The sequence below is a fragment of the Narcine bancroftii genome, chromosome 1, assembly GCF_036971445.1.
Source record: "Narcine bancroftii isolate sNarBan1 chromosome 1, sNarBan1.hap1, whole genome shotgun sequence".
NCBI classification, from domain to species: Eukaryota; Metazoa; Chordata; class Chondrichthyes; order Torpediniformes; family Narcinidae; genus Narcine; species Narcine bancroftii.
The window spans coordinates 195,223,881-195,360,176 of NC_091469.1; the positions used below are offsets into that span (position 1 = coordinate 195,223,881).

At 41.5% G+C, this 136,296-nt stretch overlaps 1 protein-coding gene across 4 annotated transcripts; it reads left to right on the forward strand.

The window, feature by feature from the left end:
• Positions 1–10,401: 10,401 nt before the first annotated feature.
• ntng2a (netrin g2a) lies at positions 10,402–109,461 on the forward strand. 4 transcript variants are annotated; one of them, XM_069887004.1, is made up of 11 exons: positions 10,402–10,642; positions 10,941–11,528; positions 31,613–32,256; positions 78,410–78,582; positions 80,160–80,186; positions 82,063–82,131; positions 90,812–90,847; positions 102,912–102,983; positions 104,522–104,689; positions 106,153–106,287; positions 107,278–109,461. In XM_069887004.1, the coding sequence occupies exons 2-11, from the start codon at positions 11,295–11,297 to the stop codon at positions 107,499–107,501; spliced, it is 1,782 nt and encodes a 593-aa protein (XP_069743105.1). In that variant the 5' UTR covers positions 10,402–10,642; positions 10,941–11,294; the 3' UTR covers positions 107,502–109,461. The 4 variants fall into 4 exon arrangements, with proteins under 4 accessions (XP_069743105.1, XP_069743126.1, XP_069743134.1 ...); XM_069887025.1 differs by lacking the exon at positions 90,812–90,847; XM_069887015.1 differs by lacking the exon at positions 10,402–10,642 and having other exon boundaries at positions 10,894–11,528.
• Positions 109,462–136,296: the final 26,835 nt, after the last annotated feature.

A 136,296-nucleotide genomic window follows, 5' to 3' on the forward strand; every position in this document is an offset into this window, starting at 1 on the left:
CACATGCGCACTCAATTAAACTTTTTTTTAAAAATGTTCTCGGGCCCCCTCCCTTCCAGGACCCTAGGCTTAAGCCTACTCAGCCTAATGATTAATTCACCATTGTGAATTTGTAGTAACTACTCCTGAACCTGGCGGTATGAATCTTGTGGCACCTTCCTAATGACAAAAGTGAGAACAGAGCATATCTTGCATCATCTGGATCTTTAATGATTGCTACTTCTCTCTGATAGCAATGTTCCAAGCAAATATTCTTGATGGCAGAGAGAGTTTTGTCTGTGATGTACTGGGCTGTGTCCATTACCTTTTACAGGCTTTTCACTTAGATGTACTGGTGCCCCATATCAGGCCATGATGCAGCCAATCAGCACACTTTCCTCTACACGTCTGTAGATGTTTGCCAGGGTTTCCGGTGACATACCAAACCTCCGCAAAATCCTGAGGAAATAGAGGTGCTGACGTGCTTTTTGCATTAATATGATGGGTCAAAGAAAGGTTTTCGAAGATAGTAAACTCCAGGAATTTAAAATGGCTCACGCTCTCCACCTCAGGTTCTCCAAAGATCACTGGATCATCGTGTACTTGGATTTTGAGATGTCGTTAGATAAGGTGACGCATAAAAGATTTATCTATAAGATAAGGATGCATGGAGTTGAGGATAATGTATTGCCATGGATAGAGGATTCTTTGGCTTGGCTTCGCCGACGAAGATTTATGGAGGGGGTAAATGTCCATGTCAGCTGCAGGCTCAGTTAACCAATAAAAGGCAGAGAGTTGGAATAAATGGGTGTTTCTCTGGTTGGCAATCAGTGGGAAGAAGAGTATTCAGTGCTTGGCCTGCAATTGTTCACGATATACATAAATGATTTGGAACAAGGGACCAAATGTAATGTATCTAAGTTTGCTGATGACACTAAATTGAGTGGAAAAACTTTTTGTGCATGGATATGGAGAATTTGCAGAGAGATACAAGTAGGTTACTATGTGGGCAAGGGTCACTTGGAGTACAATGTTTGTAAATGTGGGGTCATCCACTTTGGAAGAAAAATAGTAGATTATTATTTAAATTGTGAAAGATTGCAGCACACCTGTGCAGAGGGACTTGTGAGTGTTTGTGCATGAATCACAAAAGTTTGTTTCGCAGGTGCAACAGTAAGTCAATAGAATGTTGGCATTCATTGCTAGAGGAATTAAATTTAAGAGCATTGTGGTTCTCCTGCCACTCTACAGGCTACTGGCGAGGTAGCACCTGGAGTACTGTGTGCAGTCCTGTTCTTACTTGAGAAAGAATATACTAATGTTGGGGGTGGTGCAGTGGAGATTCACCAGGTTGATTACAGAGATGAGGCAGTTAGCATATAAAGAGAATGAGTTGCCTGCAACTATATTTGCTGCAATTCAGAAGAATGTGGAGTGATCTTATAGAACCATATAAAATTATGAAAGGGATAGATAAGACAGAAGCAGGAAAGTTGTTTCCACTGGGAGGTGAGATTAGAACTAGGAGAGCATGATTCAGAGAAGATTTAGGATGATACTACTTTTCCCAGTGGTGAATCTGTGCAATACTCTGTCCAAGGAAGCAGTCGAGGTTAATTCATGACATGTATTTAAGACACAATAAGATAGATTTTTGCATGGTAGGCAATTTAGTGTTCTGGGGAAAAGGTGGTAAGTGGAGCTGGTAGAAAAGCTCCAAAGAGCCAATTTAATGTGCTCCACTCCTACTCCTGGTGGTCTCATTTCTTATGTTCTTATTTATACAAGATCAGACTAGGAATCTGCTCATTTCCTAGCTCTCTTCTTAATTAAAGATATCTGTCATGCCATTTGTGATGACATCCTGAATGAAAAAAAGTCTCGACCAAATTCTACCTATCACTAGTGGTACTAATAGCAATGACTATTTTTTTTTAAATAACAGATTTGAGGTAATAAAGCATCCATTCACAATAATATTATCAACTTGACAGACATTTGAATAAATGACTGTTCAAAGTAAAAGCAAGAAGGTTTAAGTGAGCATAAGAAAGATAAAGAACAATAAAGAGTAAAGAAAAATAATGAATAACATTAGAAACAATAAATAGAATATTTTTGTTCATACATGATTTGACATTAGAAACATACAACAAATATAATTAAGCACGAGCTGGAGAGGAAATTTTAAAAATAACAAAAGAATCTAGGAGTTGACTGAAACTCAGCTCCCAACAGAATAGAAACCTGGTACTTTGCACAAAAGCCTGTCCATGAACAGCTTCTGTGAACATCCTTATGAACCAATTACATTGCCCAGTAGACAATAGTGCAAGCAATCACAGAAATCCATAGCCCCAAGGCTAATAATTTCTAGTGTAGAATTATGCCAATGTACACAATGTACAATGAGGTTGTCTGCTGAGCATAATGTCCACACAATATGGGAAAATTGAAAGAGCCACACTTTTAATGAGATGTGCTAGCTGTGGGAACAAGATAATACTTGGGCAGAGAGGAATAATAGGTCTCAGCACCAGTAATGATAGGTCAGTCAAAGAAGCCAGGTTCAGCCATGCACAGTACATTTGAAAAAAGCCAATCAATTGAAATGGCCTTGTTAGAAACAAGAGCGGGGATTAGTGGTGGCAATGGTGTAATGGAAATGAATGTAACAACATACAGTGATGGCAATGTATGGATATGAAACTAAGAGACTTAGACATTTATATTTCCTTTTGGAAAAACCGTAATTTATTGTGAATAAATTCTATTTTTGAGAGAATAAAAACTTTTCATTGCACACACTATATTGCTCATCCTATTCCGGAACCATATGGAACCTGAAATGGATTAATATATACAAAACAAAACCTAAAATTTACACTGATTATCTCTGTTTGGAAAACCTACGCAAACCCAATTGTATGGCAGGGGCCGATCAAGAAGAGAGGAGAAAATGAAAATTCCTGCCATCCATTTTGCCCATCCCATCAGGAAATCCACTCACCCCTTTCAGATGCATTTCCAGTTCAGTAACTAGTTATTATTAAATGTCTCCAAGGACAGTGAATTACAATGAAAAGTCATCAAAGGCGTTTGCAGGTATTCTTTTTAAATGTAATTTTTCCAAAAACTTTCACAGGTGATGAAGCACTTAATGTGAGAGGCCAGCTCTCTGAGGTAGAGTTCAAGTCAACCAATGAGGCACTATCCTGTGCTGCCAGAACTGATCATCATTGCTCCCTGGCATCATGTCCTGCATGGAACTTTAGTGATCATGATCAAGGAACATAATTTAGGCCGGCCAGCGAAAATAACTTCCTTCTCTTTTGGTTAATACTAAGGATCAAGGCCTGACAATGACTACACCAAGGTTGTAGTGTGGAAACACATTGGACGACATGAAACAATGCATATTGACCGTCTGGCTTCCATTTGGACACTAGGCCTGTATATGACACCTCCCACTATGTATTACTCCTCCTGTCCAGTCGAGGTGTACAAATCCAGGTTTTGGTGCTCAAATATCTGAGGTGCAGCGAAGTGGACCCTGCTCTTGAAAATTCCCAGCAACCCATGCTGCCTATCCCTCCACCAAACAACACCATCACACAGCCCCACCCTCCGACTTTATCTCCTCACCACAATAATATCAGAAATTTAGTGGTGACCTATTTGGCCGAACCCCAAAGGGGTGGATTGACACCACAAGAGTTCCTCTCGCAGCAAAAGACAAACAAGGGAAAGAGCAAAAGCATGAGACTGAGACTGAAATAGAAAAGAAACAGATCATGATAGATTATAGTGTAGATTGTATAGATCTCAGAAGGAAGAAAAGGCTCAAAATAATATTTTTATGGGAAAATACTAGAGTCTGATAAAGAAATAGTTTTATTTTGGTAGCGAGGCTGCAAGACGTGAGAACCAAGGTGATGCTATTCTCCAAGCTCGTTCCAGATGTTTTGTGGCAGCCTGCAGATGACAACTCATGTGAACAGTCGCCAACAGGTGGAAGCGAAACCCACCTGCGAATGGCTTTTCTTGCAGCAAGACCCGTCGTAGTTTAACCACAAGTTGTCTCGTGTAACAGAGCACCCTCTTTGCAAAGCTAATAAAGTTTGCCTTGTTACCCGCATTATTTGTCATTATTTGTTAACAATCAGACTCGGGAGAGAAGCATCAAGTGGGGGGATGACTGAAATAATCGTAGAAAATTAGAACCTGCTTCTGAGAATGCTTTAAATACTCAAAATAATTGACAGGAATAGCGATCACACGTATTACCCGAGTCATCTAGTCAACATTTTAGCGCGGATTCCAGTGGTTCTCAGTATTGTTGGAATGAAATGACTTTTACCCAATGACCTTTAAGATCTTATTCTTGTGCTTCTTGCCTACAAGAAAAAACTAACCCAAACAAAAGTGATTTCGTAAATAGTGCACGATTAATATGCCGTTTCTGAGCTTCAAAGACCTCAGATTTTCAACCTCTCTCTCCTTTTTTCTTTGGCTTGGCTTCGCGGACGAAGATTTATGGAGTGGGTAAATGTAACCTCTCTCTCTACATTGGTAGCAAAAGCCATGTTTTAGCTACAATCGCGTACAACATGTTATGCCTTAAAAATACATTACCAGAGTTCGACTAGATTTTCAAAACGAGTAAATAATGAAGACCATGCCTTTTCTTGATGCATTTATAAAGAATGATCGTGATGTGTTTTCTCAAACCAGACTATAGATTTCAAATGGTAATTAATGTATCTTCCAACTTAACAGCAGGAGGTTTCAATCTATCACATGGGCAATCAAATTGACGTACAACCCAAAATAAAATAACACGTGAGGGCCATGATAGTTAAACTGGTCACAAAACCAGGATTAGATGAAGCAATCTGAAATTCCAGTAACACTATACAAGATTTCAGAAAGCATGATCAGATGGTTGCAGGATTATAAGACCAATATACAGATATGTAATTATTTGAGAGACTTACAGCAATAACCACAGCAGAAGTTCTATGAACGCATAAATGTTATTTTGTACTAATATTTAATTGCTGAAAACGTTCAAGAGAAGTCTTTTTAAAAAGAAACTCGCTTATCGATCAATCATATTCGGAAATTCTGTCTCAAAATTACAACATGAGATGCAAGAATGGGTGATTAGTGACCCTCTTACCGGAGATGGTGTAAGGAAAGTGAAACTGATCACTGCAGTTTACTGTGAGAGAGGGAAAAAATAGAACTGCATCTAGATAATGGATGGCTTTGTTATGATCAAAATATATGCATTTCCCATTCAGACAGTTCATATAGATTACACTGGAGATGCAAGTTGGATTAACAGAGTTAGTGTCTAGTCAAATGGACAGACAGGTTGTTGATACATTGATACACTTAATAACTAACTTAGTGGGCAAAGAGCATAGGTAAAATAAAGACCAATGTTAAAAGATTTTCTATAACATAATTTTAACAGTGAACAACCTATTTTATTTCATTCATAGATTTCACACTATCAGGTGTTTCCAAATATAACTTTTATTACCCATTTTAATGAGAATACAAGAAAAGTTAGGCACGATTGAAAAAAAGACTATTTGACCTATCATGTACAGCTTCACTTCTCAGAGTCAATGCCCTGAAACACCTTTGGCACTCAATGCAGATGATAGAGGTCGGAATTTAAAGTGCTTTAATTGTCACCCATCTGTTCAATGTCCATTTGGTTCCATACCCAGTAAAGCGTGGTTGGGTGATTGTTATGTCGGTGCTTCCTATCTGGCTTTGTTAAGACAGATAAGAAGCAGAGTACTTTACCCGGCGTTTATCAGAGACCCAATTCTACTGCTAAATTCTTATCACAAGACAAAATCTGCCACTTCACGGCCTTCACAAGATGATATAACTTGCCTTAGTTTTGTTCAATTACATTTTCAGCGTCGAAACCAACAAGATGTTGGATTTAACAGCTAAGTCTCTTAATATTTATATTCTTAAAAGAAATGTCGCTCCAGCTGCTCACAAGTCTCTGTTTTACTGACCCTCAACGCTTACTCTATCCGCTATTTTTTTTTAAATTAATCCACACTGGCATCAAATAACAAGCTAAACATACCTTCGCCCAAACATTGCACGGCCTCCTATAACCTCATGACTGATTCTTCAACCCTTTTTTATTTTGATCACTTTATAAATCGTTTTTCAGCTTGTCACGGGACATGCGACATCTACCTAACACGAGAAAATGGCATTTTAAAGCTCGTGATGAGAACCGAGCGAAAGAATTCGAGAGTCAGTCTTCGATAAACGCCGGCTCTCTCACCGCCCGGGTAAAATACCCTAGTGTCTTATTTGTCTTAACAAAGCCGGGCAGGGAGCATCTACAGACAAGCCCAATAACACGGCCCTGATACTAAGTTTCAAACGCACGGACTCTGGAATTACACCAAAAATTGAGCCCACTTTTGCAAAACAAAGTTCCCTTCCGAAACTTTTTGTAACAGTTGAGTGTGTTTGATCTTCATGTCCCAAGTTGTTTGCCTGGGTGCGATACTTCACATTCGTGATCCTTATAACTAAGCCTTGTTTGCCGCTTTTCAGTTATGTTTCAAATCCTTATTTTATTACTTCCCTGTTTTGATATTATTCACAGATGCAACGATTTGGACATTTGATTTTTAAATTGCATATAGTTTGGTAATGAATCCTTCGAAATATACTTCAATAAATTACATACTGAAAACTCTCACTGGATAATGTGAATTTGTGATAGATTTCAGTTCATTGCTCCCGTCTAAAAACAGTGTTTGTTTTAAACCTGACTCCTTTCTCGGAATAACAAGAATGCAAGTGGCACTTGGAATTCTGGTATCAAAAACGGAACATTTAGAATTTTGCAGCAAGCTTGCATAAAGACAATTAATATCCCAAGGCACAAAATGACAAATGTGGACATCTGAAATAAAAACAGAAATAAAGATTGCTGTCCAAAATATAGGATGAACCTTTGGTGTGATTCCCTGGCCTGTGTGTGCCTCCCTAGAACACATTGTATCAGGGTAGTGTTGTTGGACGCCAGAAGCCAGGAGTTTGCGGAGGATTGGTGTGACATCAGAATTTCTACAGAGGTATGGTGGGAAGTGTGCTGACCGGCTGCATCACGTCTGGTATGGGGACACAATACCACTGAGCTTAAAGCCCTCCAAATGGTAGTGGATACGGGCAAAACCCTCCCCACTATTGAGCACATCTACCGGGAACGCTACCGTCGGAGAGGAGCAGCAACCATCAAAGACCCACACCACCCAGCACACTCTCTGTTCTCGCTGCTTCCATCGGGAAAGAGGTATAGATGCCACAAGACTCGCACCACCAGGTTCAGGAACATCTGCTACCCCTCCACCATCAAACTCCAACAGCAAACTCAATCAGAGATTCATTTAAGGAGACTTCCTTGTGATTTTCATTTTTAAAATTCTCTCTGTACTGCACTGTCAGTTTGTTTACATTCGTTATCTTTTTACAGTTCTTTATTTGTTTACATGTATATGCTGTGTACAGTTTTGAAGTACTAATAAGTGGTAATTCTGCCTCGCCCCCCACAGGAAAAAATAATCTCAGGGTTGTGTCATGTATGCATTCTGCCAATAAATCTGAAATCTGAAGGGCGGTTGGGTGCTTGTGTTGTTTGATACCTGTTCGGTTTTGTTATGGCAGATAGATAGGAGTTTGTTCCTTGAAGTGATTAAAGGGTGAGAAGGGAACATGCTTTCTTTTTGACTGCTTGTTATCTGACGGGTGATTAGTGATCTTGTTACATGCCCCTTATCTGATTAGTGATCTTGTTACATGCCCCTTAAAATGGAATCGCGTCTCTTTTGATCTGCTATTTCTCTCGTGATAGTGGTGGTAGGACCGAACAAAAACAATGTTTATTTATATAATATTCAGCAGGACGGGCAGTATCGGTGGAGAGAGAAACGTTGATGATTTTCATCAGAGCTGAGCAAAGTTGGAAAAGAAGCGCGATTTAAGTCGGAAGGGAATGATAAGGTTACAGCGTGAACACGAGACATTGTGGTACAAATACTCTTGGCATTCGCTGAGAGAATAGTGAAGGTTTTTTTAATTGCTGACCGTCTGAACAAATCTTGACTATGTTGAGCGATGATAAAATCCCTCCATTCTTGAGATTACTTTTACCTTTCTTGGAACAGTGCAAGAGGTCACAATGAAGAGTAGGTGGGGGATGGAGAATTAAAGAGTGGCAACTGGAAGCTCAAGTTCACAGATATGGACTGAATGGACATGTTATGCAAAGCAGTAACCCAATCTATGTTCGTTTTCACTAACCACCAGCACCGAATTGTGTAAAGCATAAGTGAATCATGTACTTCACATTTGATAGACCACATACATAATGTGGTTTCCTCTACCCTGGGCAAAGGCAAATTGGGTGAGGTCTGAGTTGAAAACCTTCATTCAGTTTGAAAGACCCTACCATTTTAATTCTCAATCTCAGTCCCAGTAAGTCCTTTCCATCTTTGAATGATATTCCATCCAACTGGGCACTCGACTACCCCAGGACTCAATATTGAATCCAACTATTTAATAAAACCAGCCTTGTAGCAGATCTGATGAAAGATCATTAGCCGGTAAGGTTAGGTCAGGTTGTCTCTCTTCTTAGCTGCTGTCTGATCTAGTAGATATTTGCAGCACTCGCTTTTATTTCCCATTTCCACCATGCCACTTTCACAGTTCCAGCATTTATTTTTTCTCTCCCGTTTTCCTTTTGCTTACATCTCATCCAGTCAGATCATTTGTAACTAACAAGCCTTCTCTACCCTCTCTCAACGGGCAACTGTATTCCTTGCAATGCATTCTCCATCCTATCGCAGGTTCAAATTCAAGCTTCTTGTCACATGTACCAAGATGCACTGATGGAGGTTGCTTTGTCAGCAGTCCAGTTAGATATCTTATACATAGTACAAGCAGGTTGCAGAGAGAAATCAGTTGATAAAGAACAAAGGAAGTCTAAGTATTACTTTGGAATACACTCAGGAGTCTGACACCGTAAAGGAACTGTCCTTCAATCTGGTGGTGTGTGCTTTCCTATACATGAATCTTCATCCGGTCGGGAGAACAAAGCGTGGCCCGGAAGGGGTGAGTTTTGTATTATGTTGGCTGCTTTTCTAAATCATCAAAATCGTCCCTTTCTTCTTTCCACCCCCTCCCCATCCTTCTCTGATGAAGCACTCCAGAACTAAACCATAAATCTTTTTTACAGATGCCACCTGACCTGCTGAGTATTTCCAGCATTTTTTTGTTTTTGTTTTAAATTTCCAGCATCTGCAGTTTTTATTTTTGCTTTCTCATCTGTATTTTGTTCTTCACTCGTGCACTAAGGGCAAAGGAACGCCAGGCAGGATTAAGTCATAGGTCATACAGAAAGATGCAGTAGCAGTCAACTGTAAATAATTTATTTTTTGTTGCTTAATAATTAAAAAAAACAAGTTGGGTAGTGGCATAGACGGGTTGGTTCTGTGATTTCACAGACTGAAGCTCTGCAGAACTCCCATCTGGTGGGGGATTTAACTCCATTAAGCGTGGTGTAAACGGCTTTGTGTGCTGCTTTCAGTCATCGCCAGTTTTCAGGTTAAAGTTCACCACACAGTGGGTCTTCATGTGCACGAAAGGGATCAGAGTAAATGCTATGCTTCCACTTTCATTCCCGAATCCCACCTGTGAAATTAACCTGACGCACGGTGTCAGACAGCCATTGATAGCATTTCAATAGAAGAAATATTTAATTGCCTTGAAAGGTCAATACGTGTGTCTTTAAGGCTATGCAATTAGTTGCTGGAGAAACTCAGTGGGTCAGGCAGGCAGCACCCATGGGTACAAATGGTCAGTCATCGTTTCGGGTTGGGACCCCTTATCGAGACGATAGTAAACAGGGAGTGACTGCTTCTATGAATGGAGAAAGGAGCTCTTTGTGTTTCTCTGTCTTAAAGACTTTCTTTTAAAGCAGCTACGTTTAGTTTTACATTTAAACATTCCAGTACTTTGTAATAGTGCATTTATTTACATGACTTTTGATCACCCCTTTCCTACAAAAGCTCAGGGGAAGATTCAACAAACCTGTAAACGCGGCCCAGAAACAAGTGTCTCTTTCTCTCTCTCTTCCCCCCCCCCCACCCCCCGCCCCATCCCACTTGACCGCAGCGGGAAACGATGAGGGTGAATTTAGAGTTACTTTTCCCACCCTCGTCTCCCCCATCCTTATTCTTGTTTCCCGACGGATCGCCCTTCCAGTCGGTAAAACGAGTGCTCTGTCGCCTGCTGCCCCTTTAAGAGCAGATTTTGGCTCTGTCTTTTCCCTTTAAGCTGATTGGGAAGAGCAGAGCCCGAGGCAGCGCAGGAGGAAGTTGCGCAGACTTGATGCTGCTCTGACATAAAAGCACAGATAGTGATTGAAAGTGATGTGAGAAGGATTTAGTCTCCGCATTAACTTGGACCGCGGCATGTGCGATCATCTGCCCTTGAAGCCGGGAGGGGAGGCCAGGAAACAGCAAACCTTCAATGTAAAGCCAGCCAGTCAAACCCCAGCCTCGAGCGCGCGTTATGTTTAAGGCATCGGATAGTCTCCTTACACCAGGTTTGCCTCTCCGTCTTTTATCCTCGTTATTCTTCCTCCCTCTCGGTCTCCCTCCCCTTGACCCCGGATTCCCGGAGTAAAGTGTGCGCCCAACTCTCGGCCGTTAGCCACACCTTCCATCTGAACCGCGTTTCCCAACTGGACCAGAGGGGTGTGCGCGGCTGCCGGGCGATGGGAAAGCCCTTTTGTATGCATGAGTGACAGAGAGAGTGGGAGGCAGGCACTTTTCTAGCGTGTATGAGCTTGCTTAAGTTATTTGCCAGTGTCATCTCACACCATGTCTCTCTCTCTCAATTAGTTACCTACAATGCTCACACGACTTTGGGGAGCATTGGAGAGGCGTAGGACTCGGCGCGTCCAGATGGATTCCTTGTAATCCTCCATTGGATTTGGGAGCGTTTACAGCAATCGTTTGAACTTGGAAAGCGGCCAGCTCGAACCAGTCCCTCAACAGAGAGAGTTGAAGTATTTGGATCTATGAAGCTTTGCTGCTGGCTGGAGACTGGTTTGAGTTCTCTCAGGAAAAATGGAGCTCTTCGGATGCAGTGACCCCCAGTTGGTGTGTAACTGGTGCCCATGCTGAGCCTGGCACTGTTCTCGGTGCGCTTTCGCCCTCCGCCCCGAGCCTGCGTGTGCGCTCCGCCCGGGGACCATGCGCTCCGGCCTCATGCCTATGCTACAGCTGGCCGCCCTCATCTACTCTCTGCTGCCGGCCAGGACCCAGTACGACAGCTGCAAGTCGCTGGTGAACACCGATGACGCCGGTCCTTCTTGGGAGTTTTACGCGTGTCAGCCGAGACCCATGCCCATGAAGCAGTTTCTGAAGGTGACGGTGAAGCCGGCGGGGGTGACCTGTGGAGACCCTCCGGAGCGCTTCTGTGCCCTGGTAAGCAGCGGGGAGGATAGGTTAGGCTGGGCGTGCTGCGGGAGTGATGGGACCAGGAGAGAATATTTCCATCCACATCAGATGGCTCGTGTTTTCTATATCCTAAAAAGAACGTAGTTGTCTGCCTCTGAGTAAACTTTTAAGGTTCACGTCGCTGATTTCTGCTGTGACTGTCCCTTCGCCCCCGTGGCCATGAATCTGGTTCAAATGGAGGGCAGTTTTGCAAAACTGACACTATCAGTTTAGGGAGGGGTAGGTGTGTGAAAGTAGAACCGAGACTTGTGCTGGGAAATTCAGACAGGCGGGGAGGGGAGTGGGGATAGCGGGGGGGGGGGGGGGGTGGGGGGTGGAGAGACAGAAAGAGAGAGAGGACTGAGAGACAGAGTGAGTGTAAATACGAGAGAGATGGAACGCAAAGAACCGAACAGGTAAACTATGGCTTTCTCCACTGAACAACCTTTGGAGGTGACTCCATTGCATGAGTGCTCTTGCTGCCACCCCATGGACCCCTGTGGCACATTTTTGCCTGGATTATCTCCGAGTTCCAGCAACTTACAAGATAAAAGTGGCCAAGTTTTACATCAAATAAACCAAAGAAACTCCGTAGTTGTGTGCCTGTTCCCGCTGTATCCGGATGGTGATCGTTGTTCATGCTCTGCATCAGGCGATGCAAGGATAATCCCTTCGTCCGCAATTGCTCTCAGTCACATCGTGTGCAGGACCCTTTCTGGGGTCCGGGGGATGCGATCTGTTACGTGTACGGGGAACCTGGATAGGAGGACATCACTGACAGAGTATCGGAATCAGGATTTATGGTCAAGAACAAGTCACGAAATTCGGCGTTTTGTGGCAGTATCGTAGTGCAAACATTCATATTTTGACCATAATATATATATATATATATTAAAAAAACACCTAGCGGCAAATTTCATTAAGTCTGGAAAACTGTAACTGTGTTTGGTAAACGCGGACTCAATGCATTGCACAGGAGCACTTAACAGCATAAATAATTCAGTCATGAGCGAGTGCCATCGGTTTAGCTTAATAAACAGCTGGCTCATAGACATGCAGTTTTTGAATGGCCGTTAAGAGTCTGTTGCATGATTAAAAAGACTATTTTGTACCGAATCCATACTATACAGACTACATCATCCGGATTAGCCACACAGCAGATTGAGGGATTTTAAACAATGTCCTTTGGAAAGATTCAACCCCAATTTACATAATGACTATGTTGGGGGACGATTGCAAATTGGAGATGGCAGTATCTTGGGGTAAATCCAGTGGAGAAAAGAGAGGAACAGCACCTCATCTTCCGTCTGGGCACCCTCCAACCTGATGACATTAACATCGACTTCTCCGGTTTTCGTTTCCCTCCCCTCCCCCATCTTCTCATTTCTTGTTTCCTTTCCTCTCGTTCTCTCTCTTCCCATTTCTCTCTGTCTCCTTTCACAGAGCCAAAATCGATTCTTACCTTTCCTCTTATCCAATTAATACCTTTTGTCTTGTTGGTCTGGGGTCCTCCCCTCCCATTCTCCCCCCTTTCTCTCCCAATCTTTATTGACACGCCTTGAAGGGCTCAGGCCCGACACGTCAATAATACCCCTTTGAACGCTACGAGACCGGCTGAATTCTTCCAGCAATGACTGTGTGCGTTTACAACAACAATAGCGTCTGTAGACTCCCGTGTTTTACTCCATCTATTTGCTATAATCTGGAGTGAAAAATGAACTACAGAAGATACTCGTCATCATCCATGGCAGGAGAGGGATAGTCTACTTTTCAGGGTGTAATACTTTTACTTGTAATATTTCCTTGTTGGAGAAAAATGCATTAGTTCTCGTTTTTTAACCAAAAAACTAATTCTTTGTTTTCTTGATTATACCTGCTGATTTTAGTACAACCGTTTCAAATAATCCGTTCTGGTTTCTATATGCAGCAGGTTTTATGTATCATAACTTCCCACTGAGTAATCGATCGGAACGGAATCGAAGAATCGAGCAGAGATCTTAGGTCTCTGTTCAACCTGAATTTCATAGATCGATTTGCTTTTAAGAAATGGTTTTTAAAAGACATTGTGTGTAACATCTGATTATCACTGAGACGTTAGTACAATTTTCTCATTTACTTCATGTAACTTCTCACTGCAACGATGATTCTTCAAAGCATCTCAAAGAAGGTGGAACAGATCTGGAAGTTTAAGATAGCTTCAGTTTACCAGTGACTATCGAATGCTACCAAACACTTGGTCGACCCAGCAGATGTAATTAAGGCTCAAAATTGTTGATGGTAGCAATCTATCACCAACTCACAGTCACAATTAATTTTACTCTACCCGTGTAATTCTCATTGGTTCAGCATTGTAAGCAAACCGAATACTGCTGGTAGGCTTTACTAATCCATGGGAATCTTTATACCTATTTCACTGCAATGTTTCAGAAACTGAATAAGCCTGCGTTGTGATTTGAAATAGGAAGCGAGGACTTGTAGCATGAACCACGTACAGCCAGTGGGAGATGGGGTAGAACGAGCTAACTCCGAAAGGACTCACCCTGGAGGGTTAATCGTTTATAATGGGGAGCCGCTTACTTTAGTCGGATAACCAGCTATTACTCCCGTGAAATCAGTCCACTTTAGCCACCCTCCCAACACACATACACACACACACACACACACACACACACACACACACACACACACAGACCAGGGCGGCCAACTCCGGTACAGAAAAAGGCACAGAATGTAAGTGCAGGCATTAATTATGGTGATGTTATGGTCTCGTTAAATTGCTGCAAAATAAATTACATTGTTTTTTAATGGTCAGTGCATTGAAATATTTCTCGCAAATGCTGAAGGAGAGGTGTAACATGGATCACGGAATTTTGTGAATGGACTTCTTTAGTCATTGAATGCTTGTCTTCCGAGGACGCCGACAATGCCCGCGCCACAGGGAGCCCTTAGCTCAAAGAATCTGTCATGTCTGTTACATGCCCCTTTTCCCCATTGATCCAATGGTTTGAAACTAAAAGACTCATATGTGAGAAGTTTCTTCTCCCCCACCATCCCAAATCCTCGAACATCTTGGAGGGACAGATGGTATTCAACGTGAGATACTTTGCAAATACGATTAAAAGACATTTAGACAGGCACATCACTAGGAACAGCAGGAGTATACCGACCAAATGCAGGCAAATAGGAATAGTGTAGGTGGACACCACAGTTAACACAGACGAGGGGAACCGAAAAGGCCCGTTTAATTGTGATCTATATTTTGTAAATGCTACATTATCCTCGAAAAGCACCCAGTTAATGTAAAGTGCTATATCATAACCTGTAGTTGTCACAGACGCTGTACAAATGCAAGATCTTTACTCATAGGCTAGTAATTAATACGGTATGACCACAATAAATTATTCGAAAGCCTCGACTCCCTATCTGAAAAGGAAAGGTCTGCCTTCATGTGACACCAAATCAGATCGCTGAGAAATTTTCCGAAATGCACTATGTATTGTAAGTGAGGCGGTTAGAACAAGATATCCATACAACAAAAACAACAGTTGGCGGGAAGTGAGGAAAGTACTGTCTGAGAATAATACAAAAATGTCTCGAGAACTTTCACATTTATGAAGATTTAAACCAGTTTAGCTCTCAGCCCAACTTGCAACCTCCGGTTCCGGGGCCGTCTCCAGGAGTGGAGCGGACTGGCTGACAGGGCCGGTCAGTTGGACGAGCTCGACATAATGAACGCCGGAAGGATTCTTCACATCTTGGTATGGATAGGGCCTGGATAGATGGTAATGCAACTTTACAGTTCAGTAGGATCAGTGGTTGGGTAAAGCATCACTTGTCAATTTTGTCACCATCATTCACACGCAGGAAATCAAATGATCCCGAATAAAGGTACCCGCACGCCAGATAATGGGAGAGGCAAATAAAATCATGGGCATGGTCCCCCTTTCAAGGTGTTGTGTCCACATATGCTCGTGGGGCATGCCTCCCCCCCCCCCCCACACTTTGCAAGGTGCTTTGCCCCCATACGCTCGTGGCCATCCCTCGCTGTCAGACCTGTCATCGCCCGTGTCACTAGGGTCCAGCTTGATGGACAATAGCGACTCTCCACGCAATAAAAGCAGCGCTTTCGGCTGTTAAATCGGAAGGATGGAGGAGGTTTATGTCCATTTGGCAGAAAGGCCACCACCACCCCCACACCCCGACTACTGAGTGAATTTACGACTGTCAGACTGCGCCCCAACCGGGTAGGTAGGGTGCTGCCAGCACCCCCGACCCCCCCCCCCCACCCGAGTTTATAATTGTCAGACTGTGCCCCACCCTGTTACACTAATGGCCTCCTCTAACACTTGTTCTGGGGCTGACTCGTTATATTCCTTCCTGAGATTGTACAAAACCTTTTCAAGTGGGATGCAACTATTCAGCTCTGAAGACCACCCGTGACAGAATATATAGATGTGTTTTTGTAAGATTAATTAAGAAAGGTTTGTTAGAGTAGGTCACATACACACACTTTAAAACAGATCTTATTTGAAATACTGGAGCTCTGGTAATGCTAAATATATCGGCCCCACAGCCTTTGTAAGAGCTTTGGAGGGTGCCCAAGAGACTTCACTAATGGATTGTTTACAAAAAGGCAACAGCTGAAAGAGCTGGTCAGAGCAGCCTTCTGTCTGAAAGAGGGTCATGTGGTTTTGCAAGCAGAGAGAGTCAAACGGGTTTTCTCTCAGGGAGGGGGAAGAGGAAGAGAGAGATCACTTCTACAGTGTTACAGTCAGCAACAGCAGCTGGGACCTGGAACAGGACAAGCTGGCAAGCTTGTGGAAAGCCACATCTTGAAGACAGGTTGTGAGTTCTTAATTCAGCCTGGTCAAAGCCTTTGTGGTTCATGCAAGAGGAGAGGACTTGCTGCCTAATGTTTCACTTGGAATAAGAGAAACAAGGAGGAACTCTGTGGTGACCTGAAAGAAAGAGGTTATCATCTGGAGAACCCTGAGGGGGCAAGTTTCGCCAGCAAGACACTGAAGTGGCTGATTAAAAAGGAACAACAAATCTCTCTCTGAAAACCGACAAGAACCTTCCTGAATGGTAACCATTTACCTTTCAAGCACCAAAGCCTGGTGAACTTTATAAATGTTAAATTCTGTGCACAGTATAAGAATTGCCTGCAACCAGTGAACTTGGAGGAATGAGAAGTGAGGCTGCACTGTGAATCAAAGAACTTTTCTGAACTTACACACACACACACACACACACACACACACACACACACACACTACATACACGTGCGCTTAGTATTAGAAGGGGGTTGTTAGGTTAGTTAAGTTAATAGCGATAAGTTAAAATGTGATTCTGTTTTCATGTTTAAAGATAAATAAAAGCAACTTTTGTTTAAGTAACTATTTGTCTTGGTGACTATCTATTGCTGCTGGGGTTTGGGATCCTCTGGGCTCATAACACACCTTTCCATGAGTAGATGGAGTTAGACTTCCAAGTTACCACTATGCATTTCCGGGCCACACATAAGGGAATTTCTGTGAATTTAATTTGAGAATTAGTAATCTACCAATTGTGGTAAAGTTCCCCAGAAGACAAGGCTCTGGGTCTACTGGGAAGGTGACTCCTGTGATCTTAGTTAGGGTATCACAGAGGTCATACCAGAAGAGCCTCACCTTCATACAAAGCCAGATAGAATGTAAAGAGGAACCAACTTCTACACCACACCTCCGATAATTCAGGTTTATATTGGTATAATTTCTGTGGGATGAGGTACAGTTGATGGAGTCAATTTTAATGGACTAATCTATACCTGGCATTGACAGTAGCCAACAAAGTTCCCTGACATAGAACTGACCAGAGTTGTAGTCAATTGTTGTGTCTAGGTCTGACTCCCATCTCACCCTAGATTTATGCAAACCTGGCTTTGGGCTCTCACTCATCAATAAAAGGTACATTTTAGAAATAAACATATACATTTCTTTCATGGAGCACTTTCCCCTTTTCAGTGAGTCCTTGTTGAGTCATTTCAGGGCTCAAATTGGCCCTAAGGAAGGATCGCAACTGAGGGTAACAAAAAAAGTTCTTATTGAACAAGTTATATTTCTTCTTCAGCTGCTCAAATTACATGAAAAGTCATTTTTCATAACAATCCTCCAGATGTTGTATCTCCTTATGATACAAGGCTTCCGACATTTTATTGTTCAAAGTTATGCCTATAAGTTCATTTTATCTTAAAGGTGTCTTCAATGAGAATCCTCTTTTCAGTCCAGAAGCTCCACAGGTTTCAATCCATATTTTAACTAAGTGTTTTAAAATGGGGTTGTCTGTTCTGCTGGCTATAATTCTGGAATTCCATTTAGATATGAAATCATTATACACCTTCTTATGTCAAGAGTGCAGAACAATTTGTACCCAGGAGGAAGTATTGTTCCTCTCAGAAAAAATGAAGAAATGAATCTCATTTGAGCCGCCAAATAAAACTTCTTGAAACTAGGCAACCAGATGCCTCCTAACCTGTAATCCCGTGTTAACTTTTCTATGGATATTCTAGGTACTTTACAGTTCCAAATAAATTGCTCAATATGCTTATTAAAGGTTTTAAAAAAGGTTTGATGTAGAGGAATTGGCAAGGACTGGAAAAGATACTGCAATCTTGGCAATATATTCATCTTCACACAGTTGACCCTGCCAATTAGATTGATGCGTAAATTCATTCACCTTCTCAAGTCTTGTTCAGTTTTACTAAGTAGCAGGAGGTCATTGAGTTTGTATAAATTCTGGAGATTATCCACTGTTATTCCAAGGTATCTGAAGCCACCCAAGACCCATTTGTATGGACTTGTTTGCTGATACTCAGTGTGATCAAAATTTGTTAGTGGTATGATTTCACTTTTTCCACAGTTCACGTTGTATCCTGAAACTTTGCTATAAGCTTTTAATAGAATCTGTAATTTAGTAAGGGGATTGATCAGATCTGTTAACTTTAGGATTACATCATCTGCCATAAGATTAATTTTGTGGCTTGTCTGACACACCATAAAACCTTTCATCTCTGGGTCTTGTCTAATTGCCTCTGCCAAGGGTTCAATAGCCAAGACAAAATGTCCCGGAGGCAGAGGAAACCCTGTCGGCTTGATCGGCTCAAAGGAAATGCTGCTGAGATCTGTCCATTAGAGGCAACCCTAGCTTTGGGTCTGTAATAGAGTTCTAATCCAATTAATGAACAGTTGCCCAAATCTGAACTTGGCCAAGACTCTAAATAAATGACCATTCCAGCCTGTTAAAGGCTTTCTCAGCATCCAGAGCAGTGGTTCTCAACTTTTTTCTTTCCACTCATATATCACTTTAAGTATGCCCTATGCCATAGGTGCTCTGTGATTAGTAAGGGATTGCTTAAGGTGGTATGTAGGTGGATAGAAAAAGTTTGAAAACAACTGTTTTAATCATTATGTGCAGAGTTTCATAACTCCAAAGGAAATTGAATAATGACAATTTTTCTCAAGCAAAATATTTCAGTAACAATTGAGTCAAGAGCAGTGATTCTCAACCTTCCCACCCACATACCACCTTAAGCAACCCCTTGTTAATCACAGAGCACTGATGGCATTGGGATAACTTAAAGTGGTATGTGAGTGGAAAGAAAAAGGTTGAGAACCACTGGTCCAGAGCCACAGCAACACTCATTTCAGCCTTAGACTTTGCATAGTGGATAATATTGAAGAACATATGCAGGTTGTTGGCTGACTCATGTTTCAAAATAAAGCTGCTCTCATCTGGATTTATTAATTTCAGCATGTATTGGCCAAGCCTGTTAGCCAGGGCCTTAGAAATCAATTGGTAATCTGAGTTTAGTAATGAAATAGGTCAGAATGAGGCACATTTCAATGGGTCCCTGTTATTTTTATGAATTACTGTAATTATGGCAGTAGAAAATGATTCAGGGAGATTTTGGGTTCTAGATGCTTAGTCAATTACATTAATGATGAGGCGTTTAAGTAGATCCTTACATTCTCTGTAAATTCTGACAGGAAACCATCCTCCCTGGGTGATTTATTGGACTGCAGTGAGACCAATGCTTTTTCAATTTCTTTTGAAGTAAAAAGGTCCAAATTTACGTGATCTTCTTGGTCAAGTTTGGGTAGTTCAACAGTGGATAAAAAATCATAATTCTTAGGTCTTTTGGAAACTCTGATTTATATAGGTTTGTATATAACTGTTTAAATGTATCATTGATTTCTGCTGGATTATGTGAAACTGAGCCCATTTCAATCTGGATTGAATTTATTGTTCTCGAACTCACCTTCAGCCTTTTAACACGTGATGATTTTTTTTCCTAGATATATTTGAGGGTAAATTGCACTAATTTCCACTGGGGAGCTGTTATTTAGAAAAGCGCCACGGATTCTTTGCGTTGGTTTCGAAGCGAGAGCAGCCGCATCTTATTGTTTGAACCAAAAACCAGTACCAGCGACAGTGCATCATTCTCCCAGTACAGAAAGAGAGAACCCTGCAGATAAATCCACTCCCGTTGTGGCTCCAGGCTCCGGGACATATCGAACCACCCACCTATTTCCACGCACAATGGGGAGCAGATTCACGTTAATTTTAAGTGTTATTCCAACTGCCCATTCGAATGGAATTGCATCATATTTGATGGGTGTGAGTGGGGTTGACTTGATGCTACTTGAGGCACATGCGGGCAAGGTAAGGAGGGGATGTGGCGGGGAAAGAAATAATTTGGAAATAATTTCTTACCCATGTTCCTTCCAACATTGAATAAGTAATTTCTTGTCTTTTGGGGAAATTTGCTTGAACAGGAAAAACATCAAGCAGGAAGCGAACTGATCGACACCTTTAATTAAGGCTGGCTAGGAAGGAAAGGAGGGGGGGGGGGATTTAGTTCGGATGTTGTGTGGATGCAAGGTTTCGACTGTCTATTTTTTTCCGAGGCAGCAAGGCCAGGTTTGTCTCCGCACAGAACTCTCCTCGGAGCTCATTAAAGAATTGTTTCTGCTGGGTATAACCTGCAAACTTTCCAAGTAATGACACTATTGTTGAGTAAACATAAAGTTTCCAAATCTAGTGCCTGTTTATTTGGAAGTATCACATCTGGAGGCGCCCACTGGATCAGGCAGCTCACGCACCATCTCCTTCCAGTTACACGGAGATTAAACGAATGGAAAATAGATTGGACCCTTGGGCGACCAGGTGGGTGGGAATCGGAATCGAACAACTATTGTCATTTTATTCGCTAAAGCTACGTGAGAGTTCTGTGGAATCCCCTCGGACGGTTTAATCTGTATGAATTAATGCTCCTGAACCCATCCTTGACAGAAAGGGACATACATGGCTGGCGAAGTTTCTAAATTTTTGGAGGGGGGGTCATCTCTCCCCCTGACACCCCTCTCCTATGTCTCGCTGTCCCGGTTCTGCTTTTTTCCCCCCCCCAAATGTACCCAGGACATTTGATGAGAGGGAAAAATATCTCTTAACTGACAGTTAAGATCGCAAGTTATAAACACAGCACCCTCCCCCCCCCCCCCCCCCACCATATCAACATCCTTGTAAACCCGGCACCCTTTCCTTAAATAAACGAGAAAAAAAATCTTCTAATATGTGGCTGAATCACATTATCTTCAGCGAGGAACACTTTTACAATCCCCTGGTGTCTGCGTCCTTGTTTTCAAACGACCTTTCCAAAGAGAAAAATCAATGAAACTTGAGAGTCGTTGAACAGCGCCTGAATTAGTAACTTTCTCCTTGTAAAGAGGTCTTTCTGGGATATTAATATTTAATCAAAGCTCGGAGTTTACTTATTTGAAGCAGGCAAAGAGCGAGGACGGATAAAGATAAACCGGCACTGCTTCCATAAGAGAAAGTACAATGGCCAAATTATAATAAATATCAGCTTACTGGTGCTTTCATTTTCCACAAACTGAATTTATTTTTGAAAGGATACATAAATGATATGCGGGGTAGAGTATGTAAAGTGCACACTTATTTAAATATTCAATACATTTAAGTACTTTAAGTCCAATTAACTGAATATAAGGGGAGTAAATCTTTCACTGGGCAGAAGGATTTGCATGAGTATAGGTGTCTGAATAACCCGGGCACTATTCACTTGTAGGGAAAGAGGTGTGCCCTCTATACTAAAGGCGCACCCACACGCTCACTCTGTATGCTTGCAAGTTAATTTCATGCCTTTAAAAATGTAGTTTTCAATGTCAAGCCTTTTATTAATTCATTTTCATCAATACTTACTCGTGCTTAGGACAATTAGGATGTCTACTATGTTCTACTCAGCAGTTTTCGAACGGAAGCGATCTCAAACTCCTCTTTCCTAATTAATTTATTTGTTGATAATGATCGAACTAATTTTTTTTAATCATAAATATTTAATTCCATCCCCAATGGCAATCCAGATCATTAAAAGAGGTAATCGTGAATAGATTTACAATCGATAGAATGAAATGCTCTCTTTGGCTACAGGAGAGTGAATGGCTCACAATAATTTCTCAGTATTGCTTCAATGGTAGGATTTTACAAATTTTAGAAGAAATGTCTGTAAATGGATCTTTTATAGAGAGTTAATATTATGTAATTTTGTATATATTTTAATTTTCTATAATGTTTTAAGTTTTAGTCTTTTAAGTTTGTTTCCTCTGAGAATTTTTATTCTGTCAACCCAATTTTCTATCCCTCATTTCGAACCCAATTACAAAACCTTCAGTTCCCTTAACTTAAGGTCAGCTCCAAAATCACCACTCTCACTTTCTCCTTCTGAACTGTGACCTCTCTGTCTAAACACCAGGAGGCAATTTGGTCTCTCATATTATAAAAAATCCTGCTGGGATCTGCTAATATTTCTATTTATCTAATTTCTTCCTTTCTCCTCTCACACTAGCACGTCATAAAGATTCTTTACATATATTACCGGTCCATTCTCATTGGAATTTATTTTCTCTGTGGAATTTATTTCCTCCCTCTCTTGTCCATTTGCCTATCATCTAATCTATGGTCTGGCTGTCTGGTTCACAGATTTATGGTTATTACATTAGCACCATTTTTGCTGTCATTGTTCCCAATCCTTATAAAACCACCGATGCATTCATTTGATAGGGACCACACCTTTGAAAACTGCATTGAAAGCTAGTAAACATTTCAACTCATAGGAGGTGAAATGTAAAGCTGTTTTGTTAAAACCAGTCTGCTTAGTACCTTGAATCCTCTCAAATGCTCACAGATTTGGGATTTTTTAAATGAGAATCTTTCTTTGGCTTGGCTTCGCGGACGAAGATTTATGGAGGGGGTAAAAGTCCACGTCAGCTGCAGGCTCGTTTGTGGCTGACAAGTCCGATGCGGGACAGGCAGACACGGTTGCAGCGGCTGCAGGGGAAAATTGGTTGGTTGGGGTTGGGTGTTGGGTTTTTCCTCCTTTGCCTTTTGTCAGTGAGGTGGGCTCTGCGGTCTTCTTCAAAGGAGGTTGCTGCCCACCAAACTGTGAGGCGCCAAGATGCACGGTTTGAGGCGATATCAGCCCACTGGCGGTGGTCAATGTGTCAGGCACCAAGAGATTTCTTTAGGCAGTCCTTGTACCTTTTCTTTGGTGCACCTCTGTCACGGTGGCCAGTGGAGAGCTCGCCATATAACACGATCTTGGGAAGGCGATGGTCCTCCATTCTGGAGACGTGACCCATCCAGCGCAGCTGGATCTTCAGCAGCGTGGACTCGATGCTGTTGACCTCTGCCATCTCGAGTACTTCGACGTTAGGGATGAAAGCGCTCCAATGGATGTTGAGGATGGAGCGGAGACAACGCTGGTGGAAGCGTTCTAGGAGCCGTAGGTGATGCCGGTAGAGGACCCATGATTCGGAGCCGAACAGGAGTGTGGGTATGACAACGGCTCTGTATACGCTTATCTTTGTGAGGTTTTTCAGTTGGTTGTTTTTCCAGACTCTTTTGTGTAGTCTTCCAAAGGCGCTATTTGCCTTGGCGAGTCTGTTGTCTATCTCATTGTCGATCCTTGCATCTGATGAAATGGTGCAGCCCAGATAGGTAAACTGGTTGACCGTTTAGAGTTTTGTGTGCCCGATGGAGATGTGGGTGGGGCTGGTAGTCATGGTGGGGAGCTGGCTGATGGAGGACCTCAGTTTTCTTCAGGCTGACTTCCAGGCCAAACATTTTGGCAGTTTCCGCAAAGCAGGACGTCAAGCGCTGAAGAGCTGGCTCTGAATGGGCAACTAAAGCGGCATCGTCTGCAAAGAGTAGTTCACGGACAAGTTTCTCTTGCGTCTTGGTGTGAGCTTGCAGGCGCCTCAGATTGAAGAGACTGCCATCCGTGCGGTACCGGATGTAAACAGCGTCTTCATTGTTGGGGTCTTTCATGGCTTGGTTCAGCATCATGCTGAAGAAGATTGAAAAGAGGGTTGGTGCGAGAACACAGCCTTGCTTCACGCCATTGTTAATGGAGAAGGGTTCAGAGAGCTCATTGCTGTATCTGACCCGACCTTGTTGGTTTTCGTGCAGTTGGATAATCATGTTGAGGAACTTTGGGGGACATCCGATGCGCTCTAGTATTTGCCAAAGCCCTTTCCTGCTCACGGTGTCGAAGGCTTTGGTGAGGTCAATAAAGGTGATGTAGAGTCCTTTGACCTGAAGAAACTCAACAGGTAATGTAGCATCCACAAAAAGTAAAATATTTCAGGTCCAAGCCTGAAACAGGCAGACACTTGAATGAAAAAGGGGTGGGGGTGGGTGGGGAAAAGGGAGGCAACACAGAGGTGAATACAGATGAAAGGGTAGAAGAGAAATAAGCCAGTGCTGGGGAGAGGGCAGAGGGCTAATAAATATAGCTCTCTGATAGAAGGAAAGAAAGGAGAGTTGGAGGAAGAGGGACAGATGGATGAGGGAAAGAAAGACCAGGGAAAAGAGTTAACAGAAATCAGAGGTTGATATTAATGCCATCTGGTTGTAGACTGCCAAAACGGAAATACAAGGTGTGGCAGTGTACAAGATCATGGACAGTGTGGCAATGGGGTGTGGAATTGAAGTAGTTAGATCCTGGTTGTTGCAACAACAAGGTGAAGGTGATCAACAAAGTGATCTCCCAGTCAATGTCCAGTCTCCCCAATATAGAGGAAGTCATTGGGAGTATCCAGTGCAGTAAATGACCTGTACAGATTCACGTGAAGTGTTGCTTCATTTGGAAGGACGGTTCAGAGCTCAGAATAGTGGTGAGGGAGGAGGTGAAAGTGCAAGTATAGTACTTCTCGAGGTCACAGGGGTAGGTAGCAAAGAGGCTATTGGTGGGAGGGAGATACTTATAGAGGGAGAAATCCCAGAGGAGAATGGAGGGGAAGATCTGTCTAGTGGTGGGATGTTGTTGCAGGTGGTGGAAATTGCAGAGAATGATATGTTGGATGTGGAGGCTAATGCAGTGGGTAGGCAATTCCTGTCCTCCTTGGATCTATTGGAGGGGCCAGGGCAGACATGCAGGAAATAGCAGAGATGTAGGTGAGGGCTGAGTTAATGCCAGTACGGGAGAAATCACATTTACAGAAGAAGGAGGACATCTCGGATATCCCAGAATGAAAAGCCTCATTCTGGAAGCAGATACAGAAGGGACAGAAGAATTAATTATGTACCTGTGCAAATTTTTCTTAAATGTTAAAATTGAGCCTGCATTCACCACTTCAGCTGGCAGCTTGCTCCACACTCCCACCACTCTCTGTGTGCTCTTCCCCCTCATGTTCCCCATAAACTTCTCCATTTTCCCCCTTAATCCATGTCCTCTGGTTTGTATCTCACTTAACCGAAGTGGAAAAAAGCCTACTTGCATTTACTCTATCTATCCTCCTCATAATTTTTAAATACCTCTATCAAATCTCCCCTCCTAAATGAGGGAGTCAATTGGTTTACAGAAGATGGTGTACATAGTTTACCCTTCAAAATGGAGACAAAGAGATCAAGAAAGGGAAGAGAGTTTCCAGGAATGGACCAAGTGAATTTGAGGTTCATCATGGGTGCAGGAGGCAGGACCAATGAAGCTATATAGATTTAATGGAGAAACAATTGTGTGGGCTTGCAGCAATGATTACTTCACAAATCCAACAAAAAGACAGGCACAGCTGAGACCATAGGAGTACCCATGGGTACTCTCATTTGGAGAAAGAGGAATTGAGCACAAGGAAAAGTTATTGATCGTGAGTACAAGTTCTACCAGGCAGAGGAGGTTTTTTTTGGAGAGAGACTTGTTAGGTCTGTCATCCAGGAAGAAGCTGGCAGCATTCAGACCTACTTTATGAAGGATGGAAGTGAAAAATGCATGGCAAAACTTCAAAGTTGTCAAATTTGAAAAACTTATGCTAATGGCTGCAGTGCCAACATATGTGGAGAATTTTCATTTTATTTGGAGTTCATTAAAAAAAATTACACATTTTACTATACAGTGAAAATAGCCATTTTTACTTCAGCACATCCAAATTAAGTTTGAAATTTCCTAATGGAAAGTTGAATGTGTATGTTGAGAGAAACTGACTTGATTAGTAAGGTAATATGAACAAAGAAGGGTATTTGGCAATTTTTAAATCTATCATTTGGTTGAGTAGTTGAGAAAAATATCAGCTTTGTTTTCTATTATAATTCCTGTGACCATTAATATACACTGACAGCTGCTACTATTCTAATATTTCTGACAAATTTAATGTTCCTTATTATGCAAAGATTTCTGACTACCATAACCTTTTAATGTATCACAACGCCATTCAATTAATCCATGGAAACAGCACACAAGTAAATAATGACATTTTTGGTTGGAGAAAGATGGAACAAAGAAAAACAATGACTTGTAACATCCAAATGGAAACAAACATGTTTTAAGACAGAGGAGGTAATTCTGAATTCATAATATGTATTGAGACTTTGAAGGAATTGTGAACCAAATTGAACAAATATAACCTGCAAGTAGATCAATAAATGTAAATACAATTTCTTTCAGGGGTGGTTGTAAACAAAAGCTCTTGCAGAAACAGTTTAAAATGTACTTATTATGATACAAGCAGAGTTTTGTTTTGCATCCCCACAGTAGCTGCAGCTTGATAACTTTGTGTACTCCCCTTCTCCAGAGAACATTACAGCACAGAAAACAGACTCTTTGGCCCTACTGGATTGTGCTAAACCATTACTCTGCCTAGTCCCACTGACCTGAACTCATTCCATATCCCTCTGTCCCCATGCACAGTATGTACCTGTGCAAATTTTTCTTAAATGTTAAAATTGAGCCTACATTCACCACTTCAGCTGGCAGCTTGCTCCACACTCCCACCACTCTCTGTGTGCTCTTCCCCCTCATGTTCCCCATAAACTTCTCCATTTTCCCCCTTAATCCATGTCCTCTGGTTTGTATCTCACCTAACCAAAGTGGAAAAAAGCCTACTTGCATTTACTCTATCTATCCCCCTCATAATTTTTAAATACCTCTATCAAATCTCCCCTCATTCTTCTACATTCTAGGGAATAAAGTCATGACCTGTTTAACCTTTCCCTGTAACACAGTTCCTCAGGTACCAGCAACATTTAAGTAAATCTTCTCTCCACTCTTTCATTTTTATTGGTATCTTTCCTGTAGTTAGGTGACCAAAATTGCACACAAATCCAAATTTGGCCTCACCAATGTCTTATACAACTTTATTATAACATCCTAACTCCTCCACTCAATACTTTCATTATGAAGACCAATATGCCAAAAGTTCTCTTTATGACCCTATCTAGCTGTTACGCCACTTTAGGGAATTATATATCTGTATTCCCATATCTCTCTATTCTACAGCACTCCTCAGTGCCCTAACATTTAATGTGCATGTCCTACCTTGGTTTGCCCTTCCTAATGTAACACTTAACATTTGTCTGTTTTAAATTCCATTTGCCATTTTTCAGCCCATTTTCTCACCTGGTCTTGATTCCTCTGCAAGCTTGGAAAGCCTTCCTCACTGTCCACTACAACCTTCGTATAATTTGCAAACTTGCTGATCATTAATTTAGATGACAAACAATAAAGGACTCAGTATTGATCCTTGAGGCACACCACTTGCCATAGGCCTCCAGTTGGAGGTGCAATCATCCACTACAACTCTCTGGCTTCTCCCATAAACCTAATGTCAAATCTAGATTACTATTTCTCCATGAATACTGAGCGACTAACCGCGCATGTGGGACCTTGTTAAAGGCCTTATAAAGTCCATGTGGACCAGTGGTTTCCAAACTCCCCCTAAACTCACATTCCACCTTAAGCAATCCCTATGCCATAAGGGCTCTGTGATTGGTCATGGATTGGTTAAGGTGGTATGTGAGTGGGAAGGCAAGGTTAAGAACCACCACTCTGGACTCAATTGTTGAAATATTTTGCTTGAGAAAAATTATCACTGACACATTTCCTTTGGAGTTTGGAAACCGTGCACATAACTGAGTCAGTTAGGTACTATTAAAACAGTGGTTTTCAAACTTTTTCTATCTACTCACATACCACCTTAAGTAATTCCTTATCAAACACAGTTTAGGGGGGCAATTTGAAAGCCACTGATATAGACAACATCCAGAGCATTTCTTTCATCAACCTTCCTCAAAAAAATCTAAGATTTATTAAACACAATCTGCCTTGAATCAAAGCAAGGTTGACCATCCCTAATCAGTCCCTGACTATCTACATACTGTGGTGATACAACCACAGGACTGGGCCACATGCCCACCAGCCTACTGCAGGGGGTGACCTCTGTACCTGCAGGTAGGCCAACTCCACCTGGCCGGCTATCAATCACTGACCTGTATTTAGACTTGAGCCGATCCCTCCCGGGCCAGTCACACACTTGAAGCCATTGAAATACTGCAACTCGTGTACAGAGTTTAAGTGGATGAAATCCTGTAGTATAGTCTTTCCTGTGTTTTGCGTCTGCTTGCTGCACACTGCACCACACATACTGTATATTCAATTCCTCATAATTTACCTACTATTGATGTCAGGCTCACTGGGCTATAATTTCCTGGGTTATTTTTGGACCTTTTTTAAACAATAGAAACCTCTGGCACCTCACTTGTTGCCAAGGAAGTTTTAAAAATAATAATTAGAATTTGTTGTTATGAATATGTCACATAATTCATTGTTTTGTGGCAGCATTACAGGTGCAAAAATTGCCGTAAATTACATTTTTAAGAATAAATAAATTAGTGAGGTAGTGTCTGTAGTTCAGAATATGCTGAACGATGGTGCTGGCTGAGTTTACAACTCTCTAAAGGCTCTTTCAGTCCTATGCATTGGTTCCTCCATACCAAAGAGTGATGCATCCAGTCAGAATGCTATTCATGGTCCACCTGTGGAAATTTGCAAGCCTTTGGTGGCATTTCAAATCTCCTCAAATTCCTCACAAAGCCTTCTTTATGACTGGAGCAACATGGAGGCCCCAGGATAGACTTTCAGAGATGTTAATGCCCCTGAATTTGAAGTTCTTGTCCTTTTCTATTGCTGACCCCTAAAATTAGGACTTGTTTTTTTTTTATTTTTTATAATTTTTTATTTTTCACACCATAAATCACATTAACCATGATACACATTTTTTTCTTTACACACATATACAATGTCATTTTCTCCCCCCCCCCCCTCCTCCCCTCCCACCCTCCCCACCTCCCCCCTCCCGTCCTTAGGACTTGTTTATGTTCTCCTGGTTTCACCTTTCTTAAAAATTTCTACTAGGATCCCCAAGATTTCTGCACTAGCTTCCCCCAAGGTCTATGGGAATATCCTGTCAGGCCTTGATGATTTATCCATCTTTATTTGCTTAAAATCATGATCATTTGGGCCAGAAAACGTTTTGCAAATGAGACTCTTGGAGTTTGCCAAGGTGGAATAACGGAAGAATTCAGCCACTGAAGTTGGAATTCGAGGGCCAAACCCATCGGGACCATTGCCTGAAGAGGGCGCACAAAATCAGTGACCCAGTGCAGACTCGAAAGGCCAACATGGCCTGTTTCCACTCCGTATATGGTTATATGGTTAAGACAATAGGCACGTCCTCCTCTTCTATCTGTATCAACTCCATGACCTTGCTGCTTGTTTGCCTCAGTTCTCTAGGCTCTGTGCCAGTTTCCTGAGTAGATTACCAAATACCAGAGAACTGATTTTTTATTCAAACACACAGAAGGGAGTCGTTCTAGTGAACTGGTGCAGACTCGAAAGGCCGACATGGCCTGTTTCCACTCCGTAAATGATTATATGGTTATATGTCCTCCATCACTTCTGACTCCTGCAGTCCCATTGGACCATGATGTACTGCAAAAGTTCTATGGTGAGGTTCAATGCACAAGTTAAAAACAACTGTTAATGGGATTGCTTCTTCAACCATTTCTCCACTTGCTCCATTCAAACTGATTAACATCCTTCGAGATCCAGTCCAGTCATATTGAGACCTGGTTACCACAGAATCAAAGAGACAGAAAAAAAAATGGCTCAGTGTTCCAAACTTAGAAGCTGGAGTAGTTTTATAGTACTGGGTTTCTTAGCATAGGTTATTTGGGTGGAAAGTAGCAAGTTGGTCCACTGCCAATCTGTAATAATGACAGTGGTTAAAATGTGAATATTGTGTGTATTTATCCACAAGAGCAATTATTCTCACTAACAATGCCAAAGAGACTCTTATTTTTGAATTTACTATTCTTGATGCCTTTGGTTATCTGTGAAAGGATTTTTTTTTTTAAATCAACTTTTAAATACCAATTTAATTGGGATTCTATTATTCAACAGCTTGTATATTTTTATGTTTTGATTCAAAATATAATTGCTTTGCAACCACTTTTAGTTTTCAATAAACACAATAATTTCTTTGCCATTTCATTACTTAAGTAACATGATGAATCTTCTAATTAAATCTGATCTTCCTAACCAAAAATATTCATGTTGTGACTAACATGGGAGGAGCATATAATCTGTGTGTTCAACATCACCTTAGCACGACGACTGTTGCAATGTGTCAACATGATTTAGTTGAATGCATTTCACCTCCGGTTCAGAATTTGAATACACAATTTAGACTGACACTTCAGTTGAATACAAAGAGAGCTCTGCTGTGTCAGAAGTGTCATACTTTGGGTGAAGTCTTAATTAAAGACAATGTAATAGATTATGTATCCATTCCACAACCTTACACTAATGGAACAGCTTAAATGGTGATGCATCTCACCTGCTCTTTGTGGCATCTCACTATGTACATCTGATGTCTGCCTAAGGACTTTGATATATTGCAAGCATAAGAAAGCAGCTAAGTATGTTCTTTATAGCAAGAGTATGCACTAAATAGTAATAGCAGACATTTGTGCATTTAGAGATAACTGGGATGCTGTTGTTATTCTTTTTAACTTTTGAGAAGGTTGGGTTGATTGGTCATTTTTGAGTCACCTGTGATTAATGGACTCCCAAAGGCATTATTTAGGTAGTCATCTTCCAGGATTTTGATTCAGTGGTAATGATATCTGAAGATCAAGGTGAAAAGCAACGAGATGGTAGCAGGGTACCCATATTCCTGCTGCATTTATTTTCCTAGATGAAGTTGTCAATTTTGGGAGATATTGTCAAGAAACACAAGAACTGCAGATGCTAGAATTCTCAGCAAAGAGGAGCCAGAGGGGCTCAACAGGTCAACTCAACAGCATTCATGGAGATAAATGGACAGTTGGTATTTTGGGTCAGGCCCCCCAAAAAAATCCCGACTAAATATTGACTGTCTACTTCTCTCCATGGCCTGCTGCCTGACCTGCTGAGACCAGGGACAGCTGAGCTGCCTTGGGAATTTTGACTTGAGATTTTTTTTAAATTGCACGTACAAAGTTGCATTGCCTTAACGATACTCTGGTAATGCTATTTCCAAAGGTTTGCTCATTCCTTTTGTAACAAATGCTTCCTCTTACTTACAGTAGCGTTTTGTTGCTTTTGTAAGAATGCTCAATTGTTTTATTGAATCAGCTGCTAAATAAATTAACCACTGAATAAAATGTCCAGAAATAATGAAACCTTTTACATATTCTCATTTCAGGGTAATCCCTACATGTGCTTTAGTGAATGTGATGCTTCGAACCCAGACCTAGCTCATCCCCCCCACCTGATGTTTGATCAAGAGAATAATGGACCTGTAACTTACTGGCAAAGTGTCACTTGGAGAAAATATCCTGAACCTCTCCTGGCCAACATCACTCTGTCCTGGTATAAGAGCATCCAACTCACTGAGAATATCGTCATTACCTTTGAGGCAGGCCGACCCACCACCATGATACTAGAGAAGTCACTGAACTATGGAAGGACATGGCAGCCTTATCAGTACTATGCAGAGGACTGCATGGAGGCTTTCAGAATGGAAGCTAAAAATGTCCGTGATCTCTCACCTGTGACTGCTCTCCAGATCATCTGCACTGAAGACTACTCCAAATGGGTGGGCTTTGAAAATGAGAAGAACTTGCACTTTGAAGTCAAAGAACGCTTTGCCATTTTTGCAGGCTCATTCCTACAGAATATGGAGGCTTTGTACAAGAGAATGGACATTAACAAAAGTCTAAGAGACTTTTTCACGTTAACAGACCTACGCATTAGACTGATAAAACCCGCAACTGGAGGAACATTTGTACAGAGAAAATACTTAAGCAAATATTTCTACGCGATTTCTAATGTTGAAGTTGTGGGCAGGTAAGAGAGCAGATTATTGTTAAAAGTAAAATTAGTTTTACAATTTCATTTTCTATTTAGAAAATGTTGAAGGGGATTTTGCTAATATCAGTATTAAACATATGGGGCATTGTTAATATTCTATTCCAGTGGAAAACTAAAATAACATTGCAAAGACTTAACAAGCTGATCCATCTAATCAAAGTCAATCATCAAAGCCGGCTGATAGACTGTCTTGAGACAGCGAACTACAAACCTATATATGTATATTTTAAAAAAATCTATCTTCACCTTCTGAATATATCCCTCCTGGGTCATCTACACCCAATGACGTGATTGAGAGATGATAGGCTGTTTCTTGAATTCATAAACCGGGTTCATGGAACAGTGCAGGAAGCTGAAGGTGTTGAAGTCAGTAGTAGTTTATATTATTTAAATTACAATTTTACCATTTGCAGATCAAATGAAGTTGCATGAACACATCAATTCTATGAACACCAATGAATGACATCACATTAAATGCTGCATTTCCCTAACCACTGAAAACCATCACACCAAAAACTGTAATGATCCTATAGGTGGGGTTATCAAACCTTATTTTTTAGTTTATCTACTTCTGGCATTAATTAGCACTTCATTGGTAACCTTAATCAGTGCAACTGCAGATGGCTGTTATAAGACATGGAATCATGTTGGGATTCCATGGGGCCAGACACAATATACTCCAAAATGATGTGTGAATGGGAAGAGAGGGAAGAGATATCTGGAGCATTGGCTATGATCTTTTAGTCCTCCTTGGGTGCAGGGGAGGTGCTGGAGAGTTGAAGAATAGCAAATGTGGTCCCCTGGTTGAAATAAAGGTAATAGGGTGAAATCCTGGGAATTACAGACCTGTGTGTCTTACGTCAGTGGTGTGCAAACTATTGAGAGGATTTTTAAGGATTGTATTTATGAGCATTTGGAGAAATACAGCCTACTCAAGATAGTCAGCATGGCTCTGTGAAGGGAAAGTTATGCCTCACAAGCCTGAGTTTTTTGAGGAGGTAACAAAAGAAATTGATGAGGGTAGGGCAGTAGATGTGGTCCATATGGATTTTAGTAAGGCCTTTGACAAGGTCCCCCATGAGAGACTCGTTCAGAAAGCCATGAGGCATGATACTTTGGCTCAGGTGGATTCAGAATTGGCTTGCAAGTAGAAAGCAGAGAGTAGTAGTGGAAGGAAAGTATTCTGCCTGGAGGTCAGTGACTAGTGGAGGTCTGCAGCGATCTGTTCTGGGGCCCCTGCTCTTAGTGATTTTTATAAATGATAAAGATAAAGAAGTGGAAGGATGGGTCAGTAAGTTTGTGGATGATTCAAAATTTAGAGGAATTGTGGATGGAGCTGAAGGTTGTCGAAGGTTACAAGACAATATAGATAGGATGCAGAGTTTGGCAGAGAAGTGGCAGATGGAGTTCAATCTGCTTAAGTGTGAGGTGAACCATTTTGGAAGGTCAAACCAGAAGGGTGAGTACAGGATAAATGGTCAGATATTCAACAGTGTGAAGGAATGGAGGGACCTTGTGGGTTGAAATCCATTGATCTTTCAAGATTGCCGTGCAGGTTGATAGGATAGTTAAAAAGGCCTACGAGATGCTGGGCTTCATTAATAGGGGGATTGAGTTCAGGAGTTGAAAGGTCATTTTGGAACTCTGGTGAGACTCCACTTAGTCTTAGTGTTCAATTCTGGGCACCTCATTTTATGTGGAAGCTATGGAGAGGGTGCAGATGAGATTTACAAGGATGTGGCCTGGATTGGAAAACAAGTCTCATGAGGCAAAGTTAGCAGAACTGGGACTTTTCTCTTTGGAGCAAAGGATGAGAGGTGACTTAACAGAGGGCTTCAAGATTCTGAGAGGCATAGTGAAGGTGGACAGCCAGTGCCTTTTTCCCAGGGCAGTACCAAACATCAGGGAATATCTCTACAAAGGGAGGAAGGTTTAGGGGTCACTCAAGCGGTAAATATTTAAAAACAATAGAGAATTGTGGGTGCCTGGAATGCCCTGCCAGGGATGGTGGTGGAGGCTGGAACAATAGGGGCATTTAAGAGACTGAGACCGGCATATGATGAAAGGAAAATATAGGGTTATGTGGTAGGAAGGGTTTAGATTATTTTTGGTAGGAAAATATTGAGGGGCTGAAAGACCTGTCCTGTAATGTTCTAATGATAGAACATTATTTTAGATTGGATTATTTTAGAAAGAACATAAAGAGCAAAATGCTGCAGATGCTCAAAATTTGAAATAAGTACAGAAAATGCTAGAGATTCTCAGCAGATTAGGCAGAATCCATACAGGGAGAAACACAATTAACGTACAAGATCAATCATCGCTAGAAAAAAAAATCAGTAGTGGTTCAAATCAATGAAGGAAAATGTTCTGCTTTTATTTCTGACATTTTATGCGTGTCTACCTTGGCCAACAGGTAGAATGTTTGCAATGTGCTGGGAGTGTTGAACGCTGACATAGGTAACCCAAGATGGAAAATGTTGTTCTCTTTACTGATTTCTTCCCCTTTCTTGGCTTATTCTTGTTACAAAATTGTACTAAAATAGTAGTCATTGAAATAGATAATGCAATTCATGTCAAAATGCAGCACATCATTTACATGTGACATTACTATGGTGAAAAGACACCTGACAGTTCTCAATTCCTGTAATAAAATTTTCACCTTTTGAAAATCAGCATAAGACTGCAATAATGATTTTGCAAAGAGCCTGTACAGGTTATAATATCTCAGGATCATTAGATAGGATGCAAGGATTTGTAATCCAATAGCATAACAATCTTTAGTTTCCACCAATGAGGGAATAATCTTGTTTGTCTCCTTTTGTCATTCATCTAATAGCAACACTTTCCAATACAAATATCAAATTGTACAATAGTATCTGAAATATTCCCAATCCTGGAACATTGACATCTAACTTGGAATAATTGAATTAAGTCAGTAGATAATAAGGGCAGAAGATTTTATCTGATCCAGCTATTGCCCACGAATCCCACTCAATGAAACAAAGAGGTACCTGTTCAAGTAAAAACTAATTCATCACCTATTGTGACACAGTGAAAAGGAGCAGACTTTTGATATAAAGCAATTATTTGGATGGAGCATCTTGGATAAGACCGCTATGGTGTGACTATTTCTGCTGGTCCATCAGTTGATAATGCTGGGCTACCACTGCTGTCCACAGACGAGGTACAGTTAGGTAAACAGCTTCAGGAGTTTAACCCAGTCACAATAAAATAACCATAGCAACATTCACTCAAAGGCACCAGAGTCAATGGCATTGAAATCCACACAAATGACAAATTCCAACACATCCAATAAAAGCATGCAAGTAAAATAATTCAGAGGAAACTCCTATTGTAACCAATGTAATTGGTGGAAGAGAGTAATCAGGAATAGTGAACAGGACAAGCATAAGTGAAATGAGAATCACTAGTTTGCCATATGGCATTTCAAGAGGTGCTACAATCCTAAAAATATGCAATCTTCCTATAAAAGGCCTAGTCACCGTATTATTGGATTCTTATGTATACTGATACTAATATTACCATGGAAACAATACTGAAAAATTTTAGATTGTTTGTAATATCTCAACTTCATCCTGACTTTGTAACCTTCAACCATATGTATTCATCTTCCTGCAGTGCCATACAATTTCATGACATTTGGAATAATCCCAAAAGTAGGGAGGTTAGGATCTATACTCATATTTGGGAGACATCTTCCATTTCAAGTGGCAACTGAACAAATCCACCTCGCCATTTATCCTTAGGATATTAGGGTGTCACAGGAGAACAGATCAGTGGGAATAGCCCATGCTTGGAAGGGTTGGGGTTGAAATGGCCTATTTACAATACATTATTCATTGTTAGGTCATTCCTAATTTAATACTGTGTTCTTGTCAAAACTTATTATGTGAAAAAAATAAAGAAAAAATCATCTAGTGTCTTCAAGAATTAATAATTAATATTATCACCATGCTGTTTTCTTTCAAGTATTGAAATGTTTGCAACAGGGAAACAAAAAGTAGCTCTAAAAATATCCATTCCAACACCGTGTGGTGTGTTTGCAATTGAACATGCCCTGACACACACATTCTGGATTCTCACACAATGGTTACTAAGTATTGAAAACCATATTACAGAACAAACAACTCATTATTGCGAGACAAGGAGAAAGGGAAGAAAATGGTGAAATCTGAAATATTTATTTTGCAAATAATATAATTAGATTTAGCATCTGGGCTATACAGATTTAAATATAAATTACCTCCTTTTATTTTTTTCATTCAGCAAACTATTTGTACTGGGTTAGAAACTGTAAATAGGGAAAAATTTTATTAAGGTCTGATATTGATGATGAAATTCTTGCAAGATCTGTACAGTGAATGTAAGAGACATACTGATACTACCAATCTTGATTACATTCACTAACATCTCAGAGATGAAATTCCAACTCCATGCACAAAATTAATAATATTAGATTATTGTCCAAGTAATCTGGCACAATTAATAGGATCAGATGATAAGTGGATCATGATTGGTGGGGGGGGGGGGGGAGAATGGGTTCAGTGAATGGTGCACCGACATTGCATTTGGGGAAGGAGAGAGCTGTTCCAATGAAATGGATTACAACCGACCTGCTCTAGTGAATTTAGTACCCAAGTAGAGGATAACCAAATAGGGCAAGGATAGGGGAGGTGAGTTCTGATGGAGTGAAATCTAGATAGCTAAAGAAAACTGACAAGAAAATAGCACAGATAACTGAATGGGGTGCAGATAACCAAATTACAGTATGTCAGGAAGAAATTGGGTGTACAAATAAGATGCCTGAAAAAAAGTGAACAAGAAAAAATTAGTAATAAGATATAATGCTACAGCACAGAAAACAAGCCATTTGGCCCTTCTAGTCTGTGCTGACCATTATTCTGCTAGTTCAATTGACCTGTTCCCATTCCATAAACCTCCAGACCTCTCCCATCCATATATCAATCTAATTTAATCTTAAAACAAGATAGAGTCTGTATACACCACTTCAGATGGCAGCTCAGTCCACCACTGTGAGTGAAGAACTTTCCCCTAATGTTCCACCTAAACCTTTCCCCTTTCAGCTTAAAACTATGACCTTTCATATTTATCTCCCCCAACCCAAGTGGAAAAAGCCTACTCTCATCCAATCTGTCTGAACCACTCATAATCTTGTAAACCTCCATCAAATCTCCTCTCATTCTTCTTCACTCCAAGGAATAAAGTCTTAACCTGTTTAATCTTTCCCTGTAACTCAACTCCTGAAGACCTGGCAACATCCTAGTAAATCTTCCCTGCACTCTTTCAATCTTAATGATATCCTTCCTGGAGTTAGGTGACCAGAACTGCTCACAATATTTCAAATTTGATCTCACCAATGTCTGAAACAACCTCAACATAGCATCCCAACTCCTATACTCAATACTTTGATTTATAATGGCTAAGATGCCAAAAGCTTTCTTTACAACCCGGTCCACCTGTGATGCCATCTTCAGGGAACAATGTATCTGGATTCCAAGATCTCTTTGCTCCTCTGCACTCCTCAGTGCCCTACCATTTATTGTGTATGCCCTACCTTGGTTTTCCCTTCCAAAATGTAACGCTTCACACTTGTCTGTATTAAACTCCACCTACCATTTACTTTCCCATTCTCCCAGTTGGTCCAGATCCCTCTGCAGGCTTTGAAAATCTTCCTCACTGTCCACAATGCCTTCTACCTTTGTGTAATCAGCAGTTTTGTTGCTCCAATTTCCCACATTCTCATCCAGATCATTAATATAGACAACAAACAACAATGGTCGCAACACAGATCCCTGAGGTTCACCACTAGTCACAGGCCTCCAATCTGAGAAGCAACCATTCACTACCACTGTTTTCTCCCACACAGACAATTTTGAATCCAGTTTACAACCTCTCCACAGATACCTAGGGCTTAACCTTCTGAACTAACCTCCCACATGGGACCTTTATAAAGTCCATGTAGACAACATCCACAGCCTTTCCTTCATCCATCTTCTTGGTAATAAATGAGATCATATAAAGAAGAGTCATACAAAGTCGGTAGAAAACTCAGCAAGCTTGGATACAATTTAGAATTCAATAGAAATGGACCATGTTTAAGGTGGCAAAATAAAGTATAGGAATAAATATACAATGTTAATAAAAGCTAAAGTATGTAAAAAAAGTGAATATAGATTCCTTGTGGTAAGAAAATGGAAGATTTTATGATGGGTACCAAGAATTGGCAGAGCAATTAAAATAATGCTTTGGTTCTACCTTCATGGAAGAAAACACAGTAACTTGCCATAAATGCTAAGAAACCAAGTCTAATGTGATAAAGTGAAATGAAAGAAAATTAGTATTAGAAAATTTTGATTGGATTTGAAAACCAATAAATTCACAGGGCCAGGTATCTGCATCCTAGAATATTAAAAGAGGTGGCTATTAAATTATCAAATTGATCATCATTTCCCAAGAATTGATAAATCATGGAATGCTACAACTTAGAGGGTGGTAAATTTAACAAGGGTGAAGAGAGGGTGAAGGAAGTACAGACTAGTTAGCCCAATGTCTATAGTCCATAAAAAGAATGTGATAACAGGAAATTAATGTGATTAGTCAAAATCAACATGGATTTGTGAAAAAAAAAGAGATTTTTTGGAGACTATAACTGATAAATAGATAAGGTAGTACATTTAGATTTTCTGAATGTCTTTGATAAAAGTCCCATTTAAGAGGAAAGTGTGCATAGGCTTGGGAGTAATTTTCTGGTGTGGATTGAAACCATTGACAGACAGAAAACAGGGAACAGGTATAAATGGGACTAATCAGGGTAGTTGGTGGCACTGTTGGTTGTGAGCAGAATGCAAAAAAGCTTCATAGCACTTTATACAAATTGAGAGTGAATGAGCAAATGCAGATGCAATATAATCTGGATCAAAGTGCTTACTTTGGCAGGCAAAATAGAAAGGCAAAGTATTATTTAAATGGTGATAGATTGGAAAATATTGATACACCAAGTAGATGGCGGCACTGCTGGAGCCGCTGTAGCAGCTGTGCTGCTACTGGTATGGGCCCGCAGGGAGCAGAGATGAAGTGCTCCTGTGGGGTCCAGCTGCCCAGTCAACTGCCATCAGTTCCACACGGGCTTTGAACAGGCCATTGAGGGAGCTGACTGTGGTTTTAGTTGAAATCCTGCGACCGCGTGTCTGCGCCCAAGATGGCAGTATCTATTCATCGTCAGCAGCCACGAGGGGCTGCAGAGGATGGGAGCAAGGCACCAAATTACTGGAAGATCACGCGGTGTCTGAGAAGGAGAAGCAGGGGAGTTGACCCATGGGACGGTGACCCAGTGAGGGGGCTCTGCAGCTGAGGGACCAGTGTATGTGGCGGGCTGCTGGCGACTCAAGGCAAGGAACCCAAGGTACAGGAGCAATCAGGAGCACAAGGTCAGCTTCTTCCCCACTGCCATTAGATTCCTGAATAATCAATGAACCATAGACACTGCCTTACTTTTTGTGCACTTTAAAAAAAAATAAATATAGTGGTGTTGTAAGCTGGTTATAATATGAACATTTGCACGATGACGCTGCCACAAAACACCGAGTTTCACGACAACAAATTTTGATTCTGACCTGTAGACAAATCACTGAAAGCAACAAGCGAGTGCAGCAAGTAGTTAAGGCAGCAAACGTAATTTGGTTATCATTGCAAGAGGTCTTTCTCATTGAAACATACAAAATTCTGCAGGCTAGATATTGGGAGCATGTTTTCTAGATCCAGGAGTCACAAACTCAGCATATGGGGCAAGACATTTGGAATTGAGATGAGAAGACATTTCTTCATTTAAAAGGTGACAAACCTGTGGAATTCTCTGCTGCACAAGGCCACATCACTGAACGTATTTAAGAGGATGATTGATTCCTACACACAAAGCTATCAAGGAATACAGATAGAGAGAGAGCATTGAGATTATGGAAGAGGCTCAAAGGGCTCAATGTCTCTCCTGTTCCTCATTTCTGTTTCAAAGACCTGTTTATGCCAAGTTTTACATTTCAGTTATGATTTTTCATAATTAACAAAGGATAAATGGGTAGTTGACAAATCATTTGACTCACATATTAAACAAAATCAACATCTTCCTTTATTTTACCTGTGGAGTCAATGCATTGTGTTCATTAGTACAATTTCCCACTGTTATTGTTGTGTACTTTGGCCTTTGGGAAAAATCCTCTCCTACCATTTCCGTACCCTCTGTCTTTCAAATGAACAGAATTACAATTCAACCTACTTATTTGGAGTTTTGGAATAATAAACTCTCTAAGGTATTCTAAAGCAGAGCATGACGTTAGAAATGAATTTGGTTCAAGAGTAGGCAGCTGGGGACATCAGTGGGATTCCTGGGTGCTCCTTATTTGTGCTCATATGAATTGTAAATGAGCCATATGAAGGGATTGGATGGAAACCGGTCAGGGGCACTTGCCTTCATGTACAGAAATGTCCTGAAAACAATCCCAAGGTTTCAATATCTGCACATGGCACTAGAATAGACAGTAAAGTGCAAACAGAGAATGCAGCTAAGGCTGGAAGGTTTGAGTCATTTATTCAATTTAGACATATATACAGCACAATAACAGGCCCTTCCTGCCCACGAGCCCATGCCACTCAAATACCTCAATTCACTACCTATGGAAAAAAAAAATCACACATTAATTTAAAGAATAAATATGTCACTTTTGTAAAGATCTGGCAGTCATACCTGGACCATATAGGGGCCCAGTAATTAAAAAAAGGACTATAAATGCAACTATTAGAGAGAGAGAGAGATTTATTTAAATGTGGTTTCCCCATTTGTATTCTATAGATTTAAAAGATATGTAATCTCCAATGGTGTGCTGATCTGTATGTATGGAAGAGGAAAGGGAGGGATGAAATGTTTCGTTTGTTGTTTGTAAGAAAAAGTTTAATATATTGTGATATTGAAAATTTTATTATGAATATTTTTGAAAAAAACAATAAAATATTCAAAATAAATACCCCAATTCACCTACAACCCCTATAGGTTTTGAAGTGGGGAGGAAACCGAAGCAGACACAGGGGGAATGTACAAACTACTGACAGACAGTACTGGATTTGAACCCAGGCTCCTGGTTCTGTAATAGCATTGTGCTAACCACTGCACTAACTGTGCCACCACAAAGTGGGCAACAAAAGCCATATCAGCAACTGCAGAGTGCTGAACGTTGGATAAGATAATATACAACACAAGGAATGGAACTTGCAAAGTGAGACCCAGAAGGCTCTCACAATAAATGTTCAGACAATGCGGCAAGATAATTAAAATGCTGAAAAATATTGACAGTGTAATAGAGTGAAGTCCACTGAGATTATGCTGAGGCTTGTACAAGCATCAATCAGTAAGCTGGAAGGAGACAGAGCCATGGGGCAATGGTTTTACTTTTTGAAAGCAACTTAGTTTCTCTACCCTAGAGAAAAAACGAGCCAGATATTTCTTCTTTAACTTTATACAAGATGAGGCATTTTTTTTTTTAAAACAAGACACTCTCCTCAGAATAAACCAGTAAAAATGAATAATCAAACAGCAACAAGAATTTGAACATCCACAAGAAATAAATCGATTGAATCATCAATTAGTGGGTAGTAGTGATGTGAGCAATAAGGAGTGCATTACTCAGGCAACAAATGGGAGGGAGGGGGTTAGAAAAAAATTAATTTGACCAAAATTATTTTTATCCATGTAATCACCCATATATACTGGGCCTTCAAATCAATTTGTGCTTTCCTGAATTTATGACAATTAACTCATTACACTAGTAATTCCAAGTTCCTGCTGCAGTCTCCTGTCAAGGCCAATTGAAATATGATACTTTTCCATCTGATTTGTGTGGCATTGATTTGATTGGATTGTTTATAATTTGTTGTCCTTGAAAAAATGCTGTCCTCTTTATTGGCAATAACTACAAACCACAAATCCTGTTGAGGGGATTTTTAATGCTTTACCATTCTATCTGTCCACACTTTAGAATTTCTTATTAGCTTCCAATCTATCTTGCAGCACCAATTCAAGCATGAGATCCCACTGTAAACTCTAGCAGTTGTCACGGGCAAAATGGCATCAAGTAGAACTGAATTAGAAGATTCAGTTGGAAAGATAATATCAGCCAAGTTCAGACTTCAACATGATGCTTTCCATGAAAAGATAACCAGTAACTAGTGTCCAGGTTCACTAACCAGGAAATATCTTGATAAGTGAACCTCACCTTGGAAGGAGGCTTTTTTTTTCCTATTTTTGATAGGATATGGTTGCTGGTGAGGCCAATATCATTTTTCCTGGCCCAATTGCTTGATGGTGGTGAGCCAGTGTTGTAGTTTCTTTGGTGAATGTCCACACAGTACTATTGGGTAGGAAGGTCAGGTTATAGACCTAATAACCCTGGGAAAACATTGTATTTGACCAAGTCAGTATGGTTTATGATTTGGAACTGGACTGCCAAATGGTGGAGTAGTGCCTGGAGCACATTCAGAGAGAATGCAAAGTAAAAGAGGAAGGTTTCTTCCCTTGGTTAAACATGACAGAAGCAGATGACTTGACACATTTTTGGACATGAATGAACCCTAAATCTTTTATAAGATGCATTACAGATGCACAACAAACTTTGCAAGGAGTCCCTGAAGGGTTACAGCTGTGCTGAGGCCGCAGTTTCGAGCTGGCTTAGTTTTGGACACGGACAGCAGCTTTTCTTTTCAATAAACATCCTGTTACTATTGATCTAATGTGTAAGAGGAGACAGATGGAAATTATTAGAAGAGGAGGTCCAGCATAAAGATGAAAGGGCATGGCCTTTCAGCTGAGTCTAAATCTAGAGCTATATTTTCATCTGACTTTTGCTATGAGTCAAATTTAAACTCAGATAAAATGGATGCATTTAGTTTCTCATTGTCCTTTGTAATATGAGATTCGATCAGTAGGCTGTATGGGAGATAACGGGACTCTTACTCTGGTATAATGTGTTCTCTATGCTCATTGATACAATATGTTTATGTGCAATCTCCTTCTGGGAGTAATACAAAAGGTAACTTGAGCTCAGGATGCAGCTACAATCTAAGGACAGGAAGCAGGTAATTGAGTGGAATCATTTTGCAGTTTAATGACTGAATGACCTGCCAGTTCTAAAGTTGCAATGTGGTCAAGGATGAAACTGCTTTATATACAAAAGTCGAAGTGTATTTTTCACACTCCCTTTTAATATAGTTTCTCAGCAAACCTGCATAGAGATTACCTAGAAGTTTTGAGGCTGAGATGCCAGGGCATTGCTAACCAATTCCCATACCTCCAGATGAGATCCTGTCCAATCCAGATGAGAGACACTTGCCAGACATTAAACCATCACATGCTTCACTCAGACATGTTCTTTTCTTTGGCTTGGCTTCGCGGACGAAGATTTATGGAGGGGGTAAAAAGTCCACGTCAGCTGCAGGCTCGTTTGTGGCTGACCAGTCCGATGCGGGACAGGCAGACACGATTGCAGCGGTTGCAAGGGAAAATTGGTTGGTTGGGGTTGGGTGTTGGGTTTTTCCTCCTTTGCCTTTTGTCAGTGAGGTGGGCTCTGCGGTCTTCTTCAAAGGAGGCTGCTGACCGCCAAACTGTGAGGCGCCAAGATGCACGGTTTGAGGCGTTATCAGCCCACTGGCGGTGGTCAATGTGGCAGGCACCAAGAGATTTCTTTAGGCAGTCCTTGTACCTTTTCTTTGGTGCACCTCTGTCACGGTGGCCAGTGGAGAGCTCGCCATATAATACGATCTTGGGAAGGCGATGGTCCTCCATTCTGGAGACGTGACCCATCCAGCGCAGCTGGATCTTCAGCAGCGTGGACTCGATGCTGTCGACCTCTGCCATCTCGAGTACCTCGACGTTAGGGGTGTGAGCGCTCCAATGGATGTTGAGGATGGAGCGGAGACAACGCTGGTGGAAGCGTTCTAGGAGCCGTAGGTGGTGCCGGTAGAGGACCCATGATTCGGAGCCGAACAGGAGTGTGGGTATGACAACGGCTCTGTATACGCTTATCTTTGTGAGGTTTTTCAGTTGGTTGTTTTTCCAGACTCTTTTGTGTAGTCTTCCAAAGGCGCTATTTGCCTTGGCGAGTCTGTTGTCTATCTCATTGTCGATCCTTGCATCTGATGAAATGGTGCAGCCGAGATAGGTAAACTGGTTGACCGTTTTGAGTTTTGTGTGCCCGATGGAGATGTGGACACTACTCAAATGCAAGACATCACAGAGCTCCCAGATCCTATAATCATATAACAATTATAGCACAGAAACAGGCCAGTTCAGCCCTTCTAGTCCACGCGGAACATCTTCTCCCACCTAGTCCCATTAATCCGCACCCAGCTCATAACCCTCCACATCTCTCGTCCATATACCTATCCAACTTTTCCTTAAATATTAAAATCCAACCTGCATCTACTACCTCATGTTTCCCCTAAACTTTACCCCCTTCAATCTCAATCCATGTCTTCTTGTTTGAATCTCCCCCACTCTCAATGGAAAAAGCCTGTCCACATACACAATAATAATTCCAGTGGCTGTTGCCCATATCCATTTTCCTTGTTCTGCTGATGCAGGTGGAATTACTAGTAATTGGGGATTAATTCATAATTAGTTACAGTTTCAAATGCTCTTTTAAAAGTTTGCTATTCTGTGTTTGGCTGAGCTCAAATTTCAAGAGTGGAGCTTGTAAAACACAGAAGTTGGATGAAAATGATCACCTATTCAGCCCTACATCAAGTTTAGATGTATTGTCAGAGTACATACACGACATCGCATACATGCCTGAGATTCTTTCCAGGTGACCAGGCAGAATTTCTACTTATTGGTAGTCCAAACAAAAACTGTACTCAAGAAAAGATATGTATACAAAAGAGAGAAGTGTAACAAGCAAGAAATGTAAACAACTGTGCAAATACAGAAAAGATGACACTTTTCACCTTTTTCCTCAGATGCTGAACTTGTGTCTCATCAACACAAAAAGGGGTCAATGGGCAGAGATCAAGAGGAGTAAACAAGTTTTATTCCTAACCCACACCTACCAATAGACATCAGCAGTTTCCTCACTGCTGCCCCAGGGATTGAACCTGGGGCCCACCAGCTCTCTATCATCCCACATGACCTCACTGTATTATAAAGGGAAGTAAAGACCTACTGGAAGGTTTATTTTCAGTAGACTAAATACTATACTTCAACAACAACAACATGCACAATGGGAATGTGGAGAGAATGGGTCACAGAGGAAATCAGTGGAGGAACGTGATAGCTCTGTGACTTAAGTCTTCTATGTTGCAAGGAAACATGGATAAAAGGGCTAAACATTCCACTGAATAAAGGCATCCATTGGGTAACATCAACAGTTCTATGGAGCAGGCAGTAGGCAATCTCTGACCAGAACAGTTTGCTCTCACAGTTTATTTTCATGTTCAACATACAAGTGTTTGAAGGCATTGATTGGTTCCCCTATTCTGATATTCTTTTAAAACTGAATCTACGAGGCTCAAATCCATAGTAACAACCCACGTGGGGACTTGCTTATCACTTTCATTCCTACTTTGAACCTCCAAGTTTTCAGCCTCCCAAACCTGTTCCATTAAAAGTAGATGAAGCAGCATCTCAGCTTCCTTCCAGCTGTTGCAGTTCTGGGTGTAGTATCAAATTTAATAAACTTAGGTAATCACCTCTCGCTGATGTGGCTTGCTCTCAAATTCAATTACTTTATTTCAATCCAACTGCCTATTTTTAAAGTAACTATAGCTTTGACAACTTTAACATGCATTCCATTGCAAATATTCCCTTTCTTCTCTCCACTTTCTCCTCTGCAATTCAAAACATAGTTGTTTTCTCCCTTTTCCAATTCTGATAGTTCTTCACCCAAGATAACAACTCTGTTTCTCTTCCCACAGATGCCACTTGATCTTTGCTTCATTTACAAGGTTTCTCTTGTTCCGTTTGGAAACATCTCCCAGTGATCTACAGAGATGTCCTATTAAATTGGCTCACTTTGCCTCTCCACTGCAAAGGTTACTTAGAGCTTTGCTTCCAAGTTCAGTGGTCAAGGAGCTCCTGAAGCAGGCAACAATTAGATAAATAATTTAACAAAATGATGAAAAATTTAACAGCCTGGGAAATGCAAAGGAACTTTTAAATGGGCAAAATTTCAAGCTGTTTCACATTGAGAAGGATTGGGAGCTGTAGTGATTGCTTTGACCTTCATTCAATGAGGTCAGTATCTCAATGCTAGCTTGTTTTAGATGCTTCAAATTGAAAATTGCGTAATCTAATCCTTCTATTTCACTGTTCTCACACTCCTATTTTCCATTTTTCAACCAACAGCCAATTCCATTTCAATCTGCTTGAACTCTTCTTAAAAAGAGTTACAAATTTGGATCAGCCACATTTTTCCCTTGAATATCTGAATCCTTTTTGTAATCTGTGTTATGGATAAAGCCTGCATTTATTGCCTGTCCCCAATTCCCTGATACAGTGGTGGTAAGATGCCTCCTTGCTGAAGATACCATCTAGCTATCCACCTCCACTCCTCCCAGTGCTGTTGAATAGAGATTTATAGCCATAAGCCCCTTTCACACTTGCATCCCACTAAATTGGCTGTTCAGTGTCCTGGGATAGGAATGGGGAGGTTTGGCTTTTCAGACTTGACCACTCTTAACTGGGATACTGAACGCTTTCACACTTGCAAGGAGCCATCCCTTGGGTTAGGACTGTTCTACCTTCTACCAGTGACATTACGACGGATCAAGCAATGGTGGAGCTGCCCTAAATCCTGATTAATGTATTATGATCTTATATTTGAACAACATTTCTCATGCCTAATTATAACATAATTAAGCTTTATGTACAGCACAGTATGAGCCCTTCAGCCCCTGTTGTTGTGCTGACCTATATAAACCTTTATAAGGGACTGTGGGAAAGTGCTAGCAATAAATAGCAATAGCAGACAATTTTTAAACAGCATGGGAAAGTTGGTAGTGCTATCACAGACAATTTATAAATACCTTGGGGAAAAAGCAATGGCAGACCTGCCCTCCCAGAATTCCATGCAGCCAAGAATGGGCTGTATGACTGGCTGCAGCAACGGAGCATTTATGGAGGGGTTTCTCTGCCACATGGCATTCTGGGAAGTGAGGTGCTTTTTCCCCCAGTCTTCATAAATTGTACACTAGAACACAGCCAACTTGTCCACTATTGCTATTTCCTTTCTCTCTCTCCCCCACTGTGACTTTCCCATGTCAAAGTTTATACCTTAATTTTAATTTTTCTTCCTTCATGTTCCTGCACTCATGCAAAAACTTGGGTCATTTCAATCCCACAATGCAATTACCCATTTCACACTTGCCCGATTGCAGTGGTGTCCACAGACGCTGGGGATTGTACTGGGGTTGAAGCTGTCAATCTCTGGCGTGAGATAATGTCATCTGATGCCAGCATTGAGCTAATTTTGCTTTCACACTTGGCTCTTTAAAGGCTGATTGGCAGTTAATTCCTGGGATCACTTGCAAGTGTGAAAGGGGCTATAGAGACATAGATCATAGTGCATAGAAACTGGCTCTTCAGACCACTACGTCAGTGCTGACATTTTTTCCCCACCCTATTAATTCCATTTGCACACATTAGGAACACATTCTTCTCTGCCTTGTGTATTTAAGTCTCTGCCTGAATATCTCTTAAATATAGTAATTGTATCGGATTCTACCAGCTCATCTGGCAGCTTGTTCCAGATAGCAACCATTCTTTGATTCTTTCCAGGATTCAGACCCAACAGCAATGATTTCAAGTCTGGATGGTGTACCACCTATTTTGATGTGTGTCTAGGTCAGATGGTCTGTTCAGTTACTTATTTAGGCCATTTCAGAAGACAATCAAGAGCCAATTACATTGTTTCAGGCCTTGTCCATGAACAGGTCATATTTCCTTCAATATAAGAGAGTTGGTTTAATCCACGTTTAAAATGATAAAAGGAGTTGTTCAATTGATAGATACCTCTTCTTACGTGGCCAGGGACCAGAATAAGTGGTCTCTAGACTCCCTTTTTCTGCTCAGTGGGTCATGAAGTTTGTTAATGAACTGGAAACAAGATGATGTCCTGTTACTTGAACTGCCAGCTCATTACTTTCTTCATGCAAATCACACTTTGTAAACACTTAACCATTACTTGGAGAAAAGTGACTGCCATTAAGTCAATAAAATGAAAAATGATATGGCAGGGCATGTTGAGTGCACAAGAAATTTTTGGTAATGATATTTTGCCATTGATAAAACAAAATTAACTGTTATATTTTTAGCAACTTAACAGAGAAATGCATTTCTGTGCTTAGGGGATTGCCTGGCACTCTACCAATTAAATGTGCTATGGCTTATTCAGCATTAAAGTACACATTTAATGGAGCTTTCAATGCCATAAGTAGTTTCAGTGACCTGGAGCCAGTTTGATGGGCAGGGAGATGGGGAAGGAACAATTGGAGCCCCCGTTCCTGATTCTATCTGAGGTGGTACATTGTTGAATGCCTGGCGTGGATAAAGCTCAGGCTTTATTATGATGTCCTTTTGTAGATAATTGGATTACTAAGACACGGTTCTCATTTTGAGACAAAAGAGTAGCCAAAATAGAGGTCTTTCAAATTCTGGCTGATAGACTTAAGGAAGGTGTTTTCATTTGTGAGTATGTTTTTGATTTACTTTGGGTGTACAATCTCTGCAAGAAAAGATAGGTCCACCATCTTTTAGGATCAGTACTTTTCTCATCATTAATTAATCTTTTGCCCATTTTCATTTTACCCATTCATATCGATTCTTTTGCAGATCCAGGAGGATTTGTGCCATTACATTAGGTATTAGGGGGTTTCAAGCAGTAAAAATGCCCAAGTGCAAAGGCGGATATTCTCCGCCCTTACATCGGGAGACTTACCTCTGTGAATGCACCGTGGCCAGCTCCAAGGGGCTGACTGCAATCCCTCTCAGGGAAGGATCATTGGTGAAGCACTGTGCTCCGCCACCTCACATGAATGTACAGCCGCTGCAAATGGTTGGCTGGGGCGGGCTTCTGATGTCGCAAGGACACCATCAACCCATGAACCGTTTCCCCTCTTTCTCCCACCCACTCACTCCTCTTCCTTCATGACTCCCTCTGGGGTGGGGGGGGGGTGGTGTCAGAAGCCATCAGGGTGGGAGCCGTCAGGTCAGGGAGCCTGCAGGATGGGGGTGGCCACCAGAGCAGGTACCGTCAGGGCAGGGGTGGCCAGCAGGGGCCTTCAGGCCGGGGGCAGCCAGAGCGGGCTGTGACAGCCCCACTCTGGCACCTCAGCGGGTTGCTTCGGCCTTCAGGGCCGCTTGTCAGCGGCTCAAAATATGGTGGAGCTGTGTTTTGGGAAACACAGAGCAGTTCCATCTGCAAATTGGATTATGGGTAGGGAAGATGGCTATTGCTCTGCTATGTATTTATGAAGGGTGGTGCCATGGTCCCAGTCACCCTTCCTCCAGAGGGCGCTACGAGGCACCACTCAACATGAATGCAACACATGAGCAGCCTTTTAGGGCTGCTCCATGAAAGGTATGTTTATATTTTTCCTTCTGCGCTATAGCCGGCCTCCCAGCGGAGGCTTAGCATGAAAGGGCCTATGGTGGACATAGTTTCATTGAACAATATAGACCAGGAACAGACATTTTGGCCACAATGTCTGCATTAAACATGATATTCAAATTAAGCAAAAATTGTATTGCTTGCAAATGATACACATCCCTCTATTCCCTGCATATTCATGCTTATATTAGTGTATTGTCAGAGCCTCTTTCCACACAAGATGTGCTCCATGTTTTACACATTCACTTATTCTTCTTTGAGACTTGTGGAGGAATTTAAATGTTGCCACATTTGGAAAGGATCCCTATGGAGACATACATACAAGTGTGATAAATGGAGATAAAACAAGCCTTTACAGCATCATCAGCAAGTAGCCACGACACTTTGCTCATGTTCTCTTGGCATCTATGTTTCCAAACAAGGAATGAAGATGTGAAAGAGACAGATGGAAGGTGGGAATATTTTTGTCATTCAATAGTTAAAACCAGAGCGAAAAGGTAAAGACCTCTCAGAAGTGGAGCAAAGTTCATGAACCTGTGTCCTGGCCATTGTGAATGTTCTAGTCTTCCTTCCAATTTGAATTCCCATCTCCGTACCAACTTCCCCTTGCCCAAATTCCAATTGGTATGTCTAAATAAAGAGGGGAGCAGAATGAGAAGCTACACCTCTCAGATGCAGCTTGGTAAGCAAGTTTCCATGTTTGGACAAGAGAGTTCAGTTTGACCTCCTAGAATTCATTCAAGTGCTTCAGTTTAATTTCATTCTGAAGAGATTCCTTATTTACATATAACATATAACAGTTTATGGCATGGAAACAGGCCATCTCGGCCCTTCAAGTCCATGCCAGTAACAGGGAACGTTATCCCAGGGCTCCAACAGGGTGGCATCTCAAACAAAGAGTTCGCAACCCATGGTGAATCTGTACCTTGTTACCATGATATTCTGTACAACGAGCTGACGGGGGAAGCACATGGACTGCAGATACTGGAGTCTTTACACAAACATTGAGAAGCTGGAGTGACTCAGGCAGCATTCACGGAGAGAAACAGACAGTCGTGACCTTTCCATGACTGGTCCTAACCCAAAATGTTTGCCTGTGTGCCAAAGTTAAAGATCCTAAAGATAATTAAAATAATTTTAATATGAATATAAATGTGCCATGCATTGTGTGAGGGTTTGTTCTGCTCTTCTTGATACACATAAATTGAGTTTTATAGTTCAATATTCTTTACTAAATAAAGTAGCCCATTGATTTGCTTCAGTATTCTGAAGGATGTCTGCATTACATGATTCATTCAGACATTCAGCTAATATTCTTCTGGCAGTCAGACGGACACCAAAAGGCTGAAGCCTTAATGCATTCCTCAAAATAACTGATCTCTTAAACACAAGTTCCAACTAGGTACAGACAGGAGAAATGAACTCTGTAATTAGAAGCAGTGTTTGTACAGTTCCAGTAACTGGGAACCAGGAGTATTTTTCAGTATTGAGAAAATTGACAAGAGTCAGGAAATCCTGACTGAAGTTTGCACGATTTTGATTCCTATTTACACTCAATAAAATGGCTTCTTCTCAAATTGGACAGCTCATACCTCAGAACAGTTTAGAGTATTCTGTTCATTCTCTCTACAATTCCCAACATTTGTGGATGGTGGCTGCCACACCACAATGTCTAATAGCTTGAGTGTGACTGAATTAGTGGAGTGCTAAAATCATTTCCTCTTTTGACATTCACACCCCAGAGCAGCCATTCTCAACATTATTTTGGTTATGGCCTCCAGAGGACTTTGCTCAAGGTTTATGCTTCCCCCCCACTTCCCTGTAAAAAGTCAAGTTTAATTGGTTTCTTCTGTATTTGTCTCCTACCAACTACACAAAAACAAAAAAAAAAATTTATGATTTCAGTTTGTGTCCCCCTCCCCTTAAATTTGCTGTGACCACCAGGAAGGCTGAATGGTCCCTGTTGAGAATGGCTGCCCTAGAGCCAGTAACTTACCTTGGTAGTGGCATTGCAGAGGAATGCCATTAGGTGAAATTGTCCTCTGATACCAATGAGTACTGAAAAGGAAGTACTGTGGGTTGAACATCACATTGCTTGCTGTGCACACCACCCCAATTCTACCCCATTCTCTGGATCTTAAATACTGGACACTGCCTTCATCACTCCTTGCTTCATGTAATTGGATCCATGAACAAAGATTTAGTTTAATCTGTATTAGCAGGGGTTCACAGTACTGCAATCCATGATATGTAAAGTTTACTACTTATGTTTCAGAAACAAAAGGATCACAACTTACTTAGAAGTGCATGTGCTGGAAGAGATATTCCACTAGCAAGATAAAAGCAAAAAAAATTAATAGTATAACTGTAATTCTCTGTTGCATCAAAGGACAGAATATGTTGGCTGCACTAATCGTATATCTCTTCTTTACAAAATTCAAATAAACATGATGGATAAATTGTGAATGATTTTTCCTGAATAGTAGTTTTAGGTGGAGTAGAGGATGGCAGCCAAGAGCAGCATCTAAGATGCACATGGACTCGGCCAGCCCCATCGTCACCTCGCGGACTCGGCCAGCCCCATCGTCACCTCGCGGACTCGGCCAGCCCCATCGTCACCTCGCGGACTCGGCCAGCCCCATCGTCACCTCGCGGACTCGGCCAGCCCCATCGTCACCTCGCGGACTCGGCCAGCCCCATCGTCACCTCGCGGACTCGGCCAGCCCCATCGTCACCTCGCGGACTCGGCCAGCCCCATCGTCACCTCGCGGACTCGGCCAGCCCCATCGTCACCTCGCGGACTCGGCCAGCCCCATCGTCACCTCGCGGACTCGGCCAGCCCCATCGTCACCTCGCGGACTCGGCCAGCCCCATCGTCACCTCGCGGACTCGGCCAGCCCCATCGTCACCTCGCGGACTCGGCCAGCCCCATCGTCACCTCGCGGACTCGGCCAGCCCCATCGTCACCTCGCGGACTCGGCCAGCCCCATCGTCACCTCGCGGACTCGGCCAGCCCCATCGTCACCTCGCGGACTCGGCCAGCCCCATCGTCACCTCGCGGACTCGGCCAGCCCCATCGTCACCTCGCGGACTCGGCCAGCCCCATCGTCACCTCGCGGACTCGGCCAGCCCCATCGTCACCTCGCGGACTCGGCCAGCCCCATCGTCACCTCGCGGACTCGGCCAGCCCCATCGTCACCTCGCGGACTCGGCCAGCCCCATCGTCACCTCGCGGACTCGGCCAGCCCCATCGTCACCTCGCGGACTCGGCCAGCCCCATCGTCACCTCGCGGACTCGGCCAGCCCCATCGTCACCTCGCGGACTCGGCCAGCCCCATCGTCACCTCGCGGACTCGGCCAGCCCCATCGTCACCTCGCGGACTCGGCCAGCCCCATCGTCACCTCGCGGACTCGGCCAGCCCCATCGTCACCTCGCGGACTCGGCCAGCCCCATCGTCACCTCGCGGACTCGGCCAGCCCCATCGTCACCTCGCGGACTCGGCCAGCCCCATCGTCACCTCGCGGACTCGGCCAGCCCCATCGTCACCTCGCGGACTCGGCCAGCCCCATCGTCACCTCGCGGACTCGGCCAGCCCCATCGTCACCTCGCGGACTCGGCCAGCCCCATCGTCACCTCGCGGACTCGGCCAGCCCCATCGTCACCTCGCGGACTCGGCCAGCCCCATCGTCACCTCGCGGACTCGGCCAGCCCCATCGTCACCTCGCGGACTCGGCCAGCCCCATCGTCACCTCGCGGACTCGGCCAGCCCCATCGTCACCTCGCGGACTCGGCCAGCCCCATCGTCACCTCGCGGACTCGGCCAGCCCCATCGTCACCTCGCGGACTCGGCCAGCCCCATCGTCACCTCGCGGACTCGGCCAGCCCCATCGTCACCTCGCGGACTCGGCCAGCCCCATCGTCACCTCGCGGACTCGGCCAGCCCCATCGTCACCTCGCGGACTCGGCCAGCCCCATCGTCACCTCGCGGACTCGGCCAGCCCCATCGTCACCTCGCGGACTCGGCCAGCCCCATCGTCACCTCGCGGACTCGGCCAGCCCCATCGTCACCTCGCGGACTCGGCCAGCCCCATTGTCACCATAAGTGAAAATTTACATGGGCTGAACTATATAATGTGCTTGGGAGCCCTCACTCTCTCTGCCTTGCCACATGCCCCTCTAATCAACTAATAACTCGTATTCTTGTAATTAGAGCCTCAGAAAGCATTAATAGACTAGGTATAAAAGGAGAAAATCAGCAGATGTTTTACTGAGGCAGCACGCTGGATCTTCTTAAACATGTCTGGAATGACAGTCAAAGCTAGTTTTAAACATGAGCACGAGAATTAAGATAAATAAAGATCATTTGAGGCCACGTGCTCATCCTTTCAGTAAATCAACCAGCTCAGCAGAAATGGCTCTACATTGATGGCCTTTAATATGATTCTAATACATTATCTTGTAGGTCAATCCAAACATTTATTAGCCTATGAGTAAAGGCAGTTGTCCAAAGATTGGTTGTAACTTAATTTTTGCAAAGTAAAACTTTCCCACAAAGGTTGTGATTGCCTTGAGTCACTTCTTGTGAAGAAATCTTCCTTTAAGTATGATTTGATCTAAACTGTTGTTTTTGTTGGTATAGTTAGCAAGCTTGTGAATTTAACCTCTTGGTACATTCACCTTTATCCATGTGAATCTATTTCACCAAAGCAACCACAGATCAAGTTAAATGCTCAGAAAATCAACAACATGCCAACATAAAACTGGATACACAGCTCAACTGCACTTGGCCTCAGGACATTTTGATAAATTATTTGCAGCAAGGCAGAAGATTGTGGGTATAGGATTTATGTACATGGTCCAAACCAGTTCTCTAAAGGCAGCCCAGTTTTGAAACTGTTGGTCTGGCAGAAAATGTAATACACTTTGAAATGTCTAGCCTTAACATCCCCAAACCGAAGAGGGGGTACATATTCATCACTCCTAGACCACTCCTGGGCTCCTGACTGCAGTTGGACAAACCACACCCCTTCACAAATGGGTCCAAAATCCTTTAAAAATTTCCCCAGATCCACACCCTTCTCATGGATCCCTGCACCCAAGAACACTCAACCCAGTGGGGAGCACACATCCCAAGGGGTTGGGCTCCTAACCACAAATTGACACCAACTCCGAACTACAGTCCTCTACACTTTTCCCCATTGCTCCTTACCCCAACCCTAAAGGGTGCATAGCCCCAGTGCACGAGTCCAACTAAAGAACAAGAATAAAGACACACACAAAATCCCCCCCTCCCTCAAGAAAATTTATATAAGCACAAAAAGAAAGGAAAAGAGAAAGTTTTTGGACTGCAGAGAGGTGTCATCTAACAAATAAATACAAAAATAAATCTTCATTACCATTAAGAGGAGAATCTCATGGGTCAAGAGGCATAGAAAGGATATTGTTACATATACGGATGCCGAATTTTCAAAAACAGCACATTTATTTCTCAAACTATGTGTAATTCCCCCCCCCCCAAATGGGTTACAACTTTTAATTTCAAATAGAATTTTAAAAAAAATGATTCATTTATTTCTTGAGGTTTATAAATAAATGACATTAGTATCCTTTTGAAATGCATTAATTATTCTTGAGGCCTGTTCTGCCTTTAGTTGCCAGCTAATACTTTATGCAATAATTCATAATATCTTTGCTTCATTCTTGCAATTGCTTTCTTAATTCTGTAAGTTTGTAAATTATACTGGTTTTTTTTATTAATTAATTGTCTACATTTATCTTTGAAATCATGGTCTTGAAGATCCTTTTCTAAAACTTATTTCTGTTTCTAATTGATCAATCACTCTCATATACTCCCTTTTAATTTTAGAAGTAAAATTATAATTTGACTTCTTAACTATGCCTTTAAAGTGTCCCATATAATAAACTTATTGTTTACATAATTCAAATTTGTATCACAAAGTATCCGAATTTGTGTTCGAACAAACTCACAAAAATCCTTTCTCTTCAACAACAAAGAATTCAATCTCCATCTATAAATTACCCTCTCTTTATCAGGTATTGCCATCGTTATTAACAAAGGTGAATGATCAGATAAATCTTCGCTTTATAATCAGCTTCAAGAATCCTAGCTTGCATTTGAGCCAAAATCAAATCAATTCTAAAATAGGAATCAAACCTACTCGAATAAAATTAATTTTTCTCTCTTGGATGAATCCTTCTCCATAAATCTATTAAATTCAAATCTTTCATTAAAACCAATGTTTATCTGCTTTTGTCCTCATTGTCACCTGAGTAGATCTAACTTTAGATCTAAACAAAAATTAAAATCCCCTCCTATTAAAATATTCTCATGTGCCTCTGCTAAATTAAGAAATGTTCCTTGAATAAATTTCTCATCATCAATATTTGGAGTTTATAAATTTTTAAAAATCTACATTTCAGAAAATATTTGGCAATCTGCCATAACATCTCTCCCTGCTGAGTCTGTCACCACATTTTGAATTTTAATTGGAAGATTCTTTTTTAAAAAAAATTTAAATTGACACACCTCTTGCCTTAGAATTAAATGAAGATGACATTACATGTTCCACCAATCCCTTTTCAATTTCAAATGTTCTTTTTCAGTTAAATGTGTCTCTTGAAGACTACATCAACTTCCATTTTCTTACTATATATTAAGACTCTCTTTTTACCGTTCCATTTAACCCATTAACATTAAAATTTACAAACTTCATTACCTTACTTATCTAAATAAAATGTAGTCAGTCCCTCTCCACCATCTCCCCCTGCAAGTTTCCTCTGATTCCAATAAGTAACATGTTAGTGTGTACCTTTTCCAGTAATCCAAAAAGAAAAATACCAATAAAAATCCAGAAAATATATAATTACATACTTCTAACCATATTGATATAAAAGAAAACCCTCCCCATAAATGTGTTTTAAAGAAACAACACTATCTTCCTCCATTTTATGGGTTGTGACTGAAGTCACAAAAACACATATAATCCCACACCAATCAGCACCCCCACTCCTCCCAACTCCCTTGGTTCATTTAATAATTAAGATTTAATTAATTAATTGGTTAACTACAATTAAAATAGTTTCTCAGATCAAAAGGGAAAAAAGAAAAAAAAAGAATAATTCTTCAGTTTCTTCCTTTTTACATATTTCCCCATTACCAGTGATTATAAAATAAGAGTAAGAAAATTTTTAAAATTCATCCCACCAAAGATACCATGTACTCTTGAGGCTGTGCTTTTGGGGGGGGGGGGGGGGTGCTCTGAGCAAATACTTCCGCTTAAGCAAAGTTAGAGAAGAATCTAATTTGGTCTTCTGGGACAAAAATCTTCAAAGTTGCAGGGTAACAAAGAATAAATTTATAGCCTTTATCAAAGAGAATTTTCTTAGCTGGATTAAACTCTTTCCTTCTCTTCAACAAATCCCCACTCGGGGATGTCACGTGATGACATAGAGCCTGGATGAAAAATCTGGCTCCTCTGAGAAAGTTAAAAAAAAGTGGGGAAAAAAGTGGAGAAAAGCTTGAAATTCATCTGAATAAATTATAAACAATCAAGGAAAAAAAAACAATGCTGCCAAAGAAAGACAAAGAAGCCGAAGAAATTATAGAGAAGATGGAAAAAAACCCTGAGGAAAAAGAAAGGCCTACCTTGGAGAAGAAGCCAGGACCTACAGAGAAGCCTACTCTCTGATTGAAGAGGGCCTCCTGACTCGCCTCCCAGGGACAACAGGGACACCCGGTCGAATCAGGGAAAGGAGCAACCCAACTGTGCATGCGCAAGGAGTTACACATGAGCAGTCGGCAGCAACAGGAGGCCCTGTCTGAGTGGCTTAATAAACCCTCTAGACAGGCTCAAAAGGCAGTTCAAAAGGCTGTCTGAGGAGGGAAAATTATTGGAGCTGGAAGAAAAAGGAGGAAGAGGAGGAGGACGAAGAAGAAGAAGAAAGCTCAGAGAAGTGGGAAGAAAAAAAGTTAAAGTTATCCCTAAATCTCAAGACCCACTGGTTATGATTATGGAAGACTTAAAAGTTAATAAGATGTGATATTAAGAGATCAGAGGCTAAAGTTAATAAAGTATGTGAAATTGTTAGAGAGATGAAGAAAAAATTCAAAGCATTAATTTGGAAAATCAATTTCTTCAAGAAAAAGTAAATAAGGTGGATGAAGGATTAGAACGTGTTGACAATGAATAAGCAATTGCCTGAAAAAGTGGATTCATTAGAACATTTTAGTCGAAGAAATAATATTAAGGTTATTGGCATGAAAGAAGGAGAGGAAGGAGAAGATATTCATTTTTACAGCGTTGAATTCCTCAGACTTTTGGGCAAGAGCATTTTAAGGAGATATTGAGATTGAGCAAGTTAATAGAGCCCTTAGACCTAAACAAATCTTCACACAGATCAGGATAGTGTTACGGGTATATTATATTTTATATTATATATAAATGTCTTTAAAAGAGATAGAATGTGAGGATTCATCTCATTTAAAATTCAAGAGCTTTGTAGAAGCGAGACATTCAGGCACCAGTGATTTTTGCAAAGACAATGGAACTGCTTTGGAAAGAATGAAAAGTCTGTGCTCAAGTGCTGATAAAGATCGTTCAAGGATTGCATTTGGAGTTTTTGGAGGAGGTTTGTTTTTTTTCCCACAATGAGTGAGAGAGCGAGAGAGGTCAGTTCTGCAGTAGCTTTTGAGGCTGCACATGGCAAGCTGACAGGCTTGTTGAAAACCCCATTTTGAAAGCTGGTTGTGAGGTCTGAGTTCAGCCCATTGAAAACCCTTATAGTCCATACAAGAGGAAATGGCTGGCTAGAGTATTTCTCCAGAAAAAAATGAAAACAAGAGGAACTCTGTAGTGATCTGGAAGAAGAGATTTATCATTTGGAAAACCCATGATGGGGCAAGTTTCTTCGGCAAGAAATTGAAGTGACTGATTGGAGGGAATCAGTTTGTGTGTTCAACGAGCAACAAATCTCTCTCTGAAACAAACAAGAACCTTCCTGAGCAGTAACCATTTATCTCTCAGCCTGGTGAAAAATTCATAAATGTTTAATTCTGTGCCCAGTATGAGAATTGCCTGATACTGATGAACTTGGAGAAATGACTGGACTATTAAAGCAAATAACTTTCCTGAATACACATTACATACACATGAACTTAGAATTAGAAGGGGGTTAGGGGAGTCACATGATGGAGTAGTGGCCGGTCGGGAAAACCAGCCCTCTCCAGGAAAATAGAAAAAAGTCAGGAAAAAGCAAAGCATAACAGAAATAAAGTACAAGAAATAGAAGATAAAGATACAGAGAAAAGAAAGAAGATGGCTTCCTAGAAGGAGAAAGTAAGAACAGCTGGAAAAAAAAGTAAAAAAGTCACCAGAGAAGAAGGCTTTACCTGCAGGAAGGAACAGGACGCTGTGGTGACGAGGAGCGCCCGACCCTTGAGGTCAGTACCTGCCCTTCAGTCGAGACACACCAGCCAGTACACTACAAAAATGGCTCTCGGAGCCAAACAAAAGTGCGCAACGGTGCATGCACAAGGAGTTGCGCATGTGCAGTGTACAATCAGAGGAGAAAGAGGACACCGGCGGGAGGGGGCTCAACAGAGGAGCGGACTGTCACAGACCAAGCAGCTGAGAGACGCCAGACACCAGGGGTCTCAGCTGGAGGATAAGAAAGACAGCAGAAGAGGGTGCGATGAAACAGACGTGGAAGAGAGATGGAGGGATGACCGACAAGAAGACCAATGTCAAGAAGCACAACAGACGAGCAGCCTAAGAGGGGAGGAACAGCAACAAGAGGCCCAGCAAGAAGAGGCCCGACAAAGAGATACAAGCAAAGCTCATCAGGAAAAACAGAAGAGACATAGACACAAAGAAGAGAAGGCACAAACACAGATACAGACACAGAAGAAGAGGAAGAAGACGACCAAGATCTTCAGAGAAATAGAAGGTAAAACTGATGAACAAAGAAATAAAGGGCAAAACTGATGAACAGAATATAGATAAAGTCTTTTTTGAATGGTTATCATGAGAGTTTAATGCAATTAAAATAAAAATAATTAAAATAAAAATGAAAAGAACAGAAGATAAAATGCAAAGGTTAAAACTGGTAATGACAGAAATAGGGAAAAGAGTAGAGAATGTGGAAGAACGGGAAACGGCTGTAGAAATGGAAGTGAATGACTTAAAAAATTGGAAGAAAGTGACAAAAAAATTAAAGAGACACAAGAGTTTTTATCTCAGAAAATTGATATGTTGGAAAATTATAGTAGGCGAAACAAGATAAAAATAATGGGCCTGAAGGAGGGTAAAGAAGGCACACACATGAAGGAATTTATAAAAGGATGGATCCTGAAGGCCCTGGGAATGACAGAAAATGCAGGAAAAAAAATGGAAATAGCTCCGAAACCACAGGCACATCAAAAACCAGTAAAATTTTAGTAAAATTTTTTTGAGATACATGACAAGAGAAAATATAATGGAACAGGTAAGGAATAAAGTTAGAGAAGATAATAAACCATTAAAATATTTTTTTACTCAGACATAAGTTTTGAACTCTTAAAGAGGAGGAAGGAATTTAATACAGTGAAATCAACTTTATGGAAGAAAGGTTACAAATTCATATTAAGACATCAAGCTGTGCTTAAAATATTTATACCCGGGAGCAAAACAGACTGTTCTCGGATCCAGAGAAAGCGCAAGAAATTGCAGAACTTTTGCAGAACAGGAGAAGAGGTGAAGAGATGTTACAAGAATGAAGAACAGTGATAAAGTATATATATATATATATATATATATAAAGATGTAAAAACAATGTATATGTAAAGAACTAAAGAGAGAAAAGAGAAGGGAAGGAAGGAAGGAAGGAAGGGAGGGAGTAAGGGGAAAAAAAGAGAGCTTTGTTATATGTGTTTAAAAGAAGTGTTTTCTGGAGAGGGCTGGGTAGAGGGGGAATAACCGTCACTACAAAATCAGTTGATGTTGCGAACAAGATTGCAACCCAAATGAAAAGGGGAGTTCTGGTTGCCCAGCAAGGAGTATGTGGAACTCAGAGAGGGGGGAACTTTGGGGTTAAGGTATTAGTGGATGTGGGAACTGCAGGGGGTACTTTATGTCTTAAATGTGTTGTCATATATTAAGTGTAATAAGAGAAAACTAAGAGATAAAAATGGGGAAAAAGGTGGATGGAGGTGGCAAAGAAGTGGAAAAGAGATGTATGCAAGAATGTTTAGGGAAGAATTAAATCAGATACTAAACAAAATTACAAAAAATAACGTACCAAAAAAAGATATTTCTTTTAAGTAACATAAGTAGAGAATTAGGCCTCAAATTGGATAAAGTGCAAAAAAAAAAATTCATTATGATAGCCTTAGCAATAGCAAAAAAATGTATAATGTCAATTTGGAAAACGGAAGAGAGCATGAGTATACATGGAAATGAATAAATGTATTCCATTGGAAAAAATGACATATAATTAAAAAAAATAAAGTCACAATGTTTGAACAAATTTGGGAACCATAATGGAACATATCAGAGAGAGCTTGCGTATGACCTCCATCTCCTAAAATGAGAATGAAAATGATAAGAAGACAAAGCGACTGGAATCAGTGTGTAATGAATAGATGACGCATTTTTCTTATTTGTTTTCCCTTTGTGTGAAAATATTGTTTTATGGTTTTATTGTATATGTTGAATATTTATGAGTATTGGAGGGGGTAGGTAGAGGGGAGGGAGGGAAGGGGAGGAAAGAGGAGAAAAGACCCACTGTGTAAATTTAATGAGATATGTTTGTACATATTTTGGTTGATATAGTTCACAGTGTGAAAAATAAAAAATATAAAAAAAATTAGAAGGGGGTTAAGTTAGATTAAGTTAATAGTAATAAGTTAAAGTTTGATCTTGTTTTCATGTTTAAAGATAATTTGAAGCAACTTTTGTTAAGTAGCCATTTGTCGGTGAATTTTTTGGGATCCTCTGGGCTCATAACCATAAAATTCTATCTCCTTCCCATTGCAATGGGCCTTGCTGCTACCTCGGCCTTCTCCCAGCAAGACTTAAAACCTTCTTCTGTCTTGATAAATTAAAAATTTAATCAATATTCTTCTTTGGCTTGGCTTTGAGAGGACGAAGATTTATGGAGGGGTAATCTTTGATTAGGAAGAGGTTTTGGTCTCAGAGCCCTATGAGCTCTTCAATTTAAATTGGATTTTCAAAATTCTGCACTCCCAAAACTTTAGGAATACAATCTTGAAATAAACAAATCACATCAGGACTTTCTTTTCCTTCTGGAAGGCCAACTATTTTAATATTACTTCTGTTGAAATTCTCCAATATATCCATTTTGTCTACAAACTTCTGATTAACTGTAATTAAACCAGTAGTTGTATTTTCCACAGTAGATACCTTGTCTTCAACATGTTGCTTATCATCCTGTACTCTTGTAATTTTCTCCAAACTCTTCTCATTTTATTCACAACATCTAAGACTTTATTAGTTTCCCTTCATTTCCCCCTTCATTATTTAAACGGATACATTTTCTTCTGCTTTAAATTGTGGAGTCATTTTAAACTCTTCATTTACCTCTTCATCTTCAGTCACCGATCCTCCTCTGGAGCCCGACTCTTCTTCCTCAGGAGATGAGATTGAGGTCCTTGAATTCTTGGTAATCTGCTGGTTTGCTCCCTGTAATGTCTTAAGTTTACTCACACCATGCTTGTGTGACTTCTCGCACATTCATGGTTCAGATCCAGGTTCCTCCCCAACACTATCTCTCCATTGTTGCGGATGGGAGATGCTGGGAGAGTGCCCTTCAAGAATCTCACATGATTGGGAGGCAGTCCAGATGCTAGCTCCATGCTTCACCATTGGGGTAGTCCTCAAATCTCTTTTCTTCCCGTCAGATTCCAGACGCAGCTATAAATAATTTTCTTTTTTCGGTGGCATTATTATTGTTGCTATGAACCCAGAGGACCCCAAAACCCAGCAGCAATAGAAATTCACCAAGACAAATGGTTACTTAAACAAAAGTTGCCTTTAATTAACTTTAAATATGAAAACAGAATCACACTTTAACATATCACTATTGACTTAACCCCCTTCTAATTCTAAGTGCACGTGTATGTAATGTGTGTGTAAGTTCAGAAAAGTTCTTTGATTCACAGTCCAATCTCACTTCTCACTCCTTGAAGTTCACTGGTATCAGGCAATTTTTATGCTGTGCACAAAATTTAACATTTATGAATTTCACCAGGTTTTCATGCTTGAAAGGTAAATGGTTACCGCTCAGGAAGGTTCTTGTTGGTTTTTATAGAGAGATTTGTTGCTCATTAGACACAAACGGATTCCTTCTGATCAGCCACATCAGTGTCTTGCTGAAGAAATTTGTCTCATTAGGGTTTTCCAGATGATAACCTCTTTCAGGTCACCACAGAGTTCCTTTTCTGTTTCCCTTATTTTAAGTGAAACATTATACAGCCAGCCATCTCCTCTTGTATGGACCCCAAGGGCTTTGACCAGGCTCAACTAAGAACTTACAACCAGTCTTAAAAATGGAGTTTCCACAAGCTTGCCAGGTTGTCCTGTTCCAGTCCCAGCTGCTGCTGCTAAACTGTAGAACAGAATTCTCTCTCATGCACACACACATAACCCTCTTAGAGCAGTAAACTGCACTCAGACAGACTGCGGTTCCAGACTGTGATAGTACAGATCTATCACCAATGTATATAGTGTATATAGTTACAGTATCTAGACTGTGCTTACAGCGATCGGCTGAGAGCTAAGCCACGCCTACTGTCTGGGCCTTAAAGGGTTGTGTCCCTAGCCAGGTCGGATCATTCCAGACTGGTCGGCCGCCTGTGAAGAGCTCCTGTCTTTTGCTAATAAAAGCCTTGGTTTGGATCAACAAGTCTTTGATTCTTTCGATGAGCTCTACAGAGAGACCCAATCTCCTGAGTTGTTCATCTGTTGCTTTACTCCACAGCATGTCCAATTAACACCTACTTGTAAAGTTCCTATAGGCATCCTTCAAAGTTTTTTCAAAGGTACTGGGAGCCTGGACTGTCTGGCTTGAGCAGAGCTCTGGCGTTTTAAATGAGATGTGTTTTGAAGTGTTTGTATTTGTTTGTGACCTACACTAAAAAAAACCCCACAATTTATCTCCTTTAAAACATCTATATATACAATATAAAATATGACATAATCTGTCACAATGTAAAGTAAGTGTTTAGAAGTATTCAGAGATATTACTAAAATTAAAACATTATTTAATTAACACTTTTTAACTAATTTACCAAGGGAGTCAGGAGCCTACATGTTGATTCTACGGAATCACGTGACATCCCCCCCCTATTGGACACAAACTTGTTTGAGGGTTAGTTCAAGTTACACAACAGTCTTGAAGGGAAGAGGGAGACATTGATCCCAATAAGGGCCAAGAACAGGATTGAGGATAATGAAGGCATGGACCAACACAAAGTGGCAGTTTACAGGGACACAGAACCTCCGGGAAAGGAGAAAAGTGAACACAAGAGGGATAATGATGGTATCCTGCTGCCCACACATTGATATGTACATGGGTCCCAACTATGCCTGCCTTTTTGTTGGTTGCATGGAGCAATTCATGCTACACGTCTACACAAACGAAGCTCAACTCTTCCTGCGCTACAATGATGACTACATCGGGGCTGCCTCATGCACTCATAGTTTGTCAATTTTATCCACTTTACTGCTGATTTTCACTCCCCAACCTGAAATTCACTTGGTTCATCCCTGGCAACACTCTCCCCTTTCTCCATCTCTCTGTATCTATCTCAGGAGACAACCTCTCTACAGCATCTTCTGCAAACCTTACCAACTCCCAAATCTTTCCCTCTCCTCTCCACTTTCCACAGGGATCACTCCTTCTGTGACTCCTTCATCCAATCATCCCTTCCCATTAATTATCCCCTCGGCACCTACCCCTGTGACCATAGGAAAGCTACATTCACACCCACACCTCCTTCCTCACCACTATTCGGAGTCCCAAATAGTTCTTCCAAGTGAGGCAATGCAAGGTTCATCAACTGCAGCCAGTGCCCCCGCTATGGTTTCCTGTACATTGAAGAGATGATGTAAACTGGGAGATCATTTCATTGAGCACCTTCGCTCTGCCCTCTGCAATAACAGGAAGCTCCCAGTGGCCAGCCATTTCAATTCTACACCCCATTCCCACACCGACATGTCCGTCCATAGCCTCATGCACTGCCAATCCAAGGCCAGCTGCAAATTGGAGGAACAATACCTAATATTCTGTCTGGGCACTTTCCAAACAGACGGTGTTAACATCAACTTCTTCAAGCTAAACACAGTTTTTTTTCTTCTGTCTTCCCACCCACATCCACTTGTGTCCTCTTGCCTGTGCTCCTCCCTGGCCCTTCCCTACTCTCCCCACTTTTTCCTTCAGGTGCCTGCCTGCTTTTTGCTCATACCCTGATGAAGGGCTCAGGCCCAAAATGTTGGCTATACAGCTTTGCTTCCTGTAGATGCTACAGGACCTGCCAAGATTCTCCAGAACTTTTGTGGAATCCCCTACAATCACAAAGAACACAGACTTCCCTGTTTAACTCCACTTTAGCCATAACTTGGCATGAATTTTTCCTTTCTCACTGTTTGCTGCCAGTATTGTGCTCCAGTACCCTGTAACAGTGCTGTCATCAGCCTAGTGCCGTCATCAGCCTAGTGCTGTCATCAGCCGAGTGATGTCATCCAGCCGAGTGATGTCATCCAGCCGAGTGATGTCATCCAGCATGGGTGACCATTTCACCCATCACTAGGCTGATGTTGTTAGGAAACATAAGAATGCATAAATTAAAGAATTGGGATACTACGATTTTTTTTAATGGACAGCGAGTTTGTTGAGCAGGAGAACCTTTCCCAAGCCTCATACTCTTCTACCAAACCCATTGCTCAGCATAAGCCATTGATGGCTTTGAAGCAGGAGACCATTTTCCAAGTACCACAGTCCTATCCTCACTTCCAATTTCTATATCAAAACATCTGTAACATCTTTGCAGTCCTTTTGCAATGAGTGTAATTGAAAGGTCTTGTAAATTCAGGGATACTTCATGGTTTTCAAATTGGGCCTTTGAAGGGTGTATTAAAACAGAAACTATACGGCTCCTGCTGTACCTAATCAGCCCCCTCCCTCTTCCCTAGCATGCACCTCATTCTTGTCAGTTCATCTGCTCTGCAGATTATACTGGAAAATGCCACAAAAAACTGTGGGCCCCATAGTGGAGTGCAAAACAACTTACAGTAGATGCTCAATTTCCAGTTGTAACTGTGCAAATGCCATGATCAATTTCGTGGTGCAACAGCAGTGAGCATTTATGGTTTCTAAGAAACTTCAACTACAATTCCACATGCCTGCTCGATGGGATCAAGTGGATAACCAAGACCCAATGAATGTAGTGTAGCTCCGCCAACATACATCTTATATTCCCTGTGAATATTCCCTGTTAGATAGAGCTGGAGGAGGGCTTGATCTTCTTTGTTGGTTGGTCTGATGCAAAGACCTGTATGATTTCTAAAAGGATAACCAATAGATGGTTTGTATTGCTGGACCAGTTGTGGCCTGGCCCAGTCTTGAACTATGAATGGAAAACAGTCATCAGTAATTATAATAATTGGATAGTTTTTTTTAAATATTCACAGTAGAGGAATTATGGGACATGTGGAAAAGACAGGTAGGTGGAGATGAGCCAATCATCAGATCAACCATGATCCTATTGAATACAAAAGGTATTTACTCTTTCTTAAACAAAGACCAAGTTTCACGTATGTTGATCTTTGCCATTCTTTCAATTACATGAGAATTAGCTTGACCTCTATGGGAGATCACAAGTTCATTGCATCCCCTCTCCTGTCAGGAGTTCTGCTCCCTTACACCAAGCCCCCAAAGCAGATAATAATTCTCCAAATACAGTCTCGGCAGCATGAACAGTGACTGCAGTAACACAATGGAACCAGAGATTGATCATAAAGACAACAGATGGCATCTCGATTCCAAAGACCCAATATTCCCTGGAGATGCCAAATGTCATCACTCTAGTTATGCATTTGGAAAAATGGTTGGCTGGTGAAAATAGGAAGCAAGTGTGGCTCAGGTGTTGAATTTGAATATCTTGTGAGTTATGTTTCCATAAAAAGAACTTGAAAAGAACAATCTGTTTACACAATGTGTGAACTAATTTGGTGTCTGTGAGGTAGTCTTGCTTAATTGGGAATATTACTGTACCAGATGCGCACTTGACAATTAAGAAAACTTCGCATCTGCCTCACTCTCAGACTACACAGATCAGAGAAGCAATTGCTACCTTTTCCCATGCTGGACTCAGATCTGGGCTGGATAATTTCATACAAGTAAGTTGCCCTTTGAAAACACAACTATTTTAAACATGCGTCTGTCTGGAAAATTCATTTTGGTGGGTTAAACAATGGCTCAGGCCCAAAACATTATGTCCAGCGCATTGTGTGTATTGCCCACATTGGTTGGCTATTCCAACACGAGAGGCTTCTCATTCTCGGACAGAGTCTGAACTTACTGGCTGTGGTCCACTGGTATTAATCTCAGAGTTCTGAGAACAACTTTGGCACCCATGCTACAAACCAGCTCAAGTAGAGTTCAAACCCAATACTGAGCACCACATGGGTTGTTTGTTAACAGCATCATACGTATCAGCCTAATGACATCAAATGTAGCTTTCAGTAGTGCCCGTATGTACAAAATTACGGAGTGATTTAACGAAGTAAATAAAAACCATTTCTGCTGACGGAACATAGAACAGCACAAGATCAGGCCCATCAGCCCATGATGTTTGCCCCGAACTGAGGTCAGTTGAAACCAAATCTCTTCTGCTTGTACACAATCCATTTCTCTCTATTCCCTGCATATTTACATGTCTATCTAGAAGTTTCTTAAATGCTGCGTGTAAAAAGATTTGCCCTGCATATCTCCTTTAAACTACCCCTGCTCCACCTTAAAAGCATGTCCTCCAGGCTTTGACATTTTTTACTCCAGATAAATATTCCAAATGTCTATGCCTCTCAAGATTTTACAAACAAGTCTCCTTAAGATAATCGGTAGTCAAATGGCATCAAGCTAAAATTGTCATCAGGACACAGAGGAAACTGTACAATCCCAATGGACATACAGTGTAATGGCAAAGGATCAAGTGGAACATGCAGAGAAGCAGGCCAACAGACATGATACACTCTATCAATAACTCCAAAGTCAGTGACTGAGAAATGATAGGCTTTAATACACTTTAGATTGTAGCTGGTCCGATTCCACATACTTGAATGAAGGACTGAGGAGGGAGGTCGACCTTTATGGCTGGGTCACAAGGAGAGGAGTTACGAGGGAGCGAGTCATCAGTGGGTGGGCCAGCTACCCCTATACAGTTATACATACATATCATTACATTGACCCCCTCTTTTAAAGCAAAACTCTGCTGGGTTAAAATTCTAGAGGCTCAGCTAGTTGGGTGGTCTCTGTGAGCTGTGCAGTTCCACCAGAGACGGTTCCATTGCCGGTCGTGTGTCCTGAGGCTGGGGAGGGAAGGAAGTCTCTATAGGAGGTGGGGCTTGATTGTACGTGGGGGAAGTCATGGTGGTTGGAGCAGCTGGAAGGGAGTACAGGGCATGTGGCATGGGGGCCCAGAGCATGTTGCTAACCTGCACCGAGTCCTGGGGAAGCAATGGAGGTGTAGGTAGGACCTGGCTTGAGTGGGGTAGAGAGCGGGTAAGGGTCTCCAGCATGTGCCAGGTCCCAGACAGGGACTGTGTCCTCATGGCCGGCAGGATACACCACATAGGCATACGGAGGGTTGGCATGCAGGAGCTGCACATCTTCGACCAACGGATCAGTCTTATGACCTCTTGTGCGTTTCCATAGCAGGACAGGTCCTAGACATGAGAGCCAGAGAGGCAGTGAGGTTCCGGTCACTGACTTCCTGGGGAAGGAAAACATGTGGGTTGAGTTGGTAGCAGTGCATAGGAAGGATCAGATGGCATGAAGTGCTTCCACCAGAATTCTGCCAATGGGACACTGCCAGGTCTTTTGACTAGAGGGACAGGAGGTTCGCCTTCCAAATGGTGGTGTTTTCCCTCTCTACCTAACCATTCCCCCTGGGGGTTTTAGCTTGTGGTATTACTAGCCAACAGGTACTGCCGCAGCTTTTCGCTCATGAACGAGGACCCCTGATCACTATGGATAGAATGAATATGGTGGGGAGTGCCTTGATGACAGTGGCTGAGATCATGTCAGGACAGGGGATAGCAAAAGAGAATCTGAAGTACTCGCCGATGACGTTGAGGAAATAGACATTCCTGTTGGATGAGGGCAGGGGCCCCTTGAAATCGCATGACTTTGATAAGGCGAGACTTATAAGGCCGGAAGAACTGTGGTTTACATTTCACACAGACCTGACAGTATCTGGTCAGAGACCCGATAGTGTCTGGTCAGAGACTCGATATCCTCAATGGAGTATGGGAGGTTCCGAGCTTTAAAGAAGTGGAACAGTCTCGTGACTCCGGGGTGGCAGAGGTCATTGTCGAGGGACTGGAGGTGGCCGAGAAGCACGCTGGCACACGTCCCCCAGGATAGGGCTTCTGGGGAATCGTTGAGATTGCCTGGTCGGTATAGGGTATCATAGTTATAGATGGAGAGCTCAATTTTCCACCTCAGGATTTTGTCATTCTTGATTTTACCCCGAAGTTTTGTGTTGAACATGAAAGTGACAGCTCTTTGGTCCGTCAGCAGGGTAAATTGTTTCTCGGCCAGGCAGTGACGCCAGTGGCGCATGGCCTCAACGTTCGCCTGTGCCTCCTTCTCGGTGGAGGAGTGCCGTGCTTCAGGGCTGTGAAGGGTGTGGGAAAAATGCCACTGGTCTGCCCACTTGTTTGAGTGTGGCGGCCAGTGTGAAGTCAGAGGCATTGCTCTCCACCTGGAATGGGGTGGATTCATCCACGGCATGCATCGTGGCTTTGGCAATGTCTCCTTTGATTTGGGCAAATGCAGCCTGGGCTTCTACCGATAAGGGGAAGCTTGTGGACCTCACTAAGGGGTAAGCTTTATCAGCATAATTGGGCACCCACTGGGCATAGTAAGAAAAGAACTCCAGGCATCTTTTTAACTCCTCAAGGTTGTGTGGGATTGGAAGCTCCATGAAGGGACGCACAAGGTCAGGATTGGGGGCAATGACACAATGTGCCACAACGTATCCGAGGAGCTGGGCCAGGCGAGTTGTGCTATACACACACTTGTCCTTATTGTAGGTCAAATTGAGGGACTTAACTGTATGGAGAAATTTCACAAGGTTCACATCATGGTCCTGCTGGTCGTGGCCGCAGATGGTGACAACGTGGCCATCAGTTTGTGTCTGTCAACCATCCGATCCATTTCTCTTTGGAACAGAGATGCCGTTAGTGACTCCAAAAGGTACCCAGAGGAAGTGGAAGAGCCTGCCATCTGCTTCGAATGCAGTATGCTGACAGTCTCCTGGGCAAAGGGGGAGTTGGTGGTATGCCGACTTCAGGTCACTGGTGGAGAACATACTATATTGGGCAATCTTATTGACCACATCGGCAACCTGGGGGAAAGGGGTTGTCCAGCCACGTGGACAGGTGATCGGATGGCTGTAGTTTATTACCATACAGGGTTTACTCCCACCCCTGACCACCAGGACTTGGGCTCTCTAGGGGCTGGAAATGTGAGCTATGACCCCCCCTCTGCCAGGAGTTGCTGCTCCTCGGACTTTATAAATGCCCTGTCCTTGGCGCTATAGCACCTGCTCTTTGTCACAATGAGCTTGCAGTCCAGGGTCAGGTTGTCAAATAATGATGGTGGGGGTATATGGTGGGTAGAAAGGCTGCAGACGGGGACTGGATGCAGGGGGTGGTAAAAGAGTCCGTAAGCTGGGGGTTGTACACTATTATGGGCAGTTGTGGTCCTCCAAATGTCGTTGTCACACTTCTGAACCGGCTTTGGAAATCAAGGCCCAGGAGAATTGGCGAGCACAGCTGTGGCATCATTAGCAAATGAAAGTTATCATAGTGTTCACTCCCCCCCACCATTAATGACGCAATACAGTACCCGCAGACCTCAGCAGATTGGTCCTTTGCGGCCATTGAGATCGTGCTGCTCGTTGGTCTACAGAGAGTGTTTGTGAGCAGTGTCCAGGTGGATGAAGCTCTCAGTGGTCCCACTGTCAAACAGGCAGTTAGTTCTTTTCCCATTTACCTCAATCTCCATCATCGAGATCAGGTGAGGGCTTCCTTGATTCAGTATGAAGGATACCAGAAATGGATTATCGTCGCTGTCAGAGGGGGCGGGGGGGAACCCGGATCGGTAAGATGGAAGCCCCCATGTTAACCATGCAGCCGTACTGGGCGAAGAGGAGGAGGAAGGCGAAGGACGTGACGTCGTCCAGGAAGGCAGACGTGACGTCGTCCAGAGAGAGATGGCTGCTCCTAGGTCGAGGTCGCACACTTGGTCGAGCCGTTCGGGACCGAAAGTGTGTGGTGAATCTCTGCTAAGCTGCCTGTCTCCCCTCTGGCAAGCCTTGCTGTACTAACATTGCTGTGCATTATCTCTAACGTTAAAGACATTCCCATTGAGTATAACTGTGTATGCACCCATTGTCTTTCATTATTGTACCATAAATTTCTGCTAATAAAAGCCATGAATATTGTCTGACCGCATCGTCTTTTTGTCTACTTCATCAACTGGTACTTCAAAGTGACGTCAGGATCGATGGCCCGACCCCAGGGATGCACACGGCACTACTCAATCGGGAGGGTTTGGATTTACAAACTCGCTGATAATATCCTCTCTTTCCACATCCCGAGCAGGTGGCCTCCTTTGCTGGGTTTCAGCTGGCTGCAGAAGTAGCACTTCGAGTGCTCAATTGCGGCGGCAGCAGTGGGGCCGGGGTCTCCTTACACAGAGGCAGTCTGTAACACAGAATCCCAAAATGGAGGTGCCTGCACATGGAAGACCCATTTTTAACAGCAGCGATCGACTCAGCGTTGCATTGGGCTGAATCTAGGGTCTTAGCAAGCTGGATGGATCTCTTCAGAGGCAATCTGTCCTTCTTAAGCATTTGCTGACAGATGTAGTCAGACCTCACCCCAGACACGCAGGCATCCTGAATCAACTCCTCCACACACTGGTCTGCAGGGACCGGGGTAAAAATATTGCCCCTGCAGTCTCTCCCCAGGTCATGCAGGGCTCAAAAGAACTTGTCCATGGACTCACCAGGCTGCTGTTTCCTCGAGACCAGGGTATATCGTGAGTAAACTTCATTCAACCGGGGTCAGTAGAGGTTGCAGAGTTCAGTCATTGCAGCTGGGAAATCGTGCAGCTTCTGATCGCCTGGTATGCTCGGCGGCCGACTCTCGCTTGCAGGACCTAGAGCCTCTTCTCATCAGAGTCCACAAGGTCACTGCAACTTCCAGAAAGTTTGTGAAGCACTCGATCCACTGCTCGTACTCTTCAGTAGCTCCAGGCATCTGTGTATCGATGTCTAGCCTGTCGGGTCACAGCAGTTTGTCTATCCCATGTGGAAATTAAATTGATACACTCTTTCGATAACTGCAAAGTCAGTGAGTGAGAAACGATAGGCTTTAATACACTTTAGATTGTAGCTGGCCCGAATCTATGTGCTCAAATGAAGGTCAGGAGGAGGGAGGTCAGCCTTTATGGCCAGGTCACAAGGGAAGGAGTTACTAGGGAGTGAGTCATCAGTGGGTGGGCCAGCTACCCATACACAGACATGCATACATATCACCACAAGATAGATGCTTTCTACCTGATAAGATCCCTGCATTCTAAACATAGTACAACAAATGAATATGTAAACTAATTAATCTCAGATATGGGTGCCAAGCACATACTGCATTTTCACTCCTATCTTGCCCACATCTGTTGGTTTATTAGCTTTCTTGATGTAACAACATCAAGAGTTGTGTAGACTATAAATAGTTCAGACACCCATTCCTTGCTCAATCTGATAATACTCATTTAATATTCTGAAGCTCCTCCAGACAATCCAAAGGGTAATTCCATGTGGAACTTCTGCTGTGTATGGGCTTCAGGAAAGTGGACATGCCATGCAAATAAATTACTGTCCATATAATGATGGACTGATTCAAAGGCTCCAATATGGTTTTACATTATATGCTGTGGATAAATATAGAACTCTCCATACCAGGGGAATTTGTCAATCACAAACCACACCTTAGAATTATACATCAAGGAACAGGCCCTTTGGGCCAACTTGTCCATGCCAATCAAATTGACATTCTGGGTTAATCCATACAGACCACATCTATCTATTTGACACCTCTTCAAAAGAAAACGATCAGATTTGTGACATCTTCCACATACGAAGGCATGCTGATAACCTACAATTAGTCCCTGCCTATCCAAATTCCCTCCGTTGAGTGAACTTGGAAGGGTCAAGGAAGGATTACAATCAGTGCAAGAGAGCCCATTCAGTTAATCAATCACAGGTCAGCTTTTCAAAAGTACACCCAGTCCAGTCCTTTGTTCTTTCCAAGTAAACTAGAAAACTTTTTCTTAACTTATTTGCTAAATTTCACTACATTTCCTCCTTGCTTTGTCCCTTATTTGTCAGACACATTCAATTTTTATCCTCCAGTTCTTGACCCCTCTGTTAACATGAATAGTTTCTCTTTGCACCTTTCAACTGGACCCTTCTTAATTTTGAACACTTCTCCAAGTAGGGAGGGTACTCCAGCTTCTCCTGTCTATCCATATAACTGAAGTCCATTGACCCAAGGCAATGCTGATCAAAATTTTCTGCATGCTTTGCAAGACCTTTACAACCACTGAATTCAAAGTTCAAATTTATTGTCAAATATCACATACCACCCTGAGATACATTTCCCAGTGGGCAGAATTTCTAATCAGTAGTGCAACAAAAATTCTACTCAAGAAAAGATAAGTATATAAAAGAGGAAAATATAAACAAACTGTACAATACAGAAAATAAATACATTAAAATCTCAGTTATCCGGAATTCGAGCAACCAGCAAAAAGAAAATCAGGGGAAGATTAAAAAAAATACAAAAGCTTAAAATTGGTGCCCCCTAGCAGTTAGTTTGCCAATCACACCACACGAGCAGTTGGCAAATTCACTTATTCAGCATCTACCAATCTCCAAAGGAGATACGAGGGTTTTAAAAAAAATTGTTTTCAACAATCAATAATGTGCAAAGTAAGAGCCCTTAAATGAGTCTCTGATTGAATTTGTTGTTTAGGAGTCTGATGATGGAGGGGTAGCAACTGTCCTTATGCCTGATGGTACGAGTCTGTGGCACCTATACCTTTATCCTGATGGCAGCAACAGGAACAGTGCACGTCCTGGCTGGTGTGGATCATTAATGATTGCAGTTGCTCTCTGACGGCAGTGCTCCATGTACATTTTCTCTGTGATGGGAGAGCTTTATCAGTGATGTACTGGACTGTGTCTACTACTTTTTGCAGGGCTTTGTACTCAGAGATATTGGTGCCCCCATATTGGGCCATGAAGCAGTCAGACAGCATATTTTTCATTACACATCTATTGAAGTTTGGAAATGTTTCCAATGTCATACCAAACTCCTGAAAAAAAAAAGAGATGCTAACAACATTTGTGTTTTGGGTCCAATGAAGTTCCTCTGAAACAGGGACTCTTAGTAATTTAAATTTGCTCACTCTCTCCACCTCTATCCCCCAATGATCATTGACTTGTTTTCCCTTCCTGAAGTCCACAATCAGTTCCTTGGTTTTGGTGACATTGAGTATGAGGTTGTTGTTAGTACACCATTCAGCCAAGTTTTCAATTTCCCTCCTGTATGCTGACTCGTGGCCCCTTTTATAGAAACATAGAAGATAGGAGCAGGAGTAGGTCATTCGACCCTTCGAGCCTGCTCCGCCATTCAACGAGATCATGGCTGATCTTAAAGTTCAGTACCCCGTCCCCGCCTTTTCTCCGTAACCTTTAATACCCTTATACTGAAGAAATAGATCTAATTCCCTCTTAAATATATTTAATGAACCTGCCTCTACTGCCCTCTGTGGCAATGAATTCCACAGATTCACCACCCTCTGGGTCAAGAAATTCCTCCTCATCTCGGTCCTAAATGGTTTGCCTATTATCCTCAAACCATGGCCCCGGGTTCTGGATTTTCCCATCCTTGGAAACATCCCATCTGCATCCATTCTGTCCAGTCCTGCCAGAATTTTATATGTCTCTATGAGATCCCCTCTCAATCTTCTAAACTCCAGCGAGTACAATCCCAATTTGCGCAATCTTTCCTCATAAGTCATTCCTGCCATTCCAGGTATCAGCCTGGTGAATCGCCTCTGCACTCCCTCCATTGCAAGAACATCCTTCCTTAGATCAGGTGACCAAAATTGCACACAATACTCCAGGTGGGGTCTCACCAAGGCCCTGTACAGCTGCAGTAAGGTATCCTTGTTCCTATACTTAAACCCTCTTGATATGAAGGCCAACATACCATTTGCCTTTTTAACCGCCTGCTGTACCTGCATGCTCGCCTTCAGAGACTGGTGTACAAGTACCCCTAGGTCTCTCTGCACTTCCCCATCTCTTAATCTATTGCCATTCAAATAGTAATCTGCCCTCCGGTTTGTATTACCGAAGTGGATAACCTCACATTTATCCACATTGTAGTGCATTTGCCATGTATCTGCCCAGTCCCTCAATTTATCCAAATCACACTGGAGCTTCCTGACCCCCTCTTCCGTGCACACAACCCCTCCTAGCTTAGTGTCATCTGCTAATTTGGAGATATTACATCCAATCCCCTCATCCAGATCATTAATGTAAATTGTGAACAGCTGGGGTCCCAGTACAGATCCCTGTGGCACCCCACTGGTCACCTCCTGCCACTCAGAAAACGAGCCATTTATCCCAACTCTCTGTCTTCTACCTGCCAGCCAGTTCTCAATCCACATCAATACTTTGCCCCCAATCCCATGAGCCTTGATTTTGGAAGCCAGTCATTTATGCGGGACCTTATCGAAGGCCTTTTGGAAGTCCAGGTACACCACATCCACTGGCTCTCCCCCATCTATTTTACCTGTTACCATCTCAAAGAATTCCAATAGATTTGTCAAGTACGATTTACCTTTTGTAAATCCATGTTGACTCCGTCCGATCCCTTCTCTGCTAGTCATATGCTCCGCTATTACATCCTTAATAATGGATTCCATCATTTTGCCCACTACTGATGTAAGGCTCACCGGCCTATAATTCCCCGCTTTTTCTCTACCCCCCTTTTTAAATAGTAGGGTAACATTAGCTACCCTCCAATCCATGGGTACTGATCCTGAGTCTATCGTGTTCTGGAAAATAATTCTTAAAGCATCTGCTATCTGAATGGCCACTTCCTTAAGTACCCTAGGATGTAGATTATCAGGCTCTTGGGATTTATCTGCCTTCAATCCCATCAATTTCCCCAAGACCATGTCCTTAGAGATACTGATTTCTTTCAGTTCCTCCCTTGCATTAGTCTCTATGTTTCCCAACATCCTTGGGAGGTTATTTGTATCCTCTCTTGTAAAAACAGAACTAAAGTAAGAATTTAATTGGTCTGCCATTTCCTTATTCCCCATTATATATTCCCCTGATTCCGACTGCAAGGGACCTACTCTGGGTTTCACCAATCTTTTCCTCTTGACATATTTATAAAAGCTTTTGCAGTCGGTTTTTATATTTGCCGCAAGCTTACTTTCGTAATTTATTTTTGCTCTCTTGATTAATCCCTTTGTCCTCCTTTGGTGCATCTTGAACTGCTCCCAGTCTTCGGTTGTGGTACTTTTTTTGGCCAATTGATATGCTCTCTCTTTAGACCTAATGCTGTCTCTAATTTCCCTTGTTATCCACAGTTGAGTCATCTTTTTTGGTTTATTTTTATGCCAAACCGGTATAAATGATTTTTGGAATTTCTCCATTAGATCTGTGAATGCTTTCCATTGTCTATCCACAGTCAACTCCCCCATAAACACCACCCAATCAATCTTACTCAACTCCCATCTCATACCATCATAATTCCCTTTATTTATTTATTTATTTATTTATGTGCCCATAATACGGGACATAATTGTACACAATACTCCAATTACAGACAAACTAATGTTTTGTAGATGCTCAAAATAGCCTTTTTGCTGTTGTACACTATATGGCAGTGAAGTGCTTTAGGATGTCTTGAGTGATAAAAGAAACCACAACCAAACAGGTTTAATATCGTCAATTATTTTGTGCCACTAGGAATACCAGTAGTTATTTTAGAGAGCCTTCATTTATTTTGCTGCTTTACTACAAATAGTTTTGGCACTTCCTAGAACAGCAACTTCATGAAAATGTACAGGGCTTGAGAAACCTTAATCATTGCTTATTAAAGTCTAAAAGTGAAGTGGTATTGTAAATGTAGATGGAGATTATAGCTTAAATTTAAAAGTTGTATTCCTTTAGGTTTAAAATTATTTACAACGTTCTTGAAGTTATTTCATTGGCTTTTAAGCATTTTAACCTGTCCCACAGAGGTGAAAGTTCAGATTTAAAAGTATTTCCTCACTTTCTAATTCAAAAAAGAGAGAAATGCTTGTCTCTACATTTGGAGACAGAATTGGTAAAATATGGCTTTTTTTAAAAAAATTTGGAGAATGGGACTAGTATCCAATTTAAACAACTGAAACTTCAGACCAAATCTTAGTTTAAAAAAATTGAGCAGAATTGGCAAAATCCTGCAGTTTTCAAAAAGTAAAACATTACAGATACTGGGGCTCTGAAATATACAAAGAGAATGCTGGATATACTCAGCAGATCAGGCAACTTCTATGGAGAGAAACCAGGTGAATGTTTCAGGTGGATGACCTCAGAATGATGATTGCTTTGGTCCACTAATATGAAGTGTTGACTCTCACTTTTCACAGATGCAAACAGTGCAATTCAAGCCTTCTCGGGTTTTATTATAACCTATTTTTCCTGAAAGATTGAATCAGCCTGTATTAAAGACAATTCACTAAAAAAGGGAACATGACTGAACAAACTCCTATTTAAATTACTCATCAAATAAATGTACATAATTTAGAAGTTGATGAATACTGGGATTTATCACTGCTGCTGTTAGTTTAAACTCTGGGAATTGGCATATCGCCATGAATTACAATGGCAGATGCCTTACTTTTAATTGGAGCTGCAGATGGAGTTTCGAAGGCACACAGCACTAAACACTCGTGGCCTTTCTAATATCGTACCAGTTCCATGCTGGCACTATAGCTAAACAAGTCTCCAACAAGTCCCAGATATATCATGGTTTCACTGATGTCTTATCCCCATTGCTTCTTGTTCCAGGTGCAAGTGCAACATGCACGCAAACAGCTGCTACTTCAAGGAAGGGAACTTGATGTGTGAATGTGATCACAACACAACAGGCCAAGACTGTGGAAAGTGCAAGAAGAACTACAAAGCCAAGTCATGGCGACCAGGCAGCTACAGTCCATACCCAATGGGAACAGCCAACAGCTGTATGTATATTATTCCTTTCTTACATGCAGAAAAATGAGCACTGGAATCTATCAATTACCGGTGGAGACATTTTCTACACAGCAACTCTGAGAAGCTGGTCTTTAAAGTCATAATATTAATGTACATGGTTTGGTATCCATTTATTGATTTCTCCTCTACAAAACATCTTGGGATGATTTATCTTCATGTTAAAGGTATTCTATAAATACAAATTATTGTTTTTATAACAGTGACAGATTTATCAGTGGGAAAGGTTAAAAATCTGTCAGATTAATTGCTCTACATCACTCACTTCCTTGCTGACAGAATGCATGAAATTTTCAGCAGGCCGTATGTGCCTTGGGAAATCTTGGGCTGAAGAAGGGATCTCAGGTGCAGTGAAAATCTGCCCTTTTCTTTCCCTTCAGAGGCTGACAGCCTTGCTGTACAGCTCCTCTCAATTTTAATAGCAAAAGGTACAATAAATGAAATAATTTTCTCAAATAATTCATTGCACATGTTTGTGCACAAAACAAGTTCTAGCAAGTTAATTCCCACCATCAGCTGCCCATGGGGAGAATGGTTGAATCAAGTGGTCAGTCAGACAGAGGCTATGGAATGTCTTTCTGACACAAGTACCAAATTTTCAAACATGTAATTGGCTGCGTACTATCTTTGATGAATACACTCTCTACTCAAATAAAACTTCAGATCAAGGATTCAAATCAAGATACAATCAACCATTAAGCACTCTTTGTTTTCCAGGTCAGGTAACTCGAGTTCAAAGTTAGGGCAAAGACAGCAGAAGACATGTTAGTGGGATCATTGGAAACCAGTTGCTAAGTGCACATGAACAGTCAACAGCTTCCGACAACCCAACTCGGAATAGAAATAACAGCCAAAAGACCATGTGATTTCAGGAAAAACTGAATGGAACAAAACATTATTCACAGTTGATAAGCTCTTTATCACCCAGAAATAGGCATTTCAACCCCTTTGGGCTTTCTTACATAAAACAAGTTTGGCTGTGAGTTTACAGCAAAGGTTAAAGGTTGTGCAGTCTCAAACAATTGCTGGACACTGGCCAAAATTCTCTGTTTCTATAGCTTCAGCACATGTGACACGACTTTATAAATTGACCTATTAGCCCTACACTTTAGGTATGAATCTAGTTCACTTGCTTCACTGGTGTTAGATAAACCTCTTATCCTTCATTTCCATGAGTAAGCGGCCCAATATTCATTTACTGCAACTCTTCATCATATATCCTGACGGCTTGTCATAAGGTGTAGGGAGCACCATGCACACCATTGGTGTGACAATGGGGAAACCAATTGCCCTGTGAAATCGAGGGAAACTGTTTCTCCACAAGCGCCCAGATGGCAACATGCATCTATGAATGTTATACACAAAGCTGTTAACCCTGCGTTTTGTCAACAGCCACTCTACATCAACAAGCAACAGAGCAAAATGCAGGCCAGAGGCTAATTGCAGTACTCTCACCATCTGAGTTTAATTGTTACAGCATGGAAGGCAGACATGTGGCCCATCGAATCAATGCTAGTTTCCTTAACATCTGCTTCTGATTTCCTTTCAGGTGTGGCTGCCAGTTCCGCTTATGGCAGTAAGTACAAGGAATGGTCACTTGCCTCTACCTCTGTCCTCTCTCTTTCACCCAATGTTTTTTTAATTCAATCATAATTTTTTTTAAATCATTTTCAGTATCTTTATGTTTAACTTTTGCTTTCAAAATTTAACTTCATTCTGCAGGTTTATCTGCAACTTAATTTTTCCACAGTTTCTTCACAATATTTAACATTTTTGTAGGGAGTTTGAGAAGTGGAAACGGTTCTGACATTTCTCCCAGACAGATAGTTCATATTTTAGAATGTTGACCATCCACCTGAATGGAGAATAATTCTTTGCCCTATATCTGTAATGTATCAGCAAGACCCTGATAGGACAACAGTCAGGTGATCTTGGCTCGATTGCTATACTGTCAACTTGACTGGGTTCCCAAGTTATCTGGTGGAGGATGAGCCATCCTGCCTCCATCTCAGAGTCACCAGAACTAACATGGTATGTATCCACATCAGGTGGGGATACAAGACTCAACAGGGCAGTGAAAGGGAACTCCATGGGCTATCCGGTGGATCCCATGTTGCCATGTCGATGCTCATTAGGACAAGATGGCAAAGTAGATTGTTTCCTGGAGCTAACTCAGTTAAAGAATTGGTTACCACAGGAATTTACTACACCCATGTATTATAGACCATCAATTCAGAAAAGAAATGCAAAATAAAACATTGTTTATTTCTACTTAATTTTACTGTTGGAATTATCAGGTTTGTAAATATCCCCAAGAGCTTTGCATTTCAATTGGTAGCTTTATTTGAACAAAAGACCTTAGTCCAAGGGTGACAATCGCATTATTTCTTCTGGAAGAGGGTGTGTCTATATTTTCTGTACTTGCTTTTGCTTCTTTTGGGATATCTAAAGTGGTAAGTTTATTTATCACATTATACAGAGAGAAGGTTATTTTGCAAGCAGTCTATAACAGGTTATCTCTGACATTCATATAGCTGTGTAAAGAGCACATTTTAGATTATGGAGTTGCATTGAAAATACCAAGGGCAACATGTTAACACTGTTGTGGGGTCCATTTATGAGCCTGTTGGAAAGATACTGTCTTGAAGTCTATTGGTGCACACTGTCACATTCTTGAGCTTTCTCCCCAATGGGAGGAGGGAAAATAGTGTATGTGTCCAGGGTGTGATGGGTCTATCAGTACAGGGGCTGTTGTTCCTAGGTAGCAGAAGACATAGGTGGAGTCCATGGAAGGGAGGGAGTTTGCATTACATTCTGAGCTGCATTCATCACCTTCCATAGTTTCCAATCTGGAGCAGAGCTGCTCTCGTACCAATATTGTGATACTTCTAGTAAGTATGCTTTCAATGCTGCACCCGAAGAACTTGTTCAAGGATGAGGGGACATGCTGATCTTGGTACAAGTCTCACCTGTTAGCTGTGGCTTTTACCCATGTAAAATTGCCCATTTTACCCAAGATGGGCAATATTTCCTGAGGCCATCTACAGTTGGAATCTTCAGTTGAGCTGGAGTCCCAGGATTTGCCAGTCCACTGTGAAGTTTTGGGTCAGCAAATACAGTGGAAGGAACAGAGCAGGAGACCTTTCAATGGATTCATTCTCACATATCCCCACACCAAAGTGCTTCAATTAACAAGCAGTGGGAACTGGACCAAAGGAAGCCTTTTACTTTAAAGGGAGGATGATTTGTAAAAGTAGAATGCTGTAGAAGTGGAAAGGCATGTAAAAAAAAACCATGAAGTCCCATTTAGAGGGCAGCCTATAGATTGAAACAGACTGTCTGGGTGCCTTGTCAGAAAGTGGCCTGCTGCTGTGACAGTGGTCACAGATAACTGGTGGGGAGTCACAACTCTCATGCAGCTAAACATTTCTTTTCTTTTTACACATCTACAGTAATCCAAAAGTCTAAAGCGGTGATTCCACCTTTGGCTGCTGTCTCACAGAAGCCGCAGAAAACACCAGGTACCATCTGCTAGTTTTACAACAAACTGCACATTGCTCTCAGAACTCCCTAAAATAAGATCAATGTGGGTACAAAAATGCATTTAGTTGAACTGTGAGCCCACAAATGAAGAGTACCAATCAGACTAATATTCAGATGACTGCCCATTGAAAGAGCTACTCAATTAATCCCATTCACTCACAATCCTCTGTAAAACAAGTTGCATCTGATTAAACAGTTCACAAACATTTTCAATGCCTTGTTCAAATTGTTACATTGCAAGGCTTTACATTTCAAATATCCAGGTGTTAATTTTATATTTAAATATATATTGATAGGAGTGACTGTTTCCAGGCTCAGCAAAAAGATGCCAGCAGTAAGGGAAGCCCAATTCTAAAAGCAAGAATTTTTTCTGAAACTGGAGCCTTTTGCCTAATGATGGAGATGATACAAACCCCAAAATAACCATGATCCTAATGTGATGTGAACCCAGAATCTGATTTAATGAAGTTAACTTAACCAGAGTGAAGGTAGCTCAGCAGGATTTGCAAGTAGACCAAACTTGGATTACAAATCTAGTTTAAAATAAGGAATAATTTCAAGTACAAAATGAATGAGACTTGGATATGTTGCCTTTCGTTTGCTCCCATTAATTAAGAACAACATGAAGAGGAACTATTGGTATATTGGTTGGTGTCACTTTACAATGCAGATTATTTCAACTCCTACAATTCTGGCAATGAATGAGAAACACTTTTCCGAATAATGATTATTGGCAAAAGAAAAATTCCTTTGAATGCACCAGTAATCCTAATTACTGGACAAGATACCGAGTCTTGCTCAGCTGTCTAAACCAAATCTCTTGATTGTTTATAAGTCCATTGCCTAAGGAATAAGTAATCGAGCCATCTTCTGTCAGTATGATTGGAGATCTTATAATTGAAGGGAGTCTTGGCCTGGTTAAACCTTTCATTCTCCAGAGAGTTTAACAAAGATCCAGGATTCTGTGGTGCTGCATACTGTTTGTAACCTTGAATGCTAAGTGCTGTGGTAGTGACAGTTGTGAAGGACCATCAATAATATTTATTTTTTTTTTAAAAATCAATATTAAGTAATCCTTTTCTTTAATGCAGATGCATGTCCATAAGCATACTGAAAGGAACAAAGCTTTAATAGCAATTAAATACTTCTTTACTTAGAACTAGTACTGACCATGCCTCAAGATTGGTGACAGCTGTGTCCCATTAAAAACTCAGGGTCTCAAAGTCATCAGAACCTGGAAGAGACTTCTGACACAATACAGCAACCATTTTCTCCCAATTTGAACACCCAAATGAAAAAGAAAGCACAGGAACATGATATTCTGGTACTTTCACAAAGCAATTGTGCAAATGGTTGGAAAGGACAGGATGGAATAAGACAAAAAAGGTAAAGGATAATTTTCAGATAAGAGGAGCATCTTATAGATTTGCTGCACAATATCAAAACTGCAGGTACTATAAAAATAAGGAAGTGTTGAAAAGAACAAAGTGACTTCAGGAGCAAGAAAATAGATTAGTTTTAGTAAATGGAGATCATATAAAATTTGCTGTAGAGAACCCTGAGCTGATAGAATTTTTAAAAAAATCTAAAGATGCCAGGAATCTACTATATATTTGTGCAAGTATGTCTGTTCTCGATGCAAATCAATATGGAGCACTCTAGAAATATCCAAGGAGTTTCAGTAGGGGTAACATTTGATGCATGACCTCATTGAATTTAACCTTTAAGGTCATACAAGTTCAAAAATAACACTGAACATGCACCAGGGACACCTCAATTAATCACAGTGCTGTTCATCAAGGTACATTTAGAATAATAACAAGTGGCCAATCCCAGTTCAATATGGGCCCAAAAAAGAAAAAGCAAAGCAACATTGGCAGAAACTTTACCAAACCCCATAGAGTCAAACAAAGGAGAAAGCAAGAGACAGCTGAGGAACATCAGTCTCACCTCACCGTTGATGCCACCAGACATGCGAAGAGCAGGCAGCAGGAAACAAAAAAAAAATATTTAGGCAGAATTACCATGACATTTTTTGGGGTGGGTGTGTGTACACACATATACACAAATACGTACACATATATAGACATACATACTATACACATGCATAAAGAATTACATACACATGTACAGAAGTATATACATATAAACACATCCATACACATGTATATACATACAAACATAACACACATGTATATAAACATACATTGTCCGTCCATTTGGGCAACGACATACCGCATATACACCTGTGTCCATGGTCCTATAAGGTTATAGAGTTCTGAAATCCTGATTGGAAAACAGACATTGCAGATGTAATTAGACGTACACAAGAACTTCCTGCACTCAACATGAGAATCTCGTGTCTTTTGTATACAAAGGCTTATGTATGTAGGTACTGTACTTCCTATTATGGCTCCCAAAGGCAGCAAAACCAGAGCTAGTGATGCAGCAGCAAGAGGAAAGGGAGAAATATTGATTTGGAAGTGAAACAAAAGGTTATTAAACAAAGGTGGAAAAACAGTGAATGCTATTGCTCCCGATTTAGGCACATCGCACTCAACAATCGCAACGGTCCTCTAAAACAAAGAAAAAATTCTCCAAGCTGTTAAAGGATCTGCTCCACTGAAAGCTACATGACTAACAAAAATGCAAGAGGGACCCATATCAGATATGGGGAAATTATTAATGATGTGGATTGAAGACCAAACACAAAAGCAGGTCCCTCTCAACACGTTGACGATCACTGCAAAGGCAAGAAGCTTGTTCTAGATGCTTAAAGAAAAAGCAGGACTAGACTACGATAGAGTTTAGAGCGAGTTCTGGGTGGTTCATGCACTTCAAACAACATTTTTCATTGCATTCCGTGAAAGTGTGTGGTGAGTCTGCGAAAGCTGAAGAATAATTTGTTGAAACCTTAGATAAACTCATTGTAGAGGGAGGCTATTTGCCCCAGCAATTTAAAAAATATGGATAAAACCTCCTTATTCTGGAAAGTGAATGCCTGAAAGGACCTTTATCCATAGTCAATGCCAGGTTTTAAGGCTTTTAAAGACAGAGCGACAGTGGTGTGAGGAAGCAATGTTGATGGTTACAAGTTAAAGCCATTTCTTATTTGGCTTCGTGAAAACCCCAGGGCTTTCAAGGACATTAACAAACGCACCGTACCAGTTTATGACAGGAGCAATAAAACGTCCTGGATGACACAAATGCTGTTTCAGGATGCCCTTCTCGATTGCTACGTCAGTGAAATGGAGAAGTTTTGCATGGAAGAAAGCATTCCTTACTAAGATTTTGCTAATTGTAGACAATGCTCCAGCACATCCCCCTTACATTGGTGACCTCCCCACCAACATCAAAGTGGTGTTCCTCGCACCAAACATCACCTCTTAAATCCAGCCAATGGACTAACGGGTTATTGCAGCATTCAAGGCTACCACCTGAGGAGGACCTTTGCTTAGGCTGTTACTACAATGGATGACACTGGCAAGACACTGATGCAGTTCTGAAAGGAGTACAATATTTTCCACTGCAAAAGAACCTTGCTTGGGCCTAGGATGATGTGACCAAAGAATGCATGAATGGGAAAAAAAATACTGAAATGGTCGGTATGTGCATGATTTTAAGGGATTTGAAAAAGGTGATTGAGATTGCAAGGATTAATGGAGCTGTTTTCGACATGGTAAATAACAACCTGAACCTAGACATAAATGATGAGGACATTGAAGAACTCCTAGAGGTAGTTGGTAAGGAACTGACAAATGAAGAGTTTCTGGAGCTAGAACAGGAGTGAATAGTTAGTTGGAGGTAAGGGAAAAGAAAACTGCAGGAGGAGGAGAAGAACAAATGAAGAAGAGGTTCACTGTAAAGGGGTTAGCCAACTTCTTTGCAGACTTGAACAACTTGCTGAAGAGATGGACCCAAACACTGAATGCTTTTTACTAATGGAGAGGAATGCTCATACAGTATTTGCTGCACAAAGAAATTTACGAAGAAAAAGTAAACAACACTGGACATAATCCTGAAGAAGTTAACACCTCCCCAAGAAAAGCCTCAGCTAGGTCCTTCAGTCATTACAGAGTGACAGTTCATCAATGGAGGTTATTCAACCCAAAACTCTTCCAGTAGAGCATTATGAGAAAGTGGAGAACAGTGATGCCTGTGTCGACCTCCAGAGTAGGCCGTGGACCGCTACACGAACCTCCCCCCCTCACCGCCAGAACCGGCGATAGGAGTATTGTTTTTTTGGAGGATGGCCCCTGCGCGTAGGCTCAGATGAGTGACCGACTGGCTAAAGTCCTAGTGGGCTGGATGTAGCCAGTCAACCGTGAAGGTCTCCTCCCTGCCACTGATGTCCAACACGCAGGTGGAGTAGTTGTGTCTGATGATGCGGTATGCCCCTTCATAAGGCCACTGGAGGGATGGCTGATGTGCCCCGCATTGTACAAATACACACCCACAATCCGTAAAATTTTTGAGTATGAAAGTTCTGGCTTTGCCCTGGGCTTCATAAGGGCCAGTGTGCCTAGGCGCTCACGCTGGTGAGACAAGGTAGCTGCTGGGAGTTCCCCCATATCCTTGGATCCAGCTATGAATTTTCCTGGGATAACTAATGGCGTGCCTTAGACCAACTCAGCAGAGGATGCCTCAAGATCCTCTTTCAAGGTGATATGAATGCCTAGGAGGACCCAGGGACATTCATCGGCCCAGTGAGCCTGGACATGAGGCCAGTCTTCAGGTGCCTGTGGAATCTCTCCACCAACCCGTTGGTGACGTGCTGTGGTGTGGTGGAATTGGTTCCCCAGGGTGTTGTGCAAAGCAGCCCACAGGCTAGAAATAAATTGGGTTTCCCCCCCCCACCCCAAATTGGATGTTCGGGGACCCCAAACCGTACCACTCAAGTGTTTAACGGTACCCATGCACATGCTTCCATAGTAATTTCTGCCAACAGTACCACCTCAGGCCATCTGGTCAGCTAATCGACCATGGTCAACAAATAACATGCGCCCCTGGATATTGGTAGGGGACCCACAATATCTACATGCACATGGTTGAATCATCACCATGCTGGCTCGAAGGACTTGGTGAGAGGGGGCATTAATGTGTGTTTGAACCTTTGATGCCTGACACTGCGTGCATGTTTGGGCCCACCACGTGACCTATTTCTGGAAGCCATGCCAGACATATTTACTGGCCACCATTTTTACTGTTGACCTGATGGCAGGGTGAGCTAAATTATGGACAGAGTCAAACACCCACCTTTTCCATGCTGCCGGAATGACAGGGCGAGGCCTACTAGTCAAGGTATCGCAGAGCAATGTCTGGGTACTTGGGGCAATTTGGCCATCCTCTAGTCAGAGGCTGGTGAGTGGGATGTCGAGGTCCGTTTGCTGTGCTTTAGCCAGGGCCGCGTAGTTGATGCCTGGGGTGGCTGCGTGCACTGGTCGTGATAGAGCCTCCACATTGGACTTGCTGGCTGAAAGCAAAAGTGAGTGGCTTGTGGTTTGTGAAAATTTTGAACTTCCTGCCCTCCAGAAAGAAACAGAAATGTCAAATTGCCAGGTATAATGTTAACAGCTCCCAGTCAAAGGCACTGATCTTGAACTCTGGTGGCCTGAAGTGTTTATTGAAAAAGGCTAGTGGCTGCCACTGTCTATTAACCAGTTGCTTAAGTAGGATAGTAGTGAAGTCCTGGGTATGGGGAACTGGATACCTGTTGGGCATGGTGGCCTCGTCGAGGCAGTGGTAGTTTCCGCAAGGCCTCCAAACCCCTGCCATCTTTGGTACCAAATGGAGGGGGAGGTCCATGGACTGTTGGAGTTCAACACAATGCCGAGTTCCTCCCCCTAACCAGGTTGAGTTTCTCAGGGGGAAGGCGCTCTGATCTGGCATGGAGAAGAGGGACCTCCAAGATGATCTGGTGCCTCACCCAGTGTTTGGGCACCGCCAAGTTGATATGAGGCATAGTGGAGGGGAATTCTATAAGGATCCAAGCAAATTCATTATCAGCAGTTATCACCAAATGCAGGTGGTGGGGAGAGGGCCATGGCAATAAGTTCAGTGCCATTAAGTGAAAGGATTTGGAAAGTCTGGGCATGTTCCAGTCAATGCCCCTTAATGTCCACCAACAAGGGGTTGGCCCTGAGAAAGCCGGTGCCCAGTAACGGTTGCTGAATGGCCACTACCATGAACTTCCATGTGAAATGTTCATCTCTGAAGCAAAAGGGAATTGTGTGGATGCCAAACGTCCTGACATTAGAGTTATTGGTCGCCTTTTGTTCTTGGTGTACCTTCCCGCTGTGTGCCTTGAAATTGGACGGGGAAGAGTGTTGATTTGGGCCTCGGTAATGACCAGGAAGGGGCATCCAGACAGGGAATCCTGGGCATGGAGGAGGCTGTGTTGTCAGCCGGTCATCGCAGCCATCAACAACAGCTGGCTTTGGTGTTCCCCTGGAACGTGCAGGGAGAGTGGCATCGATGGGCCTTGGAATCCCACTTTGATGATAAAAAACAATACTGCTCACCGGTGGGTTCCGTCGCTCAGGTGGTTGGTTAGTTGCTGTTACTGAGGCATCATCACCTGTTCTAGCATAGCATGTCCGCTCAGACTGCTCCCTTTCTGAGGTCATCAAAGTCCTCTTCTACAATGAGCTTCAGGCATCCACTCCACAAAGATCTGCTAAAACAGTGGGCAAGAGGTGTTGCCATCATTGAGAGCGTACATGTCACTCATGATGGCAGAAGGAGTCTGACCCCCAAACTGTCCATATGCAACAGTGGGGTTGCGCACTCACGCTTTAAGAGCCCGAAAGTGCAGGTTAACAGCTCCTCGATGGCCATATACTTGCCTTGTTCCAGGGGCTGCTGAAGGAAGTTGATGATCCGAGATGCGGTGTCCTGGTTGTGGGTAGGAGTAGTGTGTCGTCAGCAGAGATCTGGTGAATGGCAAACTGTGCCTTGGCTTGCTGGAACTACGCCCATAGTTGTGCTGTCCAGAAGTCCGGCAGCTTCAATGATACCACTTTGATTGCAGGCTTATCTCCCATCATTGAGTTCGGACCAGTCAGGATCACCACTGTAGCACACTCCTATGGTTATAGCTCAAAGAAAGAGACTCACATGGAGAGAGTGCAGTCGACACCGAGTTTATTCAGCTATTTGCTCTGCCTTTTATAGGCTGACTGCCACATTACCATGGGTGTGGTTTGTGATCTGCCAGCCGTGGACAGAATGTAGGTGCAGGTATTAATTATTCTTTATTGGTCATGTGCACTTGGAACTATAACCAACCCCATCCAGTTAAATTGTTGCAAATTACTATGTACATTTTCTTTTTAAAATGGTTAATGCATTGAAATATTTCTCGCATATGCTGAGTGAGAGATATAAAATGGATCACTGGAGTTTTACTTCATAAAGGGAGAACCAGAGCAGAAGAATTATTTTTCAGCAAGAACTGGAAAGATTAAGATACGGTCAGAAAGGTCAAAATGCTGAAGGGGTTTGATATAAATTTTCCAATAGAAAGAGAGTCAGTTTCAAAGAAATGTACTTTTAAGATCAAAGCCAAAAGAACAAAACAAGAGGTTTGGAGGTATCAACATAACACATGACATAGCTTTTAAAAGGGGATCAACATTTATATTAAAAAAATCAGGAACATCCATTATCAGAAGTCTTTAAGAATAATTTATTGAAAGCCCCAGGTGCAATGGATTGGCTCTTGTGTAATTCTGCATTTGTAATCTTCAGTGTGAAGACCAAGATTGAATCAGCCATGACCTTATTCAAAGGCAGAGCTGATTCAACAGGGTGAAAGACCCATTCCTGCTGCACTTTCTGATCCTGGTGAAGTTTGGGAAACAGCCTACCAGTATTGCCAGTTTAAAAAGTATTTAAGAAATTGTTTCCTTCAGTGGAATTTCATGCCCAAGACCACACAGAATGAAATAATGGCAGTATCAGCTCCTTTCATATGGAAACCATAACCAGGCATACAGACATCCTCTCCTGCATTAGACCAGGAGCAGAAGCAGCATTGATCATTTCATTACTCAAATTGATCATCAAAACTATCAATATTCCTGGTACAATATTCAAAGATCACAGCTTTGTGGAACTGATCCATTCCCTGTAGTCTTATTATCCACTATGCATGGTCTAATCCTCTATGCTGAATCTCATTCCCTTAATACTAGTCAATAGCACCAACTCATTTCTATAATTCAGCATGTGTGTAAATTAGCAGTTAGCTGTAGGCCTTGTGAGCAGAATTTTCCTCAAAATGTTATGCTCAATCTGCCTTTCTTCTGCTCCAATGAAAGAAGAAATCATTTCACATCCTGCTAAGAGGGCCAAAAAATGCAATTCGACACTAGTTATTAATAATCAGTAATAAATACCATAGTCAAATATGTCGAGAAATATTTAACATGACAGACCCTTACTATTGGGCTTAAGCAATTTTAATTGATATTAAATATAATCATTTCCTTATCACTAGTTACATTGAAATCAAACTCTCCATACCGACTAGTGCTTCTATCATTAGTCATCTTTCAGTGAACGTAGCTTCATAGCATTAGTAACCGAAACAAGTTTGGAAACTTATTCATGGATTCTAACCATCCTTGTAAATTGTGCTTATGTTTCTTGTTCAAGGACTTGTACCAACTGCTCAGCAAGAATTTAAAAAGGGTGAGTTTATTATTGTGATTAGAATAGCATGGTGGTATTTATCAGTTATAAATGAAAGCCTGCTTGCAACTGTACTCTTTGAGAGTTTAAAAGTCTTTATGTAGATCTTATTTCATGTGCAATTAATTTATTCTGGATTATATTGACTATATATTTCCTACAGCTTCCCAAATTCAATGCTATCAGGCAATTCTAGCACAGGCAACAAAGCTGAGCATAATTTTGAACTTGTACAAAGTCCACCCCTCACAATTCCAGCTAGAGTCACTCCATTTCGATAATGCCACTTTGTTGTTGTGTAGCCCCACAAATCCCAAACCTTACACCAGGTGACACTTTTCCATCAATTGCATGCAACCTCAATTTTCTACCTCCAACTCCCATCTTCATTTACTTTATATTTTTCAAATTCTTATTTCCTTTATTAGCTTCACCCAAATTCTGTCAAAGAGTTAAAACCCACTTGGGTCTGTTCTAATGGCTATATTTTCTTTGTCAAGTGATCAATTATCTTAAATTGCCACAGTCTTTGGAAAATGTCAGCCATGTACAACAGTGGACTTCTTGTTAGGTTAGTTCCCTGCAGATATCAGCAGCTAGAGGATAATTCTGTGAAAGAAATATTCCCACAAAAGGCCAGTTTGCTGCACGTCTCCCCAGGTTTGCACTAACCCCATGTACACTCAAGGATCAGCATAGCTGAGTGACACAACTAGCTTGTCTGTACAGTGCAAAAAATTTTTTTTAAATGACTTTCTAACATCGAATGCATTTTCATCCTTTTACACAACATGCTTGACAGTACATGGTTACAACTAAATTAGAAGTGCTGTATTGATTAATTGAAGCTACTAGTGATGGATCCAGAGATGGGGTTGATTAATTACATGACCTGCTTCTTGCAACATTTTAATCTGACATAATGAAATTGGTTTGGATTAAAGTAACCAGTCAAAAGAATGAATCCCAGTCATTCATTCCACATTAAAATCTGACTGCTTGCACCCTAACCTGTTACTCATCCTAGGCCTGCTGCTCTCACTAGCTCCTGTTAAAATTTACATCGGTTTTCAAACTATTTCACTCCCACATCCCTCCCCGTCTTTGTATTCTCTCCTAACCAGCAACCTCACTCCTCCACTTCTGCCCATACACCACTCTTAGCAACCAACTTTCCAGTCACTTACCTTCTTAAATATACACCCCAAAACCCACATCCCTGACCGAGCTTTTGGTCATCTTTCCTACCATCTTCCCTGATGTATTGATAACACTCGAACTAGAATGGGCAATATCAAAGACAATGGAAGCCATTGAATTCTTCGTTGGAAAAATTAAATATTCTGACAAATTCAAATGAAACACATTTTCATTTGGTACATTTACTGGGAGAACCCATAATCCTTTCATGCACATCATAGGATTTAGTATCTAGTTCACTGTAAAGATAAACTAATAAATATAAAAACATAAGCAATTTCACATATAGGATGAAATTATCTTACTGATAGATAGCTTTCAATTTGAAATGCAAAATACCTGACACATTAGACTACATGATAGCATACTGGTTGCTTACAAGGAGGACACACCTCAGTGTCAGGACAAGTAAAAAAATGGTGAGTTTAAGGAAAATACTCTGTCCAGTAACAATAGCACAACTCAGAAGTTTTAATCTAGAGTGATCCCTGAGATATTCCATATCAATAGAGCATTATCTGTAAAGTATGCACTCAAGTATACACTTGATAACAGATGTTTCTACTAAGTGAATGAAGAGAGATTTCCTTCTAATAACTTGATTGATTTGCTTCCTTTTGAAATTTCTTCAGGGGAACTCTTATCCACAAAATGAAGCATTCAACGGGTTTCCTATATTATACTCCACCACTGGGCACAAATCTCATATTCAGTCCGGAGTACTTCAATTCATTTTCAGTACAGAGGGTCTTGTCCTCCACCACTGCCCACCTCCCCCACCCATCATGGGATATGTTTGTTCTATAAAGTACCCTACCTAATTATCTGAATCTGCAGGAAATCTTGCCAGGTTTGTCATAATCTAGTCATGAAGATGTTAATGTTGTACAGCAATAAACACAACACCCCTGGATATTCAGTCTCAGCTGAGCTGTATCTCCACAAGGAATTCATTCAACCGTGTACCAGATAACAGATATATTTGCTTGCACCCCCACAGTAAATAAATTACCCCTATCCAAATAAACTAATCTTTTTTCTTCTGATGCATTCAATATTTCTCTTCCTCCAAATACAACAAGATACTGTACAACATTCTACAAGGAAAACAGTGGCTCAGGTTTGTTGAACGATCGACATTGATATGCGACATGAGAAGGTCAGGGCCTACACTACGAGTAATGAAGGGAATAGATTCAGGGCAGGCTATACATTATCCCGAGAGACAAGTTCATTGACAAATTAATCCTTGCCTCTCGGATTCTTTCCCAGCTCCTGCTGGTAATATGAATGTCTTGTATGAGCGCTGGTGTTATTTTATAATGAGCAATGACTTTCCTTAAAAGGGCACCAGATCTAATCTGTTGTTTAAAACCCTAATTTGCAGAATAATGTTGGATAGTCAGTGCCATTTTCAAAACTGACTCACACAATCTAATAGGTGTTTGCAATCATTTAAATATACAAATAATCACATCATTTTCAGCAGGCAAAACTAGCAATGAGGAATACAGAGAGTCACAATCTTAAACAGCATAGTTTCCAGTGACTGAAATGCTACTGCAGTATATTTCTGTCAGTAAGAATAAACACAACTTCATTTCTTACAAATAATAAATTTAAAATTATTTATTGGAATTAAAACAATTGTAAAGCTAACATAATGCATGTCATTTGGTTTTAATTTGTTCACAGACACAACCAGAAGGAGAAATGATTTTGTTGTTGAGATTCTGGGAGAATATAAAATATGAAGTGACTACAAAGCAAAGAGTCCAGCATCAGTTGAAATGCCTGAACATTTAAAAAAAATTAGGAGTAGATCATCTAGCCCAGGGGTGTCAAACTCAAATTCATGGAGGGCCAAAATTAAAAACTTGGACTAAGTCGAGGGCCGAACTAAATATTTTTTGAAAATTTTCAATAACATCTGCATGTCTTCTCTTCTTTCAACAAATGTAATGTTAAACTTTTTCTTATTAAAATAAATGTTTAATAATAGTTTTGGATAAACTCTTTCCAGAAGCATTAACAAATGAGAAATAAAATATTCAATAAATAATATTTCTCTATAGAGGATTTGTCAAATGTTGCTAGTGTGCTGAGGGTTTAAAGATAGAATGTATCCCATGTTACTGAAAGAAATAGTAGAAGTTGGAGTCAAGGCTTTGGCAATAATTTACCAAAATTCTCTGGACAGGTCCTGGTGGATTGGAAAATGGTGAATGTCATGCCACTATTCAAAAAAAGGATGTAGGCAAAAGGCAGGGAACTATAGGTCAATTAGTTCAAGATCTGTAATTGGGAAAATGCTTGAAGCCATCATTAAAAAAAAAATAGCGAGGCATCTGGAGTGAAATAGATCCGTCAGGCAGATGTGGCACAGATTCAGCAAAGGTAGGTCCTGTTTGGCAAATTTATTGGAACTCTTTTAAAAATATAACGAGCATGATAGATAGAGATGACCAAGTGGACATAGTTTACCTAGATTTCCTTAAGGAGTTCAATAAGATGCTGCATAAAAGACATACAGAAGATGAGGGTCCATGAATTCAAGGTGATATATTAGCATGAATAGAGGAATGGTTAACCAATAGAAAGCAGAGAGTTGGGACACGGGTGTTTATCTGGTTGGCAATTAGTGGTGAGCCTGAAACTGATCACAATCAACATAAACATCCTGGAAGAGGGGACAATGTGTCATGAACATCCTGGAAGAGGGGACAATGTGTCATGAACATCCTGGAAGAGGGGACAATGTGTCATGAACATCCTGGAAGAGGGGACAATGTGTCATGAACATCCTGGAAGAGGGGACAATGTGTCATGAATCTAAGTTTACAGATAACACTAAATTGAGTGGAAAAGCAAATTGTGCTGAAGATACATAGAGTCTACAGAGAGATATAGATAGGTTAACTGAGTGGGCAAGTGTCTGGCAGAAGGAGTACAATGTTGGAAAATGTGAGGTTATCCATTTTGGAAGGAAAAATGGAAGATTAGAATATTATTTAAATGGCAAGAGATTGCAACCTACTGCCACGTAGAAGTGCTTGTGCATGAATTGTAAAAAGTTGGTTTGCAGGTGCAGTAGGGTATCAAGAAAGCAAATGGAATGTTGGCCTTCATTGCTAGAGGGATTAAATTTAAGAGCAGGAAGGTTATGCTGATGCTTTCGGTACTGGTGAGACTGGATCTGAAGTACTGCGTGCAGTTCTGGTCTCCTGACCTGAGGAAGGATGTACTGACTTTGGAGGCTGCGCAAAGGAGGTTCACCAAGTTGATTCCAGAGATGAGCCTATGAAGAGAGATGGAGTCATCTGGGACTGTACTCACTGGAATTTAGAAGAATGAGAAGGGATCTTGTAGAGACAAAATTATGAAAGGCATAGATAAAATGGAGGTAGGCAAGTTGTTTACATTGGTAGAGGAAACCAAAACTAGGGGCACAGCCTCAAGATTTAGGGTAGTAGATTCAGGATGGAGATGAGTAGGAACTGCTTTTCCCAGAGTGGTAAATCTGTGGAATTCACTGCCCATTGAAGCAGTGGAGGCAACTTAGTAAATATATTTAAGACAAAAATAGATTTTTACACAGTAAGGAAATTAAAGAATATGGGGAAAAGGCAGGTAGGTGGAGATGAACCCAACATTAGATCAGCAATGATCACATTAAATGCTGGAGCAGGCTTGTTGGGCTGGATGGCCTACTCCTGCTTCTATTTCTTATGTTCTTAACCTAGACCTCTGGTTTGCATCTCTCCTAACCTCAGTGGAAAAAAGCCTACTTGCATTTACCCACCATAATTTTGTATACCTCTATCAAATCGCCCCTCATTCTTCTACACACCAGGGAATAAAGTCCTAACCTGTTTATCCTTCTGCTGCAACTCAATTCCTAAAGTCTGGTCATCATCCCCGTAAATCTTCTCTGCACTCTTTCAATCTTATTGCTATCTTTCCTGTAGTTAGGTGACCAAAATTGCACACAATACTCCAAATTTGGCCTCACCAATGTCTTATACACCCAGTACTTTGATTTACGAAGGTCAATATGTCAAAAGCTCCCTTTACCACCCTGTGACGTCACTTTTGGGGAATTGTTTATCTGTATTCCCAGATCCTTCTGTTCTACCACACTCCTCCATGCCTTACTATTTACCATGCATGTCCTTTCTTGGTTTTTCCTTCCAAAATGTCAACACCTCACACTTGTCTACATTAAATTCCATCTGCAATTTTTCAGCCCATTTTTCCAACTGGCCCAGATCCCTCTGCAAGCTTTGAAAGCCTTCTTCACTGTCCACAATACTTCCAAATCTTAGTGTCATCTGCAAACTTGATGATCCAATTTATCACATTATCATCCAGATCACTGATGTAGATGACAAACAGCAATGGTCACAGCACTGATCCCTGAGGCACACCACTAGTCACAGGGCTCCAGCCTGAGAAGCCATCATCTACCACTACTCTCTGGCTTCTCCGTATAGCCAATGTTAAATCTAGTTTACTACTTTACCATGAATATCCAGCATCTGAACCTTCCTGACTAACCTTCCATGTGGAAACTTGTCAAATGCCTTACTAAAGTCCATGTAGACAACATCGACAGCCTTTCTCCTTCATGAACTTTCCTTGTAACCTCCTTTAATCTTCATGAAGGATTAGGAGAGGGTACAGTATTACATAGTGACAAATGGATCAACAAGTCACCACAAGGACAAACTGGGGACTCTCAATAATCATCTAAATACCCACAAGTAGAGAGTAATCATTTTCTCTACAAATGTGAACAAGGTAGATACTGACCATACCTTATAAAACGTTGATTGTATTACAAAAATGACACTCATCTTAAGTACTGCTTTTATACAACCTTGCCATTAGTTTGTGTATCCTGTACTCCTTTCACAAAAAAGGCAGGCATAACGTGTGCTCCTGCCCTTTCGATGACACTGACCAAATCTGAACACTAGCCTCAGAAATCACACCCTTTCCAACGAATTTAGACATATTAGACAGACCATTTTGGCCCACGAGTCCGCGCTGCCCAATTAACCTCCGGTGGGAGGAAACCAGCGAGAACGTCCAAAATCCTTACAGGCGGCGCGGGATTCGACCTCCTGGCGCTGTGAAGACGTTGCACTGAGCGGCTGCGGCGCCCCACCACGACTGCCAACCAATCTGCTCGCTCCCACTTCATCAGGGACCTGCTTGAAGGCGAGGGTCTCGGGAGGCGTTCCCATTGGACACACTCGCCCAAAGTCAAACTGACCCTGACCTGCGCAGGGCATTGGAGAGCAGGCGGTAAAGGACATTAAAAGGCAAAATAGTCAGAGAAAGGTCGTCATGTTTCTACTGAGAAGAGCACGCGGAAGGCTTAAAGCACTCCTGACATTAACTGCAGCGCAATCTGCTTAATGATAAATAACGAGGCATTAATACACCATAATAAACAGATTAACATTTGAAAAGGTGACGGCGAGGATAGTTTAATCTGCCTCCTTGAGTTACTCGAAAGTAGCAGACTCCGCAATTATTCAGTTTAAGATCATTAGATCTTAAATGGAACAGATCGAAGCCTTCATCGAAATGGATGGAAGCTCCTCCAGCCTTTGTTTAAGAACTGCATCTTAAATGCCAATGGGGTGGGGGGGAGAGGAGATGGAGACACCCGCCGCTTCTCCTACCTGAGAGTCTGGGTGAGCTTTGAGTCGAAGTTCTCGGCGCAGTTTGTTCTACGATAAAACTGCGAAAGAATCAGAAGCCAACACCGAACATGGAGGGAGCAGATTCAAGCCCATCACGAGACGCTGCTCTAATTGGACTCGTCCCATTTTAGCGGCTTCAGTACCAACTCTTGTCTGCTTTTAAAAGTTTCAAAAGTAAAATCTCTTCAATCTCGCCGAACTGATTTTCCGGCGAATTGCACAAATAATTATGCACAAGCAAACATTACACGCCGTTAACTGAATTCACTTTATATTTAAAATACATTTCCTCCAATGACATTTGTAGAGGAAACAATGTCCCAATAAAATAACCTCTGGTCGACGTGGCCAGTGAGCTATTATGCGCCTTTTAGCTGTTCCGACACCAAATGAATTAGCCCCATGTTTCTAACGGCTTTGAGTTGACCGTCGTCTATTGTTTGTCCATGCTGTTAGAATCTAGATTTTTTAAATAGAGAGATTCTCCAATTCATCGGCTGAACTCTCTGTTTTACAAAGGAATAAAGGAAGACTTCTAGGTAGTTTCAAAACGATGACTTTTTTTCTGAATAAATAAATGTCCTGGGTGGGAGACTAATGGCTTGGACGTGCTGCAGATTTATTATCAGGGCGCGGGCTCGAGTGAAACTGTCCAGCCAGAAAGATACGACAAAGTTTCAGAAGTTTTTGGTCACTCGCTTAGTTTGGGATGGTTGCCAATATTAATGCTTGGAACACCCTCTCCCAAAGATCCTCACCTCAATTCACCCCTCAAGCCCTATGAAACCTTCTTATGTGAAGGGCAATTCCAAAAGTCAATGGTATTCCACCCCAACAATCTAAATGGACATGTTCAAATGAGAGATGCAGAAAATCTGGTGAATTGCAAAGTCGCTCTGGCATCTTAAAGTCCACTATCAACTCTGATACCGCATTTGGGAAGAAATCACAAAATATTGCTTTCTTATGGAAAGTAGCAGTTCATTGAAAAACGAGGATAATTAAGAACGGTATTGCAATTTCCACATTATATTGTTCGGTTGTCGTTTCGTGCAGTTCATTGGTTTGATTGCTATAGTTTCATAATCGCAATGGGGGCGGGTGACATTTTTTAATACTGTACTTTATTTAAAATAAAACCACTTAGCAAGCATATTACAACATTTCAAACTTAATCCAAATACATGTGGTATTTTATCAAAAAGAAAAAAATAGAGTAAAGAAATACAAAGGAAAGGAAAACCTCCTATAACCCCCCCCCCACCCCAAATCCCCCACAAACTAGAAGAAAAAGAAGAGGGACAAGAAATCTACAGCAGGAGCTCTTCACTTTCTGATACTTTTAAACATAACTCTTCATAGAGACCTATAAGTGAAAGAGTATTTGAGATTCATTTACATTTTAATACCATTAGTTTGTAAATATGGGCTCCATATTTAACAAAATGTATGATATTTATCTCTTAAATTATAAGTAATTTTCTCAAGTGGAATACAACTCCAAACTTCTTCATGCCATCTGTCCATTCTCAGATCAGTATCAGACTTCCAAGTTATTGCAATATATTTTCTAGCCATTGCCAAGGCAATTTGAACAAACTTTACTTGCTATATATTCAATTTTAATGTAGTTTTAATCCCTCTAACATCTCCCAGTAAAAATAACATTGGATCCTGTGGGAATCTTACGCCAGTTATTTGTTCTAATAAATTACCCATTTCAAGGCAAAGTGTGTGTGTGTGTGTGGGGGGGGGGGGGGGTGGAAGAGTGACATTAAGGTTCACTTTACACTGAACAATGGGGATTTTCAACCCTGCTTCCCAACTGTGCCTCCATTAATTTGATTAAACCAGCCAACAACACAGCCACTCACTCTGCCAGATTTCTCCCCAGGGAAGACAACCCTCAACTACTCCAATTTCATTTTGTCTTAGCCCTTCCTAGCCCATCACCATCCCAACATAATTTCTTATCAAAGATGGGCTCAGTTGCCAAAGCCATGTTGGAATTCACCAGCTCCTCTTGCATATCCCATTTAAACATCTTCAAAGCTCTCCCAATCTCGTATTCATTTCTCAATCTATTAAACATGTCATATAAACACAATTCATATCACTGCAGCTCTGCTGACCTGTATTTCACTCCACTGGACCTTCATCCAGTCTTTATTACTTCCCTCTCCCACCTCTGCAAGGTTTGATTCACTTGTACTTCCTTTACCAACTTCCCAACTCCTCTTTATATTTCATCTTTTCCAAACCTCAATCAGCTTTGCCAACTTCTAATAACTACACAACTCATGGCACAAACATCATGTTTTGAACACAATGCAAACTGCCATTGGATTCAAAATCTTCACAATTCTGGCCTTAACCTTTCAATATCACACTGCAGACATCTCTGTGAGTGCCATCTCAAGAAGGCAGCTAACATTCTTAAAGGTCCCCATCACTCTGGTCACAACCTCTTCTCATTGCTACAACCAGAACCTCAAGGTTCAAGAACTGTTTCTTTCCAATAGACTACTCCAATGGACTGTCGGCATGATTGCAAGATACTTTTTGCACTTGGATTACTGTGAATATTGTTATGAGCCCAGGGGACCCCAAAACCCAGCACCAATAGATATTCACCAAGACAAATGGTTACTTAAACAAAAGTTGCTTTTAATTATCTTTAAACATGAAAAGAGGATCACACTAACATATTACTATTAACTAACTTAACTTAACCCCCTTTTTTTTGTACACTTTATTTAAAATCCAAATCAAAACACACAATAAAATACAAAGTATCAACATACATAATTTTCTCCCATATATATCCCCCTCCCACCCACCTCCCTCTCTTCCCCATAACCCCAAACTAAAGAAAAATATATAACAAACCACCATAGCTGTGTTTGATGTCACCAGTCAATCATTACATATTTAAACCTACACATTTCATATATGGTCCCCACACATTAACAAAAAAGGCATACATACTTATTACATAAATTATGTTATCTTTTCCAATGTAATAGATGAACACAGTTCCATATGCCACCTCTGGATATTTAATTCAATTTCATTCTTCCAGGTTATGCCTATATATTTTCACATTACTGCCAATGTGAACCGAATAAATACAATTTAAAATTTATCCAATTTCAATTCCAAGCTCCATTTTTTTAATATATCCCAATAAAAAATACTACTAACCCCCTTCTAATTCTAAGTGCACTTGTGTGTAAAAGTTTAGAAAAGTTATTTGATTCACAGTCCAATCTCACTTCTCATTCCTCCAAGTTCATTGGTTGCAGGTAATTCTTATTCTGTGCACAGAATTTAACATTTATGAAGTTCACCAGGCTTTGGTGTTTGAAAGGTAAATGGTTACTGCTCAGGAAGGTTCTTGTCAGTTGTCAGAGAGAGATGTGTTGTTCGCTGGACACAAACTGATTTCTTCTAACCAGTTACGTCAGTGTCTTGCTGAAGAAACTTGCCCCATCAGGGTTCTCCAGATGATAACCTCTTTCTTTCAGGTCACTACAGAGTTCCTTTTTGTTTCTCTTATTTCAAGTGAAGCATTAGGCAGTCAGTCCTCTACTCTTGTATGGATCACAAGGGCTTTCACCAGGCTCAACTAAGAACTCACAACCCGTCTTTAAAATGGGGTTTTCCACAAGTTTGCCAGCTTGTCCTGTTCAAGTCCCAGTTGCTGCTGCTGACTGTAAAACTGCAGAACCGATCTCTCTCTCTCGGAGAGAAAAGCCTGTTTTACTCTCTGTGTTTGCAAAACCACATGACCCTCTTAGAACAGCAAACTCCATTCGGACAGCCTGTGGCTCTGGACCTTCTTTTCTTTGACTTGGCTTCGCGGACGAAGATTTATGGAGGGGTTAAATGTCCACGTCAGCTGCAGGCTCGTTTGTGGCTGACAAGTCTGATGCGGAACAGGCAGACACGGTTGCAGCAGTTGCAGGGGAAAATTTGTTGGTTGGGGTTGGGTGTTGGGTTTTTCCTCCTTTGTCTTTTGTCAGTGAGGTGGGCTCTGTGGTCTTCTTCAAAGGAGGTTGCTGCCTGCCGAACTCTGAGGCACCAAGATGCACGGTTAACTCCCCAAGCTTTTGCAAAGGCACTCAGAGCCAGCCTGTCTAGTTTGAGCAGAGCTCCAGTATTTTAAATGTTTTGAAGTGTTTGCATGTGACCTGCACTAAAGAAACCCTGCCACAATTTATCTCCTTTAAAACATATCTATATACAATATAAAACACAACATAATCTGTCACTTATTATGTATTTATTGTCTCTTTTAACTTAATTCAGTTGGTTTACAATTATAGTTTTTTCTTTACAAGTACCTGTTCAACTGGCAAAAGTAAGAATTCCAGTGCATATTTACATTGTACAATGTGTATTACAATAAACTCATTCTCATTATCACAATCCACACCACAGCCCTTCATTGGATCCTTGTTCCAGACTAATTCAGCCTCCAACTGACTTCTGGATTTTACTGTACATATTACTAATGGCAAGATAAACAGCAAGGCTACTTTTAAATAGTATCCCTTTTCAGATGGTCTAAATTTGAAAACATTTTTTAGTACTTTGAGAGTTTCATAGCATCACTATTGAAATGTAGGAAATGAAATAGCCAATCAACTCATAGTAAAATATCCCCAATGTGAAAATCTGTTTCAGCAATAGGAAGTGTCAAGGAAAATTTGGGATAATTTCCCTGCTGTTCCTTAAAGTATTACAGTCAAGTCCTTTACATCCACCTGATTGCTAAAACCATGGACTCATTCTGTAGGCTGAAATCAACCCCGATACAATTGATTCTTTGCGTAATTATCTTGTAGATTATCTCCTGATATTAAGAGTTTGTGATAACAGCAAGAGAACCAAGATAAAAGTAAATCACAACATTCTGTAGACACTGTGGTTGAAGTAGAAATCACAAAATGCTGGAGAGACCCAAGACATGCACACAATTGAATTCTGACAGTTTCTCCGAATTGCTGGCTAATCCGACGCAACAGCTCCCACGTCTCTTACTCACAGTTCCATCTCGAGCCCGTTGATTGTCATGTACTTCACCAATTATCTTAAAACATTATATGTGGTGATATCAATCAAAGGATTTTTTTTACTTTTCCAAGCATCAGAAAAAGTGAAAAAGCCATCTCAGTTACAGCCAAGGTCAAACATAGGAACCCGGAGGAATATTGAAGGTAGGAAAGCAGTTGGAATAGTTGATACTTGAGTAGTCTCCGGATTTCACACCAATGTTTGAGATAATAATCTACATTAATTTAGAGTTACACTGTTTATATATTTCTTGCCAAACACACCTACAACTGATAGCCAGGAAATAGGGTGGCCCAGAATTTGAGCCTTCATTTCTATTCCAAAACCAAAGTGATGGATGTCTGTTAACAGGTGGTAAGTAATTAATAATCTCTTGTTCAATTTATACCATCTTTTTTTTCTTTGGTTTATATCTGAAAATTATAAGAAACACACTCTGCCTATGAGGTGACTTCTTCAGATTTGACCAGTGATAAATTGTAAAGTGGTCACTGTTTTCTTCTTGGCTGGCCCTCACTGAGATTTTGTCTATTTCAAGGGCAGTTATTTCGAGTATTGTGCTTTAATCTTTTGAAAAAAAAAGAACAGTTTGAGTCTTAGCTATATACAGTCTAATACAACAGGTCACAAAGTGTTCTTTGTTATTAAGCAATCTCTATTACTATAAAAATATTATCCAACACATATCGATGAGCCTCAAAAATATTCTACCCTGTATAAGTTATATGTACTCTATCTTTGGCAATTTAAGCAATAAATTAGAATACTCAACCTTGAGGCTTTTGATCATCTGAAACCTTTATTTATTCTATTGAAACAAAGTATGCCTGTTAACCAAGCAACGAGTTGAGCATCTGAAGATTCAAATTCCAAGTATCTATTTAGAACTGCAAGTTGGAAATACTGGTTGTGGATTTTATTTTGCATGGAGAGTGAGATACTCAATGACGAATCATTCAAAGTAAGTATTTCACTCTGCTTTTGTCCCCAAACTGGTTCTGCAATATTTTCCTTAAAAGTTTAAAAGAAAAGGAATAGTGGGAAAGAAATTATCAGAAGTATGGTGACCACACTAAAGTTGTCTCCTGATTAGAGGAATTTACTTTGATGTTTGCTTTCTATCTCCTTCCTCCCTAGAAAAGCTACATCTATGTAAACCATATTTTAAAAAAACCAGAGACCTCATAATAGCACCAGCTGCCATTAGAACAAATTTTTTTGTGGGGTCTGTCATCACCCAGAGACCATTCTTGAGGTGATTTGCGGAGTCAGACTGATATTGGTCTCGAAGTTACTTTATTCCACGTTATATTGAAGTGCCTACAGTATGTGTTGACAATGTGAGCTTTAACTTCATTGCTATTTTCAAAAAGGAACACTGTGGAAAAATTTACATTTTATGTTATTTTTGTTTCATCCTTCATTTTCCTATTCATTTAAATATTTTCACACATTCATGACCTTTAGTTTGCAAAATGCTCAATTTTGGCAACCACCGGTTCATCAGAAATAGAGATTAATATGAGTTTACATTTCCAATTTGGATGTTTTCAGTAATTAAATTAGTTGTTCTGTTTCTAGATCTATGATTATTTTGTCAACCTCAAGAATTCAGTGTATAGGAGTTGACGTTATTTCCGATTTGTCTTCATCTTTCTTCCCCCATCGCTTCCTCTTCTAGACTGTGAATGTTACGGGCACTCCAATCGCTGCAGTTACATCGATTATCTCAAGATCGTGACTTGTGTCAGCTGCAAACACAACACCAGGGGGCAGCATTGCCAGCACTGCCGACTGGGCTACTATCGCAACGCCTCAGCTGAACTGGATGATGAGAATGTCTGTCTTGGTCAGTACCAGCCGCCTTAATTCCAAGCAGGCTGAGCAATTTTCTTTCAATCTTTACTCTCTAGCAGATGTCAGTTATCATCTCGGGTTACCACATGGCTCCTGACTAAAGATCTCCAAGTTCCAGAAAATGTGGTGAGAACTGCACATTAGATTTGGGAAAATCCCTGCCCAACAGTTCTAATAACTTTTAACATAAGAAAAAGAAAGAGGAGCAGGAGAAGGCCACCTGGCCCATCGAGCTGACCAGCTCCACTGACAAGTCTGTTTCCCATAATCCTTAATTCCCCAATTGTTCAAAAATCTACTTTTAATATATTGAATGGGGAAACCTCTACTGCTTCTTTGGGCAGAGAATTCCACACATTCACTGGGCGAAATAGTTCCTGCTTATTTCTATCTTAAATCTACTCATCTGAATTTTGCCTTTGTCCCTTAGTTCTCGTCTAACCTGCCAACCTCCCTGCTTCTTTCATAATTGTTTATGTTTCTAGAAGATATATTTTCATTCTTCAACTTTAATGAGTATAGTCCTCATTTCCCGATCTGATGAACTATCTCCAAAGTACTGAATATCAGTTCTCAAGCAAGGAGACCAGAACTGCACGCAGGACTGCAGATAACGCCTCACCAGTCCCTGTACAGTCTCAACAGAACCTCCTTGCTCCTAAATTCAATCCCTCCAGCAATAGTGGCCAACATCTTGTTTACCTGTTGCACCTGCAAGCTCACCTTTTGTGTACAAACGCGCCCAAGCCCTTCTGGATAACAGCATGCTGCAATTTTTTTCACCCTTTATTCGTGTTCCACAAGACATTTGATGCAGAAATTGGTCACTCAGTATCCACGCCCAAATTAAACAGTGAATAGAGCTCTTAAACACGACAATAATAGTTCTAGTGAACAGAAACACAGAAAATACCATCCAGGAACCCGCAAGTAAGGTATTTGTTAAGATACTGCCAAGATTGAAGACTCCACTCTTTCACTCGTCCCAATTAACAGGTCTGGCGGAGAGCGACGAATTGTGGGGCTCTCCAGTTGTCACACGCGAGGCAATAAACGGTGGTGGGTGGGTGGGGGGGGGCTGGTGGAATCTTCGCAGCAGGGGCGAGTCAAACTTGAGAGGATTGGTTTGGGTAACGTGTTTAAAGGGAATGAGTGGTCGGAATCTGGGACGCACCACCACAACGGTTCCAGACGTGCTCTTGAATCACCAAGGTATGAAAGCTGTAGACTAGTATAAATGGGTACTTGATGATCTGTTCCTGTGCTGTGCGCCTTCCATGGAACCAGCTCGATCACCGAACATCTCTCATTTACCGATCGATCTCCGTCGGGTTTAAATCTGGAGCTGCAGATTATAAATCGCCCTGTCCTGGAGTGGGGTTGACGACGTTGGAGGAAATGTGTCGCCAATGTTCTCCTCAATAGTAATCAAACGTGTTTTTTGTTTACACACAGTGTGTAACTGCAACCAACATGGGTCAAGGCACGACCGCTGTAACGAGCTAGGACACTGCGTGTGTAAAGAAGGAGCCACGGGCTCGAAGTGTGACGATTGCAAGCCAGGATACCGCTGGAGACAGGGCTGTTTCCGTGAGTATCCGGAGGTCCTCGCCGCTCAATTGGAGGAGTTAGGGTGGCCCGTTAGCTCCACTTTCCACCCACGCCGATGAAGGACACGAAGTGTCCCACGTCGAGACCTTTAGCCGAGGAATTGAAATCTTTAAGTTTAACGAGACAGCACAGTAGAAAACCGGTGCTGAACCAATTAACCAATCGTGTTTGGAGGGTGGGAGGAAACCAGAACGCCCGGGAAAACTCCACGCTGGGTGGGTCGAAGGTACAAACTCCTTACCGAGAGCGCCGGATTCGAACCCGAGTCTCTGGCACCGCGTGGCGCTAACCCCGTCGCTTGACGAATGGTCGAGACGGCGAATACGAACTGTGGGGACGAGGAGGAAAGTTGTCCAAAGTTCACCTTGGGACAAGGGAATCGTGCGGATGCTGGAAACCTGAGATAAAAGTAGAAACTGCAGCAAGAACTAGGCGGGCGGTGAGCAGAGGAAGGGGTTGGCGCTTCAGCCCGATGGCCTTCCCTGACAAGTGGGACGGGGGAGAGAGACACAAAAACCTGCGGGCGTTGGCATTTTGGGCAAACAACAAGCTGCTCGAGGACTCTGCGGGCCAGACAGTATTGTGGGGAGAAATGGTCAGTCAACGCTGCGGAGTCCTCCAGCATCTCCTGTTCAATCTAGTTCTGTCACTGGACAGGGAAGCGGAGGGGGAGAGAGGAGATGGGTGAAACAGGAGTGACTTCATTGGGGGCCTCCGGCAAAACTGCTGAGAAAAATGATTAAACAAGAAAGCGTCCAAGTGAACCAATTCCCCGGTTTCAGCAGGTGAGTGGGTTACCGGGACTTCAGCTGCCCTGACTAATAACGAATAACATGGACAGCGAGTTTGGGAAGTTCCGGATCAACCCCCAATCCAGCCAATCCGTTTCCAGAAGCGCTCGGTTAAAGTTCAGATTTCCTCGTCTCTCCTCTTTTTTCAATCTTCACCCTCTCTTTTCCATCCCGCCAGCAAACATTTGTGACAACGAACTCCTGCTGTGCCAGAACGGCGGGACTTGCCACCAGAACCAGCGCTGTCTCTGCCCGAAAGGGTTCACGGGCATCCTCTGTGAAGGCGGCAGGTGCGACCCGCAGGACGAAGACTGCAACGCGGCTTCCAGCTCATCCCTCGGCCCGGCCGCCTTCCTGCTCTCCGCACTCGCCCTGCTGCTGACGGCTCCGTGCTGCTCGTGAACGGGCGTCCGGCGAAACTTCAGGCCCAAAGGTGGGAGGCCTGTCGTGCTGCTTCGGCGGCGGAAAGGCTCCAGCGATGACTCGGCGCCGCCCCATTGAAAGGGCCATTTCAAACACGTATCTATCGGTGATGATGACGAGACTGTACAAGCTGACACATGTCTGTACCGTATCCCACAGTGGACGTTGCTCATAATCGTATGGGGAGGGGGGAAATTCTAGGAAGCAATTCCATCACTAAAGCCCAGGGGACATTTAGGACCTATTATGGCGAATCATTGAGGAACGGACTCCTCAAGTCTTGCTGCATAGTCCAACATCATCTATTGTCTAGATGTATCAATGCAATAGTGGCTGCATTTCTTCGTAAAATACCAGTTGGATGGGAGGAATTGGCTGAATTCGCAACGCGCATGGTTTGGAGGGAGCGAACGGCTGGTTATATAATATGCCGAGCAGTATTATACCAGGTTCAACTTTTTTTTTGTAGAAATTGTTATTTTTTTGCTCTAATTAGATGTTAACATAGTATAGGCATTTTATGATACAGTGACAACACAGTAAAGTGACTTGTTACATCAATGATCTGCAGTCCATAGCATTTCTTTAGTTCGCTGACAAGAATGACCCATGATCAAGGAGACATAGCCTCGGTATAATATTTAGGACAGGGTTAGAGGCAGCAGGAACAGAGTTGAAACAGAGGGGAAAGAGGAAGAGGGAGATTGTATTGTTAAAGGCAGGAGGCACAATTTCTCCACAGGTCAAATAAAACAGAAAATACTTATCAACTGTGGAATGAGAAACAAACAATGTTTCAGGGCAAAGGAGGAAAAACCCAACACCCAACCCCAACCAACCAATTTTCCGCTGCAACCTTGTCTGCCTGTCCCGCATCGGACTTGTCAGCCACAAACGAGCCTGCAGCTGACGTGGACTTTTACCCCCTCCATAAATCTTCGTCCGCGAAGCCAAGCCAAAGAAAGAGAACTGAGGTAAGTTATAGCTGGCTGCCTCTGTCAGTTCCTATTCACAGAAACGTGCTTGCTTGAAGGTTCGTGGCATTGCTGCCATCCTTTGGGAAGGTGATTTAGAATTTGGGACCTGCATTGTGATGTCCTGTTCAACTCCTGCTCCAGAAACAGTGCTGGCCTCTGCTGTGACCTTGTCACTGCGAAAAATTGCACCCCAGGCCATCTCACCTGTTCATGTGTATCTGGACCAGAGACTTTTCCAATGGGTCAAAAGGGTTGACTTATTACCTCTCCCCTCAGAGGGATGACAATATCGATCCTTTCCCTGCATTTGCCAATCCATATTTTCAACCTTGTGGTTCGATCTAGCAACTGTGAGCATCAGGGGCATAAAGAAATGGGGCCTCTCAATCCTGCTCCAGCATTCAGTCTTGGTCTCAACAGCACTTCCCATAGCCTGCCCCTTTCATGCTATCAACCTGCACAGTAGCTCAGTGGTTAGAGCACTGGTCTTGTAAATCAGACAAAGTGGTGACTGTCAGTCTTCCTTACAGTAGACAAAGTAAAAGAATTTCATGTTACATTCTAAAGATAATATTACGTGAATGGGACCTTTACCTTGAACTTGTTCATGATGCAATATCAACAAAACTAGAGAATGCCACAGATTCTCCTTAAGGAAACAACTCATCTCAAACCATGCCTCCTAGTCCTCAGTGGGAAACATCCTCTCGCCACTGTCAATAGTCCACCTAATCCAATTTCAAGAACATCATTTCTCATTTTATTGCACTCCACTGAGTGCAGATTTAAATCTTTTAACCCTTCTTTAACTATGAAAAGTGTGCAATTTTCCAGCATCCCATAAAGTTAGATCAAATCTTCCTTTTTTTTAATACTCCATGCCCTCCACAATAAAGTCCAATAATCAAGGCTAATGTTTGTGCTTCATGAACTCAGAACCCCTTTTACCACACAGTTTTTAATCTGACTGTTTTTTTTTTTTTTTTTTTTTTTTAAATTTTTTATTTTTCACACCATAAATCACAATAGCCATGATATACACTTTTTCTTTTCCACACATTTACAGTGTCTTTTTCTCCCTCCCCCCTCCCTCCTCCCAAGCCACCCCCCCATCCCTCCCCCCTCTCATCCATTTTAGTTATACAATCTAGGTTGCATTAATTCAGTTAGACAATGTTGTCATTCAACAAAAATACACCAGAAATTCTACTGAGTCCATTTTTTTCTTCTCTTCTCCTTCCATCAACTTAGGTAATGTTTGTTCCCGGTAGGTTTTCGCTATTGTATTTAATGTAAGGCTCCCATACTTGTTCGAATATTTCAATATTATTTCTTAAACTATATGTTATTTTTTCTAATGGAATACATTTATTCATTTCTATATACCATTGTTGTATTTTCAAATTATCTTCCAATTTCCAGGTTGACATAATACATTTTTTTGCTACAGCTAGGGCTATCTTAACAAATCTTTTTTGTGCATCCTCCAAGTCAATTCCAAATTCTTTATTTTTTATGTTACTTAGGAGAAAGATCTCTGGATTCTTTGGTATATTGTTTTCTGTTATTTTATTTAATATCTGATTGAGATCATCCCAAAATTTTTCTACTCTCTCACATGTCCAGATTGCATGAATTGTTGTTCCCCTTTCTTTTTTACATCGAAAACATCTATCAGATACTGTTGGGTCCCATTTATTTAACTTTTGCGGTGTAATGTATAGTCTGTGTAACCAATTATATTGTATCATACGCAGCCTCGTATTTATTGTATTTCTCATCGTTCCAGAGCATAACTTCTCCCATGTTTCCTTTTTTATCTTTATATTTAAATCTTGTTCCCATTTTTGTTTAGTTTTACCATTTGTTTCCTCATTTTCCTTTTCTTGCAGTTTAATATACATATTTTTTATAAATCTTTTGATTAACATTGTATCTGTAATCACATATTCAAGGTTACTTCCCTCTGGTAAACTCAAGTTGCTTCCTAATTTATCTTTCAAGTAGGATCTCAGTTGGTAATATGCCAGCGCTGTATCTCCCGTTATATTGTACTTATCTCTCATTTGTTCAAAGGATAAGAATCTACTTCCTGAAAAACAATTTTCTATTCTTTTAATCCCTTTTTTTTCCCATTTTCTAAAGGCAAGGTTGTCTATTGTAAAAGGGAGTAGCTTATTTTGCGTCAATATTAGTTTTGGTATTTGGTAATTTATTTTATTTCTTTCTACATGTATCTTCTTCCATATATTGAGGAGATGGTGTAATACTGGAGAAGTTCTATGTTGTACCAATTTTTCGTCCCATTTATATAATATGTGTTCAGGTATCTTTTCCCCTATTTTATCTAATTCTAGTCTCGTCCAGTCTGGTTTTTCCCTTGTTTGATAAAAATCTGATAGGTACCTTAATTGTGCGGCTCTATAATAATTTTTGAAGTTTGGCAATTGTAAGCCTCCTTGTTTATACCATTCTGTTAATTTGTCTAGTGCTATCCTCGGTTTCCCCCCTCTCCATAAAAATCTCCTTATTATTTTCTTTAACTCTTTGAAGAATTTTTCTGTCAGTTGTATTGGCAATGCCTGAAATAAGTATAGTATCCTTGGAAAAATGTTCATTTTAATACAGTTTATCCTTCCTATCAGTGTTAGTGGTAGCTCTTTCCAATGCTCTAAATCGTCCTGTAGTTTTTTCATTAGTGGATTGTAATTGAGTTTATATAATTGGCCTAGATTTTTGTTTATTTGCACACCTAGGTATCTTATTGCCTGCGTTTGCCATCTGAATGGGGATTCCTCCTTAAATTTTGAGAAATCCGCGTTATTCATAGGCATTGCTTCACTTTTATTTACGTTTATCTTGTATCCCGACACTTCTCCATATTCCTTCAATTTCTTATATAGTTCTTTTATTGATAGTTCTGGTTCTGTTAAGTACACTATCACATCATCCGCAAACAGACTGATTTTATATTCCCTGTCTTTTATTTTTATTCCTTTTATATTATTATCTCTTCTTATCGATTCTGCTAGTGGTTCTATAGCTAGCGCAAACAATAATGGTGATAGTGGGCATCCCTGCCGCGTTGACCTGCTTAAGTTAAATTGCTTTGATACATGTCCATTTACTGTCACTTTCGCTAACGGTCCCTTATATAATGCTTTAATCCAATTAATATACTTCTCCGGTAAACTGAATTTTTGCAATACTTTGAACAAGTAATTCCATTCTACTCTGTCGAAGGCCTTCTCTGCGTCTAAAGCAACTGCTACTGCCGGTGCTTTATTTCCTTCTACTGCATGAATTAAGTTAATAAATTTACAAATATTGTCTGTTGTGCGTCTTTTTTTGATAAATCCAGTTTGGTCTAAATTTACCATTTTCGGTACCTGTTCTGCTAATCTGTTCGCTAATAGTTTAGCTATTATCTTATAATCTGTGTTTAGCAAAGATATTGGTCTATATGACGCTGGTGAGAGTGGATCTTTCCCTTGTTTTAGTATCACTGTAATTATTGCTGTTTTACATGAATCTGGTAAGTTTTGTGTCTCATCAATCTGGTTGATTACATCCAGGAGGGGCGGTATTATTAGGTCTTTAAATGTTTTGTAGAATTCTATTGGGAGTCCATCCTCTCCTGGTGTCTTATTATTTGGTAAATTTTTTATTATCTCTTGTATTTCTACTGTTCCAAATGGTTCTGTTAATTTATTTTGTTCCTCTATTTGTAGTTTTGGTAGTTCAATTTTAGTCAAAAATTCATCTATTTTCCCTTCTTTCCCTTCGTTTTCGGTTCGGTATAATTGTTCATAGAATTCTCTGAAGTTTTCCTTAATTTCTTTTGGATTATATGTAATTTGTTTGTCTTTTTTCCTTGTTGCCAATACCGTTTTCTTAGTTTGCTCTGTCTTAAGCTGCCATGCTAGGATTTTGTGTGTTTTTTCCCCTAGTTCATAATATTTCTGTTTTGTCTTCATTATATTCTTCTCCACCTTATATGTTTGTAATGTTTCATATTTTATTTTTTTATCCGCCAATTCTCTTCTTTTGGTTGTATCTTCCTTTATTGCTAATTTTTTTTCTATGTTTATTATTTCCCTTTCCAACTGCTCTGTTTCCTGATTATAGTCCTTCTTCATCTTGGTTGCATAACTTATTATTTGCCCTCTAATGAATGCTTTCATTGCGTCCCATAGTATAAACTTATCTTCCACTGATTCCGTATTTACTTCAAAGTACATTTTTAATTGTTTTTCAATAAATTCTCTAAAATCCTGTCTTTTAAGTAGCATGGGGTTTAATCTCCATCTATACATTCTTGGAGGGATGTCTTCTAGCTCTATTGCCAATAACAGGGGTGAGTGGTCCGATAATAGTCTAGCTTTATATTCCGTTTTCCTAACTCTCCCTTGTATGTGGGCTGATAACAGGAATAGGTCTATCCTTGAGTATGTTTTATGTCTAGTCGAGTAGTATGAGTATTCCTTTTCTTTTGGGTTTTGTTTCCTCCATATGTCCACAAGTTTCATTTCTTGCATTGATTTAATTATAAATTTGGTTACTTTGTTCTTCCTGTTAATTTTTTTCCCCGTTTTATCCATATTTGGATCCAAATTCAGATTGAAATCCCCTCCTATTAGTATGTTCCCTTGCGTATTAGCTACCTTCAAAAAGATATCTTGCATAAACTTTTGATCTTCTTCGTTAGGTGAATATATATTAAGTAGATTCCAAAGCTCTGAATATATCTGACATTTTATCATAACATATCTCCCTGCTGGATCTATTATTTCCTCTTCTATTTTAAATGGCACATTTTTGCTAATTAATATAGCCACTCCTCTTGCTTTTGAATTATACGATGCTGCTGTTACATGTCCTACCCAATCTCTCTTTAATTTCTTGTGCTCCAATTCAGTTAAATGTGTTTCTTGGACAAATGCTATATCTATTTTTTCCTTTTTCAGTAAATTTAGTAGTTTCTTCCTTTTAATTTGGTTATGTATTCCATTAATATTTAGAGTCATATAGTTCAGCGTAGCCATTTTATATTTTGTTTATCTTCTCTTTCCGTTTTTCCATCATTACCTTTCCTCCTTTTCCATTTCTGTTTTCTTATTTTCAACTCTTTACCAGACAACATTCCTACAACATCCAACATTTTCCTTATTCTCCTATTTCTATCTTCTTTATCCCCAATCTCCCCTTCCCCTCCTGAGTTGCCCTTTATCCCTTGTCGGACAACCACATCTCCCCTCTCCATTTGGATTTGCGAATCCACTCGCAAGCGTCAACTGATTTTGCAGTGACCGCTCTTTTCCCCCCACCCAGCCCCCCCCAGAAAAGATTTCGTTTTTTATATGTCACAAAGGTCACTCTTTTAGTTCCCTCCTTATTCTCTCTATTCCATTACCTTCCCTTATTAATTCTTGTCTATACTTTCTATGTTTTCCTCTAATTACAGATACTTTCACATATGCCCGTTGTCTCTATTCACTCTTATACCTCTTTACCCGCATACATATCAATCGTGGTCATTTTTATCCTCCTTACCCGTCTTCATCCCTCAGTCTATTTTTGTCTTTACCCACATACATATCAATCGTGATAATTTTTGCTCTCATTACCCGTCTTCATCCCTCAGTCTATTTTTGTAATTGTTCTGCAAATTTTCGTGCTTCTTCTGGATCCGAGAATAGTCTGTTTTGTTGTCCTGGAATAAATATTTTCAATACCGCAGGATGCTTCAGTGTAAATTTATATCCTTTCTTCCATAAAATCGCTTTTGCTGCATTGAACTCTTTTCTCTTCTTTAGGAGTTCAAAGCTTATATCTGGATAAATGAAGATTTTTTGCCCTTTATACTCCAGTGGTTTGTTGCCCTCTCTTACTTTTTCCATTGTCTTCTCCAGCACCTTTTCTCTTGTAGTATATCTTAGGAATTTTACTACAATAGATCTTGGTTTTTGTTGTGGTTGTGGTTTAGGGGCCAATGCTCTATGTGCCCTTTCTATTTCCATTTCTTGCTGTAGTTCTGGACATCCTAGGGCCTTAGGGATCCATTCTTTTATAAACTCCCTCATATTCTTGCCTTCTACATCTTCCTTAAGGCCCACTATCTTTATGTTATTTCTTCTGTTATAATTTTCCATTATATCTATTTTTTGGGCTAGTAATTCTTGTGTCTCTTTAGTTTTTTTATTAGATTCCTCCAATTTCTTTTTTAAGTCTTCTACCTCCATTTCTGCTGCTATTGCCCGTTCTTCCATCTTGTCCATTTTTTTCCCCATTTCTGTTAAGGTCATATCCATTTTATTTATTTTCTTTTCTGTGTTGTTTATTCTTCTTCTTAAATCATTGAATTCCTGTGTTTGCCATTCTTTAAATGACTCCATGTATCCTCTAACAAGAGCAAGTACCTCCTTTACCTTGCCTATCTTTTCTTCTTCTATTTCCCTGTACTCTTCCTCTTCCTCTTCTTCTTCCTCTAGGTTGACCATCTGTTGTTTCTTTGCTGCCCTTTCCTCCTCTTCTTTCTTGTTTCCATTGTCTTCTGTGGTGTCTTCTTGCTGCAGGTGTTCTGCAGCTGTCGTTGCCGGCTGTGGAGATCGACTCCCCAGCTGGTCCCCCCTCCCGTCGGTGTGTTTTTTTGTATGCGCATCGCGCATGCGCGAGGAGTCGCGCATGCGCGGTTGCGCACTTTTACTCGGCTCTGTGAGCCATTGTTGTAGTTCTCTTTCTACCGACCTGAGGTAGTGGGGTCTTCTCTCCGCAGCGGGCCTCTTCGGACAGGTAAGGCCTTCACCTTTTTCCTCCGTTGTCTTCTCTTCCTCTCTTCTTTCCGTTGATTTTGATTTTTCTCCTTTTGTCTCCATCTTCTTTCCACCTTTATATTCACTTTTCTTTAACTTGTATTTCTGTGCCTTTGTATTTTCTCTCGTTTTTCCCGACTTTTCTGGAGAGGGCTGGAGTTCACCGTCCGGCCACTACTCCATCACGTGACTCCTCTTCAATCTGACTGTTCATGTAATAACTTGCTTGTTCATTCTTTCTTCCAAAGTGGATTTTGATTTCTCACTTGACAACCCACCTGCCAATATCTTGTTTACTCATTTAATATACTGATTCACATTGCATTGCAGGTGCCTTGTATCATTTTCACCAGGTATTTAACCCAGCCCTCTTTGTATCATTTAGCACATTCAGATACACTCAGTTCAAAGTCATCAATACAGATATTAAATAGTTAATGCCTCAGTTCTGATCCTTGTGACGTCCCACTAATTACTGATTGCCTGTCTGAAGACAACACCTGCCACTCCCCTCCATGTCAACATATTACTTTGGTGCAGCAACCATTGAGGCGGCAATTTATTGAATGCTGTGGAAAGACAAGTACACTTCATCTCCAGCTTTGTCTTTATCTATCTGACTGTAACAGCCTTGGGTAAAACTCCAGCATATTTGGCAAAAGCAAATTTCCTGACTCACCACCTAAGTCCCTTGACCCAAGCAGCAGACTCCTTGGTGGAATTGGCTTTCTCTCCTACCCCACCATCCAGCCCAGCCACCTGGATTTTTACATGGTTATGATTATTCCTCATCTGTTCCATCACACCAGTAAACAATAACAGGCCAAGTTGTTCTTGCTGGATTCCATGATTGCATTGAGTCCGATATCAATTATCTGCCTGAGCAGATTCATAGAGGTTCATAGACTTGTGTAACTAGCCGTGTTGGAGCCACAGGTATGAGGTAGGAACTGGCAATGGTTTCACCTATGATCCCTTGCAGTCCAAAATGGAAACACTTTCATGTCAGTCAACAAGAATGAACTATTGCAATTTAGTGTGCCAGACCAAAACAAACAGTGCTGAACTTGGTGTTTAAAATGCTCATACAGCTTGGGGAAAAAAAAAATCAGGAAGCAAAATAAAATTTTTATATATCACCTTTCACTTCCATTGCATTTCTTTTTGCAGTTACAATTGCAATGTGGGAAACTCACGGCCATTTATCACGGAGCAAACTTCCAAAGTCAGCAAAGTTTTAATAGTTAGAGCATCTAATTAAGCGACGCTGACTGGTGATACACATTTGCCATAAAAAATGGGGAGAAAATCTCACCCATCAGAGAACAGTGACAACAGCTGGTGTTAGAGGGGATGAGTATTTAGAAAATGAGAGAGAACCAGCTTGACCAAAACAAATTGGATTTCACTTCACTATTCATCATATAGCAGGTTACAAACTCAGTATTCCCAATAGAACTGTTACAGACAGTGGGTTCCCCATGGGCATACGCATGGAGTTCTTTTAATGAATCAAAGAGAAGGGCATAGAGTGACAACACTATAGTCTCCATGGAGCAACTTTTTTTTTGCACATCATTGCCAGAACAAATCAGCACCCCTCCGTCACCAATTTGGATCAGCCTTCAATGCAAGTGGCAATGATTTTTTTCTGATTTCCTGATTTGTGTAATCCTATGTTTACTGAATTCTGCAATTCCAACCCTACACCAATTGTTCTCTCTTGCAATCACCCAGATGATATTGAATCCTGGATTTATCTCAGGAAGATGCGGCTTAAATAAAAGTAATCCCAACTCTAAGTACAATTGCTTTAAATCATTTAAATCCTTATTCCTTTTTAATCATTTTAAAATATGGTAATTCCTCAATGGAGAGTGGACATATGGACTTCATGGGGTTCAACTCTCATGCATGTGGGTTAGAAATTCGGACTCTTTCTGAATCCTGCAGGTTACTCTTCCAATATGTTGCAATCAAGTTTCTTCAATAAACTCACTTCCTCCTTAGGTGCAATGCTTGTGCAGCCAAAATTTAGGTAAAACTAAATGCTTGTGGATGAGCCACAAATGATGTCAGTAATTGAGCAAATCTAAGTTTGATGCCACACACCAATACAATTGCAGTATTCAAATATAACACAGTTACTGTATTCAAAGATCATAATTCAATTAGTTCAGGCTGCAGTTAATGGTAATAACAATTATACCTTTTAATGTTCAAGAGGCTTGGTATTGTTAGATTTAATAAGTCTCTTTAGTTGGTGCTTTATCTCTGCCAAACATTAGAATTTTTTTTTCCTGTACCCCTGGATTTAAACCCCTCATATTTAACATGGGCTAAATCCTTACATGTTTCACTGCACCTAAACGCACATTCCACCTTCCTAATTTGTGAGAATGGTCTCTGATTTTCCCAGAGCTGCTACCGTTTCATTATGATTTTGTAGTTGGTTCCACTAATGTTCCAATAAAATGCTGGACATTAGCAAGACCAATTGTAGTTCAGTAGTTCTACAATTCAATATCAATCTTTAATTATTAATGCATGTTAGATCACCATGGACAAAGTCTAGTGAGTGTTAATATATTCTAACAAAGAGTTCTGAATAAATTATATAGCATTTGCAGATAACTGAATGAATTTGTCCCAGCCATAGGATTTTATTATCACAAACATTTGAAGAGCTCGCTAGTGATTATACCAAAAATACTTGAAATTTAGTGGAATGAGGGCAAATTTGGACAGCAGCTCTATTTTTATTAAAGCAGGAATTACAGACATATTTCATTGTAGGTAAAAGGAGAGTTGAATCCTTTCCACCAAACTTCACATCTATTCTGCACGATTACTAAAAATGATCAAATGTCTGATGGTAAAAGAAACGCATGAATTGCATCTAGGTATCAAACACTTTTAGCTGTCTACAAGGATAGGATAACTGAAATCTTTCCTACTTTCTTTCATCTTACACCTTGCTCTCGATTTCCATTTGCACTGGGAAGAACTGAGACCCTGTGATAAATCTATAATTTCTTGCACATCCAGTAGTGGTTGCACTATATACAGCTCTGCTTTCTTCAGCATGTTACTGCAGAAAACAAAAATATCTGAAAGGAAAGGTGCTAACAAGGTGGGGAGGGGTTAATTCTGAGCCACAACTTAGTTACCTTATTCATTATGAAGTCACATTTTCAAAGTTGAAAAGACTGGCTGAAGAGGTACTAGGTATCGGAACTAGGATGCGATAGGGTGCTGAGGGCGGGAAGAGGTTCTAGGTGTTGAAGGTTTCCTGATCACATTGGAGCTTTGGATCTGGAGTTTAGGTCGCTGATAGTTTGGACTGAGGTCCATGTTGCTGCAGGAGTGCTGAAGGCGAATCCACAAACTCCCAGTGACTTTTGCTTCTCTTCCTTTGACTATAAGGAACGTTGGCCAATTCCTGCTGATGGTGAATCCTTGTCTGCCTTATGCAGACTATATACAACTTTGTGTGATGTTACACTTGTTTTATTGCATAACAATAAAATAATTTTGGAGTTTAGGGAACAAACTTGCAGCAATGACTGGCAACAAAGTTACACAGGACTGAAAGAATGAAATTGCTTAAGGATTAAGTACTTATTTCACTTAATGGGTTAAACCCATCACATCCTCTCCTCTAATAGAGATACTCTCCTACTTACTTTGTAACACTTGCTCTCCTAATATTCCCCTCTCCACCCCCACCCCCCACACCTCAATGTGAAGCTGTTTTATCATCTGCACCTCTCTCCTGACAACTACACAAAAATTTTTTATGATTTCAGTCTGCGGCTCCCCGGGAAGCGGGTTGAGGGTGGAGCATGCGTACGGCCCCTGTTGAGAATGGCTGCTCTAGAGCATAGAATTATAGAAAAGTACAGAACAGAAATGGGTCCTTCCATTCTACCTGGCGCATACTGACTGTGATGCTTATCTACACTCATCCCATCTGCTGTATGAGGCTTGGATCCCACCATGCCTTACTGATCCAGTTCAAGGTCACCTTGTCACATGTAATTTGCAATGTTTTGATTTTAAAGTTTACAAATCACATCATGTTTGTGAGCCCCAAAAGTATACATGAAATCCACTTGCCTTAAGCATCTAATCAGCAGTGAGCACCATCAGAAAGCAAGAGGTTAACTGTGGCTTTCTGCATTAGGGCTCGACTCACTCTCACACATGTCAAAATCTGGATCCTGTCCTCACCAATGAAAGCAAAGGAAACAGACTTTAGAGATCTTGGAAATGATCAAAATACAAACGACTAAGTAAAACACCAATAATTTGCGTCCAACTATTTGCAATCTGATAGTTCAGCACAAGGAGATGGAGATGCTGCTCCCCTTCAATTTACTGAGCCTCCAATTCCCACAATCCCTTTCAATTGACCAGGGCCCTATTTCCTGTGCTTACTTTATATTTACTGGGTTGAATTTGTTGCAAATAAAAACTGTGAATTAAAAATCAGTTATAAAATCCAATCATCCGGAAAAGCTGCTCATCCAGCACTAAAGTTCGAAGTATGCTCCAGAGGTGGTGGTGGGATCTAAGGACACTCAATGTCTCCAAATGAACTCCCTTTTGCTTCTCTTTCTCATCTTGGGAGGGGCGCTGGACTAGTGGTACATTTTTGTCTTTACAGGGCAAACAATGGAAAAAGATGAATGTCTTTTGTTCATGAGAATAAATGGAATCTAGAATATCAATAAATTAAGGCAGAGCAATCACAGTTATGAAATTAAACACAAACCCATAAATGATTTAACAAATAATTGATAGCCATTGTTACGAGAGACTACACACTGCAAGGTGTAACAATCAGTCAGATTGCACCATCCAAAGTTATTCAAGCAGATCAGATAGTCAGAGAAACACATGAATTGGTGAAGCTGGAACCCTGAGCTAACAGTAAGAAACTGTAGGGAATCATTGGGTCAGATAGCATCCATGGAGAGAAATGGTCCATGTGTTTGTCCACAGTATGGCAACGAATGGCATCAAAAACTACCATGGTAGTGGGATGTTTAAAGGAAGGAGATGAATCTGCATATAGAATGGAGATTGAAAACTTGGCTGAATGGTGCACCAACACAACCTTGCACTCAATGTCACCAAAACTAGGGAGCTGATTGTTGACTTCAGGAAAGGAAAGCCAGAGATGTACAATCCAGTGATCACTGGGGGTACAGAGGTGGAGAGGGTGAGCAAATTTAAGTTCTTGGGAGTCACCATCTCGGAAGATCTTTCCTGGACCCAACACATTAATGGCATTGTGAAGAAAGCACGTCAGCACCTCTACTTCCTCAGGAGTTTGCGGAGGTTTGGTATGGTACCAGAAACCCTGCCAAATTTGTACAGAGGTGTGGTGGAAAGTGTGTTGACCAGCTGCATCACTGCCTGGTATGGAAATACCAATACCACTGAGTGTAAAGCCCTCCAAAAGGTAGTGGACACACTATTGAGCACATCTGCAGGGAATGCTATTGTTGAAGAGCAGCAAAGACCCACACCACCCAGCTCATACTCTGTTCTCGCTGCTTCCATCGGGAAAGAGGTATATATTGCCACAAGACTTGCACCACCAGGTTCAGGAACATCTGCTACCCCTCCACCATCAGACTCCTCAATGACAAACTCAATTAGAGACTCATTTAAGGAGAATTCCTTGTGATTTTCTATTTTATTCTCTCTGTACTGCATTGTCAGTTTGTTTACATTTGTTATCTGTTTACAGTTCTTTATTTCTTACACGTATTTGCTGAATAGAGTTGTTTTGCACTACCAGTAAGTGGTAATTCTGCCTCGCCTGCAGGAAAAAGGATCTCAGGGTTGTATGTGATATCATGTTTGTACTCTTGACAATAAATCTGAAATCTGAAGATTGATAAAAAAGACAATTGTTAAAAGAGGAGAGGGAAGAAACTAGTTTTGCTGATGGTAGGATCTAATACATGTGGGCATATAAGACATTTGAATGTAATAAATCTGCAGACAATTTGCGCATCACACTATTTGCACATCATACCAGTTCTTGGTGTTCTGCTGCCCTCTGGTGCTTACTTGTAATACTTCATCCATCGTTTCTAGTCTGCAATTAAATTAATAGCCACAATTGCTAATTTCAGATTCTGTCTACTCTGGTGACAAATGATGTTGAGCTACCAAATGGATGCACTTGAAAACTGGAGCAAAACAGCTTTCAATATTGCTTTCCAGTGCCTTGTTCATCACAGTGACATAGACACAACACCAGACGGGTACTAATCTGCAGTAAAAATACAGCAAATCTGGAGGAACTCAGCAGGCATCACTGAGGTGGTGAAGATATATAACTGATGTTTTGGGCCTGAGCCTTCAAGAGAATACCTTGAAGATGGGCTCAGGCCTGAAATGAAGGTTACGCATACATCTATGGATACTGCGAGACCTGCTGAGTTCCTCCAGCATTTCTCGGATTTCATTACAATCGCAGTACCTGCAGACTTCTGTGTTTCACTCATCTGCAGTGCTCCTGTGACAAAGGCAGCAAAACATAGCCATGATGTTATCTTAAGCTGTAATTTCCAACAATAAATGATTACCATTATGTGTCTCCACATAAAAATGCAGTAGTCATTAGTGAAATCTGTACTGTGTCCAAGCTCAAGTTTATTATCAACTGACTGTACATATACAGCCCGATGAAACACGATTCTCCAGACCACGGTGTGCACACATACACTCACACAATGCTCAGCATATTATAATCACATATATACATAAATATAAAATTTAAAATGAATAAATATTTTGGAATGATTTACTCATTTGCTGGACCACTGTTCATCAATCTCACAGCCTGTAGGAAGAAGCTATTTCCCATCTTAGCAGTCCTGATTTTGATACTTCTGTACCTCCTTGATGGAAATGCTTCAAAGATACTGTGTTGGATGGTAGGGGTCCTCAATAATTATTTGAGCCCTATTTAAGCAATGCTCCTGGTGAATGTCATCAGTAGAAGGGAGGCCCCAGTGACCTCACTGTTTTGAAGATCCACTGTAATAATTTCCAGTCTGATGCTGTGCAACTACCATATCTTGCAATAATGCTACGAAACTAAAGGTTTCACATCCACCATGCAGAGCAAGGCCAAAGGCACAGTTACAGTTGCAGCATTTGACTTTGTACTCTTTGCTAGTTTAATTGCCAAGGTAACTTTGTCTGTTACTTTGCTTTGTGGTTTTGGTCTTTGTAAAGAGGAGAAAACAAAATAATAATCTGTCTGATGACCATATTTCTGTCTACCTGTGGTGTGCATTAGGTAGCGTGTCTGGGGAGAGAGGTAGTAGTGGTTCATGAACACATAGAACTCAGTAAACCATTAGACAAAGGGACAGTGAAGGTATAGAACCAATGATAGGATTGCATCTGGAAAAGTTGGACAAGCAATGCACTTGTTGGTGTCTGACTGCATTTGACCTGCTCTGAATAAAATATATCCAGAGTCTTCGACATGCAAATTTAATGCTTTGCTAGAAACTGAACATCAAGTCACAAAGGAGGAGAGTCAGGCTCTACTGATTTCAAAAGAACTAATTTGTGCACACTCAAGTTCAAAGTTCACATTAATCTTTCTCTGCACTAATACTGTAGAATAACAGGAAGCAGATCTTGGCATCTTAAAACTACAAATAGTGCAAGACAAAACAACCTCTTGCAGATTATTATGAACTTAAATTGCATGATCCCCACATATTTTATTTCTTTCCACTGAACTTTTACATAATTAATGCACTGTACATACAAATTCTATCAGCAAGACGAGTTGAGGAATTAACAATTTGCCAATGTGCTTCATCTACCAACCTGCACATCTTTGTGATGTGGGAGGAAATCAGAGCACCAAAAGGGAAGATCATGGGGAAAGTAGGCAAACTCCACACAGTCAGCCCCAGATGTCAGGACGAAATCCAGCTCAGTGGAGTTGAGGCAGTAGACATGCCAGATCCACCATTGCACTGCCCACAGAATTGTTCTTTATTTGTGTGGGGAGTATTTAGGACTTTCTTCCCCAATCTCTGACTGGCTCATGTGCAATGGCTCCCACCTTGTTATAATGGCTCACTCCTCCACACTACCAGTCTTGCTGAAGGGTTCCAACCTGAAATGTTGACATTGTAGCGGCTGTGTAGCGGGTCAAGTGGGCGCTCAGTGTGGTGAGGCAAACCACCACCGTCAGTGCAGTACAAGAACTTACCCAAGGGCTGGCATGCTAGCGGTACTGAGTGCCGAGGGATGGCACATTGATCAGCTGGGTCCCCTGCTGAAAGGCACGGGACATTAATAAGTCTCAATTTAAACCTGCTGGTCCCGTGGATCAGCAGCCATCCCTTAAGAAGGTCCCACCATGTCTTGTGGAGCCTGGGACAGGCAGGGAATAAAAGCCACTTGTAAAGCTTCAATAAACCAGTCTTGAGTTGACTATTCTGGCATGTATTTGTATTTCTTTAGTAGCTCTACCGTAGTAGTCACTATAATTGGTGATCCCGACTGCAAGATTCAACTGAAACTTGAATCTCCAGTCATAATGGACAGCTACAGCAGCCACCGCCGCGGCGGCAGTTAACACACTTGGATTTCATTTGCCTCCTTTCTGGACAATCAACCTCTGGATTGGCTTATTCAAGCTGAAACCCAGTTTCATCTTCGGGGCATAACGGTGGAGGACACAAAGTTCTGGCACGTCGTAGGTGTGTTGGACGCTGCTACTGCATCTCGAGTGAGCAAATTTATTGCCAATCCTCCGGCGAAGAACCAGTACACCAGGTTCCGCCACTTTCTTCTGGATACATTGGAATTGACAAGGCATGAGCGTGGCATGCGGCTTTTGAACATGGAAAGCCTGGATGACAGGAATCCATCGGTCCTAATGAATGAGATGCTGGTATTGGCGGATGGTCATTCTCATTGCCTGCTTTTTGAAACCTTATTCCTATCAAAGCTGCCAGCTCGCGTCGCCATACCCATTGCTAACATGGATTTCCGCCGTCCCCATGACATAGCCGGGAGGCTGACAGGCTCTATTGTACTCCTACACAAGAGTCTGCTCAAATACAACCTGTTTTGGCAGCAGATACATCTCCCGCATCCTACGAGTCTCCTGTATCTGCAGTTCAATCAAAGAAGGAGGAACGTGCTGACTTATGTCAAGAGTGGTGTTTTTTAACCATCGCCGTTGGGGGAAAAAAGGCCCATAAATGCGTACAGCCATGTACCTATTATAGGAAAAAAAGCAGGAAATGAAAGAGCCGGCTGTTAGTAGTGGCCTCGGCAGCTGGCACAAATACGGACCTAATGTATCTTCAAGTCGACGTGGGTAAGCGCAAGTTTCTTGTAGACACAGCTGCTGAGCTTAGTTTACTCCCGCCAACCTATTTTGAAAGAACGCATAAACAACAAGTGCCCCTCACTCCTGAACATTCGTTCATAGACAGGTCCCAGGGACACCATTACAAAAACCATACGAAGGACCATTCCGCATCATTAAGAGAGACAGAGTCGTGTATACCTTGGACATTGGGGGATATTCACAACTATTCAGCATAGACAGACTTAAGCCTGCCCATACGGACCCTACTACACACATTCAGTGCCCTCAGCCCAGACAACGTGGGCGTCCACCTAAGACGTGCATGTCTGGTGTTTTAATTTATGGTGATGATTCGGAGGGGAAGGGTGATGTAGTGGCTGTGTACGGGCTGAGCGGGCGCTCAGTGCAGTAATGTGAACCGCCACCGTCAGTGCAGTACATGGACTTTCCTAAAGGCTGATATGCTAGTGGTTCTGAGTGCTGAGGGACGGCACATTGATCAGCTGGGTCCCCTGCTGAAAGGCACGGGACGTTAACAAGTCTCATTTTAAACCTCCTGGTCCCGTGGATCAGCAGCCATCCCTTAACAAGGTCCCACCATGTCTCGTGGAGCCCGGGACAGGCAAGGAATAAAAGCCGCTTGTAAAGCTTCAATAAACCAGTCTTGAGTTGACTACTCTGGCATGTGTTTGTATTTCTTTAGTAGCTCTTCCGTAGTAGCCGCTAAAACATTCCCTTTCGCCCATTGACTCTGGTTCTAGATTGTTTTTTTGGTTCAGATTGCAAAATCTACAGTCTCTTGTGTGGTTTTGTTTTTCCAACTCATCATTGCACTTTTATGGAACTCTTTATGCCAGTATGATATTAATATCACTGATTTATAGTAATTTAATGAGATCAAATTTTATTTCTCAACAAATATTCTTGGATTTTTACCTCATGTAAAGGCAGTGTGCAGTGGTTAGATATTCCTGACAGCAACCAGTGGAAATGAAAGTCCTGAAGATATCCACAATTACTATACAAAACAAAAAGTGAAATTCTGGTGGGAATGTTGTAATTTTGTTTACTTGCTAAAATTAATTGTACGTCTTCAAACCATAAGATAAAGGATTTAGACAAAATTAGAAAAATGTCACATACATTATAGAAAATTGCATTTAAACGAACAAGAAGTAAAACATGAAAGTTTGCAGACACCATATATATTGTAGATCTTGAGAGAAAACACTCTGGAATTTTCGGCACTTACAACAGGATCCCACTACCAGATACATCATCCCCTCTCTGCCTTCTGTAGGGTCTGCTCCCTCCATGACTCCCTTGTGTACTCATTTGTCCTCACCAATCAACCCATCGCCCAAAGCACCGGCACCATCCCCTGTGGCACAGGTGCCACATTTCCTCCGTCACTACAGTCCAGGGCCCCAAATAGGCCTTCCAACTGAAGCAACACTTCACTTGTGTATCTATGGGATTGATTTACTGCTTCTGGTGCTCCCTTCCTACATAGGAAAGACTGGGCGCAGACTGGGAGATCATTGCTTCACTGAGCACCTTCGCTCTGTCCGCACAATGACAGGGACTTCCCAGTGGCCAACCATTTCAGTTCTGTGTCACACTCCCATACTCAACTATGTCCACAGCCTCATGTACTATCCCACCAAGACCATCCATAAACTGGAGGATCAACACCTGATTTTCTGCCTGGGCACTCTCCAGCCAGATGGCATTAACATCGACTTTTCCAGTTTCTGCTAACCTTCTCCCCTTTCCCCCTCTCTTCCCTCTATCAGCTCTCCACACCCTTCCCTCTCTAGTTATCTAGCTATCCCTCCTCCCCTTGATCACTGCTGTTCCCTCCTTCCCTTCTCCATCTATTACCTCCTGCCTTTGCGATTACATCTCCCCCCACTTCTTATCCTTTAAGAGGCTCTGTGGAACCTGGTGTTCCTAGGCTGTCTGATCTTGGATGCTAAAGAATGGTCAGTACTTGGAGGGGAGACCTCCTGGGATCACCAGGTGCTGTAGGTTTCTGTGAGACAAAGTGGCAACTCTCTGTCTGCCTTACGGTAGACAAAAATTAAAGTATTTCATGTCTCTTTCATTCTAAATGTAGGATTATGTGACAATAATGGAACCTTTACTTGGATATCTGCCAACATTTTTCCATACCTTAATGAAGACATTAAGCCCGAAACATCGGTTATATAATTTTATCTTTGCTACATAAAGGACACTGTTTGACCTGCTGAGTTTCTCCAGCATTGTGTTTTTACTTAAACTAACAAGATTCTGATGGGAAATTAAATTGATGCGTCACTTACACTGAAAGAGTAGGGCTGCCAACAAGAAAATTCTTGGATATTGTGATAAAATCCAAGTTGCAGGGAATATTTTTTAAGTGCTTGCCAGCAAATTGATGAGATATATTACCATTTTTTCTGCATTTAACTATAACTCAGAGGCCATGTACTTATCATCTGTATGAGATTCTTTTATTAAAAGAACAACATTTTGCTTTTAAGTTAAAAAAAAACTTGAAAGAAACAACTAACATAAAGAAAAATAAGAAGATATCAAACTGTACTGGACTAAAAAGACACAAGGGTGACCTTTCTCAGCAAATATTAAATATTTTGCAAGACTTTATGTCGCTCAGCTCTTTTATGCGATTTAAAGTTGGTCATGGCCCTTGGATGCCACCTGCAGTTCGAGCAAGGAAGTTTAAAAAAGATTCATTTCTAATCACTAAGTGATGAGACTTTGTGGGAGGGGCTGAGTGATAAGGCTTTAGCAGAATTCAGCAGGTAGGGACAGGTAAGGGCAGGTTTTTCAGATATACATTTTGTTCATCTAGTCATAGACTGTAGGAATGGCAGCCAAAGCAGGGGAATGCTCCTTTTGCAAAATGTGGGTCATCAGGGAAGCCAGCAATATCCCTGTCGACTTCATCTGTGAGAAGTGCATCCAGTTGCAGCTCCTGGATCATTCAGGAGGCAGAGGGGGTGATTGACAGAAGTTAAAGGGACACTATCACACCTAAGAAGCAGGAGGAGGGTATATGGGTTACAATCAGTAGAGGGAAAGGGAACAGGCAGGCAGTGCAGGATACCCCTATGGCCATCCCCCTCAATAACAAGTATACCATTTTGGATACTGTTGGGAGAGGATGACCCATCAGGGACAAGTCATGGATATCAGGTCTCTGGAACAGAGTCTGATCATGTCATTAAGAAGGGAAGGGAGGAGAAAAAGTGAGCTGTAGTGATAGGGGATTCCATAATTAGGGGAATGGATAAGAGGTTCTGTGGAAGGGATCAAGTGCCCTGGATGGCATGTTGCCTCCTTGGTGCCAGGGTCCAAGATATCTCAGAATGAGTTCATGGTATTCTCAGGAGGGAGGGTGAGCAGCCAGATGTCGTGGTCCATGTTGGGACTAGGGACATGGGTAGGAAGGGTGAAGAGTCCTTGCAAGGAACATTCAGGGAGTTAGGTGGTTTGTTAAAGGATAGAGCCTCCAGGGTAGTGATCTCAGGATTGCTCCCCATGTAGTGAGGTTAGAAATAGGAAGATAATGCAGCTTAACACGTGGCTAAAGACATGGTATAGGAGGGGGGACTTCAGGTTTTTGGATCATTTGACTCTTCCAGTGAAAGTGGGACCTATTCTGATGGGATAGTTTCATCTAAACTGGAAAGGGACTAATATCCTTGTGCCAAGGTTTGCTAGCACTGCTCCAGTAGGTTTAAACTATATTTGCAGGGGGATGGGTCCAGATTGCCAGAGCAGATAGAGGAGTGGAGGAGGGAAAAAGATGATGTGAAAATTGCATGCACCAATAGAAGTCAATGGGCTGAATGTGGTGGAAATGTTCTCAGGTGTTTCTATTTCAATGCATGTATTGTAAGAAAGGCATTCGAGCTTAGAGCATGGATTGTCACGTGGAATTATGACATTGTGGCTATTAGCGAAACTTGGTTGCAGGAGGGGCAGGACTGGCAGCTTAATGTTCCAGGATTCCGTTGCTTTAGACGCGATAGAACGGGGGGGGGGGGGGGGGGAATGAAAGAGAGAGGAGTGGCATTGCTTGTCAGGGGAAATATCACAGCTGTGCTCAGGCAGGACAGACCACAAGCTTCATGTTCTGAGGCTATATGGGTGGAGCTGAGAAATGGGAAGGTTTGACCACTCATGGGGTTGTATAATAGATCACCCAATAGTCAAAGAGAATTGGAGGAGCAAATCTGAACCTTCCTGAGCAGTAAACATTTACCTTTCGAGCACCAAAGCCTGGTGAACTTTATACATGTTAAATTCTGTGCACAGTATAAGAATTGCCTGCATCCAAAGAACTTGGAAGAAGGAGACATGAGATTGAACTGTGAACCAAAGAAATTTTCTTAAATTTACACACACATTACATACACGTGCATTTAGAAATAGAAGGGGGTTAATTTGGGTTAGTTAAGTATAGAGATAAGTTAAAGTTTGATTCTGTTTAAAGTTGATTAAAAATAACTTTTGCTTTAAAAACCACTTATCTTGGTGAATGTCTATTGCTGCTGGGTTTTGGGGTCCTTTGGGCTCGTAACGTAATAAAACAATGTCATTAAATTTCTTTTTGTCTGCTGCATGGTAGACAGCTTCGTCACTGGCAGGAATTGCCGAAGCGCCTCTTACAGTCAGACTTACTGTCAGAATCACCCAGTGTCCGTAGATTCATCTCCAGTGCTTCTGCAGCCATGGAGTCCAGTCCAAACCATTGGCAACCCAAGCACCAGATCTGAATCTCTGACACAGTCAGAAACCCTTCAGTGCTCTCGGCACCTCCTTGCATTCCGGTCCAATACCTGGTACTCTTCCAGCCAGTTCAAGCCAGTCTCCAGCAGTCCGCAGCCTAGTGCAAATCTCCCGCAACCCATGGGTTCCTCGCCTCGAGTCACCTGCAGCCTGCTGCATGCACTAGTCCCTCAGCAGCAGAGCCCCCTCACTGATCTGCCACCATGGCCACTGTCCCCGTGGGTCATCTCCTCTGCTTCTCCCTCTTAGATGGTGAATGATCTTCCTGTCCTTTGGTGCCTTGCTCCAGTCCACTGCTTCCCCAGAGACTGCAGCCTCTTGTGGCTGTTGTCGATGAATAGGTACTGCCATCTTGGGTGCAGACCCACAGTTGCAGGATTTCAAATAAAAACCCCATTTGGCTCCCTCAAATGGGCCTTTCAAAGCCCGTTCGGAGCTGATGGCTGTCAACTAGGCAGCTGGACCTTGCTCCCCACGGGTCCACACCTGCAGCAGTGCTGCCATTACAGTAGCTCTGGCAGCACCACATACTTCACCAACAAGCTAAACTGCCATATTGTGAAAGGACTGGATGGTTTGGAGTTTGTCAAATGTGTTCAGAAAAGTTTTCTAAATCAATATATAGAGGTGCCAACTAGAGAGAGAACAATACTGGATCTCTTATTAGGGAATGAGACAGGTCAGGTGACAGAAGTATGCGTAGGAGAACATTTTGGGTCCAGTGATCATAATGTCATTAGTTTCAAGTTAATTATGGATGATCGGTCTGGGGCTCATGTTGAGATTCTAAATTGAACTGAAGAAAGGCCAATTTTGAGGAAATGAGAAAAGATCTAGAATGTGTGGATTGGGATAAGTTGGGCAAGGTTGTGGGAGGTACATGGAGGGCCTTCAAAAGTGAAATTTTGAGAGTAGAGTTTGTATGTTCCTGTCAGGATCAAAGGCAAGGTTAGCAGATGCAGGGAATTTTGGTTTTTGAGAGATATTAGGGATCTGGTTCAGGAGAGGTGTTCGGCAGACATAGTCAACATGGAGCAAATGAGGTACATGAGGAGCATAAAAATGCAAGAAAAACCTCAAAGAAATCAAGAAGGCTGAAAGAAGACATGAGGTGGTTTTGGCAGACAATGTGAAGGAAATTCTTAAGGGTTTCTACAGGTACATTAAGAGCAAAACGATAGCAAGGGACTGTCCCCTGAAAGATCAGCATGGTCGGCTTTGTATGGAGCCAAAAGTGATGGAGGGAATCTTAAATGTTTTTTCCCCCCATCAGTATTCACTCAGGAGACAAGGCACAGAATCGTGGGAAGTAAAGAAAACAAGCAGAGATGTCATGGAACCTATACAGATTAAAGAGGAGGAAGTGCTTGCTGTCTTAAAGCAAATAAGGATAGATGAATCCCCAGGGCCTGATAAGATATTCCCTTGGACCTTGAGAGAAGCTAGTATAGAAATTGAAATGGCTCTGGCAGAAATATCTAAAATGTCCTTAGCCATGGGTGTGGTGCCAGAGGATTGGAGGGTAGCTCATGTTGTTCCATTGTTTAGAAAAGGATCCAAAAGTAACTCTGGAAATTATAGGCTGATGAGCCTGTCATCAGTAGTGGGTAAATTATTGGAAGGTGTTCTCAGACATTAGATAAACAATTATTTGGATATTCATAGATGATTTTGTGTGTGGTAGGTCATGTTTAACCAATCTTATAGAGTTTTTTGAGCAGGTTACCAGGAAAGTTGATGAAGGAAAGGCTGTGAATATTGTCTAAGTGACAAGGTCCTGCTTGGGAGGTTAAAAAAAATGGTGCTGGGGTCAGGAATGTCTCTGATCGAGTTCACAGAATTCTGCAAGGGGAAGGTGAGCAGCCAGAAGTCGTGGTCCACCTGTGAATGGGAAACCAATTGTGTGCCTAAATCTCAATTTTTCACTTCCCATTTTAATACTACCTGGCATCTGACTGGCGCACCAACAACAACTCAATGTCACTAAAACCAAGGAGCTGATTGTTGACTTCAAGAAAGTAAAGCCAGAGGCAAACAATCCATTGATCAATGGGGGATCAGAGGTGGAGAGGATGAGCAAATGTAGGTTCTTGGGAGTCACTATCTCGGAAGGTCTTTCCTGGAACCAACACACCAATGGCATCATGAAGAAACCCTCTACTTCTTCAGGAGTTTGCGGAGGAGCTAGTGGAGTTGTTCAAGTGAACCAGTATGGACTTGAAGGGCCGACATGGCCTGTTTCCGTGCTGTAAACAGTTATATGGTTCTGACACTAGGTATTCATAGTGAAGTAGTGAACCGGATTCGACAATAGCTGGACGGGAGAAGCCAGAGAGTCGTGATGGATGATTGCTTCTCAGACCGGAGGCCGTGACTAGTGGTGTGTCTCAGGGATTGGTGCTGGGACCATTGTTGTTTGTTATCTATATACTAAATTGGGTTCCACGGAAAGGCAGAGGGTTCTGCGGAAGAAATAGTTAGTAATAACAATAATTAGTAATAACTTTGTTCTTTAAATTACTTTTCAATCAGTGTCTTTAAATCTCTGTTTCTGTGACAACATCAAACAGTTGTCTCGTCAGCAGCACAGATGTCAGGCCTCAGATGGCATTTTCAACCAATGAGACTCAGATTTCTTTTGGCGTGAGGCTGGTCACATTTAAAAAATTTAAACTGAAAGATATCCCACGTGTGCAATACAGCAGGAATGGCTTTTGCTGACTCTGCAGTTTGTGTGTTTTCCCCCTCTCCCTTCATTCACTCTCCCCTCTTGCTCACTCATTGCCTCCCCCTTCTGCTTGTTGAGGTTAGTGTGGTAACTGGTGATGGAGTTGGTGTGGGTGCCAGAATGGTGTTGGTAAGGACTGGGCCAGCATCGATAGAGGCGTCAGGGGCTATAGTATGTTTGCAGTTGGGGTCACCAGCGGAGGCGACGGTGGTTCGAGCACCTGGTCAGTGGGGATGGAGGATAGCGATGTAAGTGTTGGAAGCTCGGGCCTGTGGGCAGCAGGGCCAGGATGCAAACTCATGTTGGAGGCCTCAGGAGCTCTACCTGCGGGCAACCAGGCCGTGGTGGATACCTGCATCAGAGGCATTGGGAGATCGGCCTGTGGGCAGCTGGGGATGGGTTGGAAATCCACTTCTGGAACGTCAATGATGGTGGGCATTTGGGGTCCGGGAGGTCGGTAATATTTGTATTTGCAACTTGGTTAATATTTAGTTGAAACAAAATAATCAAATTCTGAAGAAATGGGATTTTGCAAGCACTGCTTCAGATTGCTTACTGTTAAGAAAAATAATTTAAATTAGACTCGACCACGCTCGAACCGAAAGTTGATGCCATTATACTTCTAGACGGCTTCTGGTTAGTAATTACGGGGTTCTGGAATCTCCAAGTGCTCCCCAAAAGTATTCTGCGAGCTATGAAGTTTGGGAAGCCCTGATTTATATTAATGATCTGGATGCTAACGTGGTAAAATGGTTCAGCAAGTTTGCAGATGACACTAAGAATGGAGGTGTTGTGGACAGCAAAGAAGCTTTCAAAGTTTGCAGAGGAATCTGGACCAAAAATGGGGTGAAAAATAGATGAAATTTAATGCAGACAAGTGTGAAATGTTGCGCTTGGGAAGGAAAAACCAAGAAATGACATACACGGTAAATGGTAGGTCACTGAGGAGTGTGGGAGAACAGAGGGATTCAGGAATAGATACATAATTCCCTGAAAGTGGCATCACAGGTGGATAGGATTGTAAAGAAAGCTTTTGGCATATTGGCCTTCATAAATCAAAGTATTGAGTATAGGAGTTGGGAAGTTATGTTAAAGTTGTACAAGACGTTGGTGAGGCCAAATTTGGAGTATTGTGTGCAGTTTTGGTCACCTAACTAAAGGAAATACATCAATATGATAGAGTGCAGAAATTTACTAGGATGATGCCCATACTTCAGGAACTGAGTTACAGGAAAAGGTTAAACATGTTAGGACTTTATTCCCTGGAGTGTAGAAGAATGAGGGGAGATATGATGGATGTATTTAAAATTATGAAGTGGGTGATAGACAGGGTAAATGTAGATAGGCTTCTTTCACTGAGGTAGGCAAGATACAAACCAGAGGATATGGGTTAAAAGTGAAAGGTTTAGGGGGAACATGAAGGGGAACTTCTTCACACAGATAGTGGTGGGGGTGTGGACGGAGCTTCCAGTTGAAGTGATGAATCTAGGCTCAATTTTAACATTTAAGAGGCATTTGGACAGGTACATGGATGGGAGAGGTGTGGAGGGCTATGGACTGGGTGCAGGTTGGTGGGACTTAGCAAAAAAAAAATGGTTTGGCCTAGACTGTGCTGTAATTTTCTATGGTTCTATAAAATGCTTTCCCTCACTATGAATATTTTCACACTGGCTACCAACAATTTATGGCGGCACAGTTAGAGTTAACAGTTAGCTCATCACTGTTGCAGAGCCAGCATTGGGACCTGGGTTCAAATCTGGAGCTGTCTGTAAGGAGTCTGTCCATTTTTCCTGTGGGGTTTCTCCAGTTTATTCCCACCCTTCAAAAGGTACCAAGGGTTGTAGGTCAATTGGGTGTAAATGGCATGCTTGTGGGCCATGCCATGTTTAAAAATATTTTTTGACACATCAAAATTACACGTTTTTCAGTGACATTTAAGAAAAAAAACTGGCATCATGGGTTAAACCTGTGATTGTTTTCAAACAATTTTTTTGGTTACACATAGCTTCACAAAAATGGAAATAGTTTTATTTTATGAGAAATTAAGAAGGCCAGCATTTATTGCCTTAAACCAAGTAACTTTCTTGGTCCTGGAAATCAGGAAAGAGTCAATTGATTATATTGGTTCAAGTCTGGAGCCATTGAAAGACCAGTACACATGGGAGTCCAAAGAGATTCTTTGTTATTGTCAATTTTTGGGAAATGGCTCCAACCATTCAATTTATAAACAGCACAATTAAGCAGTGATGCATTCTCACTGTTACAGGGATATTAATTCTGTCTGGAGTTTGCACATTCTTCATTTGATATAAAGAACCCCAGTGGAGGTGGGATGTAGGAGAATTGGAGGAGTTAATGGGAAACTAAGCGAATAGATTACATTGAAAATACGTGAACACAGGATTGATGGAATTTCTGTCAGCCAGTATTTGAAGGATTGAATGGCCTTAGTATGGAAATACAAAATTAAAAGATGCATTTACAAATTAATGGAAGAATAGCACATACAAAAGCACACAGTCAAACAAATAATCAATCTAACTGGTGTTTTGTTTTTGTTTTGAATACATCTCAAAATAGCTGTAAATTGGGAACCTTGAAAGGTTGGAACTCAGAAAAATTACAATCTCCAGTGAAGTGACACTAAGCTACTTGTTGGAGCTTTGTGCTGCCGACTCCCGGTATTGATCAACTTCACCCTAGGTTCATGAAAGAAATGGCCAATGAGGTAATTGATGTGGTGTTTCATTTTCTAAACTACTGTACAATGTTCAGAGAAAGTTCCAGTCTACGACTGGAAAATAGCATTTAACCATATTATTCAATATATGAGACAGAAAGCAAAAAATGACAGGCTGGAGATACAAGACCTGGAACAAGGAAAACAAGTTTCTGGAGGAATGTCAGTCAGCATCTACAGAAGGAAATGAGTTGATGTTTTGCATCAAGACCCTTCATCACGAATGAATGTGGAGAGAGAAGATAGTCAGTATATAAAGAGGAAGGAGTGAGGCAGAACCCAATAGGTGAAGGATGATGGGACAGTCTACGACTGGAAAATAGCATTTAACCATATTATTCAATATATGAGACAGAAAGCAAAAAATGACAGGCTGGAGATACAAGACCTGGAACAAGGAAAACAAGTTTCTGGAGGAATGTCAGTCAGCATCTACAGAAGGAAATGAGTTGATGTTTTGCATCAAGACCCTTCATCACGAATGAATGTGGAGAGAGAAGATAGTCAGTATATAAAGAGGAAGGAGTGAGGCAGAACCCAATAGGTGAAGGATGATGGAGGAGGGATTGTGAAGGTCAAACAAAATTAGATAGAAGCTTGAGTAGTACCAAGCTTGAGAAGTACCCAGACAAGCAAGGTGAATGGAAATGGGCAATGGGGGACTGGAGGGGGAGTTATGGGAAGACAAAAGGTTAGGAAAAGATTCAGGAGGTAAAGGTTACCTGAAATTGGAAAATTCAATTGTTGGCTATCCTGGTGGAATACAAGGTGTTCCTCAAGTTTGCGTTGGGACTCACCCTGGCACTGGAGAAGGCAGATGACAGTCTGGTGCTAGAATGGGAAGGGGAATTGAAATGGCATGCAATTGTGAGCTAGGGATGGCCGATGCAGAAGACAAGGTTGAGGAGCTGCACGCGCATCTTTGCCTCACCTGGAAGAGCTATTTATGTCTGAATGATGGAGAGAGAAGAGATGCAAGAACAAATGGAACTCCTCATATGGTTGTATGGAAAATGCCAGGGGTCAAGGAGGGGCGGACAAGGAAGGTTGAGTGGTCACATAGGGAATGGTGTGATAAAAGGAAGATGTAGTTAGTGGCAGGGTCTTGTTGTACCAGGGTGAAAAAGGAATTTTTAATACTGATCAAACAGGAAACATTAGAAAATATTATTGAAGACATTATGCAGGGCATTTAGAATTCTGAAATAACATTCTATGGCTATACGGCAACTTCTAGATGTAATAGTTTCCAAAAGATATTTGATAAGGTGCCACATCAAATGTTATTGCAGAAACTCATATGGTGTAAACAGTAAGAAATTGTTGTGGAAAGAAAAA

Excerpts from the sequence above, each read along its gene's own strand:
- ntng2a (XM_069887004.1), top strand. The coding sequence starts at position 11,295 with ATGCGCTCCGGCCTCATGCCTATGCTACAGCTGGCCGCCCTCATCTAC. Across the intron at positions 82,132-90,811 it reads GAAGCCGCAGAAAACACCAG|GACTTGTACCAACTGCTCAG; the intron begins GTACCATCTGCT and ends TTCTTGTTCAAG. Across the intron at positions 90,848-102,911 it reads TCAGCAAGAATTTAAAAAGG|CATCAGAAAAAGTGAAAAAG; the intron begins GTGAGTTTATTA and ends TACTTTTCCAAG.